The sequence below is a fragment of the Echiichthys vipera genome (assembly GCF_963691815.1).
Source record: "Echiichthys vipera genome assembly, chromosome: 1".
Taxonomy (NCBI): domain Eukaryota; kingdom Metazoa; phylum Chordata; class Actinopteri; order Perciformes; family Trachinidae; genus Echiichthys; species Echiichthys vipera.
The window spans coordinates 15833898-15978076 of record NC_139826.1 but is presented as its reverse complement, the minus strand read 5'-3'; the positions used below and the strand labels follow the sequence as shown (position 1 = coordinate 15978076).

The window sequence follows — 144179 nt, the reverse complement described above, 5'->3', positions numbered from 1 at the left end:
AGAGGATACCCCGACGCGCGGGGGTGGAAGATGGAGGGAGCAACGGCTACTTTTGCAATACACATATGCATGCACAAGCAGACACATAAACCACGCCTTTGTAACAAGCATAAATGCTGGAGTAGTTATAACAGGTATCAGAACTTCATGCATCTGATCGTGAGTACTGTGTTGCACACAGTTACTCTAGATAGAGAATAGAACTTTTCTCCAAATCTGTATCATCTGATGTTCCTCTACTAATAAATGCCTGCTGGCGCACTTAACTGCCAACGACTCTGCTAAATCCAAGAAGACTCCTTCAGCATCTGATTCACGTAATATATACTCTGTGAGGTCCTTCTGAATTTCTAAACAAATCTTTCGTACAAAATTCCTACAATGCTGAAATAGTACATGTTAATTTGTTAAGGTCGACTGTAGAAAAGCAGTCCAAGAACATATCAGGTCATACAGTTGGTTCCTGGGTTCCTGGGTTTGAAGAAAAATCTGTGCCAAGCGAGTTGATTTTGTCTCTAATAGTTATAATTTTATCATTAAAGAAGGTCATGAAGTCGTTACTACTGAGGGTTATAGGAATACATGGCTCAATAGAGCTGTGGCTCTCTGTCAGCCTGGCTACAGTGCTGAAAAGAAATATAGAATATAGAAATATATATATATATTCTCCTCTATTAAAGATGAGTAATAGGTTGCTCTAGCATTACGGAGGGCCTTCCTATATGTCTTTAGACTTTCATGCCAAGCTAAGCGAGATTCCTCCAATTCCGTAGAGGGCCATTTACTTTCTCATTTTCGCGATACTTGTTTAAATTCACGGGTTTGTGAGTTATACCACGGAGCTAACTTCCTCTGTTTCATTATCTTCTTTTTTAACGGAGCAACAGAGTCAAGGGTTGTTCGTAGTGAGTCTGCAACACTGTCAACAAGGTGATCAATTTCAGAGAAACTAACGTTAGTGCAGGAATCTTGAATATTAGGATAAGGCATTAAATTAAATGCAGATGGAATCGATTTCTTAAATTTAGTTATAAATGGGAGAATGTTCTGCAACGGGAGATCACCTGGCCCAACATCTGGAGAACAGACTCCCTTAACATCAGGTTCCTAGTCCAAGCTGTTTATGATGTCCTACCCAGTCCATCCAACCTCCATGTCTGAGGCAAATCAGAGACACCATCCTGCCCCCAGTGTCCAGGAAAGGGATCCCTGGAACACCTCCTCAGTAGCTGCCCAAAAGCCCTTGGAGAGGGGCGCTATCGCTGGCGCCACAACCAGGTGCTGAAGGCGGTTGCTGAGAGTATAGCAAAGGCCATTAGCACCACCAAGGGCCATAGCATGCCTCAGCCAATCAGATTCCACAGAGCTGGAGAGAAGCCCACTATCCAAGCGAGGGCCAGGTCAGGACTCCTCACTACCGCCACAGACTGGCAGCTAGAAATGGACCTGGGCAAACAGCTGAAGATCCCAGCAAGAATAACAACAACACGGCGCCGACCTGGGGCCTGTTTCACAAAGCAGGTTTAGTGAAAACTCTGAGTCTGTTAACCCTGAAATGAGGGAAACTCTGAGTTTTCCGTTTCACAAAGGGAGGTAACTCAAACCAGAGACAGAGGGGTAACTCTAGCCTGTTTCACAAAGAGAGGTAACTTAACCTCTTGGTCAGTTACCATGGTAACATGCTCTCTGAAACTAACCTGGTCGGGACCAGGTTTTTCTCAACAAACCTCGAGTTTGTCTCTGTCTCCGCCCTCTTTCAGCCACACACGGTGTTTGATTTCCTCATTCATTCAGTCAGCACGCGAGTTTTGGCTTAGTATAGTTCCGTCTGTTTCTTCAGAAAATCACTGCAAACATCAGTCAGTAGGCCTACATTAGAAGTTATATTAGGTGGCGACTATTTCACTACCATGGCATGTCCTTTTGATAATGATCCCATGGATGAAGGTGACGCATTACCGCACAGAGAATTAAATATTCGTCGGGAGATGATTATCAGACCGCGCATAGACGTCCTTAATATACTGCAGCCCTTATTACAAAATGAATGAAATGGATCTTCTGAGCAAGTTGAATGTATTTGACTTAGCGTTTCCTAAATATAATCCCAGCTTTTCTTGCAATTCATAGGTTCAAAAGTGTGTGCTTTTAGTTGGGTTACCGGTATATAAACTACTCCTATATAGCCTTCTGATCCAGAATATCACCTATAATGCGAGGGGTGCATTTCACGGCAGGGGTTCTGAATACGGCACAACACCGTTTCATGTCACAGTCCATCTCACCCCTCCTTACATTTCCAACAATAACAACCAGTAATGCTCTCATATCACAGCAGATATTGTGTGTTGCGCTGCGTTTTTTTGCAAATGGGAGTTTTTTATACAACATTTATATGTTGTATAAAAAACAGCCACTTACGGTAATATTTACTTTACCATGTAAAACATGCTCAAAATGAGGCGTCACCATGAGATTGTGCCAATGTTTTACCTGTTTGAATACCTGTATGTTTTTATGTTTCATCTTAAGCTGCTGCCAAGTGCGCTTCTCCCCAGAGGGGTTGCACTTAAATGAAATAAACTAATAGGCTACCACTCAAGCAGTTCCCCCTGTGATATTACTGTGATTACAACAGGACTACATATAAACTTACGCACTGACCCGAGCCGCAATGTTCTCCCGCACCGTCTCCCTCTCTTTTGCTGCTGCAGCGGTGTAAACCTGCTCAAACTCACCGTATGAGCACATTAATATTTCCAATTCCAGTTGTAGCGTAGCCCTTCAATTCCCCGTTGCCATGGTGACTCGTCGAATCAGGGCTCCATTGATGCTGTCTTTTTTTACTTGTGGTGCACGCGCTTAACTCCAGGTCAAACTACTCTGAGTTGATCAACCTAACGCAAATCATGCTGTTCTGGAACTGAAAACTCAGAGTTTCCTATTTCAGAGTAGTTTAACTCAGAGTTCAGGGTTAGACTCAGAGTTTTTTTAACCTACTTTGTGAAACAGGCCCCAGATATGATCATTGTTTCTGATTCCACCAAACAATTGATCATTCTGGAACTGACAGTGCCCTGGGAAGAACACATGGAGGAGGCTAATGAGCGGAAGCGTGCCAAGTACCAGGAGCTAGTGGAGGAGTGTAGGAGCCAAGGCTGGAGGTCTTGCTGTGAACCCCGGGAGGTGGGATGCCGAGGATTTGCAGGGCGGTCCCTCTGCAAAGTCCTCACCATGCTGGGCCTCACTGGTGAGGCAAAGAGGAAGGCCATCAGATCTGCAACTGAAGCTGCAGAAAGAGCCACAAGATGGCTTTGGATCAAGAGGGCGGATCCGTGGAAGAATGCTGCTGGGACACAGGCCGGAGTCTGATCAACTCCGGTCGGGTCGCCTGGGCGAGGGTGTCTGATGTTGAAAGACCCGAAACACCCAGTGACCCCAGGTTACATCACTGATGATGTGTTCCAGATCATCAGCAAGATGTATCTTCCAATAGCACTATCAGATAAACATCTAGTGTAGAAACTTTTGCCTAGAGGTGAGTAGTCCTGTAATATGAATTCAAAAGTTAATAAATAATGGTCTGATAAAATAGTATTCTGTGAAAAGACTATTAAGTCATTGATTTCGACACCATAAGCCAAAACAAGGTCGAGGGTGTGATTAAAACAGTGAGTAGGTTTATGTACACTGTGACTAAAACCAATCGAATCTAATAGAGAGATAAATGCAGTACTAAGGCTATTATTAACAACGTCCACATGAATATTAAAATCTCCTAAAATGATTACTTTATCAGATTTAAGGACTAAATTTGACAGAAAGAGTACGGACCAGGAGCACAGTACACTATAACAAGCATAATTGGCTACACAGTTCCTCCTCGGCCAGTTACTAGCATGGTACCCAAGTACTAATGCTTGAGTATGCAAGCAGCTACTGGTAGCCAGTCAAGGGAATGTAGGTGTGGTTTAGTTTGAGAGAACTTAGGTAGGTTGAAGACCATTTGAGCTGCTGCATTCTGGATGAGCTGCAGAGGTCAGATGGCACGTGCAGGCATACCAACCAAGAGGGAATTGCAGTAGTCTAGGCATGACATGACGAGACCAGAACCTGTGCCACCTTCTGGGTTAGAAGTGGACATATCCTCCTAATGTTGTGCAGCAAGTATCTACATGATGGTGGTCGAGAGAGTTAGTCATCGACTCTTTGCAGTCTGGGTGGGGACTACCACAGAGTTCTCAACAGCTTGCATGCTCACAGTCCAAAGGCATGAATGAGTACTGGCCAAAACAATGTGACTGAATGTGATTGACTGGCATCATGTTGAGAGAATGCTGTAAAATTATTGAAGTCATATTCAGAATTGTAGGAGAAGAAGGAGAGGTCCTGAATTATGACTTAATACATTAATGAATTACCTTATTAATTATTAATTAGGCTTATATATTTTTCATCATTAAAAAGTGCACCATGCCAATATCTACAGGACTCCTTTTTATCAAACTCTGGCAAGGGTCTAATACCTGTTAAAGTTATTTTAGAAGAATACCTTTTATCAACTTCTCTTATCAATTTAGTTTATCAATCTCAATCTGGAAAACACTAAACAGGGGCCGCAAGACTCGTCACAAAAAGAGAATGAAAGATCCCAGACTACAACTTGGGTTTTTGGTTATAAACTATAAATATATATATATATATATATATATATATATATATATATATATATATATATATATATATATACATATATATATGTATGTATACACCAAACAGTGTTGTGCCTGAACATGTTTATTGAACGATAATTCATTAACTTGTTCATTTTTTGGGCTAACGTATTATATTATGCTCTCTCAATTTAACTTTGTTCAGTAGGGTGCCAGATTTCTATAGAGCCTTCCAGGCAAAACCCGGGCTAAAACACACTGTAAACAGGCCTTAATATATAGCGGAAAAACAACACCAGCCACCACTGTCGCACGACCGCAATCGTTATCATAACAAAAAGCAGCATGGAGGCGAAAGAAACGTGTAGGGGACAAAGCAGCAAGGAGGCTTTGTATTCTCGATTATACAAGTTTTATGATAAGGTCGTGAGGATGGGAACAATCTTATTTCTCTTGGCAAACTTTTCCCGCTGGCTTTCAAAAGTAAAATCTGCACTTCAGTCACATCAACAGCAAACCGGAAACGGCACATTGAACTGAAGCACCCGGCATTTCAAGGTATGTGCAAGCAAATAAAAAATTAAAAGACAGTCAAGATGGATCCTTGACCCAAATCCCATTAACTGCATACAGTAGTACAGAGGTCATCTCCCAGCCACAGCTAGACAACCCAGTGGTGCAGCAAGCCGTCGGAGACCTGCAGCCTTTGGAAAGCCCTCTTTCATAAAATGAATTTCAAGTTCAACCTTAATTTCCTACCTCAGCCATGTTCCTGGTTTTACTATTCATGTAACTTGTTTGTTGAACCTGGTATATTTTGCCAGGATTCCAGTCTTCCTTTTTAGTATTTACTGAAATGGAAAATTATTAAAATTGAAAAACATTTGCACCTTAAGGATTACTGTCCTGTTTTTCCTTTTTATAATTACTCATTAAAAAAGACCATTCAAGCAGTCAGTTTTTCCTCATGGTTTTGAGAATATACTGTAGGTGTGAAAGCTGCAGCTACTGGTATGTAGTCTGAATGGAAAGCAGCAAAGTGTTAAAGCAACAATGGAGAAATGCTGTCACCTCAGTTCTAATGTAAACCCTGGTTGGATAAGGATTCAAAGTTGAATATGAAGATGAAATATGATGTGTAGTTTCAGTGTTTAAACTGTTAAAATAATTGCTGTCTGTGGTTCTATATAGGCTGGGGCAATAATTAAAAAAGAGAGAGGTTTGTGTGTCCCTGTGAACCTGAGGGCTGTGTTGTCTGGAGCCTAGTGCTCCTGGTAGGGTCTCGCATGGCAGACTGGTCTCAGGCGAGGGGCCGGACTAAGAATGGTTCACAAAGACTCTATGCACAAATGAGGAAGAGGAAGAGAGACCCTGCCCGGAGGAAGCCCGGGGCCCCCGTGTGGAGCCAGGCCCAGATGGAGGGCTCGCCGGTGTGCGCCTGGTGGCCGGGTTTGCCACGGAGCCCAGCCAGGCACAGCCCGAAAAAGTGACGTGGCACTTCCCTCCTCTCCATCCTGTGGGCCCACCACTCGCAGGAGGAACCGCTTGAGTCGGGTGCGCTGCTGCACTAGTAGCAGTGAAGGTGAGGGGCAGCAGAGGCTGGCTCTGGGGACGTGGAATGTCACCTCTCTGTCGAGGAAGGAGCCGGAGCTTGTGCGGGAGGTGGAACGCTACCAGTTAGATCTGCTGGGGCTTACCTCCACACACAGTCTCGGTTCTAGAAACCGTACTCCTGGATAGGGGTTGGACCCTATTCTTCTCTGGAGTTGCCCAGGGTGTGAGGCGCCGGGCGGGTGTGGGGATACTCACAAACCCCTGGCTGAGCCACGTTGTTGGAGTTCACCCCGGTGGACGATAGGGTCACCTCCTTACAGGGTGGAAAACTCTGACTGTTGTTTGTGCATATGCACCGAACAGCAGTTCAGAGTATTCAGCCTTCTTGGAGACCCTGAATGGAGTCCTGCATGGGGCTCCAGTAGGGGACTTCCATAGTTCTGCTGGGAGACTTCAACGCCAACGTGGTCAATGATGGAGACACCTGGAGAGGTGTGATTGGGAGGAATGGCCTCCCTGATCTAAATCCGAGCAGTCGTCTGTTATCAGACTTCTGTGCTAGTCACGGATTGTCTATAACTAACACCATGTTCGAACATAAGGATGCTCATAAGTGTATGTGGTACCAGAGCACCCTAGGCCAAAGGTCGATGATCAATTATGTGATCGTATCATCTGATCTGAGGCCGTATGTTTTGGACACTCGAGTGAAGAGAGGGGCAGAGCTGTCAACTGATCACCATCGGGTGATGAGTTGGGTCAGAGGATGGGGGAAGATTCTGGACAGACCAGGTAAGCCCAAACGAGTATAGCGGGTGAACTGGGAACGTCTGGAGGAGGCCCCTGTCTGAGAGATTTTCAACTCACACCCCCGGCGGAGCTTTTCTGGCATCCCTGTGGAGGTTGGGGGCATTGAACCGGGGTGGGCAATGGTGGAGAGATTATAGCTCCACACTGGCCTGGGAACGCCTCACGATCCCCCAGAGCTGGTTAATGTGGCCCAGGAAAGGGAAGTTTGGGGTCCCCTGCTAAAGCTGCTGCCCCCGCGACCCGACCACGGATAAGCGGTTGAAGGTGAGATGAGAAGATGAGATGAACTAGTTCATTGTTGGAACTGTGAACTTAGTTAATAATTCTGAATCATCAAATAAAATAAAACTTTTATAGAGCACATTTTTAAATGACCAATGGTCGACCAAAGTGCTGTACAGTAAACAATACAATACAATACAGTTAAAATAAAAAAATACACATAAAATACAGTAGACAGGTGTCATGCTCAGCCTGAATTAAAGCCATGGAGAACAGGTGGGTCTTCAATAAGGTCTTAAAAACGTCTAGGGTCTGGGCTGATCTAATAGGCCAAGGCAAGCTATTCCAGAGCCTAAGGGCAGCCGCCAGAAATGCTCAGATCCCTCTGGTTTTTAGTCTCATTCTGGGGACTTCCAGCAGCATTTGATCTGCTAACCTCAGTGCTCTGGTTGGAGTGTAACAATGTACAATTTCAGATGAGTACAGCGGTGCCAGTCCATTTAGAGCTTTAAAAACAAACAACAAAATCAATCCTGAAGCGGACAGGGAGCCAGTGTAGCAAGGCCAAGACTGGTGTAATGTGGTCGCGCTTTCTTTTACCAGTCAGGAGACGAACGGCTGCGTCTTGCACGAGCTGCAGGCAACGAAGCAATGACTGGTTGACAGCAACATACAGAAAGTAACAGTAATCCAGCCGTGAAGATATAAAGGCATGGATCACTCCCTCTAGATCTTTGGGAGGAAGATATGCTTTAATCTTGGCTAAAAGTCAAAGCTGTAAGAAACTTGTTTTGACGACAGAACTAACCTGCCTGTCAAATTTTAAAGTACTATCTAGTGTTACTCCAAGGTTCTTGACATGAGTGCAGGAGTTAGGAGTACATGGGCCCAGAAAATCAGCAGAAAATCATGAATATTTTGCCCAAACATGATGATCTCAGTTTTGTTTTCATTAAGGTTGAGAAAATGTATGTCCATCCAAGTTCTTACATCTGATAAGAAATCATGCAATGGCTGTAATGCGTCCTTACTATTGGACTTTAAAGGGATATAGATTTGTACATCATCAGGAAAACAGTGAAAAGAAATATTTTGCTAAGACGGATCCCAGGGGCAGCAAGTACAATAAAAACATGATAGGGCCCAAAATAGAGCCCTGAGGGACTCCACAGGTGAGAGGGGCAGCAGTTAAGGAAAACTCCCCTAGGTGAACTGTGAAACTCCTATCAGACAGATAAGACACAAACTGTTAATCGTAACAGAAGGGACCTGTGATTATGAACTATGAACTGAACTGGTTCATTTTAAAATTTGTCAACTGAACTTTGAACTAGTTCAGGTAGAAAATGAAATTTCCCAACACTGACACCGAATACAATAGGTTATCAGATGAAATGACACACATGAGAATAACACAAGAATAGATTGGCATGGAAAAAGCTATGGAAATATTATTTCTATTACTATTTCTACTATTTCTCATACGTTTATTGAAAGTAAAGTTTAATAGGCTTTGTGGCCAGTGATCACCAGATCTGCTGATTAAAGTTTACCAACTACAAGTCATCTCACCAGACACTCAACTTTGAAGAGGGGGAATCCAAGAGGACGGAGATGTGTCTCACAGCTCCAGAGCAGTTTCCAGATGTGCAGAACACCGGGTCTCTCCCAAGGTGCAGGGCTGGCAGAACCAAGTTGTCAGAGTTGCGGGCAGCAGGACTGGGTCATTGAGGATTAGTCAGAGGCCGAACAGGACATGACAGTTTCTTGAGAGGGGCAAAGAGATAGCCTTTGGCAACAGGGTGTTCCCAGAGCTCTAATGGTTATTCTGGATAACCAAATCTTCAGCTTTTAGCTTTGTGAAAGTCTTTCTGGATTCCTCGGCAGGGACAGCTTGAGTTAGGTGAATGAGAGTCAGTCGGTTACTTTTTCAAGCTCTTGGCAAATACAAGATTTAATATAGACTTTAAAAGGGTAACTTTGCGATGTTGACTAAAGCTTAATTTAACCGGCCAAGATAAAACAAGCTTGTTCTCAAAAACACAAGCACTAACTTAAAACGACATTTGACTGATTTATAAAATATTGTTAATCAAATAAAACACAGAAGTTCTTTATAACGAAGTCTGGCAGAAAGTTACTTGTAAAAAACAAAGACGGCCTGCTGGCCGTCTACGGCCCGTTTGAGAGAGGTGGGCTTTTGTAAAGCGTGTTTGCACATGTGCAAGCACAAGCGTGCACACGTGTACGAGCACGAGCACGAGGCCTACGGTGGCTCTGACGTCATTTTATGTGCGCCTGTTCGGACATAGAAAAAACTAAAAAGACGGACCATGCGCGGACATTTAACAACAACAACAATGGTGGCAAAAGGTTCACGTTGGTGTGATGCGGAGGTGGGGTGTTTACTGCAGATTTGGTCGGATGAAAATATTCAAAAACAGTCGGACAAGACGCACAAAAACTCTGAGGTCTATGGAAATATTTGTAAACAAATCGCATCGCGATGACGTCAATCAAAGTGTGTGACGTGATACGGGGTGATGACGTATGGACAGGCAAGAAGCATTTGCTCGAGGCCCAGGTAGTGTGAGTACAAAGCTGGTCAGGGGGGGGGAGAGAGGGAGGGGGGGACAAGTACCCTAAAGCCCGGGGCTCGGTACGGGCGGACAGTGTGAGTGCGCCCTGAGAGAAAATTGAGGAGACTTGTGTCTGCTATCTTCAAGTCCAGCTTCCAAGGTTTGGCTGGAAGAAGGAGCATTCATTTTCACACTCAAACTGGGAGAAACACCTTTTCTCTCTCAGTGTACTCAATAAAGGGATCAGTTTTTCCTACAGTGGCCCTGGGGGGGCAAATCACTACAGCAAATAGAAAAACACAACGACAAATCCAAAACCACAATGACAAATCCCAAACCACAATGACAAATCCAAAACCACAACGACAAATCCAAAACCACAACGACAAATCCAAAACCACAAAGACAAATCCCAAACCACAATGACAAATCCAAACCCACAACGACAAATCCCAAACCACAACGACAAATCCAAAACCACAACGACAAATCCAAAACCACAACGACAAATCCCAAACCACAACGACAAATCCAAAACCACAACGAAAAATCCCAAACCACAACAACATTAACTTCTACTGGTAGGTCTCTCTGATCAGAGGATGGACCCTCCTGATTGGACAGACGGACTGTCTGAAAACGCCGAAAAGAGCCTATTTTCAAAGCATGAGTATTTCTGAAGATACTTTCGCTATTATTAAGGATTATTTTTGATGCAGGGCATCCATACGGCGTGACAGATGATATGTTGTCAACCAACCTAAACATCAGGATGAGTAAATGGGACTATGTGGGAAGTACTTCAGCAAAAACACTAGCTGCGTGTTAAACGAAACTTTTGCTAACGGCAGATAGCCGAGTAGCTGCCTTGGTCCATGCAGCTCCCTTAGGACGGCACGTCTCACCTCATCTGGATGTGAACAGTTTTCTTCTGTACAACCCTGCTTCTCTCAAACGTGACTTTCATTATGTACTGCTACACTACGTGTATGGTGCTGTAACGCACAGCAGGAAAGCGAGGACAGAGAGAGAACTAATTTATTATTTTTACTTTATCACATTTTCTAGACCAAGTGAATCTAACAAACACTGATGCTGAGTGTCCAGCAGCCTTTAAACCGAGGTTTTGTAACAAACCTCATGTTTTAGATGAAATGTTGACTTATCTGAACTTGCAAATACAACTAAACAGACGAATAGTAACATTAAAAAAGGGTATCCTATAAATAAACCAGTAAATTTAAGACCATTTTAAGTATGAGATCATCATTACCTATATCTACCTTTTAAATGTTTCTCTCATTATCTGTAGATATTGTGTCCATATAACCAGGCAGTATTACAACACAGCTAAGATGCAGGTCGTCTGCTCGGCCTGTGGCCGGCACAGAAAGCCCTTACCTTCACTAGGTCCATCATCAGGAGACAGTTTCCAGAAGGAGAAGGACTTTAGATTATTAAATGTCCTGTTAAGGTGACAGTCTACAAAAATACTCAGTGTCATACTGTATAAAAACATTTTATGCAGTTAAGATCAGTTACTGCATTAATGTTAGGTCTGCATACAGAAGTGAAACTATTAACCAGCATCCCAAAATATACAAACTAATAATGTATTTTTATATTCAGGAACTACAGTTAAAACAATAAGAAACATTCTGCAATACAAATGTAAAATAAGTATAACTGCACCAGCAAAACTTAAAACACAAGACTGGATCTTTTTGAAATATGAATGTGGATGTGCCAAATGGTCAAAAGTAAAAAAAAAAAAAGATGTATCCATTTAGAACTAGAACGCACTCATTAGATTTTTACGGTCCTAAATGAACTATTTTATTATTAGAAAAATGTTTTATTGATCAAAATACATAGACAATCATGAGTTATATGGAATATTTTTTTCTCAACGTAGTTAATATAATACATCCAGCGGATGCTCCTGAACGCATCATCAGTGATGTAACCTGGGGTCGTCGGGTGTTTCGGGTCTTTCAACATCATACACCCTCGCCCAGTTTGCTGTAATGCAGGCCTCTTGAGGGCAATAAAACGTGCCCCTCACTCAGGAGAGGAAGAGGGAGAGACGTGTCTCTTGTTCTATTAGCAAACTGGTTAGTTTTACTTTTTGACAGTGTCTCTGTTTATTTGAATCTTAATTCTTACTCTTTTCAAAAGGGAGTCAAAAAAATTAGTTATTTATGAGCTGACGTCATTTTCTTCACTCTTTGATGAGTTTCAGTTCCGCTCAAAGGTCCAAGGGTCAAGATAGTTTAGAAGGGAGAGAGAGAGAGAGCATAGCTGGGCCAAGGACAGAGATGGCCAGAGCGTTTAGAAGGGAGGGGGAGAGAAAGGCCCCAAACACATGCCCAGTTTCTTGGTTGGCGTGAGGGATTTCTGATCAGACTGGCATTAGGGGTGTCATCACGAAAAATGTGTCCCCTACTTGATGACAAGATAAAAGGGTCTGAATAAAGCTAGTTTGCTGTTTGCAAATCACTCCATCTGCCAATACCACTATCAAGCAACAACAGATTAATGTTGCACAGCCACGCCACAGCCGGCTATCACAGCCAGCTGTAACTTAGCCACACTGCATGTATCTGGCATTGCTTGCTTTATTATGTTATCTGGTAAGTAATTTGCACGGGGCAAGCCAGCCAATCCAACCCAGAGAGTCTGGATGAATTAGCTGATGTTATCCATTCAAGGCATTTGCTATTTTAGCTAGCTAGCAATTCCTCCACATTAGCAAGTAATTTAGCTAGCTGAAATAACTATACAATATATTTCACATCAGTGTTTTGGTTTTTTTTTTATCAGCACTGGGGATAAGGGTTTTGTTTTACCACCACAACACATAGTCCAAACATGATGTGCCTTGGCTAGGAAAACCATTGTCAGTTAACACAGTTCATCACAAAATCTGCAAGTGTAAAATATATCTCTCCCATGCAAAGCTAACGCCATTTATCAACAACATCAGAAACTACACTGGCTTCTCTGGGTCCAAGTTCATCTGAGATGGACTGACGCAAAGTGGAAAAGTGTGCTGTGGTCTGAAGAGTCCATATTTCAATTTTTTTTGGGAAATCATGGATGTTGTGCCCTCTGAGCCAAAGAGGAAAAGGACCATCCTGATGATATCAGCTTAAAGTTCAAAAGTCAGCATCTGTCATGGTAAGGAGGTGTGTTAGTGCCCATGGCAGGGGTAACTTGCACATCTGTGAAGGCACCATTAACGCTGAAAGACCTACAGGCAGGGTCGCCTCTCCCTAAATGCAAAACATGTGCTGTGTGTATGGCCTCATGTTGCACTGGGGGCTGTATATTATGCATAAATGCAGTGCAACTGTGTGCCATGTTCATGCATAATATGCTGCATGCAACCAATAACTGCTCAGAGCCAGGCACCAGTGCTGGTGAAGAGACGGTGACAAAAAGACAACACGCTAGCTTCACTCAAAGGTGAGTATATTGTTCAAGTACAAATGTAAAATACGGGCAACTATTCACGACATAAAAGAAAGTCCAGTCTCTGTTGACAGGCAGTGAAATATTAAGCAGACATTACTTCATTAAATGTCTGTGAAAGCCTTCATCTGCACTCTGCATTCAGCTTTGATGAATAGTAGTGATAAATTGACCATTTTTTGACATACTGTATTTCATTTAGTTTATAGTCTTAAAAACATGAAGAAAATATTTTTTTTAATGGATCGATGACGTAATAATAAACAGACATCCAACTTTCCCTCTGTACATTTTTTTGGGGGAAAATTGTCTCTTTCCAATATTCAGATTTCTGACTTTATGCATTTTTCAGTAGATAGTAGTGCATATTTAAACATAACATTTCAGAAAACATTCAGTGTCTTGTGTAGGAATTTTGGTGACCTGGCTGCACCCCTTAATTCCAAATTGTTTTATATCTTTTGCGGGGGGCATGCCTCATAATAAAATTATGCTTAGGGCCCCAATTTGGCTAGGGGCGGCACTACATACAGGTTTTGGAGCAACATATATACATACATCTATATCCTGCTTATTTCAGCAGTCAAGCCCTGTCTCCCGTTAAAAATGTGTGGCGCATTATGAAGAGCAAAATACCCCGGACTGTTGAGCAACTGAACATCAAGCAAGAATGCGTAAAAATTCCACCTACCATGCTTCAACAATTAGTGTCCTCAGTTCCCAAATGCTTATTGAGTGTTGGTGAAAGTAAAGGTTATTTAACACAGTGGTAAACATGCCCCTGTCCCAGCTTTTTTGGAATGTGTAGCGGGCATTCAAAATTCTTGCCCAGCTTTATTTCTGCTGTCTACATAGAAAAATGACAGAATTATGAGAATCAAAATATATGTACCAAGTACCGAAAGATAAAGTGCTCATTATGAACCAGCACCTTCAGAATCAATTCTCAGTCTATCATATCCATGTGCTTGAAGAAGTCCACCGTCATTTCTGTGCCCAACAAAACAAGACCAGCCTCCCCTACCAGCCGTTAGAGTAAGGAATCAGTGTGTCTGCACCCAACCAACAGTAGAGTTTAAAGTGACAAGGATGTCAGTTAGTTGGGATTGGATATGATATCCCAAATTTGAACAGAAGTAGAAAATCTGCAAAAATAATAAAAGATTTAAACTCACAATTAAAACTGACGATTGCTAATGCTCACACATGGACCTTTTCATCCATCAATTCAATAAACCAAACACAGCGTCAGTAAATGACAAATATTTTGCTGTTAAAACTAGCGTAAGCTTCAATATGAACCTGCTGCCAGTATTTAGAGTAATACATATATTCAGAAACAATTTGATTATAAAGTGTACACTGAAAATTAACTGTATATTATTTAGATGTATGAATCTCTGCTCTACAAACTGTTGAAAAAACTGTTTTGTTTGAATTTCAACAACAACACAACAACAGGCGTTAATATGCAGTACCTGCATGTTATAATACTAGTGAGCAGTGCAGTCAAGGCCTCCTCACTCTGTAGAGCCTATCAACATGAATTGCTGTAGGAGTTCTTGCTCCCGCATGAAAAAAAGATTCAGTTTCAAATATCAGACAGTATTTAAAGCTTTTGCAATCCTGCAAGAAGTCCATTCAGACCTCCATCACTTAATCTTTAATGTACTGTGCTCTGTCACTGGAAATTTCCCTTTTTCAACGTCCATCAAGACCTTTGCTGAGCACTCACTATTCACACAATCAATCTCATCACTCCACACAAATGTAGGGATCCACATATGAAATAAAGAGGTGTTTCTGAGTGAAAATAAAAAAGCTGACCTTCTTGCTTTTTCTGATTTGCTTTTTACCTTCCTTTGAATTACTGTAAGGAGTGGACACTCGACAGCTGAAAGAGCAATAATGCAGTGTGTATGTCATAGTTTACACCAATGAAATGATGCACACACACACACACACAAATGCGCACACACACACACACAGTATGTCAGTCATTTTCAGGGCAGTTTCCACAGACACTCCTTCTTCAGGTAACATATTTTATATGTAAATGACTTTGATGACATCATTCATCAACTATGCTTTGTGAGCATGTGTTAGCTACACTAGCAACACTGGGACAGAAAACAAGCAAAAATGTGCAATGTTGCCTTATGTCTAGAATTACAGCCTCAGGCTCTTGTGCCAAAAAAACAAAAAAAAAACAACAATGAACTAAAAGGTTAGCCAAGGCCAAACAAACATATACATGAAAATACATATTTGCCAATGTGTTTGTCCAAAGCCCATGCCTCACAAAATAGATTTCCACATAGTAGCTACACCGCAGCTGAACCGCCTGGCTTCAGAGTCATGCTTTAAAACCAAACATTAACACAGTTAATGCTGTCTGTGCTCACAAGCTGTTATTTACAAGTCCCAAATGAGCCCAGAAGATTAAACATTCAGAGTCTTTTGTCTACTCGGCTGCAAACAGAATTGTTATCGAACGAGAGGTTGAACAATCCCATGAAAGGTAATTGCACCATGTTCTGTATATCTTGATCTCAGAACATGCTCATGTTCCCAGTGCTACGTTTTTATGTGGCTGAGATCACGGAACCCTTAGATCTTTTTAAAAAAAATGGCAACTTACAAAGATCTTGAAGATCAAGAGCTGGGGATTTATTTTTGACAACACCATTCAGTGATATGCAAATATCGTTCTGCTTGGCGCAGATATTTTTCTAGTGAGCTCATGAGAATGGAGGAAATGTATGCATGATGAAATATTTGCACAATGCTGCAACAGAGGAAGCACAATTTATTCATGACTGTAAATGGGCAGATTGGACTGAAAAGACCCTATTGGTAGGGTTCTTTCAGTAGCATCCATGGCATTATTAACATGAAAAACCCTCACTGTATAATTCAGTTTACAGCAGCTACAGTGCGTGTCACACTTTCAATGCAAAAGTTATTCGGTTGTATAGACTTGACATATTCATATACACTAAAGATCAAAATTAGACACCACATAATTAATACTTGATTCATTCTTAAATATTCTTTTTTTTTTTTTTTTTTTTAGAATTTGATAGAATATCAGTTGTGGCTATACCACTGCTAGCGTTTTTTAATAACCAAGGCGCTTCAATATAAGCTTCTTTTTTTTTTTTTTTTTTAAAACACTTTCAGATACGTCCCAGTTATTGGTGTTAGTCTGGCACCTGGTGACAGTTTCCTTAATGGTTGGACACACCCTATTCATCTGGCAGCTCTACTAGTTACTTTGAAAGATGGCAAGCGGCTCTAAGGTGACTGAAACCTTGCGACAGCAGGTTGTCCAGATGAAGGCCAAAGGGATGACCCTCGCAGCCATTTCAAGAGAGGTTGGGTGTTCCGACCTTGTTTTACGTGGCCGATCGTCCACGTAAAACAGGTGCACGAGAAGGATGGAGGAGAGGATGTGCAAAGACTCTCAATGGGGAATCGGTTCAACACTGCAGCTGGAGTAGCTCCCTAGTAGGCAGGTGAACGTCCTTCGGCAACATGCAATACCTCCACTGCAATTGTCTCCCAATCAGCTGCAATTTTGAGGGACAAAACATTTCCCCCTGTCACACTGAAAAACGGGTTAAGCAGTTCATTGAAGCTAGGCATGCTGAAACAATGAAATGGCCAGCCCAGCGTCCAGATCTAAACCCCATAGAGAATATCTGGAAAATCCTTAGAAAGTAATGACTAAGGAACCCACGACGGTTACCGAACTTTGGAAGAAATTGAAGAAGAATGGACCAAGATCAAACCAGAGTAGTGTGAGAAACTAGTGATATCCTGTGGGTGCAGATGTGCTGAAGTCACTCAAAGCAAGGGCCTCTACACTTCTTATTTATTTATGAATCCTATAGCCCTAAGAAAACATTGTTTACATCTTGTCTTCTGACACAATGGTTACTGTTCTCTTATTTTGCTCACTGTTTTTTTCACAAAATAAAGATTTTTGTTAAAGTGCCTTGGTTATATAAAAAACATGCTAGTACAGCAGTGGTATAGCCATAGCAGATATTCTATCAAATTATGAACAATAAAAAATATATTTTATATTTCAGAATCAATCAAGTATTAATACTTTGTTCTCTACTTTTGATCTCCAGTGTATATCATATATTACTGCATGCAGCATAGCATCTAGAGGTCATTGCAGCAGGATATCTGATGTATAGTCAGTTCCTTTTAGCAAATATAAGTCAAGAGTCATTAAATGTCTCAAGCTCACACGTATGTGTTGGGTTACAAAATGTAATGAGCCACACCATGTAACATTTAAATATATTAAATATAATACAACAAACTAAAAGTGATATTTCTAAGCAATGGAAATAGGGCCATTACATCCTATTTATCTAAAAGATTCAGGTATGAATGTGCAGTCTTTCCCACTAACCAGGTGTAAACAAAGGTAAACATTGACCTCTACTTTTTTTAAATTGTTTGTGGCTACAATTTAGGAGGTTGACTGCTACAGTAAACTTACATTTGAATTAGTGATAGTGATTAATTCATTGTATTTGGCTTGTAGTGCCACTAAGTTACAGACACAAGATCTTGATCTAGACTTGGTGGCACTCAGCTGCTGTGGGTTCACATGTTTTTGGTCACGGTAACCAGATCAGTCCTATGCTTGACATTAAAGGAAAAAATAACTGGAAGAAACCTCGCTGGAAGAGGTTTCTTTTCTCCTCTATTCCCATCTTGAGTTAAAATTCCATGCATCATAATTCCTGCAAAACTGCTGAAAAAGTATCTCCTCATTACATTCATTAACATTGAATTTATCTGCTGTTTATTTTACAATTATCGTTATTTGCTCTAAGTTGGCTGTCCTCCCAGGAGAGTTGGTGGGATGTCATTGGGATGAATAGAGCTGTGACAGGTGAGAGGAAAGAGCGAGGCAGAGAATAGGGGTTCTGTCAATCACGTCAGTTGGAGAAAAAGGCAAGCGTTGCGTAATGAATGAGCGAATGCCCCCTTTCAAAAGGACAAGCATATGAACTACACTTGCACGTTCTTTAGTTGAATGAAAATGAGTGGTACATAGATGAGGAGGGACAGAGAGAATACATCAGATGGAGCTGGTTAGCTTTGGTGCTGATCAACAGTTAGGGAGGATACAGGCTCTAATTGTACTTTAAAAGTCAAACTACAAAAATGTACAGGGTGAAGAACTGGAGATGGTGTGCAACTTCATACAGAATCTCATTGGAGAGAAAATGATACCCACATACAAACACGCAGTACATACTGCACATGTATGATTTATGATTCATTTGTAATCTTTTTTCTCCTCACCTTCGGTTATCTTTATACAGTATATCATAGTGGTTGAAGTTCACTTCAGATGGATTGATGCAAAGTCGTTGACTTGTGCAAGGATCACTGCAGACCAGTTCATTCTGCTATGACAGTATCATTAATGATAGAAGAGGAAGACAATACAACTTGGCTCCCAATGAACAATTCCATATTATTGAATTATCTTGTGGGACAGGAATATACTAGATTATCCAGGGTGCAAATGATTCTAGTCTTCAGCATTGTAATTCTGAAGTTTGTAAGCTCTTATGTATTTGTACATTCTGAGTGTGTAATGTAGTTTTATACAGTTGTTTTATTATGAAACAGAACCTCAGGATGGAAGGCTAGGACCTGAAAATTGCTTGGAGTCTGTTACTAATGCATAGGTCCAAGTGTCAGCAAGGCCTTTCACTATCAAAACACCTCTTGCTCACCCTGTGCTCTAAGATAATTAATGCTTTTGAGTAGTAAATTGATCAGCGATGGCTAATCTGTTTTTGCACTGTAGCAATGGGTATCAACGTACAATGGATACGCAATATTCTGCAGGTTTAATTAACTTGTTTCTATGTGTGCTTAAAGTGTAATTCCGGTGTAAAATCAGCCCATGGTCTTTTTTCGTCACTTACATACATCAAATAAGCCATCGAGACAGTTTTTTACTTGCATATACTATTAACTGAGAAATCCGGTTGAGTCGCTAACAGCCGGACGTGGCTAACACTGATTAGCTCGGGGAATTACAGTGATGGCATTAAAACGGCTTTTCTAACCAATAATATTGCTTAAAATAACACCAAACCTCTGCAGTAGCATGATAAGAGTCCCTACATATAAAACGAAGCACCAACAACGTAGTTAGCGAAACCGGAGTTTATTAAAAGAGTGTTTTGAAAGACTTACCAACTGTCCCCAGTACCAACTCCTCTTGTAGTAAAGTTAATTCAAGTCGATTACCAAATGCCCATTGGTGCTTTGTTTTATGTGTAGGGATACTTATCATGCTACTGCAGAGGTTTGGTGTTATTTTATTATATAGTGCCTTCACTGTGATGCCCCAAGCTAATCAGTGTTAGCTGTTAGCGAGTCAACTGGATTTCTCCTTTAATAGTATATGCACGTAAAAAACTGTCTCTGTGGTTTATTTGATGTATGTAAGTGCCGCAAAAGACCATGAGATGATTTTGCGCCAGAATTACACTTTAAGCATCTATCAGTCAGTGAATGACATGGTTAGTTTTGGTATATAAATGAAAATGTGAAGTTTATATTTCATTTACAGCAAGGTGATTTTAAACCAAGCAAAGCAAGGTATTTTACAAAAAGTAGTTTTACAGTGCCTGAAGCAGTAACATCACTGTAGCAGTGACACAGTGTGGTACTTATATTATTCAATCACTGCGGGACAATATGCTGCATAATGTATACACTAAAGTATGAGAATGCAGCATCTTACACAGCTGGTGAATCACATCTTCAGGCATAGCCTGTATTTTTGCCTTGCAGTTGGTAGAATTTGCTGGTGCAAAATAAAGAAACAACAGAAGTCAATATGTGTCAAATAAAATCAATTGACTCATTAGGGATACAACAAGGAACATTTCTCAGAGACAAATGAAATGTGATTCACTACACCCTTTGCCTTTGGAATTTTCAGTTAGTAATTGTTAAGTTTAATTTATGAAACAAAAATAAATTCAAAAAAAAGAAGAAAAAATTATTCTCACATTAGGCATTCGGGCAGATTGATAGCTTCAAATATGTCTTTTGCCTTCCTTATTTTGGTACACCTAACCTCCCCTTATTCTTTTCAACTGTTTAGTTAAAAATGTCCTTGATTATATAGTATTTGATACCATAGATTTTTACATACTGGTCTCATTAGACAATTTAGTTTACTGCACTGGATCAAATACAATACAGATATAATAATCTCAATTCTCTAATGATCCATCATGGCACCTCATGACCACTGAGTTCACGTGTGGATTTTAGCTCATGCAACATTTCCTGTGGTGATCCATCATGGCTTCAACCTCAACAGTCCCTGTGACTGTAGTACCTAGTCTTACTGAGGGATAATGAACAGAGGTCATGACCTTATGGTTCAGCCTGCCCTCACTCTTTCACCATTGCCCTCTGGCTGGAAAAGTCACCTCCTGTGGGGTTCGATTACACACTCGCCGGCAATTCTCAAAGAGCAGTTGAACATCTCCCTTTGATTTTACAGCACAAACTTTTCCCTCTTCTCCACAATGAGCCATTTTGTTTATTTGCCCTCAAAGTAAATGTTATACACAAATATATAAGCAGGCAAGGTTTAGTACACTCTGAATTCAAAACACATCGGACCGTATATCAGTCAAGACATTTCATATTAAAGACAATTTGTCATGGGGCCAAGGGAAAATAAAGGTCGGACAGAATAATAAACACATACTGTTAGAATACGGTATGGCGGTTTTGGCCATAAGCTTGAGATACGTCAAATTTTCAATCTCCACCAGTGGGAGTACAAATCGCCTGAGAGGAGGGATTAGGGTTGTGAATCACAGATGGAATAAAAGCCTCTTGTTGTTGCTTTGTAATTGTCTCTGCCATATTTACATGTTAAAAAATGGAAATCTTTTGTTAGGTGCTGGCATGAAAATCGTTCTCCTATGAGTCAGCAGTGATGTTAAATATTCATGACTTTATGTGGAAAGCAACATTTAGGTCCAGGATGCCATTGAAAAGTAAGCAAAGGCGCGGATTAGCAGAGGTGACAGGGTTGATGAACACAAACATTTAGGAGATTATGTTTTTGATTGGAATAATGCTTTGCAGGCAGATTTATTTGGAGCATAGGGGGAATGATTAAATTTCCACCCCGCCTCCACACCCCCATCATCCATATGGAATTTTGACATGCTGTGTACGCTGGCTCTCGAGAGTTGGGGTGGCATTCAGTTTTCCACTGTGATGGGGGAATTGATCCACAAGGTGACACCCAGTATAAGAGCTGTCAATAGAAGGTCAGAAGCTCTCCACCGCCAAGCATACAGAGTGTGTACTAAGCCTCCTGTGCAGCCATGCAGCGTCGATCAATGTTATATGAGAAGGTTGTAAACATCCGACTGAATCCCCCCGTAGCTTTGCATCGGATTGCAATAGACGCCACGCCGCATGACTTTGGGATGAAAGGGAAGCGGCTCCTAGAGTGAATTTAAAAAAAATTGACACCCTTACAAAACAACACTCACAAATATCGCTGGTTTGATAAGTTGTACATAAAAAATAAAAAAATAGAAAAAAAGTGAGATTCAGTGATTTCTTAATAAATGTCATAGTTTTCATGTGACAGACAACACATCTCAAAGCAAAGCAGTGTCAGTGAGATAACAAAAGATACACACACCACTCAAGTACAGGAACATAGACACACAGGCAGACTTAGTTGCACACACAGTTACAGTGGGGGAAAAACTTCAGAGATAAATTTCTGTTCTTAATATTTGACTTTGATGCAATTTTTTTCATGTGCACTACTGAAAGAAGGGGTTTGACTTTTTTCTCTTTGACCTGCTTCCTGTTTTGATAGCAAATAAGCAGTGTCCTCTTGTGCAGGAGATTGAAAGGTTGCTTACGTATTCTGAGGTCTAAATTAGAGAAAACATCTGGCTCCCTTAAGTTGATAACAAACAGTCATATTCTGACTGTTATTTTATTCTGAAAAAAAATAAAAAGGGACCATTTACTGCGTTTTAGTATTTGTTACTTTTAATGTATAATGTAATGCAAAACCACACTATGGGCTCTACCTTTCACCCGGCATCAAGTGGTGTACAGTGCAGCACATCTGTCATTGCTAGTTTCTGAGTGGCGCAACTGTCATTTTCACGCACAGTACCCACTTTGTGTAATTAGCTGGCGCCCATCTGTGTGCCCATGGGTGTGTTGGTCTTAAAGTGAGGTGTGGTCAAACGCATTGTTGGCGCATTGCTATCTTGAGATAGTAGAAAGTGATTGTGCCATTGACTAACAAAAACCTGGTCTAAAGTCACTGCGCAGAATGTATTGCTAATTATAGCATGCATTATTCAGATAGTAAGATTAGTGATTCACATACTGCAGATATGCGACACAGCCCTTCTGTGTGGAGTTTGCATGTTCTCCCCTTGTCAGGTTTTCTCCGGGTTCTCCGGTTTCCTCCCACAGTCCAAAGACATGCATGTGTTAATTGATGACTCTAAATTGCCCGTAGGTGTGAATGGTTGTCTGTCTCTGTTTGTCTCTATGTGCCCTGCGGTAGACTGCCGTCCTGTCCAGGGTGTACCACGCCTCACGCCCGATGTCAGCAGGGATCGGCTCCAGCCCCCCCCGCAACCCCTACACGGACAAGTGGTTGAAGATGAATGAATACTGCAGATATATTTGGTAATCAGTAGTAGATGGGTTGTGGGTGGATTAAATAATGCCTAACTGTTCAGGAAAATAATAATTACATTTTCTAAAATGTGGACAGAGTTGTGGCTGCTCCACTGCGCAATTACGCACGAAAGACAGCAGTAACTTGATTATTTTAAAAGCTAAAAGTTGAGTTCTGTCTTCGCTCTCAAGTTTGTAACAACAGTTTTTTTTTTTCTCCTTTGTATTTGCATATGTATATTTACATGGAGATGTTGATGGGACAGAGGACTTTGAGAAGATGGAGGTTATGCTGCTTTGCGCAAGAGCAGATCCCTGTCCTCAGCAAAAAATAGCTTGCGTCTCTAATTTCCCAAATTTGCTGTTTAAATAGCAGTGGGCCCCACTGCAGGCACCCCTGACTTTTAAAGGGAGTGGAAGATGACACTCCAATAGGTTTAATTCATGTCATGCCCTGTTATTGAAACACACTTGTGTTCAATTAAGAGCGCCTTACTTTGCACCCACAATAGGCAATGTCTACCTAGCAAAAGTGGATTTGGACATGCCCTTAATGCACTTGCTCCATACACTTTAGACCATGTGCTATATATCGTTTTTAATAGGGCCCTATGAGTCTACAGCCATTCTAGCACCTCATTGAGAATGTACTTTAGCATTGAGCGAAATGTTCACAATTACAAATTACAAATGCTAACATGCTGATGTTTACTAGGAATAATGTTAACTATGTGCATCATCTTAGTTTACAGTGTTTTTTAGCATGCCATTATTAATTAGCACTAAACGCAAAGTACAGTTGAGGCTGAGGGGTATGTGAGGATTAGTGAGCTAATGATGGCAGCACAAAATGTTGTACTAAGCTTGTGCTGCTTCATGAAAGTCCAGTTATCTTGAATTCTGTAACTGGTGGGTTAGACCGCCTGACAGTCATTCAATCAGTCACATGTGTATGCAGAAGTACAGTGTATACCTGCAATGGTAGCTCCCTCACTTCATGTCCCAGTTGCTACTATTATCATATTGCATTGCCTTGAAGGTAAACTGAAGCTGGAACAGTTGTAATGTTTCACTTGTCCATAATTTTGCCCTTTATCTTACATGACCAATGCATTACCCCCACAGAAGATTGCAACCTGTGATACAGTGCCCAATTAGAGCCTGAAAACCAATAACCAATAAGAATCAACTGCTACTGCAGGAATGCCTCAATCCGCCAAGGTACCCTTTTAAAAAGGATTTGTTGCTTAAGCTTAAACCACAATATGTGGTATGAATGTGTTTGTGACTAAAAGTAATTATATGCTAGTTTGACCTTCTACATGAGCTGCCACTGCTGCTTGAGTTAGTCTCATAACTGCCTTACCTTAATTAGGTCAATCGCTCTGTGTTACATGCATGGCAAAAAGGTTACTTGCCTTATAGACAGATTCTAATTAAGTCCTAGACAGGTTACTTTTGTTTCAGTTTCCCTTGCTGATCGAGAAAGCTCTAAATTGTACACTGTTTTCCTGTATGTGTTTAGGTATGGGAAACAGGACTAGTGTGATGGACAGCACAGACTAGACAATAACACTGTTTAGCATCTTAAAAATCTGCTACTGTGAGTTTCTCAAGAAATAAAGATAAACACAAATAACTGTTCCTTACTGTGGACCATTTAGTTAAGCTAATTAAAAATGACACATGACTCTGAAAAAAAAAAAAAAAGGAAAATAAATAAACTGCAGTGACTTATTCACAACGTCCACAACCAAAAGTCAGCTAATCACGACAATGAAGTTAACAAATAAACTAATGAATAAATGCAAATGGCTATAAATGTAAACATACATAAGCCAGGCTATGCTAGTCGGATGACAAGAAGTGGTTGGATAGACCTCTGCCCCATTTCTGATGCATTGTTTCGCAGGGCACCCCTACTGGACATCATACACACTCTACTACGACCCTGTTTGCAATCTAAATGCACTTAAGGCACAGTTCCATGATCTTTCCACTGTTTGCATTGTGCTGGTAAAGGCGCCTCTGTATTCTGACAGTAGCGGGCGCTGTGTCAGACTGTACACCGTGTCTTTCAGACTGACAGGTTTGTTTGTATATTCAGAACACGCACAGCCATCCCCTGGGGAGGAGCTTGGCTTCAGAGCAGAATAGGAAAGTTCGAACTCACCCAATTACACCTAGATGAACAAAGAGGGCTATTTAGGAATAGACACATTGTATGTACATATCCATACACGCATAGTACTGAACCTACTAAGGGTGGCATACAACAGCATACATGGATGTCAATAACCAGTTTCCTCCAACTGTTCAAGAGCAATTAGAGAAAGAGATCTATATTAAGAAAACAGAGATGGGCGCCTTTTTACACAGCAGGGGTAATGGCATTGAAAAGACAAGATTGATGTGTGAGGAAGGACTGACGTGCATAAAGGACACAGGAGCTTAGCCTCATCTTCAAAGACAACAAGGACTGTCATAGCAGTGAAAATGGGAACTAACATAATTATTTTGGAAAGTGGCTGCTAGGCTCTCAGCCAGCATACCAACCAACAGAATGAGAAAGAAAACAACACTGTTATAACAACACTGCCTCTACTTTTTCCAAAATGGCCACCAGCCCAGAGCAGCTAGGTGCCCCCTAGGGATGAGACATCACCTTTGGAGGACAATGCACTTTTTGTTTTAAAGAGGTGGCATTTTATGTTGTCATAGGAATGTAACATCTCCAGAAATACTGCCTGTCATGAGAACGGAATAAGTATTTTTGAAGTACCATATATACGGCTCTGTGCAGGGGTCGGCTGTGGCTCAGTTGGTAGAGTGGGACAATGTCTGAAGGGTCGGTGGTTCGACCCCTGCCCTGCCCTACTTGTGTCATGGTCGATGTGTCCTATGGCAAGACACTTCACCCACCTTGCCTCATGTGAATGTGTATGACTGCTGTATGTTTGAGGAGGTGGTTGAAGGGGGCGTAGGCGCTGATTAGCAGCCACCCTTCAGTCAGTCTGCCCCAGGGAAGCTGTGACTACTATTGTAGTTTACCACCACCATGTATGTCTGTGTGAATGAATGGAACCTGGACTCTGTAAAGCGCCTTGAGCAATGAGAAAGGGGCTATATAAATCCAATCCATCATATAGAGTTAGATTACTCAACACAGATACCTCAGACAACAGATATTCAATTTTACTTTTATAGATGTTTTATGACCACTGGTAGGCAAATCAAAACAACAAGAGACAGTATTTCTGGCAACCTGCTGAATGGACATACAATATCCATAGCCCTACTTACCTGAATTCCCTCATTCAGATTTATTAGCATTCTCCTTCATGATCTACCAATGAACACTGATAGGTCCTACCGTGAATGTCTCAGTCCATTTTCTGCTCCTGTGTGCTCCCTCTGGGTTAAACAAATCATCTAAAGCAATTCAGTCAGCGAAATCCCTCTTTGTCCTCAGATTTTGCTTGAGGACCATCACCTACTAACCTAATATCTACTCACCTAATAAGCTCTATCTCTCTGAAAAATGTTTTAATCTAATATTCTTTTACAAGTTAATTAATGCGCTTGCATTCTTGTGGCACTTGAGTCAGGTTATGTTCGAATGCTTCTTTTTTATCTACTGTGGCTTGGACTGTACATCACTCATGTTGCTTTGGTCAAAAGCTTCTGTCAAATGAATAATGTATGATATAAATGTATCCTTTCATACATTTTCAGTCACTTGTTGAGATCCTGGTTGTGTTGCAGCAGTACCAGGACAGTGAAAAAAGTAGCCCAGTTAAGTTTCTAACTCCTCCAATAATATCATGCAGTATGCATTCCCAGGCCAGTATTTTCTGGGTTTGACCTACTGTATCTGATATATGTCTTGCAGGAAGACAGGATGGTTCCAAAAGACCCCAAACCACCTCATTGTAATGCAAAGTAGCAACAATTTACTGTTGAGCTCTGCTCTGATTTTTTTATGCTTCAGAGACACAGCAAAGGGATCTAATTTTTACAACGTAAAACTATGACTGTAGGTGAGAGTTGAAACACCAATACTCCTGTGACATTTCACAGTCACTTATGAACACAATGAACAGGACCTTAACATACTTGAACTCCTATCAATTCAGGCAGCGACTCACACCAACACCACAGGTTGAAATAAATTTCAAATCATTATATTGTTTGGTCGTTAATATTGTTACGATATTTATATCAGTTTCCATTTCCACATAGAGCTATAAGTAACGATGTCACTTCTGCCACATCAATTGTTTAACTATGTTAGGTCTTTGTCATGCAGATGTACACATGTAAGAATCTATACAACAAAATGTCTATACAACAGATGAACAGATATAGTACATAAAGATTATTTTGATGTCTTATTACACCATTCAATTATCCATGTTTCCTGAGAGTAAAGTAATTAAATTGGTCTTGCATTCAGACAGCTATGTAGGAATATTTTTGTATTATTTGAATAGGTCCCTGGAGGGGACTGAAAGGGCCAGGATTCTTTAATCCTATCATACTATTTTGATACCCGAAGAGATCCTTTGCTCTTTTTTAGATGGCTCACCTAATCAGATAACTTAGGCACTGTTTACCCTGTGAACAGGTTTTGATACAGTGCAAATTATTTTAATTTTACCAGGCCAGCCTGTGAGACAGCTCTAGCCTTGCCTTGCTGATTGGTGAAGTGTTCTTTAATTGGTTTAAACTTTGCTCTTGCTGCTCAGGGATCTACCCGCTTAATTTCAGCAAAAGGTCAATATCAATAAATCTGATGCTAGAGAAGGGAGGAAGGCGGAGGCATGGAAATAAAATGCGCCACAGTTTTCTGGCTTGAACTGACCACTGGGAGGGGGAAGTGAGCTGACCCTGGGAACACCGCGAACCAACAACGTGCTAAGAGAAGTTTAGAATTTGAAGGTCCGTCGACCCACCCTCTTGTCAGGTGTTTATTTCCCATGACCTCTGCAAGATGAGGTCAGATTTTCATATTATAGCAAACCAACTCCTTTGGCACAATTGGTTGCAGTATATTCAACAACAGAATAATGAAATGGCCTGACAGGAAGAGGAGGAGCTGCATCAGCAAGTGAGAAGAGATGAGCCAGCCTAGGTACTGAGTCTAAAGGGGCAAAGTAGAAGAGACTCTGCAAGATTGTTTGCAGTGCAGAGCAGATGCAGAAAGAAGTAGAGTGATATGAAAGAAAATCTACTCTGTAGAGGCCTTTCTTGTTGCATCAGCTCCTCTCTTGTGTGAGCATTACAAGGCACAACAGAGGCAGGCATGAGAGGCTGCCGTGCTTTGGGCCCTGAGGGGGTTATCTACAGTCCATACTTGCCCCTCAGGATTTCGCTCACCCAAATGGAGAGATGAACAGCCCCACTGATTACATGTCTAATACTTTCTAGGGCTCATCACTCTCTAATGCCCAAGTGAAACGCTCGCTCAACACATGCACATACTCTCTCTCTCTCTCTCACACACACACACTTAGCTCCATAGCAAAACCCACTGTAGGACGCTGCTGCCCAGTGCCCATCAACTGATAGTAGTGTAGGAGAAAAGGAGGGATACGGCACGACAAACTGCTAATTAGCTCTCTGATTTCAACACAGAGGGAAAAGACAGGGTCTGTCCACTGGACACATCAACAGTAAGTTTACTGAGTCCTTACATATTTAGAAGGCTTAAAAATCTCTGGAGTGCTGTCACTGCCTTCCTCAATGTTCTTATTGAAGCAAATCAAACAACTGCATGTTGGGTCTGCATCTGGGAAACGATTGCTAACTTTCAGTGATGGTCGACAGTTTTTACTGTGAGTTTTTAAAAAAACGGTTATCAAACACAGTTTTAATGATAATTGAAATTTGAAATATTAAAAGTAACTGTCTGGAATCATTGTTAAACTGATAAGTACTTCATCCCTACTGCCATAGTAAGATTCATATAATTTACCACAGCTCACCTTCTGCTTTTCTGTGCTTTTCATGTGCTTAATCTGTCAAATGATTGGTGTAGGTGGCGGTGGTCATGGCTTCAGAAAAACAACGAGCCGGAATTGGGTAATTTATTCCGTCTGGTCACCATGCATCACTGCTCACATGAACTCAGAGAAAGGCAACACCAGCCAGAGGGGAAGTACAAGGGGAAGAAAATAACAACAAAATGAATGCCAGAACTATATAACATCAGCACACAGATTTTGGGTTTGTTGTTCGTACTGCATTTCACTGCTAGCAAACTAAGTCATGCAGTGTCCTTTGTCAACATGTTGTAAAATCTTGCACCATGGCTAATTAATAAGTAGCTCATGTAAACTCATCACTGGTTTCAACTTTATGAACTTTTGATTTGGAAATAGGCAACAAACACTAATACCCAATTTATTGTATTATATACTGCTCTATTATATATCAGTGTTAACAATTCTCTGTGCTTCTTTATATTTACAGCTGCTGAGAGACTGTTGAAATCAGACTCTAAAATTAAAGGGATCCAAGGATATGTCAGAGAAAAAAAATGCAATATTAATTGCTAGTGTACTGTGTATCAGTTCCACACATTAAAAAGTACTAGTCATGGTATATATTGTAATTCTTTGACTGGACTAAATGTAATGTGTTGAATGTGTAACCCTCCAATTGAAGATTTCAAGTGAGATTATTTAGCTATCATGAATGATTTCCAGTCACAGATGAATTTCAAGTATAAGGTGTTATAAAGAGTGGTTGCTCTGAATTGTGTATGAGGAAAATGAAAACATTGCTAGTGTCTCGGAATTGAAATCAGTGGAAATATTCAACTTTTTTACTCCACTACATTTATCTGATTACTTCAGTTACTAGTTACTTTACCAGGCTTACAAGTACATATGAAATATTAGTTTATTCATCAAAAACTGGACTGAACGTAACATAAATGCAGAGTAGCATGATTTTTCTTAAAATGCCTTATCAACTTATACTCTTTACACACAGATATGGTTTCAGAGTAAACTTCACAGTGACAGAAACAAAAACTTCTCTGTCCATTCTCTGGTGAACTGACTGTTTTTTGTGTCGACCTTTCTTTGAGACATTGCTGTGGTGATTTAACCACGGATTTAACCAGACTGAAACGATTGAGAACAATAGAGCAGAGCTTAGGGAGCTGTTGCCAAGAGGATTCAGAAACCCTCGAAGAAGAGCATAGCGGGAGCGTGCGTAGCGTTTTGGCCGTGCACCTACAGGGAACGCATGGAGCAAGACAGTAGCGCTGAGATGGATACGAGAAAGGACAGTGGTCATGAACTACTTTTTCACAAAGGCTTCTACTCAAAGGGCCAGGACATATTCCCTCAGGGGCGCCAATTGAATAGCCCTGAGATATTGCATTTGTTTACATATGCATTACTAAATTTTGCATAACAGCCCCAGATTGTGGCTGATTGATGTCAGATTTGGAAAAGTGGAGCACGGGAAATTACTTTTCCAAGTTGTGAGCTAATGAGAGAAACTACTTCAAAGTAACGTACCACTTCCTGTTTTGACTATGATGTGCATGGAGTCCTTTCTCTATAACTTTCACATTCTTTGGATAATGAAAATTCTTTTGATACCTTTTGAATAGTTTGACAGATTATGTGTGCAAATTTCATGCTGATGGGACTCTTGGCCTACGACAAGTTCGCGAAAGTAGGTTTTGAATATTTTTCACATGCTTCGTGTGTTTTTCAATTTTATGTAACAGCACCAACTGATGTCCGATTTATCTCTAATTTCGCACAGAGCCTCAAGTTACCTTGGAGAACGAATTGTCCTGACTGGCTCTATGATGAGTTTAGTTAAAAAACGCGCTATACTGAACAATTTCACTATAGCCTAAAAACTTGGTGTCTCTGGAAAAGTTTTAAGTTTTATGGGTAGAAAAGCACAGCAGATGGTGCACCTATTTCACCAGTTTTGTCTAATTCAGTGAAACCTGCACACTGTTCAACCCTTGCATAACTACATGCAGCACATCCCTTAAAGTGAACACTGTAGATGCACATAATGTATCACGATAGCAACTATTTTATCAGACTATTGGAAGGACCTTACTGAATATACAGTAAAAGAAATTGTGGATGACAATATTGGTAATCAATGGCTCAATTATTTTACCCAGTGTTAATCACACTTAGGGGTGGGCTGTATACTGGTATTGTCACCAGTGTCACATTCTGTCACAACATAAATTTTGCAATACCATCATTACTGTCTTAGACACACACGTTTTGATTTTAGCACACACTGACAGGGGAGATCTTCTGCAGCATATGCAGTAGCAGCTATGTCGCCTACATCTTTTTAGTACATGTACCGTGTTAAGAACTAACTTAACAATTACAGTGAACCGTGCATGTTTTGATTCAGGGAGGAGCAGCTCTTAACAGACGGGTCCGTTATGTGTTTTTGTAAAGAGGGAGTGGTGCAAAGGGGGAATCAATGAACAGCTGAAGGAGGGACTGTCAACTCGCGGATGAAGCTGTTCTCTTTATTAGAAATATACTTTGGTGGCTACGTTGGCAGCCCGTCCCAAGCACAATCAGGCATGAAAACGGGTCAGGGGTGAAAAAGCATCTATCTGATGCATTTTGAGGAAAAAAAAATTATAATAAGTATGAATATATATTAGAGCTATTCAATTAACTTGGAATTTAGGCCAGTTGACGAAAATAATCCAAAATGAGGGCCGTAAAAATATAAGCGTCACATTAATGGATATTGTAAAACAGTACAGCAGCATAGGAGCGCATATATTGTCTTTATTTTATCAATATAAATAGTAGCAATAGGCCTCAAAGTGCAACAGCATAACAGCTGATCAGGTTTTCACTCAATCATTGGACTAAAGTACAATTTTGAGGCTCTTGTCCCTGACTTGAGTATTTTCTTTTCATGCTACTGTATACTTCTACTCCACTACAAATCAGTGGAAATATTCTACTTTTTACTCCACTGCATTTATCTGATTACTTCAGTTACTAGTTACTTTACCAGGCTTACAAGACCATATGAAACATTAGTTTATTCATCAAAAACTTGACTGACAAAAATTAACGTAACATTAATGCAGAGTATTTTTTGCATTTCAGTGGAAAAGTGGTGTTGAAGTTAACATGATTTTTCTTAAAATGCCTTATCAACTTATACTCAGCAATTAACACACCGATATGGCTGCAGAGTAAACACAGGCTTCACAGTGACAGAAACAAAAACTTCTCTGTGCATTCTCTGATTGACTGACGGTTTTCTGTGTCAACCTTTCTTTTTTAGAATAGAAAGATACATTGCCGTGGTGATTTAACCAGAATGAAACGATTGAGAACAACAACAGAACGGAGCTTGCCGAGCCAAGAGGATTCAGAAACCCACGAAGAAGAGCGTAGCGGGAGCGTGCAGAGGGTTGTGGCCGCGCCATCGGGGAGTGTGTGGAGCAAGTCTCTTAGCGCACCGGTATTTGATGTGCTGAGATCATAGAGGACAACAGTCAATGTCGGCCACAGGCTTCTACTCAAAGAGCCAGTCAATATTATAATTATTATTACAATAATATCATAGATCACAGAGTGCTCATTGGGACAATATCACATTTAATTTGACAGTGAAAAAGAGGTAGTTTCATGTTTTGAGTGGACTATCCCTTTTAATTTTGTATTAGCATTTTATAATATCGTCACTGCAAACACTGTTAGAGTGTACTAGATGGGGAAGGAAGTGTACTGCACTGCACAACTTGTTTTGTATTAACCACCAAAGCTGCACTACTTCACCAACCCAGCAAGTGGATTCATTTTAAGCCAGAAGAGATTACCAAAGACTTTGCCCAATAAAATGTTATATCCCATGTGTTTTGCCAGCTTTGGGGTGATAATCACGAAATGTAGAGCTCAAGCAATGAGTAGTACCAATAGACTGCTGTTGTTTGTATTTTCTACGATTGACTGGACCTGGCCTTTAAACCATCTGCAGTGGTTCTTGAAGCTAATGACTGTAGGAGAAACGATCACCCAGAGTGCTTCCCTCTTGGTTCCCTGCTTGATGAGTGCTTCATGAAGGCATGAAGGAGACTGGGGATTGGAGTTTGTTAAAACCTCACCCTTCCTCATATTTCACCATAATGGAACACAGGATGGGACCGAACTGCACACATTTAGCTGTCAGGGAGATGGACTTAGCATCCTCTCAAGCAGTGATGATAATCCATGCTCACCTATCCCCAATCAGGAGATGAGAATCTGTAATGACAGGCCCCAATAAACTTGAACCTCTGTAGCTAGGGGGCTAATAGCATTTCATGTCCAATTAGGTTATATGACGGTTGTGCATCTCCCTGACACAGCCTCTTTTCCGTGATAGGCAGACTCTGTCGGAGAAGGAGGGGGGATACCTCTGACTGGATTGACAGACTGGGTCAAAATCATCTCTCCAGTGGGTTAAGTAATTCTGACACTGTGTCTGCCTTCCTATGTAACTGAGCTGAAGCTGAGTGCACAGAATCATAAAAAAACAGAAAGATATTTCACATTTGAAATGAAATGGCCGAGGAATACTTTTCACCACTAGAGTCCAACTTAAAGCTTAAATGCAGAGGTGCATTGCAGACCAGGCTGTGAGAAGTCAGTAGGGGCGATGCCACTGAAAATGCTTTGATAAAATGGGAGACTTGACTGGCGAGGCGTGTGATGCAAATTAAATTTCTCTAACAGAGAATCTGATTGAAGTCAGAGAGGAACTGACCAAGCTGAACACAGACCTCACAAGCTCCTCATCCCAGCCTCTGGCTCCTTGGCGTGTAGCAAGATCTACCCCCTGTAGCCGAGCAAACACAGATGTGGCAGCCTCATTTAAATACCTTGCTTAGGGGGCTGCAATCGTTGTCCATGTTTCCCCAGCTGGCAACCAAAATCTCTTGTGAAAGGGAAATTTCAGTCTTTAGAGAAATTGCTTGTTGTTTCCAGTCACTGATTTGCATGATTTCAGTGTACATAAATATGCCTGAATGAGTGTGAAGCCAGTCTTGACTTGTTTTTAGTGGGAAAGTTGGAGAAGCAGTATACACCAGGCCCAGCTCAGGCATTGCGTGAGAGAGAGAGAAAGAGAGAGAGAGAGAGAGAGAGAGAGAGAGAGAGAGAGAGAGAGAGAGAGAGAGAGAGAGAGAGAGAGAGAGAGAGAGAGAGAGAGAGAGAGAACCTTGGTGATCCTCAAACCACATAGCCGAGCTATGCACCATGGTTGCCCTGTTCTCTATAAAACAAACCTGAGTGAAAACAGTGGGGAATAAAAAACAAACATCAGTGTGCCTCTGCCAGATGGAGCCCTGTTTGGTAGATAATGCTCATCGCCAAGCCCCTGAGGTACATTAGCAATGCTTATTTAAACAGCTGGGCTGAATATTGCCCTTTTAAATGGAATGAAATGGTTCCATTAGTGGGCCATGCACTCTACTCCTTCCACTTATTGTTTCCTACTGCTGTAAAACTCCCTCAACATTGAAGAAAAGTTGATTAACAGTAAGTGAAGCTGAATGCGTGGTAAGGTGGCAGCAGAACAAAGTAACACTGCTGGAAGCTGGATCAAATAGACAAAATATACTGTAGGCATCTACATAACATTTAACTTCAACTCTGTTGGACAAGTCTGCTACTCAAAGGCACACACGTCTTGTTGACATTCTGCTCTATTTTTCTTCTACTCCACCAAACTCGGACGGAAATACACTACTGCTCACATTGCTACACGTATTTCACAACACTCGCTAGAAGATTCAAAAACAAGTTTTACATTCATACGTATAGAGACCAGAGGCCTCAATGCCACTTCTGGGCCAACTGCTGTTCCACTAGCTTTTTGTAATTTGTTATTTAGGCTTTCTTTTAAAAGTCTTTCTGAAGATGTTCAACTTTCTTTCTGATTTTTAAATCCATATTTTAATGTAAATGGTGTCTACAGCAGTTGTGTTATGATTTGATTTTAACAAAAACAATATATACAGCTCCCATGGAGTTTTACAATCACTGTCAGTTAGACAATCAGCTTGTCTAACTCAGACTGATGCATATTAACTTTTTAGTATGGAGAGGAAATACAGTTAACCATCTTGATAAATTTTATTAGGATACATTTAAAAACAGTCTTATCAATCCCTTAATTCACTGATAATATTGTAATACATAATAATAATACACACAAAATGTAGAAACAGCGTCAGTACAATGTGACATCACTGTTGGGTCACAAGGGTAGAGCAAGTTAATTTAATTTTATAAATAGACTGAGGGTAACACCTCCTTAGCTCTAGTAACGCAGATGAAGCCCTCCATTTGGCTGTATAGATTTGACTGCAATCCCTTTAAAAGCAACAAACAGAAATCAATGTGTTTGAATCCATTAGATCATTGATATGGTGGTTTGTCTTGATGAGGATGCTGAGGATGATAAAGACGTTGACTTTGACATTTATACCGCTGATGATGAAGGTGATTATGTTATAATGGCAAAGATGTTGATCATGTATTTAACATGGCTGGTCACTATGCCCTTAAATCTCCAAGTGTATTTGTATTTATACGGCCATATTCTGCGGCTATTTATTTTATGTGCCTTGATTTTTTTTGATTGATTTACATTGCTGCTGTGCATTCAGCTGTGAAAATGTGGAAGTTGGATACCATCTATCATAGATCGAAACAAACTTTGCACAGCAAAGATGAACGTATCGCAGTTACCATTTGAGGTAATTTATGAATGGTCACCAGAAGAGGACAAGGGAAAGAAAAGAAGCCTGAATGCTTCAGGGCAAACCTCCAGGTGTGCTCATATGACTGCAGTAAAGAACCGCAGCAGCCTACTTTAAGACTTTAAGTCTTTAAGTCTACTTTATGTCTCAAAAATGTAAGCTAAACATCAACATTCAGTCCACAACATACTCTTAGTCACTTATTATTTTCATGACAAAATCACAGCCATGATAACATTCAGTACATCATCACTCCCCCTCGTGTGATGTTGCTCAAGTTGCTTAAATTTTTCCAGCATGATTTACACATTTTTCCTTACAAAATTCAAGTGAAATAGTTTTTTTCAAAATTTCTGAAAATTACTAAAAAATTAAAAACTAGAATAGCAGGGTTGTAGAGAGCTGAGTACCCAGATGTAATACTTTGTGGAGGCACCTTTTGCTTTAATTACAGCAATCAGACTGTTAATCCACCATGTCTCTTCCAGCTTTGTGCACCTAGATTGGGGAATATTTCCCTATTCTTCCTTTCAGAACTGTTCAAGTTCAGTCAAATTCTGTGGTGAGTGGCGATGGACTGCACTCTTCAAGTCCATCCACAGATGTTCTGTAGGATTCAGGTCAGGGCTCTGACTAGGCCACTCTAGGACATTCACCTTCCTGTCCTTTAGCCAATGTGTTGTTTTTATGGCGGTGTGTTTTGGATCATTGTCATGCTGGAAGGTGAACCACCTGCCAATTTTCACTTTTTGCCAAAGTGTCTAACAGAGGGCTGCAGGTTTTCTCAAGAATTTGGGTGTAGTTGGCAGCATCCATATCCCACCACAATGCTTCACTGTATGGTGTGTTTTGGATGGTGTGCTGTGTTTGGTTTCTGCCAAACATAGCGCTTGGAGTTCAGCCCAAAAAGTTCAATTTTGGTCTGACCATATAACCTTTTGTTTTTTTTACGAGACATTTTTTCAGAAGAGGCTTCTTTCTTGCCACCCGGCCATACATGTAGAACTTGTGAAATTGTTGTCACATGCACACATCGACCAACCTCACCATGGGCCTCTTGGTAGCTTCCCTGATCAATCTTTTCCTGGCTCAGTCATCGAGTTTGGATGGGAGGCCTGATCTAGGCAAAGTCTGGGTGGAGCCATATGCCTTCCACTTCTGAAAAATACTCTGAATGGTACTCAGACTGATAGTTAAAGCCTTTGAAATCTTTTATATCCTTCTCCTAACTTGTGTCTATCCAAATTTTTTCCCAGAGCAATTTTGAAAGCATCTTTCAAACCATGGTGAGTTCTTTGTGTTACCATGCACTACTAGGAGTGGAATCCTCAGCTGATTTTATCACCACAATTGATGTCAGGTGGAGGCCAATTAACTTGGTGTGTAATCTGGAAGGTGAAGGTAAAACAGAAATCACTTGAATGTTGTAAAGCAAAATTTGTAAATCACGCTGGAAAAATATTTATTATTTTATGTATCATCATTTCAGGCTGTAAAACCAAAAAATAGTGACAATTTCAAAAGCTATAAATTGACATACCAACTACTTCATATGAATATTTGCAGGGGAGCATGTGTCTCTGTGAAGCATAGATGGTCTGACAACAGCACCTTTCCAAGACATTGGCTGTCAGTCTGTCAGGTGAATTATTCTACTTTTTTCAGATCTGACTAAGCTGATAGTTCTCTCTGTACCAAATGGTCATTTCCAAGAACAATTGCCAGTGTTGCTTCCTGCAGTGAACACTTTAATATGTTCCCTGCCTGCATTTTGATATGAATGTAGTGTTACTTGACAGGAAATGTAGCTAGTGGGGTTGTGGATTATACATGTCTAATTGAAGGCAATATTTCTTCCTTGTATTTACATCTCAGGTACGAGATTGAGATATGAGAATTCAAGAGACAAATTAAACATGTAACATTAACAAAAATGTACTATATTATATCAGATGTGTGAAAAGTCTAATGGTGAACACCAGGCAGAGAAAGTGAGTGCAGGGTGCATATTTTCATTTTTGAGACAGAATATTGCAATCCTGATCCATGACAAGGAATAAAAAACCAGGGGACTGCTTCCTTTCAATTGTACAAGCTATTTCCAGATAGATGCATCAGACAGACAAACAAACAGATTCAGATGTTAGAGTGTCTAAAATTGCGGTAGCTATCACAGCTCATTAAAACCATTCACTTTTATTAACCTCCTGTCAGTAAAAAATGTTCCAAAAAAAGAGGTACAGTTTATAGGCAGCTGAACTTAACTCTGAACGTAGAGCCCTGTCTCCAAAAAATGATGCTGTAATACAACTAACGACTAACAATGACGTTTCCGAGGTAAACCATTTTGTCCCAGATTGTGATCGAATTTGACATATCAAACATACATTTTTAATTAAAGTCCACGCAGGAAAAAGGCCAGGATGGATAGATGAGCTAAACAAGCACAGGACTATCACTCAGGACACAGCTGTTCGTGTACCGTGTGAAAACAAAAGTCAACACTGACTTATATTAAGTTATGAACATTACTTATGTTACGTTATGAACATATTTTCTTTTAACCGAACCAAGAAGGTTTTTTTTTTCAATTCACAACATTAACCACATATTTAAACTGTGACCGCTATGAAACATATGCCTGTCACTGCTACAAGGACATTTTGAAACCAATGTAATTCCGAAGAAAATGTGTTTCATTCATAATTTTGTGAGAATGCTGTTCAGTTATGTTGAAATGTATTTTTTACAAGACAGTTAGAACCATAGAAATAGATGAATAGAACACATATCAGACTTTTTGCCGTGGTCATTTGACTAGTTAAAAAGTAACATGGACCATAAAAGTAGAATGTTAGTCTGCTACAATGGTCAAAATTATGACCAATGGCAACAGAACACATAAAAATGGCCATCGCTCTGACCATCCTGCCATGTTGATTTGAATGAGAAAGGCTATTTTACTTTCATTCTATTTCATTGGTTGGAAATAGTTCTGTTTCAATGTTCTGTGACCAAACTAAGGAGATTATTCTCCTGCTTCAATAACTTTATTGAACTAAATGGTGTGTATTGGTGATCAAAATGCCTCTGCAGAACAGTAGAGAGAAAATAATGAGAAGCTCTGGGAGCTATTTGAACTGAATGGACCAGCCAGTGAGTTAACAGTTAGCTCAGTGATTGGACAAGAGGTTAGCTCTCCGGTCACTACATCACCATGCCTCCGGCCCCAGCTCTGTTGCATGTACGAGCATAGTCATTTTGTGGTCTGACTGCTGTTTAATACTAGCAGATAATAAATTACATTTGGAATCTGAGTTATACTTTTAAGGAAAATTACATTGATATCTTAATAACTTTAGGGATCAGGATTTTTAAGACATAACGGACAAAGAAGCAGCTTGTCCTGTCAGTTTGCTCAGTTATAGTGTTAGCTAAAATTAGCTTAGTAACCAAAGTGAGACTGAGAGATGACAACAGCATCATTTTAATGTCTGCTACAGCTTTAATTGTGGGACATTACCTACAAAATGTGTAGTACTTATTTCATAGTTGATAACTACATAGCACAAAGTATAATTCTACTTCTGAATGTAATCATTAGATTAATTAAAAAAAGGTCATTTTAGTATCAAATGTGAGTTACTGGCCTGATGATTAAGTTCTGGAACTTGACTTGCTGATTAAAACGTGTCAGAGGCACAGATAAACCCTTTTGAAACTAACAGGTGTACTTTTAATTTTACACCAAAAGAAAGCAAAGTTATATTTCTAAAATTATGTCTTATATCAATTCTCATATCATGTTAATGTTGTTTTTAGCTATGGAGCCACCCAAGTCTCGAAAGCAAATTCTTTCTTTTTTTTAACCTTTACACAAGATAACTAATCATCACCTTATGAGATTTTAGGGGCTCTGTATGTAGCATTTTTTTTTCCAGTTTATTCAAAATTAAAAGTAGAAGAAAATTGTAAGCCGTTTGGACTTATTTGCCCTCCTCCAAGACAATCTTTGCTCAAAAACTGTAGATGGAAAGATAGATATACATATATTTGAGGAGGGTGGCTCGATCTGTGAGTGACAGGGAAGTGGACATGTCAGTGAAAAATGACATCTCCCAACTCAAATATAAAACTTGGCTATAACCTCAATTGTGAGCCATACTGTGCACATTCGTCATTCCTTTTGACAGAGCTTAAACAACATATAATCAGCATTCAGACACATGTTACTCAAAACCAAAACTGTCTTTTGTTAAGATTGTGCCTATATGTCAATATATGGGCTAACTGATTGAGGCAATAAACAATCCAACACCAACCTACCCCACCCACATTCTCTCCAAGGTCAACTACTCCACAGTGATGCAAAGTTTCCTACACTGCACTACTCTGTGTAATTTTAGCTGCATCCCTCAGAGTTCTGCCAGCTTGTGTCTGGAGGTTGGCTGAGAGAAGGCAGTCTCCAGATGGATAGGGATGATATCGTCACTTCTCCTAGGCCCCCAGTACTCTAACCCGCTTTGAGAAGAGAGACTGATAGAGGACATCATGTCTGTTGCTTGGTGTTTCAGCCCGGAAGGCTCCGCTCCTGTATACCAAGGCCAAGCATCTCGCTGGCCTCACGCAATCCAGCCTGTGCTAGGCGTGATGTGTTTTGTGCTCCAGGGAGCAAGTCACTGCTGAAGCTCACCAAAGTTTGTGAAGTCATCCCAGACTCACTTCTTTCATGTCTGGATGTGTCAGCATCTTAGCAAGATCCCAGTATAGCCATCTGTCGAGGGGAACTCTTCTTAAGGCTGTTGTCTTTGTTCACAACAAAGGTTAGCATCTTTTTTTCCTCTCATTCCACCTATCTGTGAGAAATTGAGCCATGGTATTAATGCACTATTCCTTTACCCTAAAAGGTCTGTTCTTTTTATTGAATCTTCTGAACTGCCCACGCGGCTCAAATTAAGTGTCTCATAAACCTTCCACTTAAATTTTCCTCAAAACCGTATGCAAAGGTATTGCAGATTATGCCTTTAAAATGTATCACCAATTAATTGGCTTTTATAATTTGCACTGGGTTTTAGAAATACAAAATCCCACTATAATGAGGAAGCTAAATTACAAAGTCAAAGTCCCATTTCACCACCACAAACAAAAGTCTGTATCTATTATGAATTTGCTGCAGTTTGCACACCATATTCTCTGTTATGTCACCTTGTATTTAGTATTACTAGCGCCAAGTTGTACTAATGTGAGGTTTGCACTCCCCAGATTGCTTATATGTGATCTGTGTTGTGTTTCTAACAAGGCATGCTTTACCAGTTCATCAATGCATCATGCTTCAGCCCAGGAGAGGTTCTTTTCACTGATTAATTTTTAATATAACCAACCTTGCTTTTGAAGGACCAAAAGCACTGTCTCATTATGAATAAGATGTAGTTGCATTAGTTTCACTTTGACTCCTGAGATTTAACTCACCTCATGTTTTGGCCCAAAGTAATAGGAGGAATGTATTTGATCAATAATGCACCATCAAGGTACATTTAGAGCACTCCTGTATTTATTTCAGTGAATACAAAGGTTTGCACTTTAAAAGGCACTCCAATTGTCACTCAGTACTTTAGTAAAATTATCATTCTACATTTCACCAAAGACCAAAGAATGGTTTCCTTAAATTTAATCAAGTTAAAAATAGTCTTATATAGATGGATACATTATCGAACATAAAGTTATTTCACAGGAGTCTGAGGCCTGGTGAAGTGATTTGGATATTTCTGTTAACATAAAATATCTGCATATTTCTATGACAAGTTTGATGCTTCAGTGGTAGATTGAGGATAGACCAACCAGTGAAAATTGCAACAACCACATTGTGCATTTGTTAAAAAAAAAAGTAATGTAAAGCATTAATTAGTAACACATCACCAAAAAATACAACAGCAAAAAGAAAACGTCTGACCTTTGGGGTAAGACATTTGCGAATCAGACTGGAGCTGCGCTGTTGGAGGGTTACAGCAGATGGCGCTAGTAATAAAAGGAGGGCTTCCACTCTCTTTGGTTGCACATTGCATTCGGTCTGACAGAACTTTTTGGAAACACTGGATGGTGGATATATACATATCTTGTTTTTTCAAATACAATATATTCCGACCTATTGCTGACTGCGGACCCCTCAGTGAAATACAAGTGAAATAAAACCTTCACGAGTAAAGCCAGCCTACTTTATTAATACACCTGGCATTTTTTATTTCTATCTGCTTTGTCTGCAGTCTTTCATCAACAGCTGCTGTGTTTTACACAAGCTCAGTGCAAATAGCACAAAACGATCACATGATATATGTGAGAATGAATTGATAAGAACATCGATATGGATTCAACCGTTATGGATATGGAGCAGTAGCCTATCGATAAAACCCTAAAGATACCCATCCCTAATTATGATTGAAAATATGTTTGCACATTGTGTCAAGTGTAATGAGAATTATAGCTCAGGGAAAATGTCCGGTCCTGGGCCCTTAGCTTTTTTGAAAATGTGCCCCCCTGAACAATATAACTGATTAGCCCTGTAGTATGCTATTACTTTTTTTAATTGATGAGTAGTGTAAAGGTATACAATTTGAAATGTAGCAAATTTTAGCAGGTTTTCCCGTATTTAAAAATATATTATAATGCATGATAATTTTTGTGGAAAAGAGTATTTGACAGGTTGGGGAGTAGTATGGAGGTGGATATTACTTTTCTCTCAGTGTGTTCAGTGGAGAGACTCATCTAGGACCTGTTAGCTTGGAAAAAGACGGTAGATTTCATTTCAGAGCATTGATGCCTTTACACGTGTCTAAATGTGCAGCCCTGCATGTAGGCCTACACATACCTGTCAGTGGAAATTTAGGTCTGGCTGCCTCCATGTATGTGTGTGTGTGTCAGTGTACCTATGCTGCTACTTTGCATGGTGACTCAATTCTGAGGCTGTAGTTGAGTACAAGGCTGTCCTTGGCTGTCACTTCTCATCATTTGCCGGTCAGTGAGACAGCTGAGTAGAGGGCAGCGTATGAGCAGTGACGAGATGGAGGGAGTTCTAGTGCTGAGTGACAGACTCTGGCATTGAGTGACTGCAACCTGTTAGGACCCCTGTTGTCTATATGGGGAGCCTGTCCCTCATATATAATAGATGAAGAATAATTCTGCACACCTACAGTACACACCCACACTTACACACATCAACATGCAAAAGGATATAAGCATATGCAGAAGCACTGAATACATACATATGTATGGATTTGCATACATGCAGGGACTTACACAGTCACACATCCAAAGCTAATACAAAAATGAACACACACAATCACACACACAATCACACACACACACACACACACACACACACACACACACACACACACACACACACACACACACACACACACACACACACACACACACACACACACACACACACACACACACACACACACACACACACACACACACACACACACACACACACACACACACACACACACACACACAGCAACAAACAATCACACTGTTGTCTCCCTGCTATTGATATTCCTCACAGCTGTGGCCTTCATGCACTTACTTACTTACTTACTAAGTCATCATAGGATGCTTTCAACCACCATTCCTCTCTTTTTCCTCTCAAGAAGGGATGTGAATGCATGCAATAGTCCATATGTATACATGCATGCACTTGCAAATGCAGTTATACAGCAACATATAGCCAGTCAGCTACATTTAAATGCAAACAAACTCTCAGACAAAGGCACAAATATAGAACCATGCATTTAGCACTTTGGCAATACAATAAAACCTCTTTAAACTGGGAGGACCCTCAGCCAGAGAGGTGTGTGATTAATGCAAAGCATATAGAAAATTCACAAGGCATTGTAATAAATGGTCCCTTCTTGGTATTATTAGACATGAAAAAATGTATCAGCAAAATTCCCTTATAGCCCAATACTTCTCCACAAAAAAAACATCAGCATCATCAGGGAGTAAGCTGTAATACACAGAGGACTGTGCAGAGGAAAGGCAAGAACATTTGGGCTTTCACATTCACTGCATGATCCAGTTTTGGATAACCCGGTAGTGCTGCTCTTAAAATTTTAGTTATGTGTCAGAGAATTTCAATGACACCAGGTTATGGATATTCCAAATAAAGGGGGGGAAGCGGTAAGTGAATATAGTTACACAAAAAGTGATGTCCAAATTGTGCTATTTTCTTTCTCTTTTTTTTTGCAGTAATCTCAAACAGACGCAAATTACGATCAATCCCATTTTACCTACAATACATACTATCAGGGGACACTAATACATTCAGAGCTCCCACTGAAAAGCAAGGTAATGCTGCAATGTTTTCATATGACAAAGTGTGTATTGACCACCATGCCATACCCCAGTTGGAAGCTGTGACATTGTTGGGTGAGCTCTTCAGAAAAATCTTACTACATCATTTAAGTTTATATTCTGCCTTAAAATATGAATCATAATTAAGTAAGCACACTGCCAGTGTGATGCAGTAATGGCACCTTTCCCAATACCATCCCAATTCCGTGGACAGTTAGACAAAATATACCTTTTAAAATAAATCAAGGCTACAAGATTAACTTCAAGCAGAACACTGATAAGAGTTTCTTGAGTGTTTTATACTGCTGTCATTGTGCATTGAATGTCACATTGATATTTTTTTCTGGCTGAACAAATTCTCACTTTCCCTCATTTCTCTTATCTCTATATCTTCCATGAAGATCTCTGCTGTAGGCAAAGATTAATCAAATTGTGATATATTTTACTCTAGCAAAAATACTTAAATTAAGTTATTACCTTTGCTCAGGTCACAACAGAAAAGTAAATGCCTTGAAATTGCTTGATTACCGGGTTACTATAATTTACCACTATATGAACACTTTTAAGCAAAATTGGTGTATATATCTGTGCACCAAAATCTACACAAAATCCAGAGATTTTCATTGCAAGTGTCTTTATAGGGTTTGCCGATGGTTTCACATTAGCTTGTTTTTAACAAAGATATAGTTCTGGATCAGCTTTTGGAGCTCACCGTGGCTGCCTGACCATTAATTCAGAAGCTGGTTGAACTCTTCACATGAGTGTAGAATAAGGATTAGCACATCTACGTTTCTTTAATAGTCTCTACCTCTGGCTTTAACGAATGCCATTCTTTAGCATGAAGAGTGACATTCAGCAGATTTTCCGCAGCCACATGCTCCTCTGTTCTCCTTATCCCTACCCATGTTATTCACACTCTCATTAGCACTACGGGTTGAGGCATTAATGTCTGCTCAATGCATTTAGATATTTTGCATCTCAAATCCCAAAAGACAACACACAGTGGGAAACGTTTTTCGCTCTGGTTACCTGCTGTGATACTGTGTGTGAGCTTCGTATATGTTTGAGAGACGTTGCATCAGAGGAGGTGAGAAGTCACATGAGAGCTCTTTGTTTTCCAAAACTGCTAGCTGTGAGTTTCCCCAACATGAGTTAAGTATTAAAGAAGAGTACTTTTGAGTAGTAGTATATATATATATATATATATATATATATACGTGTGTGTATGTGTGTGTGTGTGTGTGTGTGTGTGTGTGCATGTGCGTGTGTCCATGTGTACTTCTTTCAGCTTGTGTGCATTTGTTCTTTTATATTAAAGAAAACCAACATCATGTCAGCATGTGGCTCAGGATGACAAATCTCCTCTCACTATCTACAGCCGTGCAGCTCTCCACTGCATGGCCGGGGCAATGTTTCCCTGCCTCTCTGACACACAGGCAAGCAGCCTGCCTGCTAAACTACCCCCGCTCCTCAAATGGAGTTCTCATTTTCAAGGGGAACGGCTGCATGGCATAACGCACTTTGTCTTGGGAATTACTTTTTCTCTGCCTGTGTGGTTCTCTGGGATGGACATGGCTGGCTGGCTCTTGGGGAGACAGATGGAGGCCGTTGGCTAGCCTGACACATGTTGAGAGGCTGTGATGAGTCAGTGACGAGGGGTGGGCGGGATAGGGGGGCACAGCACTCTGTCTATGTGATGTGTTGATGAGATTGGGGAGAATCAGAGGGCGGAGGCCTCGCTTGGCCTGAAATCGGCTGTACCGAAGCTCTAGATTTAAGTTGCACTAACCTGTAAAGTAAACGTGATCTGGATAGGCTATATATAATCTTGATTTAACTAGGAAGTCACGATTAAAGTCAAGATTGAAACATCTTTAGCAAGTGAGACCTAGCCAAGACATAGCAGTATCGACACAGCAGGATAGCAAAATACATTACATAAAGCAAAGAATTTACAAGGCAACAATTCTTTGTTAATTAAAATTGAAGCAACTGTAGCTAGTAGCTACTTCCTTTATTGTGAGTTTATAATAATTTAAAGAGAAACGGTTCTTAAGTTTGAGCTCTGCCTGCAAATTGTTCAACGACAAAGGACCGTAGTAAAACAGACCGGTTTTGCCAGCCTCTGTGCTGATATGAGGTTCTTTGAAATGGAGCCCTTTATTCGACCTAAGATATTAAAACTTACGGCTTAAATAAGTAGGAACTTGCCTAAAATAATCTTTTTAAATATAAATGGACCAGTGCTGTAAGCTATGCAAGGTAAGGGATGACCATCCTAAAATGCTGTATAATGTAAAATGATGGGTCCTTAAGCTAGAATTTGTGACATAGAGCTGAGTGGTACAGAGGGTCAAGTTTGGACAAGGTGGACAGTGAAGCAAACTGTTAAATAGTATCGGCAAAGTCGGAAAAGGGCTAGCACTTAAGAGATTTCTTGATGTCACGGAGAAGCATGACTTTAGCCTGTATAGAAAGCCAAGTAGGAATTTTAAAGCGTAATTCCGATGTAAAATCATCCCAGGTCCTTTTTCGGCATATTAGGGCATCAGATAAGCCATCAAGACAATTTTTTTTGAGTATGAACAATTAATGGAGAAATCCGGTAGAGACGCTACAACACCGGCAATGTTTTGCCAGGGTTTAGGAGCAATTTCAAATCTAATAGTGCACATTGCAGTGTGTTATAATTAGTCTGCAGTTTTGAAGAGGCCATCTCTGTGGTTGGTGCACAGGAATATATGACTTTGTCATCTGCATACAGATGCTACTTGCTGAATCTGAAATCATCACAAAAGTTATTTACAGTGTATATCGACCAGAAAAAGCAAGGGTCCCAAAACGGATCCCTGTGTAATAAACTGTAAACATGACATTTCTATATTAAACAATCTGTGAATGACTACCCAGTTCGGACCACAGATTCACAACGACATAAAACTGTTTAAGAATGTGGCAGATAAAAGCTGCAGTAGTGTGAACTGGCCCGTCTCATCTCCACTCTAACCAGCTGATGCTGTCGTGTACAACTCAGTTTGTCGAGTCGCCATCAACTGGTTTTAAAACGTTAGGCACGTCACCTGTTTCAACAGCTTAGCTCGCAGCAAAGTCCACCGGTCAGGTCAGTAACTTACAAACTATCAGCTGGAAAAAGGCTAAACAAGCACACAAGAGAGAGAAAAAGAGACAGAGAGAGAGAGAGGGTACAGTGAGCTAGATAATAATAAGGAGAGGGAGCACGCATCGAGAACAAAGCAGTGAGTCAGAGAAATAAAAGGTAATTGTCGCTGTTTTGTTACAACTAGAAATGCAGCGTTAGCAAGGATCTCACTATCACTGTCCTCATTAATATTTTAAGATGCTGCAAATTGAATTTTGCTACGAAAAAAGTCCAATGCCATGTTTAAACAGGAAGCGATAGACGCTATAGAAGCATGCATACAAATTCAATCTACAGACGCAATTTCAAGATAGGCAGCACTTTACTCGCGACACCGCAGACGCAAAAATCCATATTCACGACCATCGCGCCCATTGCATTCAATGCTTCCAACGTGCAAGTTGAAAATATTGAACTTTTCAGCCGAATGCCGTGGCACTGCGCCGCGTCAGCCAATCAGCGTTGAGATTGTGGAAAGCATCATCACACCAAAGCCACCATTGTTGCAGTTCTTGACTGCATCTAGGAAACTAGACTGTTCCTATGGATACAATATAATGGATATAACTATGACCTGTGGATGGCAGCAACGTGCCTTTGGCATGTAGTCTGCCAGAAATCCAGAAGAAGAGGAAGAAACAGAAGAAAGCCGTCATTGCAGAGTGAAGCGTATCCCATGAGCGTGTCCTGGTATGATCTACAGGAGACCCGCTGTTTGCTGTAGAGTCAGGTCAGCATTTTGCACGGCTTCGGAGGTTAAATCTCTGACGGCCTGATCTCACTACAACACAATCACTCTTTTAAGAGCCACTCACTTCATCTGAGAGCCTATTTCTATCCTTTTTTAAGCATCATGATCCCAGGTTAGCACTAGCATAATTTCCCATTTAGCACAAAAGCAGAATAGGGTATAGCTGCCTCGACGCTCCAAACGTGCGATTGGCACGATGGTCCAAACATAATCAAGCCTTCTTGCAATTTCATGTCATCTATCGCTCCTGGACTGAACACGGCCTAAAAAGTCATAAGTTAGAACGGAAGGCAGTAGGCTTTGTTTATTTGTATACATACTGTGTATTTATATAATGTTAAAACCAATAAAAAGATGATCACAAAAAAAAGAAATTAGTAGTCTGCATGTTCTTCATTGAATCGGACAATCATATAAACTAACCACAAAACAGAATCTTTCCATGGGAAATCAGCAAGGCAGAGCGTCTACTTTGTGACTTTGAGATCACAGTGAACTGATGTGAAAGAAATTCTCTAGAGTCCTCAGTGTTTCTCAAATCATGTCTTTACTAAGCTGCATGCATACAGGAGAGACGCTACCACAAAAGGGTCCAAATGTTCTCTCCCTTTCTCCAGATACCTTCAGCATATATACAGTCACATCAAAACACCTTACAAACACAAGGACATCAAAGTAACAATAACAACAAACACACCAGTAGATTTTATCAATGTTTTACGACCAACAAATGTCACCATTTGCAACTCTCATGTTGATCCCTCTCCAAAATCCCCCCAGCACTTATATACAGCTTGACTGTTTTGTTAATCAACATACAGACACCAAGGATTTACATCATAGACCCTTCTCCACAATCACCCCAACACGTATTCACAGCTTGAGTGTTATGTTAATCACCATACAGAAACCAAGGATTTACACACCTTAAACTCAGAAAAACCCACTATATAAAATGTATTTCTCACATTCCTCCCTTTTGACACAAAGTGTCAACCATAATGTTTTATGAAATCAACCTGGTCTCATCTGATGACTCTTATCTATGAACATTGGGACTTGTAAGAATGTTGGTTACAAGAACAACAACAAGGAAGGGTAACAAGAAAAACCCACAACAACAAGAAATAAAACATTAAAACAAACCAAATATATTTATACTACATCTTCGTCACTATATAGGTTTCCTTGCTTTGGACGCCATTTTATTCTCTCGTCCATGTTCTTCTGATGTCAGAGGTTACCAGCACATGACACACTGTCAGAGAAACAGTCTTTACCACTGTCTCATTTCTTTCTTCTTTAGCACCACTATCTGCAATTGCATTGCACTGGGAAAACTGAGTTGTTACAGTCAGTGTGGACTCTGTAAACAGGTAAGTGTTGGAGACAAAAGGTTAAGGATGAGCAGTCTAGGAACAATAGGTTTTCCTGTAGGAGTGCGAATGCTACAGAGTGTGAAAGTTATGGACATACTCTTAAATCAGGGCATTCACTCCAGAGTGTTCAAACTCCTTGGTATTAGAGGACTGCAATTGAGGAGAGCCACTAAAAACATACTTGAGGCCGCAGAAAAGGTCTCACCATGGCTGTGGAGCTACTTGTACCCGGGGGGTCGATCGCCCCTGGTTGGGTCGCCTGGGGGAGGAGGGTGTCCGATGATAAGACCTGAAACACCCTGAGAACCCAGGATCATCGCTGATGATGTGTGTACAAGTATCACGATAAGGTATTAAAGTTCTATCACACCTGGCCCAGCCAGTAAACCTCCAGGAAAGTCTGGATGACGGCCATGAAAAGAGTGGTGATGGCTGGAGAGACAGCAGACAGCCCGGAGAGACGGTAACCGGGGTAAGAAGGGTTAGCCCCCCGAACTACAGCCCCAGTGAAGGAGCACCCAAAAATTGCTACGAAGAACCCTACTGTCTCAGGAACGACAGCTGACGCAACAGTCCTTGTTGGGCTGACTGGAGCCACGCTATGACCGTCCCTGTGAAAAGGAGAAGAGCCAACTGGTCCAAGACGAGATCTGTGCAGAGGTGGAGGAAGAATGCAAGTACAAGATGGTTGATATGTCCAAGCAAGTTGAGGAGAGCCACTAAGGGCGCACTCACACTGTCGTTCTGTCGTTCAGATTTCCAAGATGGCGGCGCGTGCATATGCAGTAGCTCCTCTCTCTCCCGTCGTTTCGGCAATTTTGTGTTTTTTGTGTTATGCACACGCGTGCATATGTTCGTCCCAGTCGTCCTCGTCCTCGCTACACCCCAGACGTATCTACTCCCGTGAGGTTCTGCTCAACATCAGCAGAACCATTTCTACAAAACTCAAACCAGCTGACGCGGAAGAGCTACGCGACTGCGGCCTGCTCCAGGAGCCGGCTCATCCAGCGGAGGCGCCACAGGCGGTGCATGAGGAGGCAGAAGAGGGGGAAGCGCGGAGGTATCCGAGCTAGGCTAGCGGCTAGCCCTCATCGGCCGACCATCCCTACCATCACGCTGGCCAACGTACGCTCGCTGGACAATAAACTGGATTACATCAGACTTCTCCGCACAACTTCCAAGAGCGTGAGTGACTGTTGCGTTCTTGTGTTTGTGGAAACATGGCTGAATGACGGCGTACCAGACTGTGCTATCCAGCTATCCCGGCTAACATGCTACCGGGCAGACAGAGCGCTCGTCGAGGGGGGGAAGACTCGCGGCGGGGGACTCTGTGTTTACATCAGTGATGCCTGGTGCCGTGACGCTGCTGTGGTCTGTAAACACTGCTCATCACTGGTGGAGCTTATGGTCATCAAATGCCGGCCATTCTACCTGCCGAGGGAATTCAGTGCCATATTGCTGGTAGCAATTTACATCCCACCTGGCTCCACCAACAACAGGAGTGAGGCACTGAATGAACTCCACCAGCACATCAGTGAGCAGCAGACAGCCCACCCAGATGCCTTCCTCATCCTGGCTGGGGATTTCAACCACGCCAACCCCAAAAGCGTGTTTCCACAACTCCATGGACACATCTCTTTTCCGACACGGGGAAACAATATCCTGGACAATGTTTATACCACACACAGAGGGGCCTACAAAGCCCTCCCCCTCCCCCACCTCGGCGCTTCAGACCACTCCACTGTCATGCTAATGCCAGCTCACAGGCCCCTGGTGAAGGTCATCAAACCAGTCAAGAAGCAGGTTCAGGTGTGGCATGAGGGGTCGTCAGAGGCACTCCAGGACTGCTTTTCCACCACTGACTGGAGCATGTTCAGACAAGCAGCCACCTACGACAACACCACAGACCTCCAGGAGTACACAGACACCGTCATGTCCTACATGAGGAAGTGCATGGAAGACGTCACGGTGACTAAAACCATCTCCATCCGGGCCAACCAGAAGCCATGGTTGACAGAGGAGGTCCACAGGCTCCTGAAGGCTCGTAACGTTGCCTTTAAAGCCGGCGACGAGATGGGCCCGAGGACAGCCCGGGCCAACCTGTCACGTGGCATCAGGATAGCCAAGAGACAATACTCCAGGAGGATCGCCGACCACTTCAGAGACAGCAGAGACACCAGGAACCTGTGGCGGGGTATACAGACCATCACAGACTACAAGCCCTCTCCACAGACCTGTGACAACTCCTCAACTCTGCCAGACCAGCTGAACGACTTCTTTGCTCGCTTCGAGGCTGACAACAGCACCCCGGCACAGAAGACCTCACCACCTCTCGGCGACCAGGTGCTGACGCTATCCCCGGACAGCGTGAGGAAATCCCTCAGAGGGACCAACGCACGCAAAGCCCCGGGTCCCGACAACATTCCTGGTCGTGTCCTGAGAGACTGTGCTGAGGAGCTCACAGATGTCTTCACGGACATCTTCAACACCTCACTGAGCCAGGCTGTTGTCCCCACGTGCCTCAAAGCCACCACCATCATCCCGGTCCCGAAGAAGTCGTCCCCCACCTGCCACAATGACTACTGCCCGGTTGCACTCACTCCCATCATCATGAAGTGCTTCGAGCGGCTAGTCATGCAACACATCAAGTCTGCCCCCCCCCCCACCCTGGACCCTTTCCAGTTTGCATATCGATCCAACCGCTCGACCGACGATGCCATCTCCACCGCCCTCCACTCAGCCCTCACCCACCTAGAGACCAGAGACTCCTACGTCAGAATGCTGTTCATCGACTTCAGCTCAGCATTCAACACAATCATCCCTCAGCAGCTCACCCACAAGCTCAGTCAGCTGGGGCTCAACACCTCCCTGTGCAACTGGCTGCTGGACTTCCTGACGGGGAGACCACAGGCAGTTCGAGTTGGAAGCAACACCTCCAGCACCATCACGCTCAACACAGGGGCCCCCCAGGGGTGTGTGCTGAGCCCCCTCCTCTTCACTCTGCTGACCCACGACTGTACACCATCATCCGGCTCCAACCTCTTCATCAAGTTTGCGGACGACACAACTGTGGTCGGTCTCATCAGCAACGATGAGGAGACCGCCTACAGGGACGAGGTGAGCCACCTGGCCACGTGGTGCAAGGACAACAATCTCCGCCTGAATGTGGAGAAGACGAAGGAGATTGTTGTGGACTTCAGACGACGGCACTTCCAGCATGTTCCACTCACCATCGACGGTGCTGCAGTGGAGCAGGTGAGCAGCACCAAGTTCCTGGGAGTGCACATCTCTGAAGACCTGTCCTGGAGCAACAACTCAGCATCACTGGCCAAGAGAGCAAACCAGCGCCTGTACTTCCTCCGCAAGCTCAGGAGAGCAAGAGCCCCGACCCCCATCATGCACACCTTCTACAGAGGCACCATCGAGAGCATCCTCTCCAGCTGCATCACCGTGTGGTATGGCGCCTGCACCGTGTCCTGCCGCAAGACTCTGCAGCGCATCGTGAGGGCAGCTGAGAGGATTATTGGTGTCTCTCTCCCCCCCCTGTCGGACATTTACAACACCCGTCTCACCCGCAGAGCCATCAGGATCGCAGGTGACCCCACCCACCCCTCCAACAGCCTCTTCAGCCTGCTGCCGTCGGGGAGGAGACTGCGGAGTCTCCGAGCCAAAACCAGCAGGCTAAAAGACAGTTTCTGCCACCAGGCAGTCAGGAGACTCAACTCCCTCCCTACCCTGCCCCCCCTCCCCCTCTGACTCTGCCCCCTGCCACAGCCACCCTTACACCTCCCCTCCCCTCCGTCATCTGACATCATGCCCCCCCCCCCCACACACACACACACACACACACACATTACATCTGAACTCGGACTCGAACTGCTATTTGCACTTCACTGCACTACCTCACTTTAATGAACAATACCGCTCTACCTCAATTCAACAAATGTCATTGCACTGTTACTGTCTATTTATTATTATTATTATCTATTCACTTTACAATCCACTGCCACTTTACATTTTTTACTCTTTGTATATTTTTACTCTTTGTATATTTTTATTATTTTTATTATGTTGTATGTATATTCCGATTGCACTGGGTCTGAGAGGACTGTAATTTCATTTTTTGCATTTTGTATGTCATGCATATTGCAATTTTTGACAATAAAACTGACTTGACTTGACTTGACTTGACTGTCCCAGGCCAAAACCGTCTTTTCAGCTAAAGCCTAGTACATTTAAGCGGTGTGAGTGCACCCGTTCCGCGCATAACAGCCGACAGCGGGCCGCCGACGGCCCGCTTGAAAGAGGTGTGCTTTAGCGGAGCTGTTTGCACATGTACGAGCACGAGCGTGCGCACGTGTACGAGCACGAGCCCTACGGCAGTAGCGTTATGTCCGCCTGTTCGGACATAGAAAATAGAAGGAGGGACCATGCGCGGCTATTTAACAACAAGAACAATGGCGGTGAAAGGTTCACGTTGATGTGATGCGGAGGTGGAGTGTTTACTGCAGATTTGGTCGGATGAAAATATTCAAAAACAGTCGACAAGACGCACAAAAACTCCGAGGTCTGTGGAAAGATTTGTAAACAAAGCCACACACACACGCGATCAATGCGTGTGACGTGTTACGGCGTGATGGCGTATAGACAGCAAGAAGCATTGGCCGAGGCCCTGGCAGTGTGAGTACAAACGGGGCTGGGGCGCGGGGGGAGAGGGAGGGGGGACAAGTACCCTAAAGCCCGGGTCGTGGTGCGGAAGGACAGTGTGAGTGCGCCCTAAGAACATTCTTGAGGCCGCAGAAAAGGGCTCACGGTGGCTGTTGAGGATCCGTGGTGCGCGCTACTTGTACACAAGCCGGGGGGTTGATCGCCCCTGGTGGGGTCGCCTGGGGGAGAAGGGTGTCTGATGATAAGACCCGAAACACCCTGAGAACCCAGGTTCATCGCTGATGATGTGTGTACAAGTATCACCGTAAGGTGTATTAAAGTTCAAAGCATATTGTGACTCAATGACATTGTATTATCTGTTGCTCCTAGAATGAAAGACCACAGATTAATACAAATAACTCTAGGGAAACTCAGATGGATTCCTTGCAGAACCATCTATAAAGAAAAACAAAATCATCGTTAGACACTATGACAACAATGCAACCCATGGTTTTGATCCACCGTTAAACATTTCTAGCCAAGAATGGTTCTCCATCTTCAGCTGTAGGATCAAAGCTCAAAAATTAAGACTGTGCAGCGCTTCAGGCTGACATAAAACATAAGTGTGACAATGGGTACCATCCAGGACGTGCACACTTTGAAAATACAATAGTGTCAGCTGTAAATTTGTTAGTATTTGTTAATCGACATAAACCTGCTGACATAGTGACAAGTGGCGAAAGATTTTTTTTATTTTTATATTTTTTTATTTTTTTAAAACCCATCCAGTTCATCTGGATGCAGTCAGGATTCACTTATTATCATCATTATTATTGTTATTATTATTGTTATTATCCTTATTATTATTATTATTGTTATATCTAATGCTTCAATTTGCAAAAACAAGACGCATGTTTTTGAAACCTTCACCATCACTATTCAACAGGTTTTACAGAAACTGTACCATAAAATAAAATAAAAAAATTCAAATACCATTGAGATTGAAAGCAAAAAACCCAGAATAATGAGTCAGGATGGACAGTCCTGTGACAAACTCCAACCTGTGACATCTACGATACCTCTTCAGGTAAAATGGGAGTTATATTTGAGATATTCCACAATGGCATGTTTGTTTTATAAGAAAGAATCAGTGTTGCCTTCAATAACTTGAATTTTTTGTCTTATGTGAGCTAAAAAAGATTTTGTCTGAACATAGTAATCAAAAATGTAACTTTCTGTGTGTCTACGGTGAACTCTCACTGCAAAACCATAACATCCCCTATTGACACCAATGCTTGTTCTTAATAAATGTTCCCATATGTATATGCATGTGTATGTATGTGTTGAACATTAACATCCTGTCCATTCTAAGTTCACCTGGTGTCATCTAGTGTCGATGTTTTTATCTTTAATATCTAATTTGTGATTTTCAAATGCTCTGACCTTCCTCCGATGTCTGTATGGCCTGTTCACGGGAAACATGAAAACCCCAGGCAGAAACATGCAACCAGGACTCCTCTGGTTCTTGTCCCAGTTTCCTTCTTTCTCTCCTTCTGCTGTTGTCTTGATGAGGCCATCTTTGTCCAGGATTCTGTGCCCCATTCTGCTGGTATAGTTAACCAAATGGCTGGTCGAATGTCGGCCCATCAGAGTTCACACCACTCCAGCTCCCACCTCTTTGCAATCTATTAGTTCCTCTGGCTGCCATTTCCTGAACACAAGCTCTTCAGTGTTCAATTCAACTGAACATCTGGTGGACATCCTCTCTGTTTCCTTTTCTTCAGGCCAGTTGTCAAAAAAGGAGTTGCTGTTTGCTAGCTTTTCCTTGTTTCAGTCTGTTTTCCCCCAGTCACTGGTGTTGTGAAAACTGACACATCAGATGCAGGTCCAGTCTCCCCTCCCCCTCATTGTCAGAGTCCTTCTGGGCCGTTGGAACATGCATACGGGCTTGATGGAGGGGCTGCACGGCATGTTCTCATTCTTTCATTCACTTACTTCTTCTCTTTCTGTCACACATGCTGTACTTATTTCTTTAACTTAACTTCTTGTCTTCCTATAACTGAGTTTGCTTTCCTCCGTCCTTCTCTTTTCATTCTATATTCCAACAATCCATCTTTCCCTATAACCCACTATATAAAATTGATTTCTCCCACTGATCCATTGTCTCTTGTAATTTGTAGGTTCCCGCATCCTCACACCCAATCTTGACTGCTACTCTACAAATGCTAACTAGAGGATAGCAGTGTTCCTCTGGTGTCTCCTGCTAGATCCCAGGCCATGGCATTGAGAGAGGAACTTGGGCTGCCTTAGGCAATGAAACAAGAATGGCAGTAGACATCAGGGTCGAGCTGAATAATTCAGCCCCTGGATCACAGTACATTTTCATATTCATATTTTCACTGGCACATTTATCTGAGCAATCCTTGTCTCCTCTGCCTGAATGCATCTTCCTCTTCAGAACCCATGAATATCCGAATCAACTAATGACTCCTCTTGAGGAATTAATAAGGCATCATTAGAGAGCACCTGAAGGTTGGGTCTGATGTACTGTGAGGACTTTGTCAACGGTTGATCTGTATCACAGCAAAGTCATACATAATGAAGAAACCAGGCGTACATTTAATTCAAGGATTAAACAGGAATTACAGTATTTCTTGCAAATTTATGTTGGCATACCGTTTAAAACTATACGCAATGCATACCATTTGTTACTGTCCAGATCATCCAATAGAGGGTAGAGGCACACAGTAAAGAATTTAAACATTATACTGTTTTTTTAGAGTGACAGCTTTTATATGGACTCTATGACAGAAAAGTCCTGTGAAGACATTTACACTACTGACACTGTATGGAAGCTTTGTAAAAGTATAAATAATCCATTTTGTTAGTCCATTTAACAGTATAAAAGACTGATCAATTAAAAAAACACGACACATACTAGACGATATTTCTTTTTTTCTCCATGTCATTTCATTTTAGCTTTCCTGACGTTGTCAACATATAAAAAACAACTCTGTCAACAGTACTGAATTTCCAGAATTGGAATTGGAATTCTGAATCCCACAGGACCCAGAAAATTCTGAATGTTGCACAACAAATCAATCAGTTTTGACTTAAGAAAGATGGCATTAACTCTCAACAGTTTTCTTTCAAAAATGCCCACCCAATCTCCTACTTTAGAGTACTCTCTTTTAATCAAGCTCTTTTTTACATGTGACAAACACATACGTGATGGTTGTACTTTCCCTTTAAGGGAAGTATACTTGTAGTAGAACACATTTTATCTACTCTAGTCTCCAGAACAGCTGAGACAAATAAAGCTTTTCAAATGGGCAACAGGTGTGGAAAAAAAAGTATGGTGACGGGGAGAAGGAGGGACAGCGAGGAAGATGTGGAGGCAGCAGAGATGACCCACATTGGTGCGACTCGTTATGAATTCGCAATGATGCTGCTGGGCTTGTTAGCACACGGCTGGGGAGCGAGGGGTGATGGGAGATGCACAGTCGGCTATCTCGGCTAACCCCTCTACAATTCTATTACACTTGTTTATAGCTTCTGGCAAACAGCACACCAAAGATACTTCAGCTTCTAAGAAAAGGGCCGGGTTAAAGGGGGACGACTACTTAGCATTTCACAAGGAGACAGAGAGGGCATCCTGAGCAAAGTGAGAACGCAGGGGAAGTGAGGAAAGAGCAGATTGGAAGATACAGTTAAAACTAGGCTGACTGTTAATGTATTTATGCATGGCAATAGGACCAAACAGCACAAAAACACTATGGGATTAAATGTTATGGATTATGTTTTTTTTCTAATCTTTGTGTGAATTTGAACCTTTATGTCCTTTCCCGAGAACAATTTGAGAGGATTTAAAAAAATCTCCATGCATATTGAGAACAATTTTGATTGACATTCCCTCATGCAGTTTCAAGTGCTGAGCCAGTTTGAAAGGTGCAAACTGTGACAGCTAATGTAAGTGCTGTGAGTTGGTTACACTATGCTTATTGTTCAGCAGAGTGGGGATGATAGTTGCACCTGCAAATTAGCAATTATTGTCTCTCTCACAGACACAGACACAAACACACACACAGACACACACACACACACACACACACACACACACACTTATGCATGTGTGTAAGAGAGATGATGTAACCTGAGCTGCCTGTGGCACTCCAAATGTTACAGTTTTTTCTGATTGCTTAAGCACATTTTTTGCAACTATTGGCTATTTTTGCAAAACTCTACACACAAATAAGAAAACCTTTCACCAAATTATCCAAACATTGTAGTTCTCTTGCAAAAGCAAACACAGCTAGATTAACTCTTTACACCTTCGTAAAAATGGTGTTTTCGTATCAAACCGTAAACACAAACCATAATCTACTAAGCACACAATGTGCCAACTACACAGTGTGTAGTTGGCATGAATACAAAACACATCTGGCTTTTGCTTTCTCTGTGCACAGATGTCAATTTGAGGTCATACTTTTGTCATAGTTCTGTAAACATACAAGGATCCAAACTTCAAATATTGGTGTTTATTCACACTCATCAAAACCAAGACAAAGTCAGAACGCAAAATAGTAATTTCACAAAAAAGAAAAGAAAAACAAAGACAATCAGCCTACATCATGTCGTCTCTCTGGGTTTCGGCCACAGAATTTCGTCCACATCGCATGCGATAACCTCCAGTCCAAGGCACCGGGGAAAATATATCCTTGAATGCCGTATCCAGGCCTGACATGTTGCCTGGTCAATATCTCCATATGCCTCCACCATTGCCTGTAAAAGGGCTACCTGTTGATGGGGATGACGGTCGTACACTTTCCAGCACCAGGCAGAGAAGAATTCTTCAATGGGATTTAAGAATGGAGAGTATGGAAGGAGGTTGAGAGCCTTGAAGGATGGGTGGTCCGTAAACCAGTTGCGGACCAAAGCAGCCCTATGGAAACTAACATTGTCCCATATGATGACATATCGGGTATGCTCTGGTCTCTGAACAGTGAGCATATCATGTAAGGTGTCCAGGAATGCAATAATGTGTGCAGTGTTATATGGGCCTCTGGTTGCATGATGGTGAACAACACCATTTTGGCTTATAGCTGCGCACATGGTTATGTTACCACAACGTTGTCTTGGGACATTGATGATGGCACGGTGTCCAATAATGTTTCTGCCACATCTCCTTTTTTTATTCAGGTTAAAACCGGTCTCATCTACAAAAAGCAGCTCATGACCCATGGCACCTGCCTCTAGCTCCATCACTCTCTGGACAAGGCAAAACAAATGCAACACATCAGGCCCATGCACAGCACTACAGTATGCACTTCCAAATTCAGAACCAATGATACTATAGCTTACCTGCACATAGTCATATCGCAGTTGCTTTACACGTTCAGTGTTTCTCTCGAAAGGAACTCGGTAAATTTGCTTCATTCTGATTCTGTGGCGCGCAAGTACACGACTTAGTGCAGAAAGGCTCACACTGTGTATGTTTTGAAAGATGGTGTCACTATCAATAATTTGCTGCTGTATTTCGCGCAGTCTTATTGCGTTATTGTTAATCACCATATTCACTATATGGGTCTCTTGCTCTGGAGTGAACATTCGTCCTCTGCCCCCAACATCTGGACGTCTAGCAATTCTGTAAAGTAACAATTTCAGTATTTTTGCATATATGGTACATGTATGGTACTGTGTTTCTCATTAGAGTATGGCAGTGCTACAAAGTGACTGTACTTACCGATTCTCATTTTGAAATGTCCTAATGATGCTTGCCACAGTGTAGCGGCTCAAATTAGGCTGAACCCTTTGGCCAGCTTCCCTCAGGATAATCCCATGGTTGATGACATGGTCCACTATTGTAGCTCTGATGTCATCAGTGATTCTATTTCTTACTCCTCTTAACCTTCCTCTTTCCCTTCCTCGTCCTCTTGTTGCTCCTCCTTGTCCTCTTCCTCTAACTTCCTCTAACCCTCTTGCTTCTTCACCTCCACGTCCTCTCCCTCTCGCTTCTTCACCTCCACATCCTCGTCCTCTTCCTCTGCCTCCTCTGATTCTCACTCTTCTCCCTCTTACTGCTCCTTCCATTGTACTCCACACAGACAGTTTACCTGTGGCTTATTTATAGTGCTTAGGCTGATTGCAAAGTGAACTAATTATCCAAAACTGTTTTCACATGTGAAAGTATGCCAGACAGTTGGCATAATAGTGTTAATGATAGCCATACATGTGTATGATTTTGCTAGGAGTGTGTTGGAAATTTGGTAATTGAGTGTAAGCAGTGAGTTGTGTTTAAAGTTCCGCAAAAAGAGTGTTGTGCAGTGAATCGTGCCTACAGTTTTGCAAAGTGTGTGTTGCAAAATTGCAAACTGAGTTCAAAGCAGTGTTTGTGCTTCTAGTTTTACAAACTCAGTGAGTGGTTTTGCTATATGTGTTAATAGTTTTAGAAATTGTGCTACAAGAATCACGATTAGTGCTTAAGCATTCAGAAAAAACTGTAAAGTGTTGGCAGCACCTATTCAACAGTGTTATTCACAAAGCTGCTGACCTACAAAACAGGTTTTCTGATATAATTGATGATACTTTCTGTAAATTGTCCCTGTGTTGCAATACCCATACTATTTAGTATACCAGAAAAATATTTAGTATGTCCCAAAACATAGTATGTAAAAAAATAACGAGATGTCCTAATACATCCGGTCACATTTTGCTGTAGGCAAGCCAGTCTGCTTTTCTGACCCATAATCCATTGCACAGCATTCAGATGGTCAAAGTTCAAGGCACAATGTAATGTTAGGAATATTGCCCAATTGTATGTATACTGCATGCAACAGCACATACTTTTTAAGGGCACCTCCTGTATATACTGAGTAAAAATGAAAAAGTATGTTGGAACTCATAACTTGAAACTTATACAAAGAAATGTAAATGCAAAACACGGAAAAAATACTAAACTGAACGAAACAATCACTTTACCAGAGTAGTCAAAAAATAGTGCTCACCATAGACCAACAACATAGCTTGCACAATTGATTTTAAAATCAACTGCTGAATAATTTATACACATAAAGATTGCATAACCTTATATTGAGGATGTTTTGTATGACCCGCAGCTTAGAATTTCTCTGCTTTTCTTTCCCCTTCATCCTCCTGATCAAAGGCTGGATCTTGCTTTCACATGATATACATCTGATGATGTATGTTTTTTTACCACCCTCACAGTACAAGATTTTCTACTGTTGCTATAAATCACGCATTTCTTAGCAGCTCATGAGTCCTTAAATACAGCTTAGAAAGTCTGCTATCAAAAAATATGAACATATTTAATGTACCAACTATTTTGGCAGTATGCAAATCAGTCTATATGCATTCTGACTGGATGCGATAGACGCGACAGAAGCAGCGTGATTATATACAAAGTCAATCTACAGACGCGATTTGAAGATGCGCGGCACGTTACTCGCGAAGTAATTTTCACATCCAATGTGCAAGTAGAAAAGATTGCACTTTTCAGGCGATTTGTATGACGCTGTGGCACGTCAGCAAATCAGCGCAGAGATTGTGTTAACTGTCATCGTGAAGTTCTCCATGATAACATCCAGGGGATCACCAAAACTACCATTGTTGCAGTCCTTTACCATCAAGGAAACCGGACTGTTCCTATGGATATAATATGGATATAACGTGCCTTTAGGCATCTAGTCTGACAGAAATCCAGAAAGTTGTCACTGCAGAGTGGAGCATATCCCGTTCTGATCTACGAGGAGACCCATTGTGTGCTGAAAAGCCAGGTCAGCACCCTGTACGGCTTCGGAGGATAATACCGGATGGCCTGTTCTTACTACAACACAACGGCTCCTTTTAAAAGCTAGACTCTTCACCCGGGAGTAATTTCTGTTCTTTTAGAAGCATTCAGATTAAGCACAACAGCAGAGTAGGGTATAGTTGTAGGCTGAGCTTCAGTTAGCTAGCTGCCTCGTCTGCTACATAACTGCCTCATCTGCCTTGTTTGGCTTTCCAATGCTCCAAACCACTCTTCTGGCATACAAAATGACATGTCAGGCAATCCTAAAAGACTTTACAATTTCTGCACATTTTAATTAATTCAACAAAATAATCCAACATTATGGTGTTGGATGGCTTTGTTGAGTTGCTCTTGAGGAAAAAGTACATAAGCACCATCTACAACACAGATAAAGACCACAGGGGTGTGCGGTGGTTGGTATGTTGAAATGTAATAGCAACATGGATTTCCAGTACAACAATAAATAAATTAACAAGTGATACATCAACCAGTGGCAGTTATTGATGATGCATTCAGGTTTCTCAATGATTATGGCTGCCTATCCTCAGGGCAGTGGAAGCATATATAATGGAAGCTTCAGCACATCTTGGCATGCTTTTTTTCACTGCATCCTCACAGCAGGAGATAACCAAAGTGACACACAACAAGCAGGGCCAAACCCTGACGGTCCCTGTCCTCAACCGTGTGGTGTTTAAGTCACTGTAAATTGTTTGGCTCAATGTGATTATGCTGATAAGTTGGTGGTAATGGGAGCTAAACACTTCTTTCTGCTGTTTCACAACGGAAAACAACAGGAAAAGGCAAGAAGTAACGACTTAGTTATTGAGGTTATGGTGACTAGCTTCAACCTTTTTTAATGGACCTCTAGTCTACATCTATTTATGGTCTTTTTTTCAGTTGTGGCTAGGTTTTAAATTTTTTAAATAAATCATTTGACTCTTTTAAACCCTAACCTTGTACTGTGATGCTGCTTCTGTCCTTTGAAAACCACCAGGCAGAGGCCTAGACAATAGAAGTTGTTAGGGTTGTTAAAAAAAAAAAAATTAATACTCATTAAATAATCAATACAAAAATTTAGAACTATTAGGATCAGATACTAACTTGCAATAGTACCAATACTTTTGCCATCAACAGTGCAGCCTCCGCCTCTGCCAAAACAAGACAGAAGCTAAAGCTTGTCTCTCTGAGCCCATGAACACTGGTTCATCACGTTGAACATTGGGCTGACTGAACACAGCTGGCGCTGATGCTTTAGAACCTTTACCTCCACTTTTAGTAGAAAATGAGCAAACCAAAAGTGCCTTTTTGAAGTATTTAGCATACCAAGCTATCGACCAGGAAAAAGCTAGCGGCTAGCAGTTAGCGTCTAATAATAAACATTAACGTTAACAGCAAAGCTAAGCAGCTAACATAATCAGTCCTGCCCATCTAACGTTCAGAGACATAATTTAACAGGATGACACAATGATGTGTGTCTAAAAAATCAACATGAAACATGAAAGAAACAGTGCAAGCCTGCTATACCAACTCTATTTTATCAGCAACGAAGGTATGGTGACAAGTCACCATAACACAGAAGATAAACAGGACTGTAGCTGAATACATCATGGACCAGATCCCTTTTTACACTGTGGAGAAACTGTACTTCAAAAAACTTATTCACCAACAGAATCCATGCTCCTTCGTGGAATCATTTAATATCCACAGAAATCCATGAGCTATACAACACAATAAATCAAACAAGAGTTTGAAAATATTTGTCATTTTTAATACCCCCTACAGTTATGTTTTCTTTCCTATTTTCACTATGTCAGACAACTTTTTATTTAAATGTTGTTATAGAGGTTGTTTGTATAATTCTAATCTTTACTTTTCCTCCTTCATTTCCATCCTTTCTGTATCAAGTATCCAGTATTTTCATCAGAATCAGTATCAACTTGGAAATTTTAGTATTGGGACAACCCTAGAAGCTAGTTAAAGAAGCATAATTGTAACCAAATGGTGGTGCATGTCCTAAACAGTAGTGGCTGGCAGTGATTATGGACCTCAGTGGAAAATTTAATGGGTCCATCCTTACCCTAGGACAGGGTTGGAATTGATAACCAAGGTTACTAGTCATAAAATCAAATCAGTTAACTATTGTCTGGACATTTGGGTGAACTGCTGCTACTTGATTTGTATCAGTAACTGAAAACAGTACACCGACTAGGGTGACCAGATGAGAATGAGTTAAACTCAGGACAGGGGAGTTGGGGGTTGGTGTGGCCTCCAGTTCATTACATTCAGTGTCAATGAACAGTAACAGTAAACCCAACACTAAAATGTATTAGCTCTGTTCAGGAACATGTAGTCAACTGTCTTTCATTTGGAAAAAGAAACAATGTTGTGTGACGTCTGCCTTCCCAATGTGGGAAATGCTTAATTTTTCCCTTCAGACTTTGCAGAATGCTTTGTTTGAATCTCATAAGGCAGTAATGATCCACAGGTATTTCGCTTCCCACTCTTCCTGGTACCTGCAGTAATGTTTTTTGCCTTTTGGCCGTATATTCACCATCACCCAGGAGGACATCAGGCTCCATTTCAAAAATGGATGGTTTAACTTCTCTCTGTAAATGTTTAAATTCAATGACATAAGCTTCACCACTATGCATAGTTAATAAAAAAACATTTTTAGACAAACGGGACATGGTTCGGGATTCTGTACAACTGCTTATAAATCAGGAGTGTTCAGGATGTTTGAGCACTTACATCAGAGGCAATACTACATTTTGCATAATTCTGAAACACAACACACATTATAGCATTACATATAGTAATAGTGTAATTTTGCACAGCAGCTTTGCAAATATATCTGTTGAACAGAAAGGTAGGGACCAAATCACAGAGTATCCTAAACATACTTAACAATGTCCTCTTATGCTGTGATATCCTCCCAGAAGATAAAATTGGTCAGGCACTTCAGACTGCCCTCAGCCCTGCTGAATGCACCACGTCATATTGTTTAGGAGAGTATCACAACTGTTTCAGCCATGTGACAGGTGTTATTTTTTCCTTGTTTTCTTCAGACATCACTGAGAATTATTTCAGATATTGAGAGTTGTTTTTCAAAGCTCATTGCACTCAAGCATCTCTAACTGAACCAAGTCCATATTAACTTCCTTTTTCACATGTATGTACAGTAATTTCTTTCACTTCATGAAGTGGGCTAAACTAACTTTGGTGGCATGCAGCATTTATATTTGAATTCCATTATATGTATGCACAAAGTGCAGAAGAGGACAAAAATCAATGTCATTCACTGTTAGCTTTAGCTGTATTCATACACATACACATATATTCAGGCTACCCCATCACGTCATACTCAAAACTATAGAGGCTAGCATTGATCCAAAATAAGTAGACTGAAGACTGCTGAGTGATTTTAGCTCAAAAACATGTCTTGAATATGACCACTCTTTGCAATGAAACCACAGTTCCTCTCAGACCAGGGACACCAGTGAACCCACATGCATGTATTATATTTCCACCACTGGTGAGGAAAGTAAATGAGAAATTAATCAAACACTTAAGCTTCATTTCATTGTGTAAAAGCACTGATCCATCACAGGGTGTTATGGTCTGAGACAGCCTCTGCATGCTGCATGACTGCTGAAGAAAAATACACAGATGGACAGACAAACACACACACAAACCGGACTAAAATATCAAAAGGTCAGTAGACAGGCAAGAGGGGAGACTAGTGTCGTTGTTAGACAGGGTGGGACAGGTCTCTGAGGTCTCTGTCCCTTAGTGTTTGTCTGCGTGAAATCAAGGACACAACTGAGAATCGTAAACAGGGCATGATGTCTATGTTTGGCCAAGCATATTACAGATGCCAGATGTGCCTTAAATCATCATTCAGTCTGTCATCATCAATGCAAAAATTAAACTATGGAATTATACTGTTAAAAATTATATGTAAAAACACTTAAGTGTCTTAGTTAGATTGCATTTTATCAGTGGAAATAATTCCACTATACATACTTTTAAATAAATGATGCCAGACATGAACTGACTGCCAAGTATCCCTTAATTTATTCATGAACATGTGTTGAATGTGCATTGAAAACTGCAATTAATTCTCCTTTGATTCAGCACCATGCTATCGTGTGATTGCTTCACACAATAGTTATATCATGTAACAATTAATATTTCAGTGCGCATCAGTAGAATACTATAAACATGCTACTTTTCTCTGTCTGTCCACTATTTTAGTCTTAAGTCAGAGCAGAGAGAGAGGAACAGACCATAACTACACCACAGTGCCACACAATGGCTAGGAGAGGAAAAGCATAATAAATGTAGATTAATTAAAAAGATAATCCAAAACTGTAGCTTATCTCTTTAAAAAGAGGGAAGAAGGCTGTGTTTTTTCCCTTGTCTGTTTCCTTGCAAAAAACTGATATCAAGTTGGATGAAGACAATTCTTGGTCTATGAATTAGCTGATTAGATTTTGATGATGATCAGAATGTGGAATTGCTATCATTTGTCGGCTATCGGGGATGATTGAGTACATCGTGGGTTGTAATTTTTGGGGGCCATTTTTGTAACTGGTCTCCTTTTGAGAGAATTTTTTCTGTCTGCAGAGTGACAGTGAAAGGATTTATTTCAACCAAGTCCAGTTTGAATGTGTTTAATGATGATCTCCAAGGTAAAAGGCAATTTTACAACAGTCTGTTGGCTTTGCTGTTTCTTTTCACAGCTTATGTGAATTAAGGGTCTATTTCCAATAAACCAGAGTTGGTGATTGATGGATGAGTCGGAAGACTAACTAAGCAGGTTTGATTAGTTTTTATTTGTTTCTATCAAGTTTGAAGGAAGTGTGTTTTACCATGAGTTAACAAGGCAAGTAAGCTAATGTTTGGTGAAAGAGAGAAACAAAAATTCAGAAGATGTGCGGTTGAATTTTGTTTAATAAGGAAAATGAGCTTAAAAATAAGTGTTTCCTTGACAGTTTGTGAGTTTATTTTTCAACGGCCGATAAGGAATAGGCAACACTGTAACAAACTGCTGTAAGAAAACAGCCAAATTGCGACAGTAACATACTGTTTCCCATTAAAAAGGTATTATACTGTTGAAAACAATGCATTCTGGGCAATATTGGTAGGTATCTTGCCGTTTCCCATAAAATACTGTAATAAACCGTGAATAGAATTGCATTCTGGGAGTGATGTTAGAATCAACAGCAGAAAGGCCGCGCAAACACGGACCACTACTGTATTTCTAGAGGAGACATGCTACAACACGTTGGAGTCATCAAGCCAACTCTGGTCTTTCCTTTCTTTGAACATCTATTTTAATCCTGCATTTCATGAGCAAATCACAGGGTAAGTTGACCTATATTTTATTCGTTTGATGATGTTTGCTTGCTATCATACTATGATTTTATTTTAGTTAAACTATGGTCATCTTAACTTGCCATGCGGTAACTGGACAGCTACAGCAGGAACATTTAGCATGCTATTTTATAGTTCTTTTTGTCAGGCAGGCAGATATCTACATTATTCATTTTGGTTCTTATTTGTTCGGTGAGACCAATGAGAAGCTGTATACAACCTGTTTGATTTCATGTGCTGATGTTAGCCTACAGAGGGAGTTAGCCAACCTTAACGACACAGTGAGGCTGCTTGAACTACTAAGCTCTTTCTTTTAATGTTCGCAGTGCATATTGCATTACCAAGAATCACACTTAAACATAAGCTTAACCTTTTTTTGGTGTGTGTGTGTATTGGCATTTTTTTCTTATCACTGTTGGATTTACTCTCAAAATGTTCCCATACCAGAGATGTGCTCATCCTTCTTGCAGACATAAGTGTCTCTTCTTTCTTAATTTGTATTGATTTATTGAATACGAATAAAAATAATAATATAAATAAAGCTAGCAATACAAATTAGTTACATTTAAAAGTATCCTTTCTCAGACTCTTGGACACTGTACATATAAAAAAGTTAAATTACAAAGATAAAAAAAGAGGAGTCTAGAGTTCATTCAAAGGTAAGGCTTGTGTTACCTAACAGTCCTTTTTCAAAGCAGTCATTCTGACATGAAATTGTGAGTGAGCACTCATTTTTGGGTTGTCTTTGGCCAAAGGTATTTTGATTTGATTTTGTCGATATTACCCAGTCCTCTTTATATAGTAGCAGGCATTATTGCTATCCCTCTAATCTCAGACTGCTGTGTTTTCAGGCGCTTCATCGGGATCAACCCAGAGAGAGAGTCCAAGTCCAGCCGGGGAAAGATTATCTCCAAGAAAACAGGAAAGTTGTCCAGAAGAAGTCGGTCACAGTCAAACCCCATGTGTCCACACTTCTGAAGTATCTAATGGACTTCCAGTGGAATTTTGTATAGGTCGGTGAGTGAGTCATCGTTTCAGTCACTGTTTTTATCCATTTTTTGTTTACAGTTATGTATGTGTTCTCATTCCACTGACTAAATATGTTATATTGCACTTAAAAAAACGTAGATATTTATATCGTTGAACGCTGCAGAAAAATGTTTGTGTAGCTACAGTAAACAAGCAGGGATTATTATTATTGTTATTTATTATTTATTTTTGTACTATATTTTATTATTATGTTAGTTTTAGCACAACTCAGAGTTTCAATGCAAGCACTTTAAATAACTTAGCTGAAAATCAGTGTTCCATTGTAGATTATTTTGTATCTATTCAGGGCCTTAAGCGCCACAAGCTGATTCAGCTCCATTGTACATAGTATCTCTTGCCTACAAAACTAAGCAAATCAGTTACACTAAAACAGTTGAATTTGTTTTATTCAATTGCTAACCTGTTAGGTATTGCAGTTGTTGATAATTTTTAAATAAAGGTTTTATAATTGATATTTTCTAAGTCTCTTCTTTTACACATTTTTAATGGCTGTATTAATATTAACTAACTCATTCAGTATACGGTATATTAAAATTGCTAAACGAGGTTACAGTGAAGACAGCGCTTAATTCATAGCAAGTGGCTTTCAGACAATAATATGCTCTATCTACAAAAATGACTGCATTGTATTATATATGTGATTATGGTTAAATGCAATTAATTTAAAAAAAACTTATTGCAACTACCTTGCACTAGTACTGTATACTGTGAATTAATTCAGCACTATACTGTTTTAGTCTACTGTAAAAATCAAGGGAATAAAGGATTGTACTGTAATTCAGTATGTGGTTTTATCACAGTAACATACTGTGAAGTAGATAACAGTTAGGGAACTGTAAAATAAACAGTAGAATGCTGGCAACCCTGCTGCCAGTATTTTACTGTCAAATCAAGGAGATACAGGATTGTACTGTAATTCAGTATGTGGTTTTTATCACAGTAACATACTATAAAGTAGATAACAGTAGGTGAACTGTAAAATTAACAGTAGAATGCTGGCAACCCTGCTGCCAGTATTTTACTGTTAATTTACGAGACAATTGTTTACAGTGAAGGCTTATTTTTGCCTATCCTATACAATACATTCAAATAAGATAACCCAGAATATCCGCAATGCAAAAAAGAAATGAAAAAAAATGATACCAAATGTAATCAAGATCAAAATCACTCTTCTTCAGAGGAAATACCGAAATGCAGAAAACAAGAGCGTGGCAATACTCAGACTCAAAGGCTGGGACAAGGCTGTGTATCGGAGCTGGACGTATTCAACGAGACGAACGAAATACTCGGCACGAGACAGGGGAAGACACAGACTATATACACATGAGGAAGGGGAACACAGGTGGAAACAATCATGGATCAGGGGAGAATGGCAGACCGGTGACACAAGAGGAAGAGCAAGTGACCTGAAACGAGAAGAGAGTTACCTTTCAAAATAAAACGTGAAATTCACAAGACAGAAAACCCAAAGATAGGACAGTCCTCGCTGCGGTGTGACAAAGTTCAGTTGTATTTCACAATTATCCCTGGCACCACTGAACACCATAAATTTAGTTTTATCTTCATTTAGTAATAACTTATTAACATCAAACCATTTTTTCAACATAATTAACTCCCGTTCCACTGCTTTTAACATTTCTTTAATATCCTATCCTGAACAAAATTAATTTGTGTCATCCGCAAATATAAGAAATTTCAATTTACTTGATACTGTACAAATATAATTTAAACAAAGTATAAATAATTTAGGTCCCAAAACTGAACCTTGTGGAACAACACAGGTTATTCCTCTAAAATGTGATTTAGTATCTTTAATTTTTACATATTGGAACCTATTATTTAAATAACTTTTTAACCAATGATGCGTTTCGCCTCTTATACCATATTGTTCCAATTTCTTCAAAAGTACGGAATGATTGATTGTGTTGAACAGTATGTTGTTTCTTATCTATTGCTGTTTCTATAATTTTTTTTGTTTTTGCTTATTTATTAGCGTAGCGAACACACCGCTCAAACACACACAAATATTAACATATCGCCCAACTCTAATGGATAAAGGTTTTCATCTGCAAAACATGCATTTAGTCCATCACATACATTTCTGTAACATGTCCTTCTAAATCACCTTCAAATCCAGACAGTTACTCTGCTCACGTCTGTTGTGGATGGACAGTTACAGGTCATAAAAGGATAGAGATAAAATATATACAGTATCAATTATGCACATGATGAGGATGTGTGTCAGACATTTATGCAAATTAATTCCACCTTTATGTTCAAAGAAGATGACTAAGTTGGTGAGCTGGTGAACATGTTAAGGAAAAAATCCATAGAAAACAGGAGGAACTGTTAGAATCGAGGGTATTGAGAACTGGATGAGAGCTAATTAGTCAAGAGGAAAGGCTGATGTAATGCTGGAATAGGGTCGGTTTACTCTTTGGGGTGGAGGGAATATACAGATCCTTCACAATGGAATGAAAAGTTACTTTTCAATGTTGTTATATCATGTTTTTAAGTATATACCTGTCTATAAATATAAGTATATAGTATGTAATCCTCAGGATCAGGAGCTCTTATTTGTATCTTCCTGGAAACAGTGTTTTTTTACACCTGTAGGTGGAAATACAACTTCTAGACAAACAAGTTAGCATTAGTCAGAGAAAGCTGTAATTCTGGTTCTCCCTAATTTCAGATCATACTTTTGCGGGAACATGTCCGTTTGTATATTCGGTTTAAAACTGTAGCAGTAGTACAGAGACCACAAGAGCGGAGCAGAGACCTGGAAAAGTTGACTAATCAGGGCAGACTGGGCTTTTTTCAGGAGAAGGGCTTAACCTGTTCTTCCCTGAATAGCCTGCCTGATAGCCCCCGCCGGCGGGGGCTATCAGGCAGTATAACAACATCCCCCTCTGCAGCAACATGTAGCTTGCATACAGACACACATGCTGCATACCAACAGAAAGCTAAGAATCTCTTATACACGCTCATATAAACCATTCGTATGACCAACAAAACACAGTTACAACACCGAGCGATCAAACAATGCGAGGCGAACACACAGAAATACGACCGACACAGACAAATAAAGCCGGCGCAGTGGCTGCTCTGATGTCAGAAATACGACCGAAACAGACAAATAAAGCCGGCGCAGTGGCTGCTCTGTGACAGCAAGATTTCACTGCATCCACTCCATAGCAGAGTCTTCAAACGTTCCAACAATACTATTTTTATCCCTCTACGACCAAGTTTCACTGATCCAGCAGCCAAATATGACAGAAAACAACAAGCGCATTTGAAAAACAAAACCAGAAATGCTGTCTTACCTTTGTAGTATCACAGCGAAAAGTTTAATCCACAGAAATAAGAACTGCTGAAATGGAAGGACGACATCTCCCAGCATGCTTTGGATGTCTTTCCGGCTTCTTTGACATGCTTAGCCCGCTTTTCAAAGGCTCTGATTGGGTCAAAGCGCCTGTCCGTCACGTAGTGATGCTCATACTTATCGCTTTGTGATTCGCTAGTCATGTGGTTTAACTGAAAACAATGCTCATAATTCGATTCTATTGGTTCTTACGATTCCAACGAGGTATCATGCTTCATGATTGACCAATGGGGACGGAAGATATTGCTGTGCATAAGAACAAAGAGGCTCTGTTGCGCTAAAAGGTTATGACGCACAGTGACACACTGGAGGCTAGCTTGACACAAGAATATACGGACTGACATTAGCTGTTCTGCTGCTTTTGTGCATTTTATCTTCCTGTGGCTGTGCAAGCCAAGCATTTGTGTTTTGTAAATAGTTTGTTTGCAAAATATTTTGTTGTGCACTTTGTTGTTGTTGCTTTTGCTGATTTCCTGTGTGGGGCTGTGTGTGTGTGTATGTGTGTGTGTGTGTGTGGGGGGGGGGGGGGGGTCCTACTTCTTTTTTTCTTCAAAAACTGTTTTCTCTTAGACCCAAAATGATATTTAAATGAAATTAAATTCATTTTACAACTTGGTACCTAAGAAATCTCAAATGGCACTAATGGTGCCAGATTGTGCCAAAGTATGCCAAACTTGAGGACGCCTATATATTTCTTTACTAAAACCTCTATAATTTTTTCTCTGCTTTATTTCAGCAGCATCAAACTTCTCACAGGTGATGTCCAGATGTTGTTCCATGGCTTTATTGAGTTTTTTGGCTACTGTGGCATTATTGTCAAAGGGATATTTATATAAAATGACGTTTGTTTTTAGGCGAGGAAAGAAATTCTTCCATTTATGCTGTGTTCCATTTGCATTTACTCTGACACAGTTGCATTAATAGTGCTGCTTACACTTCTGATGGAATCTCACAAGTGTTACCTTTATTGTAATACCAAGATAATGCACATAAAGCTTGTAATTACAGAGATATACCCTATTTATTCTGAGCATGTCATTTTCGAGCAGGAACCTAAAAAGGGACAGGTTAAGGAGACAGGCACTACAACATAATGTTGTTTTTTTTTAACATTTAAGCATGTAAACATGACACAAAAAGTATGAACCTGAAAACAAGTACAATAGGCCTTCTTTAATTAGGGTGACAATGCATTTAATTTAGTGTTTCCTACAGCCAAGTATTTTCTGTTATATCCAATTGAGAGTGTGCCTGCTTATAAATAAGTCTCCAATATCTTTCATGCCCATCCATGTACTCATATATATGTATCGATCTTTGTTATTTACCTCTCTCCACTTGTAATATAAAAAATAAATCCTGTGCACATCTTGCATCAGTGGCTGTGGACCCAGAAACTGTAGAGAAGGTTGCCAAAAAAAGAACAATAATAAAAACTGTTGATCCCTGCTGTATCAAATAAATGAGTATGACAGCTTATTGGGACGTAAACAATAAATATGAGTATGACAGCTTATTGGGACGTAAACAATACAAGCCAAATAAAATCTCTCCTGGGCTTTATTCTTATGGTACCAAATTACCAATATAATTTCATCTGGATAGGAATGCCCAGCCTTGTGTGTACTTGATGTGGGTTTGTGGGTTTGTGCCTACAGTGTGTTTATGCATATTTCTGCTTGTTTGTGAGCTTGTGCCCTGCTAGAAAAAAAAAGTTCCATAAAATGTCTCTATAAACGGCATGGTACAATAAATCCAAGGCAGAAATATTAAGTCGAACCAATATTTACCTGGAACCACTCCAGATCCCTAGTAAAACTCACGAGACAGGATGACCTTAGCATTAAAAAATATATATTTTACAGGGGGAAATAATCCTATTCCCTTCCAATGAAGGCATCACTGACATGGGGCTGTCTGTGCTGTGCACCGGGGCCTTTCCACTGAGGGGTCATTTAGGATACATACTCTTTTTTAGGGAGAGCTCTATTAAATACACCATGAATAGCCAAGCAAAAGGGTATTTTGCAATGTCATGACAAAAGTACATGATGGCAAGAAAACAGTATGCTGAAAACTGTTGCTGTGTTCTAAGACAGGAGCCTCCCATATGTGCAGAGAGACTAAGCAGTGGAGCTACAATGGAAACATGCTCAAGGACACCTGTTTCTTGCAGGGAATGGTTTGTGAGAAGCATCTTGTCTGTGCAACACTGCAGCGGCCATGTGTAAGTGCTCGATCTCATTGCAGTCCCATCCCCACATAAAGCCACGATGTGACTACATATTAAAAACTTGAAGTCCTAAGATGACACAATGTGACTGTGTACTTAGAAAATGATAATATAGAGTGCAAAGCATTTCTTTATATTTTAAAAGCCAAAGTCTATAATTTATTAATCAAAGAAAACATGCAAAAGAGAATTTATTAAACTGCAGTGTATCTGCCTAATTAGCATCAGCATAACGTCTGTGCTGCTAGTAGTAGAAACCACAGAGGACCCTGGAACAAATTCATCTGCATGGCAGATCCACCTAACCTTAATCCACTCTGCATTTCTCTTTACAATTATGCTAAGGAATGCACTGAGCCCCTGGCTGTTCAGCACAGTTATCTGCCAAAACCCTCTGGAAACTGGCGTGCATTGCTCAAGAAGTTGCCATTATGAATTTACTTTTCTGTTACATTATCTCCTTTAGAAAACTAATTTCATATTAGAGTAATTGCCTCTGGTGGGGTTATGCAGGGCTGTTGTGCTGAAAAAAAAAATGCTGATGAAGAGGATGGGGGAGAGAAAAAGTCATGCTGGCCCTCCCTCTCTACTTCTGTCTCTCAGTCAGATGAGGTCATCAAACACCAACCTGCTTTGTATATTAATGATGTAACAGCAAGAGATTTTTAGACACCACGTCCCCAGAGACTGCTTGTCTGGAGGCAAGGGAAGACTTCATCTTGATTTAAGAGAGATAACACCCTTGATAGAACAGTGACAAAGGCTAGATAGGCAGTGTGAGTGGAGATAGCGAGGGAGTGTAGACGGCAGCAAAGAGGAGAAGACAGGAGGGGAGGGGACTTTGTGATACACTGTGCCTTTAAAGCACCAAGCCCCTCCTCCACAGAGCCGTGCAGAAGAGCCGAGTGGTGCTGGCAGGAGCCTGAGCCCCACGATAAACTCTGGCATCAGCTTCCCTTCATCCGGCAGTCAGCGAGGACACACTAAGGGCGCAGGGGCAGAGAGACGGGGACGGAGAAGGGGAAAGAGCAAGAGTGACAGAAAGGGGGAGGGAAGAGACAAAAACAGACAGATAGGCAGAGAGGGAGAGGCTGTCATAGGAATCACACAGCTCCTTTTTCACAGCAGCAGTTCAGCCGTTCAGTCTGCTGCCTCCCGGAGCAGGCGAACGCTGACAGGGATGACGGGTGGCGTGATTTCAGCAACACAGTTATCTGAGTGATGGTTGCGGCCAAGGCGGCATCAGAATCCAAAGCAGGAACCCCCTTCGCTGCTCTAGCTCTTAGTCATCTTCAGCCTCCTCTTTCCCTTCTCAGAGTGCTATCAAGGCTATTCTTCGTTCCCATCTCATGCCTCCTGCCTCCTCCTCCTCCTCCTCCACAGCTTCATCCTCCACTTCTACTCCTCCTATGATGAGCCAGAGCCTCAGAGTGAAATAACCCTGCTAATAGAAGCTTCTCTTCTGTCAAGACAGTAAGTAGGGGAGGGAGGGAGAGAACTGCATGTGTGGAGAGAGAGAGATTGTGTGTGAGACAGAGAGAGGAAGACAGAATGGGAATAGAAGATGTTAGTGTGTGTGACAGAGGGACTGCTAAAGAACCAGCAGGTGTGTAGCTTGAATGATCCAGCTGTGCGTGGACAGTGAGCTCTGGGCATAGCAACAGCAAAGTGATGCACAGGAAAGGTGAGTAGGTGTGTGTGCGTGTGTGTGGAGTTGAGACAAGTGCTGCTGAAGCAAGAGATGCATTTTGACAGCAGTTTAAAATCATCAACGCAGTTCATTCCTGCAACAGAACCCCCAACAACAGCAGAATGAAGGAGACTCAGAGATGCTGAGTCTCCTTCATTCTGTTGTTGTTGCTTTTGTATGCTGCTATGACTTAGAAAAAGGGGGGAGCAGAAAGGAAGGGAGGATGAGGAATGAGAGAATAAGTGATTGCTTTCCTTCCCATCTGTCCAGGTGCCATGTGTGATTGGCCAGCACACCCTGTGGCAGTGGCATCGCCCTGGATTTGGCGAGAAGCTCTCCCCTCTGCTTGTTCTCAGGGGCTCCTCTGGGAAGCTTTCATGGGATTTATCTCTTCCTGCTGGATGGCACTGAGCTCTCTGCCTCTCTGAAAAGAGTCCACAGAGAAAACATACACGACATGGATAAGAAGTAAAATAATTATCCAATCACAGCACAAGGAGGCAGACCGGGTTCCCTTAGCAACAACTGAAGGAGAGAAGAGAATCCTTCTCCATTTCTGCTCCCTTGATTTTTTTGGGCACACCCCTGGTGGACTGCCGTGGGTCAGTGTTTTCAGAGAGGGCTTGGAGAGTGCTGTTGCATAAGACAAGCTTCCACCCAAATTCCAGGGGAAGGTGCTCATTCGCCTTCTAGCCCCTCTTGTAACTGTCTCATCGACACTATAATTTTTTTGTTATTCCTGCACAAATTCTCATCACAAGTCACATTCCACTGGCTTGGAAATCAATTCATTCTGATTCCTCGCCACCTGGAATAAGCCTTGCTTTGGGGAGATATTGCGGGCCCTGTGAAAAGACCAACACCTACCTTCCTCACTTTCATGGGAAAAAATGAAGGACAACATGATTAAGTCATCATCTGCAAAGGAGATGGATGTGAAGCAAAGTTTATTTTGATGTGAGTTTCTACTGACAATCTTTTTATTTTTCCTGCAGGGTGAAACACCACATAGCACGGAGGAATATCCCCTTTTTTCAAACAGGATTTGTTCTTTATCTCTGAAAAAACAGTAGCCCTCACTGAAGGACTATATTAAGAAGAAAATCTTGTCCTCGCTGACCACCAATAATGCAGAACATTTGAGAAGTGAAAATTGAGCCACAGCTGGGAGTTCTATTTTTCTATCTATGTTGGATAGGTTTCTCTATCAAAGGGTTAATATGAACCCCTTTTCTGCTTTCACTTTTGTATGTTAGCCTGTCCTTCTGTCACTGTGTTTCACAAGTAAAAAAAAGGTTGTACGAGACTAGTGGAAGAGGGAAACGGTCTCTTCCCTGTATAGACAGGCATTTTAAATAGCTATCTCCTTTGGAACAATTTCAAACGTACACACTGACACATGAGATGAATTAGCTCAACACCAGTATGTAAGAGTTTCATGCCAGCTTGAGCCCATGTGTTTTGCCTCTTCCTTTTCCATGGATTTACAGCATTTTACTTTTCCCATGCTTATTTTCTCTTCGTTTTTGGAAGCATCTACAAGAGGGCATGGATGTCAGAGTGTGACCCTGTGCCGAGAGTGCGGGCGAGGCAAGGTGTTTTGGCTGCCCAGGTGCTTTTAAGATGTTGTGGTCTCCCTGCGTGGCCGGGCCCCCTGTTCGGATCAGTAGCACTGAGGCTCCTTGTAGCCAAAGACATGGACCCCGACTCGGCTCCCCCACGCCCTCAGCCTGTTGGCCACTGGCCCCACGTCGCCCTGTAAAGGATGTCCCTAAGCAGAGCTCCGGCCCGGGACACCTCTGAGACCCCCAGCCCGAGAGAACGCATCCGCAGCCACATGAAGATGGTGATCGACCGGCTGGACGGCATTCTCAAAGAGCTCAAGGATGTGGCCAAGGAACTCCGGGAGGTAAGGTCCAAAACCAGCTTACACATCATGCTTCTGGGAGGATTGAGGGAGGAATAGGGGGATGAAGAGACGGAGGCAGGGAAATAATGTGGGTGCCAGGTGGGTGTGCTTCTCAAGAAGGCTGCATTTAATTAAGTGTAAAATTATTTTTCGCAGCATGGAGATTTTGATTAAGATTTGAAAGTGATGAGATCTCTCTTTTTTTGTAGCCGGAGGATATTGTTGATTACAACCGCAGCATGGCTGTCTTTCTATACCAATCAAACAATTGCTTATCACCAATTACAAATTTTCATGTTCAGTTGGGTCTTGTGGGAGGTACAGTAGACTGTGAAGAGCTGTAGAAAAGCAGCAAAGCCAGGCTGAACGGAAACCCAGAGGCAGGCTTAGATAAGATACAAGACTAAGCGCCGCAATACTTATATAACCATTTTGTTAAGGATCAGCTGGATTCCTACTTTATTTTTGCAACTGCCATGGTAACACTGGGATATGCGTGTGTGTGTGTGTGTGTGTGTGTGTGTGTGTGTGTGTGTGTGTGTGTGTGTGTGTGTGTGTGTGTTGGCTGATAATCAAAGCACATCCGTTCCTGTGAGTGTAAGTACAAAATGGCCCTCCTCATCTCTTTGGGATCTTCCCCCTGCAGTGCCCTCAAAGCTGTGAGATCGTCCCGCAAAGCTCCTCCAAAGAAAGAGATAAAGCTAGACAGAGAGACAGAGACAAATGGAACCTGAGCAAACAGTTGTGTCTTACCCATCCCACATCCTCCAAGAGCACCACATGATTAGCCTCCCACCTGCTTCTAATCGGGGATGCAGAGGAAGTGTATGTGTGTTTCAAAATGTATTGGAGAAGCGAAATGGTGGATGTTAGCGCATGTAATGACCTGAAGGAGGAGAAGGGTTTAGAACAGCCAGGGTGAGGCTGCCATAACTCACTCCATCACCACACAGAACACACCCCCCACCCCCCCACCCCTTTCCCTCACGCCCAGCTCTGTCCCACTCACCGCGTTCTACTTTATGTACTTGCTCAGTTGGAGGTGCAAGGGCACAGCTCATAGTGCACCTTCTCTCTGGTAAGCAGGAAAAGCCGTCCTGTGCGCGGGAGTGATTGATGATTATGGGACAACTGCAAGTGGAATAATGCTAGCTGGAGCTATTTATAAACAAAAACACGGCCTGTGCCTCTGCCAGCTCCAACGCATATTACCATTCTTATCCCAGACCCCATTAGAGAGGGCTCTGCACAGTGGCTAAAATGTCATATTTTATTGGGAGAGCACAATCCCACATATTGAAATCGCTAAGGAACCATATTAGCTGCAGTGGCAGTCATAATGCTGGTATCAAAATCCTGCAATTAACTGACCTGCAAGATTGCAGGCGGAAAAACAGAATCCATGTAACACCATCAGATGCATGGAAGCCTAATGTTCCGTAAAATCTTTCATTCTTGGCCATATGAAAGGAACAAGATAATAGATAACAACTGTCACATAAATAAATGATGAATTGCCATGTGAATGCAGTGAAATAAATAACTCCGTGAAGGAGCAATAATGAATGATTATCACCCACAAGGTCTTTGGGGAACTGGAGATACCGCAGTGCTTTAAGGAGTTAAAGCTGACACTCCAAGGCACGTAGCAGCCCAGAAATTAGGGAGTTTCTGATCCGTTACGATGCTTACTTCACAGTCCTGTTTTCGTGGCTCAAGATCACACAATTAGTTTCCATTTTTGCATTGCCTCAAAGGTTAATATAATGCAGTCTTCATTTAAACTATTTAGTCCATACCTCTACATGAATTTAAATGCAAAGTTTTGGGAAGTTTTAGCCCATTTGGGCATCATGGCCTTATACATCAACCTTTAAGAAACGTATGCAGATTTTCTTTTAGAGTTGAGGGAATATTAACTTTATCAAACACATTTGTAATTGTTCATTCAGTTTTTAACTGAATAACTAGTTCACAGAAGTAGGTGACAGAAAATCGATTGAATATTTCTTATAAATTGATTTGCTTTGCTTGGTTGGATACAATGTGGTATTGGATAACTGATGTAAACATGCAGGCTGTCAAGGAATATTCTAAATTTGAATATATATTCAACGCTGTTTCTTCTACATTGAAATAGTCTACTAAGGGCAGGGAGTAAAGCAGACGGACTATGGCACCAAGCCCGTGGGGCTCTCTGCTTCAGCTAACATGCGGAACCGGGGCCAAGCTGGTTAAGCAGCTAGCTTGCTACAGGGCTCAGTTCTCACTCCAACCATGGTGCAGGGACAGGTAGAGAGATTGATAGATAGAGAGAGAGAGACAGAGAGAGACAGACAGACAGACAGACAGACAGTGAGTGAGGTCTTTAGTCTTTAAATCTAGTTTTAAACAATTTTTTTTCAGAACAAACATCATTTTTGGCCAATTTTGACAGCCTAAATAAATATGCAAACACAAATAACCAAAGCACTTAAACAGTCAAAATGGTGGTATAAACTGAGAAAAAAGGACAGGTTAAAAATAACCAGAACTGGACTTTTAAAAAGACCTAGCTGTTGCCCATATTAGACAGCAATTGGTTTAACTACTATAACATAACAACTATAGCTTTCCCCGACACATTTGAATCTCAGATTTCGGGGAAGTGCACATCTCCATCTTCAGTAGAGTGATGTGAAAACACCTCTCATGTTAGAAACTTTGCAGGGATACAAGTCATTACTGTCAAGGTCAGACATTCTAGAGGCCATAACCATAAGAAAAACACATTTTTACTGGAGGGGACTTTAACCACTGTCTTATAAATGGGATTGTGTTTTTGTGTGGTAAGAGCATTGCATTCCGAAATTTGGACAGTGCAAAAGAAAAAAAAATATTCTGCATACATTTTTTCCATTTAAGTTCCAGTGAACACTCAACAAACAGCCATTTTAAGGGTGCATGAGAAATAAGCAATGATGAATTAAAAAGCAATACCAAGGAAATTTCCGTTTAAGTATGTGTGGCCTGTGCTTTTTTCAGTAAAATATCCCTAGAGTGCAGAAGTTTTATCCATCCTAGTACACTGGTCCCTGAAGTAGTTAATGCTGGTTTTGTATTTTACCAGGTAAAGAGGTTATATTGTCCTTTCACAGAATTAACATAACAGTCAAATACATAAAGAAGCCCCTGATTGTCTTACGAAAAGATCTGTTTGGGTAAGGGTTACAGTTCTTAAACATGCAGTACAATATATTAGGTTAAATACAGCTTGGGAATCTACAGACATTAAGAAAGCCATGCCATGTGACAACCTCTCCCCCACGAAAGCTGAAAAAACATGTTGTAAATGACTGGCTGTCTCTACAACTACACAATTACTGTATTATACTGAACATATCGATATGAAATAAGTATACATAAAGCTGTTTTATTAGAAAGACCATTTCAATTTAAGCATGTAAAGCACCACAGTTGCAGTCTCAGGCAATTATTCTGCAAAGAAAAAAATGTAACGGCACACATAGTTTCTAAGATTGCTCCCTTCAAAAGCCTATTACAGTCAATGCAGCCTGTCTTACTTGTGAATCCCATTACAAGCTCCATGACAGATAAAATGAGAAGGATCTAAAGGAAGGACATTGGAAGGTAATATAGTGATAAACTACTCCATTTGTAATAATAACACTGGCAGGGGTGGGAACTCTAGAGGATATATTTAATTTAAGTATCATTTCAACCTTGGACTTAAAAGTCTCAGGATAAACAAGGGAAAATAATGACACCAAAGAGAATGCAAAGCACACTCTGAAATTTGTAATGTTGTTCCTTTTGCTAAAACTGAATTTCCCCCAAAAAAAAAATTAAAAAGGGCAACTAAGGAAATGCAAATGTGTTCGTGTTGGTTATTGGAGATATACAGACTGGTAAACTGAAAGCATTTAAGGAAGTGAAACTGGGGAGAACATGCAGTTGCATGGACGGAGGGGAGGAGATTGGCAGTGAGCTACACATCTTTATATGGAACCAAACCATCATACCACTAGCAGATGATGCTGCACCTCTGTGCAAAGCTCAAGACAAATTGAATATAAGATGGACAAAGAGCAATTAACAGTCAGAGAGTAAAGCGCGTTTATGACACTGGCCTTCTATCAGTCAGCCTTGCGGTAGTGGTCTACACATGCTCATCATAATGCTGGAGGCCGACTTAATCTTTCAACTCAGCTACAGGCCTGAAGACAGAGCAGGGAGGCAGCAGGAAAACACTAGTGAAAGTAGTGAAAACTGCATCCTCCAAATGTCAGCCTTTAAGGAGTTAAATCCTGAGTAACAGCTTTATTAATGAGACTGGCCACCAAGCAGTTTAAGAACAATATAATATATAAGTGTTTCAGGAATGCGTTTGATCTCCTGAAATCGTCAAGTAACATCAGCAGCAGCATTATCAGCCTTTCAGGTTTTACGTGTTTCTAGAACAAACCTCAACTTCATGCTCGACAAGCTTAGCCCACCACTAAAACTGCAGGAGATGCGCAGAAATGGGATGATCTATTTAATTTCTATTCATCATACAATACCAGCCGCATGATCCTATTGGCCTGTTGGCCATTTAAAAATCAGGGCATTTTTGCTAAAATGGAGTCTGTCAAAGAAAATGGCTATGTGAATGATTTGATCGGGAATGCTACCATGTGGTGTTCTTTCATGTCTGAGGCATGCAAAATTGCTCCATTATCAAAACCTGTTGTGCAGAATGAGGTATACAAACAGCTGTCCCCAGATCAGCCAGCAAGCCAGACAGCACATCTCCTTATCAAGACTGAAACCAGTTATGACACATCCACAGTCCCCCCTCTGCTGAAGCTCAGAACTGAACCAAATCTGTTCCAAACCCAGAGGCAGCCCAAGGGAGACCAAAACCAAAATCAAAGGGCCATTTTTTTCTGCAGGAAAACTCTGTTTCCCCCTGCTGATGATGGTGCTGAGCAGGGCAGGGAGCAGAAAACTGCCTAGCAAGAATACTTCGACATTTAACCATGAGGGGGGACTCCAGTAATCACTAGCACTTTCACTCAGGGAGTAGAGCAACATACTAAAATAAGCTGTTAAACACAGTCTCCATTTGATGGAATAGTTGATAGTTGCAGGGTAAAGATATTGGGAAATGTGATGATTCCTGAGTGGTAAATGGGTCACTGCAGAGGCATGCAATGCGGTGGAATAGAATATGTTTAAACTGTTATAGCCAAAAATTAGTAAGTGAGTCCTTATACTAAGTATTTACAAATTCCAGATTAACTCCCAATTTCATGTGGGATAAAGTTTCAGTAGATCTATCTTTATATCCACAGAGTTGGGGAAAACGGGGATAACAAGTACATTTCAGTAAGAACTGTCTACTGTTAATGCTAAAGTAATTGCACTGTAAATAAAAACCCTATTCAACTCAAATTTAATGAGGCTGAATATCGCATCCACTTGGCAGGAGAATGTGGTTCTTTCCATTTGTCCAAATGAATGCCTACAATCAGGGATTACAATAAGTCACAAAGCTGTGTCCTGGTTGATCATTTCCCACAAAGCAACCATTTTCACTTGGCCAACAGTGCTGCCCAGTTGACTACAGCCCAGTGATCTACATTGAGGAGGGCCCAATCTGTTCTCCACCAGAAAGTCCATTCACTTTAGATTGAGGCAGGCTTTGGCCCAGTCTACAAACTGTGAATATGTCAACCTGCTGTCTTTGCAGGCCAACAACATTTGGAGGGCAAAGCTGAAAACTTAACCACTCACATAGGAAAGTTCTCTTTAACCTGACATACCTGGGCCAAAGGGTGTCTTCTCATTAAAAGCCGCTTGGAAGAAATGACAAGTACCCGCCTGCTGTGTCTGTCAATTTGTTCCTCCTTGTCTGACCTCTTTTGTGTGTGGAAATTAAATTCCTAAATTAAACTTGGTGACATGCCTCCAGCGGAGTTCTCTTTGCTCAAGAAAACAACAAGAAGAAACCTCAAGCCTTATCTATTCTTTGCAACATAAAACACCCTTCCACCTCAACACCTGTGTGGCTGCCTTGAGCTGAGCTCCACATAAATTTGTTCATTCTTGGAACAATTCAGAAGCTCAATTATTCTCAGGACTGATGAAATACTTCCTTGGGATTGAAGTGAAAATGTCAGATCATCTCTTGGTTTAACTAATTTTAAATGGATTCTGACCTGGCTACAGGCTTGTTCATGTTTGCTAACAATCCACTATTGCCTAACAAATGTAGTCCATCACTGCTTGAAAGAAAGGAGAGGATATTAAACATGTGATCGCAGCTGCTGCTTTTACCAAGACTAGCTTGCAAAGGTAGCAATATCAGAACTGAATTCTTAGATATCACTATTCAAGTCAAGTCAATTGTATTTATAGTATATAGCTCAAAATCACATAATTGCCTCAAGCATCTTTACAATCCATATAACATACTACACCCTCTGTCCTTATATTATATTTTTTAAAAGTAAGCAGTATTGAGGACTGAGAGGAGAGAAGAATCAAAGAAGGGAGGGAACAGTGGTAAACAACGGGTTAAGACTTTAGCTGCATCTAACCTTGAGAGCTGTAGAGAGAATAAAATGACACCACGCAAAACATTCCCCCGAGCCCCTTTTACCTAGCTCTGCTGTGAAGCCCCTGCTTCTTTAGGATGCAGGCCGAGCATATTGACTAGCCCATCATGCCTGTAAGACCCATTGGATTAGCTGGCTCTTTGAGCTCTGCCTCCCTACACGAACTCTGCACTCAGCATTGACTGAAATGAGGGCTTTTGGTTAGACGTCAGCAGAGGTAAAAACTCAAAAAATTGTGCTTGTCTTGCACAATGATTTTTATCAACTAACATGTCTAGTGTGGGCTAGTTACAGATAAAGCGGTGAAAGTTATTTCCATGCATGTTTGTGCTTTGTGATTCAGCCACCAAACATTATGCTTGTCCCAAGGCAAGGATAGAGATGAATAGGATGTTAAAGGGAGTTAAAGGCAGAGAAAAGAAAGACAGAATGTGTGCAAGACAGAGGGAGCGAAAGAGAGATGAAGGGTGGATGGAGATAATGTTTTTTCTAGCTGTACAGAATTGCGACAGACTGGGTGGAACAGCTTAAATCAATTGTTGCATTTGTGCTCATTCGTGGGCGTGTTTAGGATTGCTTTGGCCTATCTTTGCGCTGTGAATAAAACCAGTAGGCTGTAGTTAATGGTGTGAAAAAATGGCATCCATCGGAGTGCACAAGCAGCCTCCGAGAATAGCTACATCATTTCACTGTGTCAAGGCATTCTGTATGCAGAGGGACCGCTTGATCTCCATTAGGTCGTCAGACTGTCTCTCTTTTTGCAGGTGCAGATAATAATTTTTACAAAGAGTGCAGATGCAAATAAGGAATAGTGATGAAAAATACAAATTATTAATTTGAAGAAATGCTTTCCATAGCCTGTGAAAGTGCTCAGGACAGCATGGGCCAACCCACACACCAGCATTGCAGCTTAATCCAGCTACAATCTTTGGAAGTGTATTATACTGAGGGATCATCAGGAGGCTTTTTATGTCCTTCTTTTTATTTTTAGCCGTAGTCTGGGATGCATCATAAATCAACCCAGTTTCAAATGAGTGTTCAGTTTTTAACCTGCAGAAATAGCTGAACTGAGAAGGCACACAACTGAGCATATGTAGCCTCTGACCCTTAAAAAACAGATAACTCACATGTATCACATTTGAAAAAAGGAACAATTATATTGCATCTCGTAGTTTGTCCTGCTTTTTGAGCAACATTGCTGAACAACAGAACGATATTTGGCTTCTTGACTTGCTTGTTATTGTTAGAAGCTGAAAGTGTAGGAAAGTAGTAGTAGCATTTTGTATAGTGGAAAGTTTGTTACAGTATTTCCAGAGTCTTATATTTTAAAATGCTAGAGCATGTGTCATTTGTCAATTTGTGGCAGTCCAATGAATTGTTGTGAAAAATGAGTCCAAAATTTGTCAGTAATTTGTCATAATTAAAACAAATAAGCTATATCACAAGGAAACTATCATGGGAGTAAAACACTTACGTAGAGTATAATTTAGCAAGACTTGTAGAATCAATGGGTGCTTGTAGTTTGGCACATTAAACCACCTTGTCATTCATTATAAAAATCATTGAAACATTTCAATTTTGTTGATGTATTCGAGACATTGAATGGGATTATGAAGAATACAGTTCAGCCTCCTGTTTACTTTGGACATTTATGCTTTGAGATAATAAGATCAGAACAAATTTAGTTTATAACAATGATTCTATAAGGGAGATGTCAGAGTTATACATTAGTGTAGACTCTGGTCATTCATTACCAAGCACATTTCCCCAAGCATGATTTTTTTTTATCTGTCCTGAAAAAAACAACAACATACACAGACAGAGGACAAAATAAGGACACACAAGCATGGAAAACTATTTTTTTTAAGGTCTATACATTTTGGCACAAAATCTGCTAGTGTGCCCTGTCTTCACTTATACTTGTTTTATTGATTATGTTTAAGTCCAGACAGCAGATGTGCAAATTGAAAATATTCTCTACCTTACAAAGTTTATTAAATGATCTGAGCTTCATTGCTACTAAAGTGTTGTTACTATCAGACATGTCAACAATATTTATTTGGGGATTTAATAGATATAATTCCATTAACATAATATGGATAAATGCATCAAATTTGCCCCCCGGAAAACCATTGTGACAAGTCAATTGTACAATACTAAGCGTGACAAATTCAAACTACCATCCTGCACATTGTTTAACAAAACTATCAACTTAAATACACATAATAGAGTTAACTTTAGAATAATTACATTTTAGTGTTTAGTTTAGTGACACAAATCAGAACAGCTGCAGTGTTGTTTACACAGCCAAACTACCAATTTGCAACAGGTGCTCAAAAAATATTTACTATAAATAAAACTGGTTTAAAGTGTTAGGTCTTTGCTGATTGAAGAAAACACAGATGCCTCTCGAAGTTTCCACAATTATTTTCTTCCAAATTAGTAGTTGCAAATGCCAAAAGTTCTAGAAGTTAGCATTTCCACAAGCTTTCTAGGAAATTGACTTTTCTTGAGGGATATGTTTGCCCCAAATTTAACTAGCCTTGCCTATGTAGTGAACAAAGTCTCAGATGTATTAAAGTATTTGCATGTAAATTGGTCTGTTGAGATCAACTTAATTTGTCCTGGGCTCAAACACTTAAAAAAATGTGTATGTGACTTAATTTGGTAAAACTAGGATTTGCAGTATATTTCTTAATACTGCAAAGAATATAAATAACTGGGAGTCCTGGCAAACAATAAAGGGATTGATAAATATTCCATTCAATTATCTGATTGCGAGATCACAGATTATTGGAGGGAATGAAGGGCTAATACAGAGGAAATACACTTTGCAACATGAGTCTAGAAATGCCAAAACATTAGATTCTATTTCTAATCTGAGCTGAGAATGTCTAAGCTTGGCCCCGGTTGTCATAGTTAATCTGTGTCATGGACCTGAGCAAGACCTGTCTTACTGAATGAATCAGATATTTTTGTTATTTTTGTTACATTTGGTTTTTACAATGGTTGAGTCTGGTACAGACTAAAATAACGCTATCGACCAGAAAGAGATATTTTATCCATTTTAATGGTTGGTTTAGGTGTGTGTCATTGCAATTTTGGGCACAGTGTTCAGATGAACGGTGTTTGGCCTGTGTCCGTGTCTCCAGAAGACGTATTTCATGTTGTTCTGCGATTTGCGGCATATCTCTAATGCTCAGTTCTGATGGAATGTCCGCTACGAAGACAGGCCATACACTGTTTATCTGAACACAATGCCCACATTGCCATGACAGTGATCTGGGTTAAAGTATCTCTTTAAGTGATGTGTGGTTTTTGGTATGGATACTATTACCCCACAGAAATATGGCCATCTGGATACCGCAGAGCTGAGATATTAATCGTTGAGAAAAAAGTGAATCCTTTAAAGACTCATCATGGTACTGATCTGTACTAAATCCATGAATCACAAAATTCTAACATTCACATGAAAAGCCTGTCGAGTCAAATAAACTGGCACACAGAGCTACATTAAGGCGTAACACCTGTTCATCCAGGGAGCCTCTCTGCATGCTGGGATGATAGGAGACTGTGACCAATGATTGTAGGCTTCTACAGTTCTGTGCCTCTGTGCTCCATGTCTTTCATTGTTTTGGCTAGGTGGCTAGTTGTTGGCTTGCAAATTGGACTGGTGGTGTTGGATTTCATTTGGGATGGCCATCTATCCAGCATGGAGCAGGATTAGTGTTAGTAAGTGTTGGTGGAGCAGGTACTGAAGCTGCAGATGAATTGTGACCATGATAATGAGTTATCCTTCCAGTAGGAATTCAGCAATAGTTGTTTTCCTACTTTTTGCTCAGCGTAAAAGTTCACTTTGTCATAGTGTTTGTACATGTTTCACCATAATCACTGTGTTTTCCCCTAAAGGGCAGCACCTTAACAATATCTGAGTCTAACATGTAAAACCACAAAATGGAACCCTGTTGAGCGTCTTCAAAGACAGCTCTCCATGTTTCTGAAGTTTCCCTCGCTCACTTTCTGTCATCCACTGGCAGCTCACACTCTGCCAGTGGCATGGTACGGATGGCTGCCATCACTGTCATTGTCAATAGCATTATAATACAGCATCTAATGCAGGGTAGGGCAAGATGAAAAAGGCACAGCAGAGAGGACAGGCTAATTTTTCAGTCACACAGATAAGAGCAGACGGGGGATAGAATATGTCAACAAACTGTTGGGGTGATTAATATTTTATGTCATCTGCGCAGTCACCTGTGCAGTTGGGAGTTTCTGGCCAAGATGATGAAGCCTGAGATTTCTGACTTTTATGCAAAGTAGATGATACAGCAAGGTCTATGAGGGTGAAAATTATAATTAGACTTTTTGGTCTGTTGTTATTCTCAAGGATATTAACTGATGATGGGACTGCAGGTTGATATGGGCTGTAGCAGACTGTGTTCTTCAGGTTCTGATTAAAGAGAGAGAAAAAAAACAAATTCTGATCATGCAAAAAGAAGATTGGAAAACAATTAATTTACTGATTAACATTAAATTCCCAAGACTAATACCCTTTCTGGACCTTTGTTTCCAACATTGTAACATGCAAACCATTCCCTTATAATTATTTTGGGTAGACTTAGAATTTGCTATATATATATATATATATATATATATATATATATGATAATGTAGGTAATAGTTTACAGTGTCATACTGACTCGTAGCTACTTTTTCATTATCATTTTTCTCCAATAAACACTATTGTCAATGATCACACGTGGGAGGCCTGGGGAAAGCTGTCTTTGTTGTCAGATGGCTGCTTGATTATAAAAAGAGTGATCTGATCAAGTGTCTCCAAATTCTAACAGCCCAGACATTACCATTAGCCTCTTCAGCTAGTTTTACAACCATTTTATGACCATGCATCTGTTTACAACAGAAAGTTACCTCTATTTTATAGTGGCCTTTTTAACTAAAGCAATAGGACGAACAGATCTGTAAAGATCTCAAATGATCATCTGCATAGGAATAAATTAAGCAGTACTCTTTAAATATAATTTAATAGTGTAATGCAATACAATAAGACCTGCAGTGATAAGTCAGAGAGAAAATCAAATGTGAGAACTTGCTGATTTTACTTGTTTTAAATTGTATTGGTTTTGGACTGTTGTTCAGACAATATAATATGTCAGAAAACATGATAACATGTGACCTGTAGGAAATTGCAGTGGGCATTGTCTTATTGTTTTCGGATATATTATAGACCAAATAAACAATGGATTTTTCCAAAAAAAACAATCAGCAGATAATGGTTGGTAATAGAAATAATTGTCGGTTGCAGCTCAAGATACTCAACATTTTATTGTGCAGTCCCATCTAGGAAATCTGTTGTATAGAACCACCTGAACAAAGGGTAATCCTAACAGCAATAATTCATCCTCTAATTGTAGCATTATCACAAGTTTTCTGCATGATTTATCAATTTAATTTAAAGATAAAGATCAACACAAAAAGCCATTTCAATGACAGATCATATTGATTTTAGTCGTGGTGACCTTGACCGCGGCAATTAATCTGTGTGTGCATACACTAGGTAAGATTGATTACAATTAATAATTTTTGGATTGACTGACTTAATGTAAGAGGTGCTTCCATCACTCATGCAAAAATACACTTGACTTTATGGTATATTGAATACTGCCTACATAGTTACATAGCTGATTGTGAACCGCCATAATTACTTTAGTGAATCTAATGCAAGACATGCTCACTTTTGTCTGCAATGACTTACATGCAAAGTCGCAGTAATGCACATGCTTACAAAAAAATGTTTTCACTTCAACACAAAAATCCACATTTTCATGCTCTGTGTGGTAAGGAAAGTATGAGATAGCTGAAGAGCCTGACAAGTAAAGACGCTTCACTGTCCTCAATTCAACTATGACTCACAGTTTTGAGGCTCCCAGCAAATGAGCGCAGATTATTCACTGGAAATGAGATGGTTGATTGAGATTTTAAGAATTGCTTTTTTAAGGAATAATATATAGACTGATTCGTTTTTGAAGTTACTATAATTGATTAGAAATCCATTCTGCAGTCCTGTATGTAAAATATGGTTTAAATTGTCAATGAATAGTGGTATGATAAATACAAAGTGCAGTCCAGTGTAAAGAAAAAAAGTGTTGCAATTTGTGTTTCTAAGGATTTAAGGTTAATCTTGATTGCATTGACCCCCACCTAGCTCAATGTCCTGGTACTACCACATAAATCATCATTCCCAGTCTGCTGACTAAGGATTATAACCAGTAATGTGTCTAATCTTAAATCTCTGACTTGCTAAAAGGCAAACCAGGTGACTAATTGACCCAATGTTTGAACCCTGTCCTTGTTTTGCTCTAGAACCATTGGCATGGATTAGAAGAATGGAAAGAGGTGAGCAGAGGTGAAGCTTCAATGATGACCTCCACAGTGGCTATCAAGGTCATAGCTGGAATTATAACTCCTAGAATCAGCTGTTCATGTTGGCAAAGAGGGCAGCTTGATGGAGAGGTTTGGCCACAGTCAGGACTTTTCTGAGTCAGGTGAGGTTGAAGACAGTCAGGTCATCCACTGTTGGGTTTGTGGGGAGGCTTTTGTCAGCACAAAACAAAAAAGGACAATGGTATAGCACAACAGCATCACATTGGATGTCGATTTTGCAGTCTGTACAGGTGCGCATGTTGGGAAAATATTTAGAGACACAAGGGATGATGTGGAAAAGGAGGAAAAGATGGAGGCAGGGTGGAAGAAAGGGGGGAAAGGAGGAACCAGGGAGGGACAGAGAAAAAGAAAAGAGAGACAGACAAACAGAGGGAAGGCTTATCTCTTGGCCTGCAGATAACAGTTCTTTTTCAGAGCTGGAGCCATGCGCAAAGGGCCAGTGGGTGGGTGGGAGTTTGGGGGGCAGTTCATCCTATAATTCCATGGCTGCAAGTCAGTCGCAGATACATGATAACTTTTTAAAAAAAAAATGGATCTAGCTATTTCACATCTCTCATTCCTGCATCTGCACTGGGAACTGACTAGGGCGGCCATTGGTAAAAGCATATTTGCAAGAGTTTGCAAGGGAGGATGGAAGATTTCTCTTAATCCATCCATGTCATTATATTTTTCTATTAGAACACTGTTATTTTTAAATGATGCTGGAAGTCCTTTGCCACTAAGAGAGATCAGATACATCTGTCTTGCGTCACAATTGCTTTGCAGAGTCATTTGTAACAACCAAAAATAGCTTTGGTCTACATTTAGTCAATGACATCTGCTATGACCTAAATGGAGGCAATATTAAATGGGCTGCAAGTAGCTAAATTTGTGTTAGCACACACTCTTTAAAGGGAACTGTGTTTTCAGTTCATCTTCAGGTCTGAGTTATGAAGAAAGGAAAAACAAAATCAAGGGCACTGGCTATATCAAAAAACTACAAATTACTTAAAAGTCACAATACACCAACTGGAGAGCTTATTGCTTCATAAAGTTAATATACTGTATTTGCTGTTGATAGAATATTTAGGCAGCCCTTCGTTTAGATATCTAATCCAATATTGGTACCGTATGGAAGAAAAAAAGATGTTTATATAATTGAGGGCTAAAGTATACATACAATGAAGACACAATTTTCCAGAATGTACAACAAATCAATTAGTAATCATATTGGATTTTGATTTTAAACCACAAAAGCATTTTTAAAAAGAGCACTTTTGGGGGCATTTATTGCAATATAACTGTTTTTACATGGAAAATTAGCATACAAAATTAAACTGTGACTTTAAGGCATTTCACAAGGAACTGCAAGAAGTGCTGAATAAAATACACTTACTGAGATACCTATTTGAATCAGAAAAAATAAATAAGTAATATATTAATCCAATCATGTGGCAGCAATTCAGTGCATTTGGGCATGTAGACGTGGTCAAGATGATCTGCTGAAGTTCACACCAAGCATCAGAATGAGGGAAAAAGCCATTTTGATTTTTTTTAAGTGTGGTTGTATGGTTGTATAAGTATGTATGTACTCATCCATAATTAGTGTGTTAACTACAATAAATGGCGGCTGGAATACCACCAGTTTGGAGAAGCAGGCAAAAGTACAGGGACAGAAGCTATGCAATGTACTGCTGTGGCAGGGGCAGCAGCTAAACATGTTAAAAGCAAAAAGGATGGCTCAACACCAGTGTAGTCCTGCAAATTTGCCAAAGTAGTGCTTACCCCTAGGCAGAAAGAGAGTTTCGAATGGTATACAAACACAATATGGAAAGATATTTTAATAACTATTATTAACTTCATCTGCTGCACGTTTGACTTCGACCTGTAGCCCTTTGCTGCATATCTCTCTCTCTCTGTCTCTCTGTCTCTCTGTCTCTCTGTCTCTCTGTCTCTCTCTCTCTCTCTCTCTCTCTCTCTCTCTCTCTCTCTCTCTCTCATGCCTATCTAATAAACGGCTTGAAAACTGCCAAAAATAATCTTGAAAAACAAACAAAAAACTACAACTGAATCTTTATTGCCAATTTAAAACTGGCTTATGCTGTATTTTCAATTATTATAACTTAATATATGAGAATAGACAAAATATTAAGTTTTTCAAGTGCTCAAGTCAAACACCTCATATTTGCATGGTCAAAAATATGGATAGCTTTAAACATCAGAACACAGCATGAGAACAGCAGTTTGGGTAGGTGACATATAAATTCTTTATGGAGAATTACGTGCCGCTGTGAGACAATAAAATTTCCAAATCAATTAAGGAAACTCGTGGTAAGCCTGTAAGCCGTATTTCCTGGCATTTTCTATGTAAATGAAAACCTAATTTCCCTTCTTATCATACCACTTTGCTCAGATCAATGTACCCTCGCTTTCTGCTTGGGAACAAGTCCCACTGCTTTGTATCCACGGCTATGTTGCCATTATGAAGCCCCACTTTGATTCTTCCAAAAAAGGGATCTCATACTTGCAGAGCTTCATTTCTTAGTTAATCCTGTTCCTACTGATTATTTGAGAACTTAAGACAAAGCATTGAATATAAACTTAAAAGGCCTAACAATAGATAAACCATTTTTGACATTTAGTGCTACTTTTGTGTCACTGAAGTGCAGAAAAACAGCGTGCAAATGTATGTGTCTCAAGAGGAATTAAATGAAAGAGCGAGAAACATACAAGGGGTTATAGTTTCAAAACTTCTTAGTACTCTACTCTGACACAAGCAGGAGAAAGTAGGACCTTTAAACATAACATAGCTGTAAATGTAAATCTCACAAAAAGCTCTCCGGCTCCACTAATTGATGCCTGCAGCAAGAAGTAAAAAAAATCTGCTGCTTTGACACAAACGACCTCTCCTCTGCTTGACCAGATGCAGCCCATCCGGACACCTGGAGGAGGGTGACACTCCCTCAGTCTAATTACATGGACATAACATTGGCAGTTGGGAAAATGTTCCAAAGCCAAATTCTACAGGAGAGGTAGCGGGGGGTCGATGCTCTGAAATTCATTCCGACTGCCTGATTGACAGACTGATAAAGTTTGACTGTGGCCTCTTATCGCTGCAAGTTGTCACGCCTGTTTGCTCCGGGGAGGTTGGCTTTGGGTTGGGAAGCAGAAAACAACTCAGGAAACATTAATCGTTGGATTTGAATCAGGCTATAACTGTTGGTGGTCAGGCAATTAGATATACACAGTGCAAACACTGCCTCATGCTGTCCTCGGCCCACTCCTGCCTGCCTTCTTCAGAATATGTATGAGTGTAAGCTCAGGCAGAGAGAAGCAGTAGCAAACCCATAAGCAAGCCATTACTATTTTCATTTTTTGAATGCAGGTTGTCTAAATGGGTTATAATGTAGAGCTAGTGTTCCCTGTCACTGACATGCTTTGACTATTGTTTAACCACTATATGTCATTTTAGTAGTTTTTGTTGAAGTATATAAGTAAGTATATATATATATATATATATATATATATATATATATATATATATATATATATATATCATATATCATGATATATATATATATATATATATATATATCATGCCTCTGAACTGCTGAAGAAAATGATGTTAGACATTGGAGAGGTGCTGTGTCCTAACGACATATATATTTCTATATATATATATATATATATATATACACTGTATATAATAAATATTGCTTTAACTTCACAAATATGTTGTTGTTTTATCAGTGAATAGCAAAGGCAGAGGATGTATTATTGATTGTTGATGCTTGGACACCAGTTAATATCTTTGAGGAAAAAACAACTTTGTTGCTTTAACTTCTAGTGTATCAAAACACAGTCATATCTGGGGTTTTGCACATCAAGTTCTAGTGCAGCTAAGCTTTACAACCTTGGACAAACAAACAAACAAATAAATTATGTTTAAGCACTGCCATGTCAACAGTTTAACATCATACATTGTAATGAGGTGTGCAGAGGTAAATCTACTGTACATACTACTGCATTATCTTAGATGACTGGCTTCAAATGCTTTGATCCATGAAGATTCATAAATTAGATTTATTTTCTATACATGTACATCTCTAAATGTGCATGTCCTTTATCTGGACTGACAAATCATAGCATCTTTAAAAATAAAAAGGATAGAAAGATAGAGCTAATAATTGGAGGTTGCCCCAGGTATCATCTCTTTGATGGTCATTAAGCCATATAAGGTGAAAACAAGCTTCAAGGAAGGAAGGAAGGAAAAAGGAGTTCTGGCACCACTAACAACATTGTCACTCAGTCCACCCATCCAATTCATTCCCTCCTTTCAAACTGTGTCGTCAGAGCAACTGTCAGAGTAACTGTCAGAAATGTATCATGCCTCTGAACTGCTGGAGAAAATGTTGGACTTTGGGGAGGGGCTGTGTGCTAACAACATTGAGGAGGACAATAAAGAAAGATACAATCCGTCATAGCAGTTCAATTTAGAAATATCATTTTTTTGATGAAAGGTACAGCACAGCAAACCTTAGCAACTCTTAACAGTGGGACTCCATTTGAAGCACTGGAGATTTTTTCTGAGAACTACCATGCTGTAAACTTTTGTGACAGCCAATGGCTGTATTTTCGCATCCATTTTATACTTTATTGGATTTTTCTTCATTTAACTGCTATTGCTGCATTTAGTGTTGATGATTTGCAATGAGAGAGGAAAAATAGGCCATCGGATTCTCTTAATTCACCGCACACACTCTGCCTGTCATTTAATTGATAGATGCATGCCCTTTCTTTTCCACTCTCTCCCGCTCTCCACAAAGCTATCTATTTATTGCCACTTTCATTACTTGGAGCAGAACGGTGAGTTTTTTAGATCAGTGCTGGGTATCTAGAGGCTAATGAATTGGGTGGAGTGCAGTGATTGCAGGAGCATCTGCCTTGCCTATCTGAGGACACTTAGTGACATGTTCAGATTGACAATAGAGAAACTAGGAACTAAAATCTACTGCTGCTTGGCATGAAACATAGCATTTCTTGTATTTATCCCCATGTATTCCTTCATTAGTGGCCAACTGGTAATTGTCTAGCTACAGATGGAGGCATCTTAATATGAACTCTGCAATGTGAGAGCTCTAAAATATATGTTTGTTTACATGTTTATTCATACTACTGATTAAAATGTCTCCCTTATGTCATGCAACTTGAGAGAGTAAGTATTATTGATGTGCCATATCCGAGCTGGATCCCAGCAGAACAGTAGAAGGGCTGTGCTTGTGTAAGTGTGCGCCTAAAGCACCCTCCTAGCGGTCATTAGAAGCACCCAATCAAGCCCAGACACAGGACTGTTGCTCAAGTGGCAGAATTGTGGCCAAAGGGCGGGAAATAAAACACAAACACTAGTCCTCCAGCAAGAATAGGAGCAGTTCAGGTGTGGTCAACCCTGTTCTCTCAGAACTCACAGAATTGGAAGGGTGAGTCTACTTCCTTATTTTTTATTGGTTAAATTTAGACCAGTGTCTTACGCTGCAGATGGAATACTAATCAGACCAGTGCGACGCCAAAGAGAGAGCTGCAGAGACTCCACTCCTGTATTCCTCCTGTATGTCTACACTGCATTAAAGCTTTCAGGCTTTCAGGACAATGTACTACTGAAGTAACCCTAGCCCTAAGTTTAACTGTAGCCCAGAGATATATTGGCTACTTCTCATACAATTATGAGAGGCATTCGAAACACCTCAGGCATTTCAGTGACAGATTAAAATCACTTAATGAGAAGCCAGTTTTCACCACTGGAGTATCCAAATAAAGAGTGATCCATTAAATGAATATTGCATGTGCATTTTTATGGGATGTATCAGACTCTGCAAACACTACTTATTATTTGTTGCCCTGCTCACATATTCTGATTTCCTCCCATTTTACATTAGAGAGTGAATACGTTTGAGACCATCAGTCATTTGTTTGACTATATAAATTATTGAGTTGGTACAGTATATTCACATACATAATTCAAGAGTTTGGGTTGCAGATGGAAAATGAGCATTTTGTGTTTGTCAATCGATCATATTTCAGAATATATGCTGCATTATAACAATATTGACAAACATTGCTGATGTAGACAAACTTTTGCAACATCATAAAATTAGTTTAAGGAGTGGTCTAATGGTAGATCTTATATTAAAGGACTTGTCAATCAAAAATAGCCTGTTAAGGTCTTTGATTTGTAAAAACATACTGTAACACATTGATAATTCATGCTCCTTTAAGTGCTTCCATGGGAAGCTTACCTGGCTACTTTTGAGGGAGCATGTCCGTTAAGACTTTTACTGCTCATTTCTGACCAACATCGATAACACAGTTCTCCTTCAAAGATTACAGCAAAAGCTAAAGTAAGATTTGTCTCTGACCGAGCACACCCACCCCCATCTTGCTCCCTCTACTCCTCTACTCCCTCTCCCTCTACTTTTTTTGCTCTGAAAATTAGAGCAGATGCCAAATGAAACCACTAAGCAGAGCAGCACTGAAAAAAGAAATAGCTGTAACAGGGACACACTGGGTGAATATTAAGAGCAATGTACATATTTTAGCATTCAATTTCAGGTCACTCCAGGTCAAAGCCTGTGCCGGAACTAATTTAACTCCAGGTTTAAAGGCACATGTATATAAAAGTACAGTAGGGTGGTGCCAAGTAAGCAGTGTTGACAACATCTGAGATGGGCCATGGGTTATCTGGCTCCTGCTGCCTTTCTTTTTTTCATGCTCTCTAAGTCCTTGAACTCCCCCTGAGTCAATAGAGACAATCCACTCTGGGGTCTAAAGTCAGGGGGCCAGGGAGACGGCACCCGTGTGTCAGCACTACATTTGCTTCAGCCTTGGAGAGAGAAAGAAGGGTTAGGAAGGTTAGGATAAGGACGAGACGAGGGCACTAAAGAGGGAGAAGGAGGGAGATTCAGGGTGCTTCATCATCTCCAGTGACAACTGCACACAGAGGGAAGAAAAGTACATGTCCACTAACAATCTTCAACCTCATCCAGCCGGCTGCCAGCTAGTGGTCACCTCACAGACGTCTGGCCAAGCCCTTCTATTAACCCAGAAAAGCTGGCCACTTTCCAGCTTGAACGACTGCAATTTTAATTGTGCCTATGTTCTTGGGGAAGGTGGCTTGCTATGATGACATTTACAGTTTGATCATTACCAATGAGTTTTACCTGCTGTCCATAGACACAACACTTGCCGCCATCAAAACTAAATCATTTTGTGTGGAAATAAACAAACATAAAATTGTGTTTTTTTTTTTTTTTTTACTTTAATAGCCTTGACCCGTGCCCCCCAACACACACGTACACACACACACACACGTACACACACACGTACACACGTACACACACACACACACACACACACACACACACACACACACACACACACACACACACACACACACACACACACACACACACACACACACACACACACACACACACACACACACACCTGTCTCCTGCTGTTCTTGAGTCCTGAGAAGATGGAAATATTCATTGCTGTTGTCCTGAACACAGCATAATCATCTAGGGTTTATGCTTCTAGCTTGTATCAAATTAATTGAGCATGAAGTGAAGAGGGTCGAGAGAATATCTCATAGAAATGGATTTCAACATGTCATCACCCAAGTGCATGAACTTAAACTAAATTCCTTGTTTTCATCTTTGTCATCCCAGCAGTCCACACAGATGCTGCTTCCACTAGAATGCTGAATGCAGAGCACAGATATGGTGAAGCATTACATATTAGCTAATTTTCAGGCTTGTCAGCATGGTGTTGAGATGGATGGTATGCCCAGCATTTACATTGAAATGGCTATGCAAGTCAACATAGGATGAAACTACTGCCTTAGGATTATCTCATGGCTTTGAAGTCTTTTGGTGCAGTGGTTACTTGTGCCTACACACTTAAGTCACTAGGTGAAACTTGACAGGAATTATTAATGGATGTCTACCCTTTTTAAAGGATAGTGAAAACTGCTAAGAAATAGAATCTTATTAAAGAAAAAGAAAAACTTGGACATGGAATTTGCATCGATACTCATAGGTTTCCGGCTGGATGTAATGAAGTCTCTAGTGTGGTTATCATGATTGTCCATGATGTTTGGGTTAAAAAATAACACAAATTTGGGACACAGCACAGAGCCTGAGTGCTCCTGAGCATATCCTTTGAAACCCTCTCTGCCATCATTGTGAATTGCTATTATCCAAATTATCATAATCGCCCTCTTTCCATGAATTACGGATTACTTTTTTGTTGCACTCGTTTATCATAATATAGATAGAATTTATATATCCATTGGATGACTTAAGTTCAGTGTGATGGACCCAGTAGTGATTCAATCTATCTCTGGAGCACTATTACTAAAAGTGATGTCTTAACACAGTTCATAAGTTTGAATATGTGGGGCAAATAACTCATTTCTCTGACATGATAATAGCTTTGTAATCTTAATTGAAGGGATGAGGTTCCGTAAGCATGTATCATCTTCATATTGAAGCTGTTCTGTATAAGAATAAATTAATATTGTTGGCCAAGAGCAGAGGTACCTATGGGGAGCTGCATATATTTAGTAAATTCCTCAAAGGTATTAGATAAGGTGTATCTTCTTTATTTAAAAAATTGATGCAGAAGCCTCCAATTGAAATCAATTTTCCAATCCATTTTATCATCGCACGAAAGTTCACAGTTTGGGTTAAAATGGCTACCTTGTTAAGGTTAATAGGGCCTTCGCCATTATGGTTATGAAAGGATCATAGTTAAAAGTAAGCTATGTTGACCGGCTATATTTTGGGATACAAACAGTGCCCTCCTCGGTTAAAGTCTAGTGTTTTGTTGACCCATTCCTCACCCATTACTAATCCCTCTGTGGACTTAGAATAACCATAACTACTACAACTGCTTAAGTGCTTTGTCACTTGAAACCTAAACATATATTGCTCTGGGGTCATTTGATTCTGTTGTTTTTCTTTTGAGGACAGCCTCATACTACAGTATTTTCGCCATCTTCCTCTCAGGCTTACTAGAAAAGCAATGAGAGACAAAGGTTCAAACTATCCGGATTTGCTGTCTGTCTTTGAAAATGTCATGACTTCTTTGACCATCTCATAATTTTGCTCAATAGTGAGCTAGGAACACAGGTCAAGAGATTTTACAACGTTATGTGAAAGTCATGCTTTGACAAATTAAAGCCATTGCCACAACAGCAGTGCCCCCATACTAAGAAGAATGACTAAGTCTTCAAAAAGGATTAGATAGTGTAGAAATAAAAGAGGGGAAAAAGAAGACTGTGCCACATTCAGAAGCCAAGAAAACGGGAGGGGTTGACGGTAAACCCTGTAAATCCATTTGGTTTTTCAGACATGGAAGGAGAACGGAACTGACAATCGCTTGAGGGGCGAGTGCTCCACGGAGTGAATACCAGAGCGGAGGAGAGGAAAAATAAATAAAGAATGTGTCACCTAGTGGGAGGAGGCACCGAGGCAGGATCTGTCAGAACTCTGCTGCTGTCTGCAGATTAGATCTGGGGCTATTTAAAGAGGGAGCGCGCGCCAAAGCCCCCAATGCCAGTGTCCACACTGCATCTACCACCTCTCTGACATCATTGGCAGCCATCACCTTGTGACAAAAAAAGCATGAAGCACAAAAAGGCTACAAAGAGGTTGGGCAAGGGGGGCATTTTACTCTGCCGTGACTGAACTAATCACATTGCACGTTCTCTACATCCGTGTAGATTCACCACAGAAAAAACCATGGTCACACGAGAGGGAATATTCCTGATGATGTCAGAGATGCAGTAAGAGCTGTACACATTTTTAAGGGTTATGGTTGGCCTATAAATAAAACTCTCTAAGCCTGAGGTCAGACCTACAAGCTGTCATCAGAATAATCACTATTTCCCATCAGGATCAAAGTGGCAGGATCCAGCCTGGCAGTCAGACTGTATTGGCGTGTGCTGTAAATGTATCTTGTTGTGTGTGTATGACAGTGTGTTTTTATTGGAGAGGGAAAAAAAGAGAGAGTGATTGATGCATGTGTTTGTGTGGGTGTATGAGTATCTGCCAAGATATGAGATTGGCTGTGTGTATGAGAGTGTGTGTGCATATACTGCAGTTTTGTGGGTTCCTATTGTGGGTGTGTATTCTTGCGTGAATGCACATTGTTTGTTCGTGTTTTCTGTCCTCCCACAGTAGATTGATTAGATAGAATGCTGTTGGTGAGGCCCAAATGTGTGTTTGGTCACATCACTCTGAATGTTGGTGGTGTTTCTCTTCTCAAATAAAGCAACATTAACCCAGTCATGTTTGCCTCCCAAACATGAGCCAAGGATGATGAAGCTATGTGCAGTACCTACCAAACTGCAAGGCCTCATTTACCCCGTGATACCTTTTCCATTCCCCGCTCCCTCACGCTGTTGTACTTTTGTTTCTCTCTCTTCCTCCAGGCTGCAGCAGACTGACTCTCTGCTACAGACTGAGTCATTTTCAGCCAGTCAGTTATCTCTCTTATCCAGCCCTTAGATTCCACCACCCCTTTTGTTGTTATCAATCAAAGCTTGGCTACCAGAGAGAGAGGGAGAAACCCTGAGAGGTGTCAAAACAGCGGCCAGCTAAGGTCTTGCACTTATAGGTTGGCGCAACATTTACGCATGGACACAGAATGCATGGATTATTAATGAGGACCCTTTTCAAATGTTTCCAGGAACCTTGTAGAATGATGTGTGAAAAGCAAAGACCTTACATCAGAAGGGGCCTTGGCGAACACCGGTTATTGCATCATGCAGACTTGCAAACAGGCACTACAGTAGGTCTGAAGGAGGTGATTTGCTGGCAGGCTGAGCATATAGGGGAGAGGGTCACGGAAAAACGCAAGTGAAGACAAAGAAGCAAAGGAAGCTCAGTCAAACAGATCCTCACAAATGTTCCCCACAGATGGCTCGACGCAGGGTCCATACTTTTCCTCTACCTGCTAATTACATGCTGTGCCTGTCTTCACACTGTCTCTTAGCTACAAATGCCAACTTTATGAAAAAATGAATATGCTTTACATGGAACAATACATCTCCATTCTTCACTCCTTCCAATTTGTGTCAACAGTGCAGTACAATGGGCCCACTGTTTATGGACTGGCAATTTAAAGCGTGAAAGCAGGAGATGAAGTGAGAGGAGAAGGGGATGGAAAATTGCCTCTCCTGTCCTTCACCTTCACTGTACATTGCTTATTTGTCCGTGGTAATTGGCCCTTTTTAATATTTCTGGAGAATGCAGGTAGAGAACCCCATTGTGGTATGTGTTTCCTAACAAGACAACAGAGCAGACAGGAGGAAATCTGATGGATGGATGATGCATGTAAAAATGGAATATATTCCAGGTAGGACACCATGGACTTCCCATTTACATCTGTATGTAAACTGGCCAATCCAGTTTACTCCATTTAATTTTGTGAATATGCATAATGAAGGAGTTATTTAGTGGTATGCCTTTTTCTGGACAACCCCCACAGTGAGGACAAGAACTATATTTTTCTCGTACTTTGGTGAGATTTGTTTAGCAGGCTCCTCTTGCCGGAAGGGCTTGTGCAAGTGAGGTAGCGCTTTTCCATATACCACCATGTTTCCCTGCCAACTCTGCAACCAATAATTATCAAGAAGCGAACACACACACACACACACAGACACATACACGCACATCAAATCAAGAGAATTGTTGGAAGGAAAATATGCTGTGGCATTGCTCTGATGGGAACATATATGTATTCTCTGCAGATTTCAGGCAAGTAATCAATATGTTTTTGAGCTTGAGTAATATTTCAATATGTAATTAAAGGAGCCGATCCATGCACATTGACTAATTGTTCTCACCATGTGATGGATGATGAAATCCATCCAAAAAAAGAGGGAGTAAGAGAGACAGGGAGCAGTGCCAGCACATCTGGATGCTGATGAGTAATTTCATATTCAAAGGCTGTATTTTATTTTGGAATAGGAGGGTAACACCTGGGATTGGGCATTAATGGAAAAAAGAAATGTTAAATGTGCAAATAAATATGGGGGAATCTGTTTTTGGTTGCAAGGAGAACATCTATTAGTAAGGCGGTATTTGGCAGTCCTTGCTTGCTTAGGTTTAATTACATGTGGCATTTTATGACTGCAATCAAAGTTGTGCATTGCTGTGAGGGTTATTATAGCATTCAAAATATAGTCACTGTGGACCTTATCTAAATGCAGCAAATGCCTGACCAGCTTGCAAGTGCACATTCTGTGTTAGAGCTCTTGAAGTGTAAGTATGGCATTAATGGACCCCATGCTCTTTTTCGACATGAATATAAATCAAATATTGCAACAAGACAGTTTTTTTTTGTTGATCAACCATTAACTTTAATATAATTTCCTCACTGGGGAATGCTTGTTCAAGAACATAATACCAATGACCAGAACTCAGCCTACTCCCCTCAGATATGAAACACTAATTGCTTTATTGATAAGTCTGATAGCTCACTGTAGCTTGATGCTGACATCTGACATGATCCCAAATTCTGCTTGTATCAATCTGTAATACACAAAGTAATCACACTCAATATACACACCACCTGCCCCCACCAGTTACAGCCGCAAGACTTTATCCTCACACTTAGGGTGCTTCATGCTATTGCATAGCTCATCCCAGTACTCACTCTAACACAGCCAAGTTAAAAATAGGCAAAGAGTTGAGATAATGACAAAGAAGGTCATTGCCGGCCGCACTATCTCCACAAGGTCTGGCAAGGAGCCAGCTGATTGTTCATTTCTATTGTTAGTGACGGCATACTGTTAGGAAGATGTTATCCACACATTAGGCAGATAAGTGTTGACATCTGTCACCCTGATGATTGATTGCCTGAAGGAGATTCTTCAGTTTTCTACATTTTGGTTGCTGTTTTACAAGATGCAATGTGTGGGTTGGGTGGACAAGAGAGCAGTCTATAAATAGAAAAGCTGGTGATGGTGAGGGAGTGATGGAGGCAGGTATGTGTGGGAGCCAGATGGTGCCTTGTGGGGAATGTCTCCTAGTGATTTTGTTTGCAAATAGGTCTCTGTAAAGTCGTCGGCTCCTCTCCTCCAACTTGCTTGCTGTTATAGGCAGAGCTTTAGGAACTGCCATATCTGATAAAGGTGCTGCAGACTCAAAGATGTTCCGCTGCAGCGAAAGTGACGCACTGTGACAGGTTTTGTCACTCTCTGAGGCGACTGCCCTACAGATTGTCACAGATAGAAATGGCAGAACCCTGGAAGCAATGACAAACTGTTTTGAGAGAAAGAAGTAGGAGGGTGAGTCATGCCAATATCTGTGGCCTACTTTAGCACACTGGTGGGGAAGGAGGTGAGTGTGCCATCACTCAAGATTTTTGCCTTCACTTCTCTTAACCATATGTGTAGGTGTCAAGACCCCTCACAAATGGGGATCCATCTGCAGAGAGAAATAACTGCAAATCCGTAAGATGTTTGCAGCTAATCATGAAGAAACCTGCACAACATTCAACTTAACTACATAAATGTACCCTAAAGTACGTTACAAAGAGTACTGTATTGTATTAGGATTGGATAATGGATAAAATTCTCTATAAAAGCTCATCTAGTTAAATTGTGAATATGTCAGAATTTATCTCTATTTTGTCCAACATTGCCGGAGGTTGCAGAAAATGTACAGTCAATGACTGTCAAAGAAGTTGACAACTTTTGAGCCATATGCTAGTACAACTTCCTCAACTGCTGCGTTTGACTGACAGCATTGTCAGCAGTCCAGCAAGACAGATGCTCAGAGGATGACTAGGATTGTATTACTGAACCATAACCAAGGACACATACCTTTACTCTAATTGTGTTAGATTATGTAATTTATGATGCAAAAAAAAGCTATTTAAACTTGTGTCTTACAGGTAAAACATGACACAGATGATATAGGGCTGATAAAGGAGGTTAGTGTTGGGAGGTGCTCTGAACTGACACTAACTGGGCAGGGGAGTCAAGTCAATTAATCGGTTTTAAATGACAACTAATGCACATGAACAATTCTATTATTAGAAAAAATAGAAGTCAGGACTCACTTGATGTCAGCAAGGGAGATATCCTTGATCTGCTCCACTGAGAGAGTGCGAGTATGTCATTGTGAACACAGAAGCCAGGGTGATTTCATGGAGATATGGGCACATTTTCTGGTTCGTAACTGCTAGCACCACACCAGATAAAGCTCATTTGGGTGAAAAGGCTAAAAATAAAACATTTTAGGAGTACACAAATTCAATCTCCAATTATTATTTTATTTTTCATTTTGCTCTCCCATCTGTAGCTCAGAAGAAGTAGGCGCAGGATTAAAATATTTGTCTAAGATTATTATTTTTTAAATTATTTCTTTGAGCATCAAAAATTTACTGGGGAAGTTTATATTAAATGAATGAAAAATGTCCTTAGCAATATCAGTTTTGGTTTTTGGAATCGTTGAGCAACTTAAGAAGTCAATAATGTCTTGGGATAATGTATCACTGTAAATGGGGCCCTATTATAGCATATCTGTTACTGTAAAGTAAGATAGGCTGCTTATTTTAAACCGCATACTCCTCCAGAAAGTGAGTCACAGTCACAGGCCTAAGGGCGAAAATGCTTTGTTGATGAGAGGTAAGAAGAGACCTGTTCAAGCTAACAAAGTACTTAGTACTATCTAAGAATAAACATTGGGCCGCATGCAGCAATATTTTATTTTCTCTTAATTGTCTGTAAAAATTACACTCCAGATGAACCAAACATTCATATCTGAATCTGCTCTTACCTAGGTGTGCTGAATAATGAATCCCACTTATTTAGTTACTTAATTAGCATAGGAAACATACCCTAAACACTATATAAGGATAGGTGTTCGGCTGTAAGAAAAACATCAGCAGTAGTGGAATCCACATATTGTTGAATAAAGTAAACAAGATTTTTCAGAGCCTCAGTACTGGAAAGTAAAATCAATAACATGTTAATAAAACATACACAAACACAAATCTAAAAGATTGAGATGTCTTCTTATCTAAGAATTCTCTAAACCACTCAAAGTTTTCTCTTACCTAAGAGAAGCGCAAACATAAGAAATCATTGCTGAATCCCAGAAATCAATAGGTGCTAACAAAATAACGACAAATCCTGGATACAAACAGAAATAAGAGGAATTTGTTTTTACGTCACTATCTGCATAAGGCCCGTTGACCATCAAACCTTGGAAGTGTGGATTGCTTATTACCCTATTACCTAACTGCAAGAATAGGTGCCTCTAGGCTTGTGATCACCACATCATTAAATAGGGGAATTACAGAATCTTAGTGTTTGCTGTGACATGAAGGTAACAGGTAAGTGTCATTATCAGAAAGATACAAACTTGGTACAAACTGTATAAGTTGCCATACCAAAAGCTGACAGATTACTGAATACCACAATGTTTTATGTAGGGCTGCACAATATATCGTATCAGCATCGACATGCGATGTGCACATACACAATAGACATATAATAGGATGTGCCATGTCAAGTTAGGCTACAACTTTCATTTTGCTACTTGATCAATGACAACTTGCATGCATTTCTCATTTTATATTTATATATAAATATTTTGTTATACAGTATATACTATAACATAAAATATTTTTAAACTTCTCAGCAGGTTTGGTCTGCGCAGTATGCCCGGCCGGGGGACTGAACTCTGCTCACCGCTACTCGGTATGGGAGGATCTCCTTGCCTCCCAGCTCTGCTTTACTGGGCTCATTTCCACCGTGGCGGTTGCGTTACAATTGTCTTCAGAGGTCTGTTTCACTAAGCAGGTTCAAAAAACTCTGAGTTTAACCCTGAACTCTGAGTTGATCTACTCTGAGATAGGAAACTCTGAGTTTTCGGTTCCAGAACAGCTGATTTGAGTTAGTTTGATCAACTCGGAGTAGTTTGACCTGGAGTTAAGCCCGTGCACCACATGTATAAAAAGACAGCATCAATGGAGCCCTGATTCGACGAGTAACCATGGCAACGGGGAAGAGGAGGGCTAAGCTACCACTGGAATTGGAAATATTAATGCGCTCATACAGTGAGTTTGAGCATGTTTTCACCAAAAGTGTAACACCGCTGCAGCAGCAAAAGAGAGGGAGACGGCGTGGGAGAACATTGCTGGCTGGGTCAATGCGTAAGTTTAAATGTAGTCCTGTTGCAATCACAATAATATCACAGGGGGAACTGCTTGAGTGGTAGTCTATTAGTTTATTTCATTTAGGTGCAGTCCCACGGGGGAGAAGCGCACTTGGCAGCAGCTTAAGGTGAAACATAAAAACATTGTTCAAACAGGTAAAACATTGGCACAATCTCATGGTGACGCCTCATTTTGAGCATGTTTTACATTGTAAAGTAAATATTACTGTAAGTGGTTGTTTTATATGTTGTATAAAAAACTCCCATTTGCAAAAAACGCAGTGCAACACACAATATCTGCTGGGATGTGAGAGCATGACTTTGGTTGTTAATGTTGGAAATGTAAGGACGGATGAGGTTGTGTATGTAGATGATGGACATGAAATGGTGTTGTGCCGTATTCAGCACCCCTGCCGTGAAATGCATCCCCTCGCATTTTAGGTGATATTCTGGATCAGAAGGCTGTTGTTTCGACCTATAGGAGTAGTTTATATATATATATATATATATATATATATATATATATATATATATATATATCCTGGTAACCCACAACGGCCAGAACACTGGTCACTTACAGTCTTTAAACTATTTTAAAGAGTTTAAAGTCACAAACTTGGATAATAGCGAACACAAAACAACACCTTTTTGTATGTTCTGTGGAAATAAACTGCAGCCATAATTACAAAATGAATGAAATGGATGTATTTGACTTAGCGTTTCCTAAATATAATCCCAGCTTTTCTTGCAATTCATAGGTTCAAAAGTGTGTGCTTTTAATTGGGTAACCTGTATATAAACTACTCCCATAGGTGTAAACAACAGCCTTCTGAGCCAGAATATCATCTATAATGAGAGGGGGTGCATTTCACGGCAAGGGTGCTGAATACGGCACAACAACTACGGTACCGCTGGAAATGCAAGGACGTCTATGCGCGTCTGATAATCATCTCCCGACGAATATTTAATTCTCTGTGCAGTAATCTTGCACCTTCATCCACAGGATTGTATCAAAAGGACATGACATAGTAGTGGAAATAGTCACCACCTAATATAACTTCTAATGTAGGCCTACTGACTGATTTTTATACGTTGTATAAAAAAACTCCCTTTTGCAAAAACACGCAGCGCAAGACACAATATCTGCTGTGACATGAGAGCATAATTTTGGTTGTTAATGTTGGTAATGTAAGGACGGATGAGGTTGTGTATGTAAATGATGGACTGTGACTTGAAACTGTACCGCTCAAAAAGATAATTGCCTGGAAATGCAAGAACATCTATAATCAATAGTTTGATAATCATCTCCCGACGAATATTTAATTCTTTGCGCAGTAATGCTGCGCCTTCATCCACGGGATCATTATCAAAAGGACATGCCATGGTAGTGGAAATAGTCGCCACCTAATATGACTTCTAATGTCTGATTTTTGCAATGATTTTCTGAAAAAACTGACGACAGAACTATACTACGCCAAAACTCGCCCGCTGACTGAATGAATGAGGAAATCAAACACTGTGTGTGGCTGAAAGAGGGCGGAGACAGAGAGAAATTCGAGGTTTGTTGAGAAAAACCTGGTCCAGACCAGGTTAGGTTCAGAGAGCATGTTACCATGGTAACTGACCAAGAGTTTAAGTTACCTCTCTTTGTGAAACAGGCTAGAGTTACCCCTCTTTCTCTGGTTTGAGTTACCTCCCTTTGTGAAACGGAAAAGTCAGAGTTTCCCTCATTTCAGAGTTAACAGACTCAGAGTTTTCACTAAACCTGCTTTGTGAAACGGACCCAAGGTTGACTTGGAAATGCTCAAGGGGAAGGTGGCTCACGGCTGTGCCTCCCGCCCCCGAACGTGGACCTTGCCACTTCACATACTGCACCCGTTCTCTAGGCAGGAAGGGACAAAGGTACCTGCTCCCAGAGCTTTTTACTGGGGCCGTCTAGGTCGGCATTCAAATCCATGGTGCAGCCTTTACGAGACCTGTCTTGAAACATTGACCCCTTCTCATTTACCATGCTCTGTGGTTGTAACTTTTTGCTGTGCAATCACCATTAATTTAAAGTGATGAGAACGTTATTGATCCAACACCGGGGAAATTGACAGGTTACAAAAGAGCAAAGGAAAAAAAATAGTGATCAATAAAAATGAAAGATGAGAACAAGACAAAAATAGAAAATAAAATAGCTATATACACTGTAGATACTATTCACTTATACTGATATGTCCAAACTGGAAAAATGTGTTTATTATTGTGAACAAGAGGGCAACATTCTTAATATAACTAGCCTCCTTATATTGCTCTCAAAATACACCAGATTGATGCATTTATCTTTAAAATGTCGCAAAATATATGTTACTGCTGACCAGATCCATCTGTTCATGGTCACAGTCTTTCAGCAAGATAATGCACCATGAGACTAAGCATGTATAATTTCAAGATTATGAGTGACTGAAAATATTTGTCGATATAAATATGTTTCTAACATATAGCACATCATCTTCTACTGACACGGTATGGTTCCTCATCAACAATGATGCTGCAAACAGTGAGAGAACCTCTGTCTTAAAGTTCAAAGCAAAAACAAAAAGGAAGTATCATTAATAAATATTATATAGTATAGTATAGTATAGTAATAATAAATACTTCTAAATCAATTCCTGATAATTTACCTCCGTTGCCACAAGCAGCAAAGAGAAGGTTGATATAAAAAACATTTGAATAAATGTTTTTGTCTCTGAGCCTCAATGTTTTTACTTCAGCAGGGCAGATCAGGTTATATTTGGTGGGTAATGATATATGGGTTCACACAATAAAATGAAATGGGAGCATACTCCCATTAAGATAAGCGCTGCAGGCCAAGGAAACCTAGAAATGCCAGTGGCATATTGATTGCATGCCCTGTATTAATAGTAGGGTTAGCTGCTGCTCTCAGAGCCCGTTTCATCCAAAGTCGTGGCCTGACAATGAGCAGCAACCTCAGGTTTTTGTCATGAATGGTGCAGGGAATAACTCAGAGAAGCAGGACCCAAATGCAGACACGGACAAGGAGTAAGATTTAAACAGATATTTAATCGACAAAAACCAGAAACAAACAAAAACCAGGGAATGGGAAAACAGGTACAGGTGAAGACAAGGGGAAAACCAAACACGGGGATCAGGAGAAGAAACAGGAACGGATGGTGGAAAACAGGAACTCGGGAAACTATAACAAAATAAACAACGAAACGCCTACCAGCTCCAACAGACAAACACACAGGGAAAGACATAAGCAGGGAGAAACAGACAGAGGGAGACAAACTTACACAAAAGGAAGAGGGAAGAGACTGACAAGACCAGAGTCGTGAAAGTTTTAACCAAATGAAAAATGGTACGAGTTCTGTAAAGCTAAAAAGACAGTTGTAGTCCATTGAAATGCACATGGCAAAGTCAATGGTGGAAAAGTATGTTGTTGTTTATTGTTGTTTCTTTGTTCCAACTATTTAAGCTTGTTCAAGGCCTAAGTGTATCTGTTCTCTAGCATCTGTTATATTGATAGACTGTTGACGGGCCTTAAACCTGCATTCCCTCTAATTTCCAGCAGGGGGTGACTCCACTGGCTCCAGAAAGAGGTCTGATTGTATAAAAGTCAATGGGAAAATGACACTACTCAGTTGAGCAGGGCAAGCTTAAGGGCCAATCTACATGGAAACATCTCAATAAGGACATATGCTAAGCGACTCAGATCCATGGAAAATTAGACAACAAAGTGGTAATACTTGATATATTTTGAAATACTGTCATTTTTTATTGTTCTGAATTTGATAGAATATCTACCGTAGCTATACCAATGCTGTACTAGCACTTTTTTTTTTAAATAACCAAGGCACTTCAACAAATACCTTTATTTTGTGAAAAAAAACAGTGAGAAAACTAAAAAACAAAACAAAACTAGAGAACCACTGTGTCAGAAGAGAAGATTGGAAAAATGTTTTCTTAGGGCTATATGATTAAAAAATGAATAGGAAGTGTAGAGGCCCTTGCTTTGAATGACTTCAGCACATCTGCACCCACAGGACATCACTAGTTGCTCACACTGCTCTGGTTTGATCTTGGTCCATTCTTCTTGCAGTCTCTTCCACAGTTCAGTAACTGTAGTGGGTTTATTAGCCACGATTTATCCAGAGATTTTCTATGGGGTTTAGATCTGGCCCTTCCATTGTTTCATTAATCTTAGCTTCAAGGAACTACTTAACCCATTTTGCAGTGTGACAGGAGCCATTTTCGTGCATGAAAATTGCAGGCTTATTGGAAGACAATTGCAGTGAAGGCATGTTGCAGAAAGAGGGTCACATAAACATTTGCATTCATCCTGCCATGTAGCTGTACAACAACTCCAGCTGCAGAAAACATCCCCCAAATCATGACACTTCCTGACACAAATTTAACTGACTTTAGTCTTTACCCAGTCCTACGCCGAACATAATGTTTCCCATCAGACCAAAATAAAATGAATGTACTCTCCTCACTGAAGTGCACTCTAGACCAGTTCTCCTCTGTCAATACAACATGCTCCTCAGCAAAGGCAAGTCTCTTCTTTTCATTCTTTCTGCTGATGAGAGGTTTGGTCACTGCAGAGTGGACAGTGTTGAACCGATTCCCCATTGAGTCTTTGTATAATCCTCTCCTCCATCCTTCTTGTGCACTTGTTTTACATGGACGACCAGCCTTTTTGGGGAATTAAATAATTATGTGTCATAAAGTTTTAATACTCTTGAAATCAGAGACTTAGAACGCCCAACCTCTCTTGCAATGCCTGAGAGGGTCATCCCTTTGGCCTTCATCTTGACAACCTGCTGTTACAGGGTTTTAGTCACCTTGGCCTGACTTCTTGCAAAGTAACCAGTGTATGTACATTAAAATATCCATGGACTTGTTATTGGATGTTGTCAGTGTTGTCAGTGGACTTTGACCTTCTCATAGTGAGTTTTTACTTCATCAGAGTGGATTGTAACATTTTGGTCACCTAAAATGTCTTGTTCAGCGTTGGTGGTTGCATCTTGCAAACTAAGCAAGCTGGTAACTTAAGGGACAATGCAGATTTTCTTCTGGCTCTGTGTCACTACAATACATGTTAATTCACAGTGCCAGTGCTGCGGGCTCCCCTCTCAACTGCCAGCAAAAGTCCACTGGAGGATTTGTGGCCCCGTGCCTGTTACACGTTTTACAGTTATTGATATCCTATCATCTCTATAGTTGTTTGGATGTGAGTTTGTGTAACAGCACAGTGTGGTAGGGTACCATGAAAATCCAGAAGGAAGCTGAAAATGAATCACTTGTGGCATGTTTGATAGAAATGAACATTGATTATTGATCACAAGTTACATATACAGTATATACCTAGCTAATTAGCATCATCAACTATAAGCATGCTAATGGTGAAAACATACAGAGAGCCCTGAGCATGTTGGCTAGCGTTGCCTGGTATAGACAGGACAGTGAAGTTACATTTTAGCTCAAGATTTATTGTTTCTGATGTTGACATGTTGTTGATGATGTCTAACTTCATCAGGGGATATGAGTTCTGCATGTGAGCAAGTACTGTTGCTACACAGTAAACCAGTGCAGTTGTAAAAAAGTTCCAGTCGGTTACAGCAGATTCATGGCTGACATTTCAATGCATGGAGGGACATGCTCTTTGATTTATAACAACCTAATACATTAATGCATATTGAGCACAGCTGCAGATGTGACTTGTAGGTTGAATAGGTATTTGGGTAACATGTCATGGTGTGTATATGGCAATATGTATTTCTGGTACTGTACATTGCCAATAGCTGTCTCCAAATGATTAGTACATTCTACATACTCACACTGCACACTACATAGCATGTATGTATACGCGTGTATATATTTTGGTAGCCTTCATAATGCAGAGACTGTCCTCATCAGGTTACTAACAGCAATTGTTGTTTGAAAGCTTAGGACAACCTCTGTCCATGTTTTCCTGACAAGTGACCTTTTAAGGTAGTGGAAGTAATAACCGTCCTCTCTGTGTGTGAAGTTGTTATACCTCAACAAAAAGGCCTTGGAAGGAGTTTGGGGTAAAATGTTACCTATCCAGATTTAACATCTCATTTCCTGAGATTCATTATGAAATTGAACCCTATTTATTAAGCTTTGGAAACATTTTTAAACTATTTTTACTAGTATCCAGGTTGGCATTCAATGCGTTTACATTCAGTAATTACCTCTCTATATAGTAGTCTGAATCTTTTGTGGGAGTCAGCCATTGGCAATTCAATTCACCTTGAAACGCACAAGGGATTCACAGGAAACACTGCATGCCTGAAATCCAATATAATTTTATATCAGCCTTTTAATCAACTGTTTACACTCCCTTTTCTGCATCAGCTCTGTATAAGGTGTATTATAAACTTTCATTCTTTTTTCATTTTTTAACTTAGGGAGTGGTTACAGTAATATTTAACCAGGCATGTCTTGGCAAATTAACCAGGGCAGAAGTGTTAAGGATGATAGCATTAACCATATTGTTCAACTAAGTATTCACAGCTGCCTAAACTTTTCCAAACATAACCATTGGTGGAGCAGCCCAAAAGGCATTATGAGATATTGATAAGAATGGTCATATTGGGTTTTTTTAGGGCACTGAAAAAGGCATGACCTATTTAATGTGTACAGTAGGAGGACTTTGTTGCACAAAACTTTTTTGTATTTTGAATTTGTATTTCACGACTTGAAAATTTTTATATTTTCTTATAGTCAGAGTTTTCTAGTAGTTAATACCTTTAAGCTACAGGAACTGCAGCACTTCAGTACAATTTAGCAATTGTATTGACAAGAATCTGGCGATATGATATTTATCATGATACAGAGGTTACAATTCAATTTATTGATACTGTAAGGAAGGCATTATATTGGAGTTTTTTAAATCTTATTTTAGGAAAAAATGCTTTGTGGCAAGAACACACCACCATATTCCACCATCCTCGAGGGCCTAGCATGTTGCCCAGCCACCGTGGCTAGCTTCCATATAGAAGGTGTTATCAGTTGCTGAGGTAACTCATTCTGTATATCGTAAGGGGCATAAAATTTCGCGATACACAGCATAAAGAGTTGACCAATCACAGCAGAGAAAACCAACTGACCAATCAGAACACACTGGGCTTTTTGGGTGGGGGCAGGTGTGTTCTGGGGGCAGAAGCTCAGACAGAGCCTGCCACACATAGGTGCTGCAGAAATGGATAATATGATAAATCTAATGTGTTTTTTAAAGATGAAAACATGTAAACCTATTGTAATTGGCCTGAAAAATACAAATATGACCCTGAAAACTAGCAGGCCTCTAATAGGGCCTCTTTCATGTCAACAACTGAAAACAACTGATAAACACTTTTGTTGTATGACAGAGTTGTCAAGTTTTACACATCTGATCCTCTGGAAATAGACTGTATATTCATTACATATCCTTTATTCTTTACAACCAACAGAGATGATAGATCTAGCTGCAGAATCTTGTAGAGAAAACCATAAAAACATGTGTCCTCCGATAAAAAAAAAAAAAGTAAGCCTTCAGGGTAGTGTTTTTTGCACCTTCGTTATTCCAGATTTTTGGGAGGGTGTAAATCCATTTACACCCCTGGAGTTGTGAAATAACACACATAGCTGCCGCATGGAAACTGTCATTTAGCAATTTTGTCCCCAGCCCGACAAGACAGACAGTCATAGGAGCCATCACAGGAATTTGAAAAGAATGATTATTAATTACAAAAAGAGAGCAGGTGATAGCTTTTGCATAGTAACACTAGACATGGATAATTTCTCACACAACCATAAAGGGAACTCTCCATCTTGTTGGCTGAAGGGAGTGGATACTGCGAAATGTTTTGCTGAGTGTGGGGTTTGCAATTTCATCCTCACTTATGATAAAGGCATTGATGGCTGTGCACGGCTGTATATGAGTGATAATGTGACAATGTGAGAGGGAGGCAAATCAACTCTGATGTTGTTGAGAAATTTTATTGTAAGGTGTATTTTTCATAGATATTAATATGTTCCTCATAGATACCAAAGTGGAATAAAGCTGACAATGAGATCCTTAAAAGCTGCTTGCGTTAAATGTGGAAAATAATTGGATGAGCATGAACATTATTTTCCTGACAATCAGTCTTTCACCTGCTCTTTGGCTGTCTCCCTCTGCCCCTACATCCATCCTTCATCTTCTTTATGTTCCTCATTTGACTAATGTATGTATGTATGTATGATGGATGCCCATTTGTTTTAAGTGGACTAACATAATGATATAAATACATACATAACATACTGTTACTATTTTGTGCACCCCTACCTACATTTTAATGTGCTAAAGGCACAATTTTTGCCAGTAATTGCACTATATAAGATCTCAATGAAGCCTGAAAGGTGAACTTTACAAGACTTTGCAACCAACTCAATCTTTTTCAGTGTGCCAAGAATCTAGGAGAATGTATGTGCTAAACACAAAAATGTGAAAACCCTATCTAGAGCCAGTGTTTGGTTTGAATTACGTTGGTACTACCATGTTAAATCAATTGATGCCCTATTTGACTACCAAGTGTGAGCTTCTCTGTCATCTCCTCTGCGTGTTTGACGGCAAGCGGGGCTCAGATCATACACACACACACACACACACACACACACACACACACACACACACAAACACACACACACACACACACACACACACACACACACACACACACACACACACACACACACACACACACACATGTTAGGGCAATGGTGAGCCACTTCCCCTTTGACACACACACAACAGCATTTTCTATGCCTTAGAGAGGACTGACTGGAGGTTGTAGGGACAGGTTTCGGAGGAGCGAGGGGTTTTATTTTGTGCAGTGTGTAAAACATTCAAAATAAATAACAGAATGTTCTCAGTAAATAAATAGGTTTCAACTTATTTATTAATTACTATTTATTTAACTTGAATTACATTTTTCTTATTACAGAGAGACTAAAGTACCCAAAGAAAAGTTAAAAAGTTTACATCTATAGAAAGAATAATGTGAGGTTATAGTAACAAATCAACTACTGTAAAAATCTATATACATTTCTTGCACACTACATTATTATATGTCACCTGCACACAAATTGCATAGCCATGTAACTTGGTATGTAACTTTTTTTTCTTTTTCTTGGGGTGGCATGCTGCTTATCTGCGTACTGGTTTGACCTAGTGTAGACAAACTGGCAGTGTGAAGTGTCAGGGTGAGGGATTTACTGCTGGATTGAGCTGAGCTGGTTCCTGTAGTGTTGTATTCTCCCCTGCTGGAGAGATTCTGCCCTTTTTCCCATTGTGGGTCAACTACGTTTAACCTTCAACCCACCACACACACACACACACGCACATACACACACACACACACACACACACACACACACAAAGTGTGCTCTGACAAACTGTAATCACTGCAGACCTTCACTAGCCTTCTCAAGAAAGACACCATGTTGCTAATGGAAACTGTACTGATTCATTAAAATGGGTCAGTGTGGCCTGGCTGCACTCACATGCACACCTTTTTTTGACCTGACAGTACTCAGGCCTAATCCGAGCGCTATCTCAGGGAAGCAGACAGACTGAGGAGCCCCGTAGCGTGGCACTACCATCTCTCTCTGGTCATTACCGGCGCTAGGCCTCTCAACACGGATAGAAGCAATGAAGGAGAACCTCAATAAATGATCAGTGTGCTCTGCCAGCACCAACGCATGCTGCATCTGCTTCCTCCCTGTTGCTGAAATACAGAGTTCTCATCTTGCTCCCTCACTGATTGTACAACCCATAACCTCTCCAGCATAATAGTATAAACTTTCCAAATTTGCTATACAGCAGGTGGATGAGTCTGCCCAGTCTAATGACCTAAATTTGGCTAAGGAAGTGGTTGATTTTCCAGACCTCAAGGACTGCAGAAGCCCACCTCTTCTGAAGTCCCAAAGGGATAAATGAGACCCATTATGCGGTGAAGTTGGTAATGATGTTTTTGATTAGTGAGTTGTCAGCAGGTATTGGCCGTACACTCATCACAGCGTTCTTTAGCACTTTAAGGCCTCCATAAAGATGAGTGTTTTTGAGAAAAGATGAAAAAGCAGGGGGCATGTGCCTAATGAAGTCTCCGGCTTATAGCCCCTCTCGTGACAGGATAATTACACCAAATGCTTCCAAGAAACACTTCAAAAGACACTTCATCCCTGTGCCAACACCATGCAACACATCTCACCAATCAAGATACCCTGACCTAAATCAGGTCCCCCTGGCTTGTCTGTAATGTCTCCCGCCCACAGACCCACTGGACCTCTGCATATCATTAGAATCACAACCACACTCAGTATAATTGAGGAGTACAATTAGCATAGAGGAATTTGTCTTGTGACATTGCTAAAGAAATATACTGACAAATGGGATTTTAAGCCCAGCTATAAAACATTGAAGCTATATCAAAGTTATAGTCCCCACAAAAATCTTTTTTATTTTTACAAGAATGGACAATGAAGAACTCACTTCCTGTAAGTTTGAATTGTGGCAGTAATTAAGTTTGTCTTAGAGTACAGAAGCTAAGGTCAGTTTGAAATCACAGGTGTCACAATGGATATCAGTCAAGTTTTCATGCAGAAAAAAAAACGCTAAAAATAACTATTAAAATGTCTGAAATGACTGCTTTAGCATAATTAATTACGCCGTTCTCCAAATACAAATAAATTATGCAGACCACCCTCACCATAAAAGCAAGCAGCTTATAACAACCCATATTTAAAGTCGTTGTTTGGCGTCAACCTCTAGTGGCTGTGGTAAGGTAAAGTAGAGCCCCAAAGTCCAGATCAGGGTGTTGGTTCGGTAAGAAAAAAAACCAAAAGACTTTCACCAAGGAGACAGCTATTGATGAGACTGTCAACAATTACTTTTTTTTTTATTTTCCTGAACTTAACCAAGTATTATTGTTGCCTACGCTTAAGTAGTTCTGATTCAAAACGTTAACCATGTTATTTAAAACTGCAACGTTAAACAGAGCGGACACGTGTCACTGGCTATCCACCTAGTCTGTCGTTTAGGTATGAAGTTACTGATATATGTGCACATCTTGCTGTCTGTCTCAATCCTAATTCATGCCCTTGCTGAGATTACAAGCAGGCATGTGCATTGGTCTGTACATGCCAGTCAGAGCATCCGCCTCCTGCTTCACAAATCTGTCTGAGCTTTCATGCAATGTGGTCCAAGCTTTCAAACAGCAGAACTGTACAGATATTGCACTGTTCTGCATGTTGTTGAAATACTGCTGGGTAATACTAAGTACGTAATGAGAAATTCAAAATGCTCCCAAAGTGCTGTTTCATCCTATAGCAAATAAGATGTCTGGATGAGATTGCACACGTTTACGAGTCACTGGACAATTTTTCCAAAGAATCCAGTAAATATTTCCTTTCAGAGTAAGTCGAGGATGATAAATTAGCTTCTGGGGGATAAGATACTGTAAACCATATTACCACAATGAGAATGGCTTGGACGGTACCCTATTCACGTCTTGAGGGGAATTATACTGAGGGGAAGTAAGCATGGGTAAGGAGTAAGAAGAAACTGCAGGAGCTAACTGCATTAAAACAATATTTGCGAACGTTTTACTTACAAAGCCAGCATGCAAAGCTATTTTGATAATTGCTGAATCTTCCTAACTGGCATAAACTGCTTCCAGCACTGGAAGTGCTGTACAGGGGCAGGTTGGAAATCTATTGTGACATGTTGAGAAAGAAAAAACACTTACATGTGTTTGAATAGCTCACTGAACACTTTTTAGATTTCCCCTTGAAAAAAGCACAGCTATGCTAGACATTGGACGGTGCATAATTATCTAACAAGCACTGCAAACTTCTCTCAGTCTACACTGAAAATGACTCCTAGAAGAACGGGTGGCATGGGAAAAGATGGAGAGAGGCCACTTGAACACAGTTTAATGAAGCGATCCACAGAAAAATCACTCATACAGCATGCATTTCAAATTAACCCACTGAGGGTGTTATGTCTCATTTATTTTGGTAACTCTCACCTGATGTATTTTTTACAAAAACTAAAAAGTACAGACTGCATCGTTACGGATGCCATATTACAGACTTGTTTTTTATTTGCTGATGAATACTGGAATATGTAAGGGGGCATTGACTTGGAAAACATGATATTATGATCATTAGAAACATGTTAAATATGCACTTTTATATTACTTACATATATAAGACTTGCAAAGGGTGGCAGCCCTCATCTGTTTACAAGACAGCTAACAAAACTCTTTTTATACAGAAAGTCATCAATGCACATCAAAACAAGCTATTCCCTATCAGTGCTGGAAAGATTACTTTGTAAATGTACTTTAATTGGTTAAAATTAAAAGTTACCCTCTTGAAAATGTAATAGTAGAGTAACTATTTCAATTATGTTGTCAAAGAAATGTAACAAATTACATTTGATTACTTCTTGATTACTTCTATAAACTTACTTCCTACTGTCTTCTTCTTCCGAAAAAATAAACTGAATATTTTGCATATTTGGGTGCACTCCTTTCATTTAAGCTCAGTGTGAGGGCGTTTTGCTTTTATTTACAGTCACGCTAATTTCTCTCCTTTTCTCCCCTACTTAGGTGGTCTGTCTGGAGATGCATTGATTTAAACCAAGTTAGAGTGGAGGAGCGATTTGTAACACAAATTCTACGCGAACAGTGGTCTGTGCTATAACTCAATGACCACAGTAACACCCGTAGGATATAGCCTTGTGCTACATGTGTGAGACAGAGCTGTAATTTAATTACACATTATCTAGTGTTGTAACTGATTACAATTATGTTTATTTTGTAATTAAATTACCTAACGCCGTTGCATGTAACTCGTTGCTCCTCAACACTGTTCCCCATAAACATCTGTTTAAAGATCAACAAAGGGATTAAAACGTTGTAAATATTCCCCTCCTCATCAGAGGAAATTTTACACTCACATTTTCACATTTGCTTCTTTTGCCGGTATTTTTCAAGACCATGTTCAATGTTAGTAGTGGAAAACGTTAATGGCATTAACAGAAGTCAAGCGCCCACTTGGGGGGGGAAAGAAACAGGAACCTCACTTGTGATAAATAAATCATGATACCAGGTGGAGCTGAATATTAGATAGGAGGATTCTTGTAATGAAAGTGGACAGTATGAAAGCTATTTCCCAAATCACCACTCTGAGTAAGAAGAAACTCTTCTGAGATTTTTTATATTACTGACCATCACTCTGTGTAAGATTACTCTTACCTTGTCTTTTCCATCACTGTACCTTTCTGTCACAGTCAAGGCTCCAAGTGGCCTCTTTCACTCTGACCCTCAATTACCCGGCCCAATCATCTCAGACAGGTGTTGAGGTACAGTAATAAACCCTCATCTGATGCTGCCGAGGCAGCCTCTCTTTAAAGCACCTCTGAGAGCTCTGAAATGACTGAACTCAGTGTTGATCAGGTGCAGTGACCACAGTTGACTTGCGGCTGCTGGCTGATAGTGTGCAGTGAAAAAATGTAACAATACCACTTATTGCTCTGTATGGACTGTATAAACAAGATCAGATGTGCTCAGTATTGGATAAGCAGACCTTTTTCTATAGTGGATAGACCAGTGAAAGAAAACAATGTCTTTATTGCTATAATTTGTGTGTGTATCACTCACACACAGTATCATAAAAAGTTATTTTTATCATCATAGGTTTTAGTAGCTTCCACTAGACACCATTTACAGTAAAGAAAGAAAGTTAAGTTGTCAGTGGAGGCATTGAGAGAAAATTAAAGACTTAAGATAAACTCAAATCCCAAGCACTTATATCCACACTTATACTATACATTACTGCTTAACTGTGTTGCAAATGGAGTCTTTGCAGTCACAAGATGTACCATCACTGCATCATGAACTTTGTAGAGTGGTAGTGCCATAAAATCCATTGGGAACACACAGCTTAACTCAAGAGGTTTATCACAGATTCAAGCTGCATAGCCAGAATTTTAAGGAAACAAAACAAAGAAGAAGTTAAGAAAAAACTTTACTAGATGTACTATTAACTAGTATTAAACCAACAGAACCTACATTTCAGGCATTGTTAGAAGCTGTATGTCAGTCAGTCAGTCAGTCAGTGGATCAGTCAGTTTATTCATGTAATGTGTGTTTTCCACCCACACAGGTGTTTTCAATTACTCTGGCTGATTAAACTCATGTGCACAGGATCATTAAGTGTTGCTGCAGTAAACATGAGCTGGTTATTGCATAGGAAATGAGCTTTGGATTAATTCTGTTTACTTGTGCAATGTTTGGTTAATTGTATACTCTTAAATGGCCTGTTACTTCATAGTTGCACAATGGGCCCTACCATAGAAGAATCTCAAAAGGGTACTTGGTATCTTCTTGACTGATATACATGTATGGTGTACACAGGTGCTCCTCTGTAAAATGTTTCAATGTAAAGTAACATAATCACTTCTGCCCTTTATTTTTGACTTTTGTAGATTTTCATTATGCATTTTCTATTTTATACCCATTGTGCACATTGCTAATAAGTGGTTCCTGATGTGTTAATTCATGCTTTGTGCAAAAACAATCTGTTCGTCCAATTCACTCCATAGCTTCTTCATCACACATTCTTTGACTGGAAGAAAAAGCAGAGACAAGTGTTCATTGGTGCTGCATAGAGCTTATGCTGCATTGTGACCTAGAAAGATTCGGCAGAACCCTTCGAGCTAAGACACTTATCAAGCTAAATTAGCCTACATACCGCAGGCAGGGGTCAGGCAAACCAGCTGTGGAGCTTGCGCAGATTCCTGTTAATACTCTCGAATACATTTTAAAATGGTAAAGTAAGCAGGGTCCCTTTTCACTGAAACAACAGCAACCACAAATGTTATTCTCCCTACCCTCACACTTCTTCTTTACCTGTCTTTGAATGAACATAGCATTAAAGCATTTACTTTCAGACTGTTTTAAATACAAATTTAAATGTATTTAAAAATGCTTTCTTCTCTTTGCAGTAACTGTTAAATCAACCAAATAGCCTGTATTGGTGCCATGGTAAGCTTGTGAAATACATTTGGCAGATAATTATTTTACTCATTGATTAAGTCCCTCCCTCAAAATTTCCACCTCTTCTGAGAAACGCCTTACATCAACAAATCCATGAGTAGAAAGTCGGCAAATCACACAGCAAACACACTGACTAATTCAAGGATTAGAGGACTCATACAGCCCAATTCCCTACGGCAAGTCTGCCAGTACAGAAGCACGGTCCAGGTACTCATGAGCTGTACGATGCCACAACTGGCAGATCTGCAGAAAAGCTCATTGACAGATGCCATACATGTAGACATTTACAGCAAGATATAAATGCAAGTAGTGTGACTTAAAGGCATACAATATCTCAAAGAAAAATAATTCAGGAGCTACATTAAATGCAACAGTCAGGATAATAGCAAAACCTAGCCATCCACAGTTTGTTTCTTAAATTTGCAGCTGGTTATGTAAGTCAGTGTTCTTTGTTTTTGGTTCCAGGATTCAGTGAGCAAATTTACGTAAGATTCAAATCATCATCTTGAGATATTTGCACAGGCTCATCAGGCCCATCAGTTGCCATGTTGGCAATGGAGATCACCTGAGCTTTCAGGGAGCATATTATCAGTGTGTTTGTATTTTCAGTCTGAGACTCAAAATTCCTCTTTTAAAGTTGGACAGAGAATGAATACCAATTTTAACTCTACACACAGAGATAAGACGTTGCTACAACAGTTTGTGTTGTTGCTACAACAGTACTCAATTGTAGTCATAAGAGCCAGAAAGAAGCAAAAAATGCAAATAATTACAGAGGCATTAAAAAAAGGATCATGTTCAACAAATCTCTCTCTGCTATTCAGCTGCAATTAAGTTGTGTTTCTGGGGGGGGAAATAAATTAAACCATTGGGCTTAACTGCTGAATAGTTTGGGGAAATGTTTAATTTACAAGCTGCATGAATGCCAAATGTTTTCTCTTTTACAATAGATTGTTGTTGAGAACAGAACATGCTGATTGAAGGTGCTAAATGTCAAGTATATAGGCGAACCAGGGCAATTTCAGCTAAAATGCATTCTATTCATCAGAAACTCATCGCTGTGGCTACTGATGACTGAAGCATTGAGGTTAATTTTGAGTGAACATTGAATAAAATGCTTTTAATGAATACATTTGCATGCAGTAGGTGAAATATCAAGTTTCTCTTGTTTGCAATAGCACTGGAATACACATATATAAATGTAAAAGAATCAAAAGTACTGGGTTAAGTGCCATAACGCTTCATGTCTGTGTAGGTTTATCTTATTTATCCTGGTAGCTGCAGTACAACATCAAGGAACAATGAATCAGCCACTGGACTCAGGATGTACTGATTTCACCTCTCATCTAAGAGGCTTCTTCAGTTCTTCTTTCACTCAGAGCTTAAGAAGCCTCTTACAAGAGTTGTGACACGTCTTCACTGCTACAACCTCATTTCAGTGGATATTTAATTTTGTCTTGATGTAGCATAAAGCTACTTAACAGCACCTGTCCACAGGAGGCTGTGGCAGAAATTAAATCTATTTTTAAACTATGAACAAACAATTAAGATTTATGGATGAAAAAAGGTGTAATGGCAAGCTGTAAAGGTAAACACAGATCTATTAGTATCTGTGAATAAATCTTGGCTTTTGTTAAACCTGCCTGTGGGGGGTACATCAGTGGGATGCAAAGCATCTGGAAGTTATCTTTTAAACAAATTCAGTTTCACGTTTCCATTCAGTGTTACTCACAAAAAACAATTACTGGATATCATTGAGGTCTAACAAATGTGTCACATGCATTTCCTTCCTCACAAAACATTTGCAAAACCATTTTATGATCAATCCTCCATGTTCACCACCTTGCAGTCTTCTTCTATCCTGCCTGTAACCACCACCTGTTAGTTGGAGGAATAGTATGACACCATTGTTAGGCCTGTGTACTGTGATGACCTATCCTAACTTTAACCATTCTAAGTAAATGCCTAACCTCAACCAACTCACAATAGTTTCCCAAATATTGGGTTACCATCTACATGCAACCCTTTAAGCAACTTGCGTAGTAGCAGTAGCAGCAGCTTGCTGGAGAATTGCATTGCAATGTTCTCTCAGAAATATGCACTACAAAAAAATACACATGACCTTTTTCCTGTATTTACTTGCTCATCCTTACTTACTTGCTCCTGCCCCAGACACATCTGACCAAGTTGCAAAATGAACATACTCACACCTTTTGTAGTTATACATTTCTGCTTGTTGGCTTGGATTTTTCTCCATGTGAAAAGAAACTAGACGTAGAGGTAAACACTCCAAGTTTAAAAACTCATCAACTGATGAAAATGCCCATCAAGAATGTTTTCACTTTGCCAAACGCTAATGTGAATCTCAAAGGATAATAAAAGCCTGCACACAATGTCATGGCAATCCATCCAGTAGTTCTTCAGATACTTCAGTCTGGACCAAAGTGGTTTACTTCCTGACCAACACACCCCCATTATCATCTATAGAGCCAAGCTACCAAAAATAAAATACAGAGAAATATCTCTATCTGAATGAAATGTTTTTCTGGCATGAAATGTATTTCTCTACAATATCTCATCAGTTCTCTCTTTCATGCTTTCTCTTTTCCTTGGCAGGTGGTGGGTCAGATCGATAAACTAACATCCGACTTTGACTTTGACCTGGAGCCAGATGACTGGACGGTTGCCACAGCCAGCAGCACGTCCAGCAGTGAGCGGGGTTTGGGAGAGGCCTTCAGGCTGGACTTCCTCAATGCAGATGTGCTTTCTGATAGCTGGGAGTTCTGCAGCTACCTGGAGGCTGCTGGTGCTGCCGCGCGCATACCTAGCGAGCAACCAGGAGATCTGCGACCAGAGCTGGGTCGCGGGACAAACCCCACCCAGACGCAGACCCCCACCCCTCCCCCCTCCACTGCCTCAGTCTACTCCCAGATGAACGGTGGGCTCCCCATCCCCAATGGGCCCCGCATTATTACTCCAGATTCGTCCAGCGAGGAGGCTAGCAGCTCCTCGCACAGCCACAAGACTTCTCGTACCTCTGGCACAAGAGAAAGAGTTCGCTTCAGTGACAAAATTCTGTACCACGCATTGTGCTGTGATGATGATGAGGAGGAGGAGCAAGAGGAATTACAGGAGGACAAGAGTGGCTGTGCTACACCAGATAGCGATAGTGAACCCAATCTCCTGTCAAGCTCAGTCACCCCTAAACGTTCTTCCTCTGAGCATTCACTCCTCCATAACTGTCTGGACCCTTCCTATGTCTCCTCGCCAATGAAGGGGACGACGGGAGCTCACACACTACCCAGAAAAGGTCTCTTAAACCCCGGCTGCCGCAAAAAACTGTTACGAAACAGCAGCACACAAACTGTCTCTGACAAGAGCACCCAAACTGTACTGCCCTATATTCCAACCAAACAGAAAACAAAGGACCACTGAGAAAGCCCTAAGTTTATCATAAAGCTCATGAAGAGGACTGTGCATTATTTAATATTAAATACATAGCTCATAGATTAATACACAAATTAATTAATTACTAAATAAATAAATGATATATGGGAAATCACTTGACTACCTAAAGTTATTCTGAGGCTCAGGGAAAACACGATGAAATTAAGCAAAGCAGGTCATTAAGATAAAAGTTACTGGTGGACCAAAAGGTTAGTGCCTGTTCTAATGTTAACCAATACACTGAATGGATTCCCTGTGTAATCATTTGAAATAATGACAGACATTATAAAAGCAATCATTTCTACAAGAACATTTTGAGTGTTCAAAATTGGAAGTGAAGTATGATGAGGTCCTTCCCCCTACTCACACAATAGTAGTCACAGAAGAGAAAAGAAAAGAAAAGGCTTGTTCCTATAATGTGGATACAAAACGCTGCACATTCATTCTGTACTCCGAATCTGTATAAACATTGTCTTTTTCATGTTCCAGTTATTTCAAATGTCAAGCGGATTGTTGCTTTCAGCGGGATAATGTATCTAGATGCACATGTCAAACCTCTTTCTCTCTTTGATGTCAACAAACAAGTTTGAGAGAAGAGCCAGAAAACAACACTACTTATCTGCCCTTGATTTTATAAACCATCTCAATGTGATCTATTCTTGGTCTGCTGCAGAGACATAAGAGTGGCAGGCAGAAAAACATATATAAAGTAACTTGAGAATGTTCACAAAAGTTTTTTCTCCTTATCGGTGCCTGGCGCTGATGGCATTAGACCTGGGAACGGAGCTTAATAGCAGTCCACATAAAAGTGCTAAAGGTTTTGTCACTCCATCCAGCTGCCCAGTGGGGAATTGAACTCAGCATAGCAGCAATTTATTCACAGTACTAACGCCAATAGCCATTCCTGATCAATATGTTAGAGGGAGGTTGCTGAGAGAGGTCTCTCTGCTGAGCATGCATTCCACTCTCCTGGGATCTGTGAACAAAAACTCACAGTCAGATCTATTTACTTACACTGAGAGGAAGAAAAATTAGAACTGTTGCCCTAAAGAACTGACATTTCAAAAAATGTGTCCAGGAGTGAGAGCTGATGGTGGAGAGAGGGCTTTTTTTCAAGGAATAATCTACCCTGGGAAACGGCTTTGTGAGCCTACTCCCCTGGTTTCCACATTCTTACTTTCCTAATGTAGTGCTTTCAAGTTTGAAAAGAAACAAGTACAGTGTCATAGTTTAAAGAGGTAACCCCTTGCTGACCTTTGCGCTTCTCATCACCTAATGTGGATTTAACCTTCCGCAGAAGGCAGAGATGCAGAAATGCAGATACTCGTAGAATATTCATTTACAAACATGACTAATACATTTAATGCTTCCATGTGTTGAAGGGGAGACTTGAATACACTGTTTCTTCGGTGATTCTTTTTCCTTTTAGTGAAACCAACAATTCAGCTTTTTTTTAACATGTAGATGAGAGGTTTAGTCTGCAGAAATGTTCTCAAATGATCTACAACAAAGCAATATATTGAAATAAACAACCATAACTCAGGACTAAGTATACATTAAAATACTGTAGGAGATTAAGCCTAATTTTATTATGGCTAAAATATATAAGTCGCTGAATTAATTATGAATTAACTCGACTCGTTAAAATTTAGGATTTATTTTACCTCGAAGTAAGGGCACCACACCAAAATAAGACAGGATGTTTATTAAACTTTGGTGAAGGTTTAGTACCTGTTAGTAATTTAAAGTAATTGATTGTTAAATGTTATCAGTCTCGTCTTGAACTTGTTAATTTGTACCACAGCCTTTATCAGTGACCAACACTTTCTGTACAGAACGGAAGACTCTCACAACAACGTAAGGTTATAAACATTTATTTGACTACCTAACAAGGAGAATATAGGATAGTGCAACACTGAATATACAAGTGAAAAGGGTTAAATGTGGATATGAAAAAGTTTAAGACCAGAGTGATTCAGACCTACGGGCTGGTTTATAATATCACTGGCGGACTGAAGCTGGTTCTAATTAGCCGGCCAACAGAACTTGGATCAGAATTTAACTGTCACCAACGTTTAGCCAAGAGTTGCATTAAAAGGCCAACCTTACTTTGCCGTTGATATTACAGTCGCCCTGGCGTCTTACAGTACCGATGCAGGTTCCGTGGGTCCCCGTCCCGGTGTTTGGCGGACCTCGGCTCGGTTTGTAGACTGGGTCAGCTGCGCGGTTGGATTGGCGGGTCTCGGCTGTTCCTGTCCTGGCTCGTCTTTGGTTCTTCAGGTGGCTGGCCTCTGGAGGTGGTTTGTGGGTTGACAAAAAGGTTCTGATCGGTTCTGTGGGGCTGGAGTCGCGAGTTCGATGCAATTTGCCGGCCGGACAAAATGGCAAAGACAGCACGAGGGGGTTTAACTATACTTATAAAAGCTAAAAAACGTGTTGTAGAAAACTTAAAAAGGTCACGCGATTAAAAATAGATTAATAAACGAAAGTACTTTAGTAAGAAACAAAATATAAAGTACGTCTCTTGCTAACTTTGGGTTAACAAAGGAACGAACAGCAGGAGGGGTGGTCAGAGGTTGAAAAGGTAGAGATGCAGGAGAGGAGGTGCAGAGAGCGAGGGGTGTGAAGAGAGAGAGGTCAAGAGAAAGAGGTGAAGAGCGAGAGCAGAGACAGCAGTCTCTTCCTTTTCTACTCAGAAAAGGAGGAGACTCGGTTTAACCCATCCCTTTGGCTCCGAGCGAATCAACTGCTTTTTACGCCGGAATTCTAATTCTAAGATTAAACTATCTTTGGTTGATTTTCCATTATTAAGCTTTCTGATATCAAATTTAACCAAAATCTTTAGGCAGACAGTTTTAACAGATACAGATACTACACATCATGACATTCTCCTAGATATAGTGACGGGCCTATTATTAAAACACAAAATAGATTTTGCACTTCTGAAACCACATAAACATAATCACAACAAGATACAAATAATGCATATACTGTTACACACTTGCAAGAATGTCTTTGAACAGCCAGTTGCGATGAAACATCAAACTTTAACTGTTTTCCAAACTTCTACACAAAGTTCTGTTGTGTAGATTTTATTACTGAAAGTCCCTCTGTCTCCCAACAGAGACTGTCCTCCGGTTCAAATTGTGGTCAGATTTGACGTTGATTTAGGTTAAAAGGGGTCCTTCTTTTGGAGTTCTGTTTTTTTTATTACCCTAGGAGGGTTTCAGGTTGTAAACCACACCTTATCTCCTATCGAAACAAGTATACAAATGTCTTATCTATGGCTCCCTCCTGTGACGCTGAGCAGACAACCAGACACAAAAACTCCTTAAACAGCACTTCCTCATGAGGTCCTACAATACCATGCTACCACGAACCACATAATATTTCCCTGCAATGCAAATAGGAGTAGAGGTTTAAACATTTTAGCAGATTGCACTAATGGCAATAATTGACAAAATGTGGCTTAAAGTAGGTTTAGTTACTATTCCACCAATTGGAAGTGAGTTTCGGATGGCATCCCGGGTACCAGTGTTGGTATTTCAGAGATTCTCTGCTTCCATCATGGCTTGGGACTACTACTACTTACTACTTGGTACTCTTGAGAAGCACATTCATAACAGCCACCTTTTTGTTTTTGTTTATGTGTTCGTGTATAACCGTTATTGCATTGTGCACTACTTAGGGGAATTACAGCTGTGCTGTTTCGGCAGCATCGAGCCTCAAGAGCCCGATATAAGGCAAGCAGAGTGGGCACTTTTGTACCAGGCAGCTTGGTAGAAGCCACACAAGCGTCAATTGGCCTGAAGCTGATGTGCTTTACATGCATATACCAGAAGTAATTTGGTGATTTTTTCCCCCCTGCTTTTGTATAGTTTCCTTTTGTCTTGCTCTGCCTCAGTTAATCCCAAGTACCTGTGAAGAAAGAGGCAGTGAAGAGAGATCAATGGCTCACTCCCCAAAGCATTGGCTGCCATTTCCCTGCTAGATTGGGGACCAGCAGGTCATCACAGCCATTAGCATAAACAAACAAAGCTATGCCGCCACGCAGTCAAAGCATCCATTACAGGAAAACAAACTAAGCCCTTAGTGTGATGCCTATACACCCGCCAGACACTACAATGTGAGGGGGATTTTTTTTTTTTTATTCCTTTTCCAATCTAAAGATTGCGTCAAGTCATATCTGCAATGAAATCACCTCTTCAAATATAGATCTGTTTGGCACTGCAGCTGAATACATTATCATTGGGGACAGATTTGAGATATTTGGTCAAAACATTAGCAACGTCTCTTTTGCCAACAGGCTCATTATTCATCTCTAATAGGGCAGAGCTTTGTCCTCAGTTCTCTGTAGGACAAGGATGGGAGGCACCCAAAGGTTATGAAAACCTGAGCACACTGATGCCAAATAATTTGCCTACCAGGAATATCATTTTCTGATGCCACTGAATACAAAGCGGTTGTTGTGTGTTTGTGAATGTGTGGATATGTGAGTGTCTCTTGTGTGTATGTTCATTGCCTTTGTGCCTGCACATTGTGTTAGGAGATAAGCAATGTTTTCTGAATTGCACCTCATGTTTAATTTCATATTTCACTGTCATAGCAATTAATGGAGATCAATACAAATAGATGCCTCACAACCATCATTTAGTCAATCATCATTTAGTCAATCATTTAGCCAGACTTGTCCATAACACAAGATTAAACAAAATCTCTTTTAGAAGGCTGTAAAGTGAGTCATACCATCTGTGTTTTGACATCAGCGGTGGGCATGTATTGGTTCACATTCCTGATCAATCGTCTAATCACTGCCAGTGGGACACCTTCTGTTTTGCAACTGACAAATAGTTTAGAGCAAAACTACAGACATATGCCCACAACCTCTTTCATACACACACTTTATATACAATTACCACACTTCACTCTCACTGCCCTTTGTCAGTGTGCAGAAAAAAACAGATGACATATCTCTGTTTTCTCTGCTGATTGGTAAAAGTCCATGAAGCAGAGAGCTCAATGCAACCTCACTGATTACTATGGATTGGCTAAGGCGGGGATTTCCTAAGGTTGATTTGTCTCATCTTTGTGCCATTTATAGCCTGTCGCTACTAGAACAAACAATTTCTATTCCATATCCCTCCTCCTCCTCCGACCTGCAACCTCCTTTCATCCTGCGCACCTTTCCATTTATGATATCGCTGGTCGGACACTGCACATATTCTACTGAGCTCACAAACAGATGGCTCACAAATGCTAATTTTATTCTCTCAGTTTTGGTAAAACAAGTGGAACATTTTCTGTCACTGAGGAAAAAATGTACGGTACCCAGATTATAGCTTGAAGAGCTCACTGCTCCTGATGAGACAAGGTCAGCACCAGCGGAACAATGTGTTGAACTACAGGTGCACTGGATGGTTGGCATGCCATTACTCCAGGTAAAGTTTATGCACACACAGACACCGGTCATAATCAGCCACAGAATCTATACTGCATTTGAGCCCCAGCACCTGAGGGTTGGCCGGACATGGCCACATCAACCATCAGTCAACATCTGATTGGGCCGGAGGAGTGATTAATGAAGAGCCATGCAACAGATAAGATTAGACCTTCACAGGTGATGAAGGACAGGGCCTGTGGCTGTGAGTGGGGGACTGGGTGGTTCCTGGGACAAAACACTGCCTTCAGATGACTTGGCACACAGTAAATACAGTTAATGAGAATCCTGTCACTTTCACATACACCGTGGCATTGTGAGTGAACAGTGTGTCAAGCAAAACAAAGAAAGCTAATGGGAGGCATAATTATTCTATGATGGTTCTAAGAGAAGGTGACCATAGAGCCTTCATCAAACAGAGTTCTCAAATCATTTGTAGTGTTTGTACTGGACCTAGGCTGGGGAAACCTGTATTATTACAGATGCGATAAAGGACTTTTAAAGTACAGAAGCTTGAAGTTTTACTACTTTCCTGTGTCTGTCCAAATTGTATTACACTGATTTTAATGTGGCAAACTCTGTTTTCACCACCTATGAAAGGTAAAACTAATTGTAAAAATGTATTGGCTAAACTGACCCAGAGACAACCGAGTACAATGTTGTTAAATAGTAAATACGAAGCATATAAATCCTGAAACGTAAACATCATGTTGAAAAGGACATGAAGCAACAGATAGAAAAAAGTGTGTGATGCAGTCCACTTGAGAAAAGTTTGATCAGCACAACCAGGCTGAGGAAGTTACCATTTTTCATCACATTACCTGACTGATAATTGGAATATCTCCCCAATGGGAACCTAAAATTGTGGTGGCATGGCCGAGCGAAGCAGAGAAGAGCGTAATCATCGCCGAAGCAATTTATCAGCGCAAGTGAAAAAGAGAGACAGAGAGAGAAATGATTGCAGCGGAAATTCCACGAGTCCTCCAATTGAACCACCACAGAAATGTAACCTTGTTGCATACCACATTAAATTGCACACAAATGATGTGTGTAATGACATGCTCAGCTGAGCAAGGAATACATCAAGGGACAATTGAATACGTCCAAAAAATACACAATTACACGAAACATCACTGACACAGGCTGCAGGAATGGGTGAGGCATGTTTGATGAACACATCACCAGTTACTAATGAGTTGTGAAAGGAAAGAGTCAATTGGAGAAAGCCACTGTTAAATAAAATTAATTTGTATGTGAGAGGTGGGCTGTGGTATATAAATACAGCATTTTGTGTGTACATCTAATTCTGACAATACTGGTAGAACTCAAAGAAAAGCCAGCAGCAGTTTCCAGACAGCTCTGGCTTGGCAGCCTGTCAGCATGTCCATGGCATTTTACAGGTAAAGGCCAAGAAGGCAGGGGATTGCTGACAGGTTAGTAAGACCAACAAATAAGACTTAAATAATAAGACAGGTGCAATGTACAAAGCATGTCCCCAAGTGCCCCTTATTTCACCTTACAAAGGGCTTTCCCCATTGTTCATATTTACTACTTTCTCCACACCCTATTCTCTCTCACACACACATGCACACACTCCTCTATTCATTCTTTCCCACACACTTGTCTCTGGCTGTAATGAGCCCACCACTCGAGCCCAGGAAGGTGTGACTGAGGTCCTCATCAAATACACAGCAATTCGTAAGGTGCCAAGGACAGGTAAGAGTCATTATTCTGAGGCTTCACTACGAAACAGAAGGAAGGAGAATAAGTTGGAGTTTGATTATGGTACAGTACTGGATGATTGTTTTCGCAGTGGATTGGTTCCTGTCTTTGGATATTCTGGCAAAAATCAGACTGGACTCTAATTGCAATCATCAGTATTGTACTTTGCTCCAATTAGTAGCTTTCTTTTATTAGTGATCCAACAGCTTCCTCCCTATTCTAACTGTAAAGTGGGTCACCAGACAGATAGAGAAGCCTAAATGTTGTGTTAAACCGCTGTGCATTTCCAATACATTATATGGATCATTCTTGAATGACTCAGGTTGTATGCTGACAAGGTAGCTCAGAGGTACGTCAAAAGATTTATAGCAGTGGGATTTCATTAAGTCAGGTGCTTGAAAGAAACAGAGGGAATAAACACAAATGATGTATTAAAACTACAATGATATCCTTTAAGTCTGATCTATAATTAGGCACAGAGGGCTAAAAAGAGAAGATATTTGAACAGGCTCAGGCACTGATCCACATATCACACTTTACAGTCACAGCTGACAACAGATCTTGACTACTCTTAGCATGTCAGACGAAGTTGTAATGACTGTTGTATTTACTGAACAAAAGATAACTTTTAGAAGATTACAAAGATGAATGATGAAAAACAAATCACATCTGTAAAACAATTACGTCTATAGCACAAACCAAAACCAGCAGTAGCATGATGCGCTACAAATTAATATACACAAAAGAAAATCAATGTACTATAATAATAATGTCATAAGAACAAATGTAACGTTACAGATACTGTCCTGTAGCCAAATGCGTGATAGACAATTTAAAAAACAAATCATAACCATAAAATGTAATTGTCGTTTAATAGCATACATTTTGTACATAGGCTATTAATTTCCTAAAATATCCTCTCCTGCGCTGATAATGACATACCATCTGATCAATATTAGTCATATGTATACACATATTCAAGATTGGTGGCCTGTGACTAAATTATTGGTGTGAGCTTTGGCACAGTGCCTAAAAGTTTTTGCCTGCTGCCTTAATGTATGAACGTAAAAACAATGAGGAAAGCATCTGGATGAGTCTAAACATAGGATGTGAGAGAGAGAGAGGGAGGTGACTGTGGCGGTGAATATGAAGTTAGCAGTAACATTATAGCTTTGACTGTCCCAGTGCAATGTTTGTACAGTTTATGTACAAACAATGCACAACTCCTCAGGATTAAGGACCCAAGTCAAGCTCTTGCTTGCCAACGTTACCTGCTGAAACATTAGCTCAGCACAGGCTCACTGTTCTACTTTAGCACGGCGGCATGATAATTATGTCTCTACATGGTTTGCGTGCTTACAATTCTCTGAAAATTCCGACAGCGTTGGAGATTCAATTGTTTAAAGATTGTTTGTTAAATTGTTTGGGCCTTTAATTTTTTTTGGCTCCACAGCTAACGGGGAAAAACGAAACTGAAACTTATCAGAGATCCTTTACTATTTTGTTTGAGAAGATGATTCACTCCTACGAATAACAACAAAAACAGAATCAAACAAACTGAAATTCTTTCTTTATTTTGTTGTGCTTGAAAACCAAAAAGTGATTTTTGATTAACTTTGGACTGTTTCGGTCATTATTTGGACCTTTTGGACAACTATTTAAAATACATTTTCTGATGGTGTGTAACTCATTGTGCAGTACACTGATTAAGAGTTTGCATTGTGTCTCTGATTATTGCTTGTATAATTGTGATCCCTCTGTCTGGTGATTTTTATACGCCCCCTCCCCCAACGCTGTAAACCTAGGGGAAACACTGTTCAGTATAGGTGATCGCTGTAATAGAAAACCACTAAGCTTTATACAAATAATTGTACGATTACATTACCAATATGTTAATAAGGGTATGACATAATTTACATCCAATCCCTCCTAAAACCAAGGGAAAATGCAAAAGTGGAAATAGATTAACAATTTCTGGTCATTAAAATCTCCTATTATTTGCTCTCAAAAGTTGATTAAGGATTTGACCGGCTTCTCAATAGGAACGTTTCTACAGATAATATGCTGCATTATTCTATTATAACTATTGAGGTATTAAGCATGGTCAGTTTGTGATATAGAATGTGATATGAGTTGGTCTGATGCCAAGTTACTTGACAAACAAACATCAGAGCTTTTCTTTTAAAAGTGATATAGGCAGCAAGAGGCCTTTAATGCAGCTTGGATAAAAAGCAATCAGGCTGCAGTTTTAAGTTATGGCATCTTAGCCTTGTCCAAGTGGTCAATCAATGTTCTTTTGCTTGTGTCCTCAGTGCATCAGCATGGTCTATAAAGCCTAGAAAGCACAGCCGTTAAATGGCTGCGTGGGCCCTTCGCTAGCCTGGTGTCTGGCAATCTGGCAGGGGTTTCTGGCACCCTTGGTGTCGGACCAGGACATTAAGAGCATGTAAAGTGTAAATCTCCCAGCTGACAGACTGATCTCTGCTGGCTCCAAACCGGATTTACCACCTTGCACGGAGCTGTAAGACGCCAGCTGTACCAACATGCTATTACTAGGAAGAAATTAGACATTGTGGAAATATTTTCACAGATACTAACAGATACAATAACATCTCTCAATCCCTGAGTTGGAACTGGGGACAATACTATAAAAAATTGTAGTCTGAATTAAAGTTGGAACACACAACCAGTAGCAGCCAGCTATCAAATTCTGTGAAGTGACATTTTGCTGTTGTGTGCTGAGATTTTTCATCACCTGCACCAGATTGTTATTTTGGTATATTGGTATACTATAGAAGGCGCACCTGCATAGGCTCAAGAAGTTCTCAACCACCTTTTATGTTCATATGGGATGTTATTTGATTAAACATTCTTCAGCCAGAATAGCCACATATAACTGCACAGTGGAAATGTAAAAAGACATGCTAGCTGATTAGCCAAGACTGCATCACTATGAGGTATAGGCTAACGTTAAACCTAGAGCACGTATGCAACAAAAGATAAGGCATTGTTGCACAGATGTGCTCCTGAGCCATCCTAAACATCATGTAATGTCTATTACAGTTTGACAGATAAATCAAAATCATCAGAATCAAATATCGCTGTCCTTGTGAATGCCTCCTTGTTCCTTGTTCCTCCACATGGGATTTGTTATGCTTATACCATGTGAGTTCCACTTTTTCGTGACCTCCTATTTCTGAATGCAAGTATGACAGGAACACTCGCTATACTGCTCCAATTAGTTCAGGAAGAGTCACAGCACAGAAACTAACAGTGCCTCTGTGCTTACGGTGCCTCAAAAAATAGGCATTGTCTGTGGTTCTTTTTTTAAGAATCTTAAGTTATCAACATTATCGGTTCTTGTGAAATCCCTAAATGCTTTTAAAGAAGAGTATAATTATACCATCATTAATGACTATTTGTAGATTGTATGATGGCTTTCTCTTTTAGTAAGACTGTTTCATCATCAGTGTCAAATCTATTTGCTGTGCATCATCACAGCACAGTTCAAAACAGGTCAAAGTCTTGATTAGATAATGCATAGGCATCATTAAACTGATACAAAATAACAACACAAACACCTGTACTATTGTGCAATGCCTCTTAAAACTTGAATTTACTTCAAAGAGAGACACTGTCTGGTGTTGGATATATATATATATTGGTGCAACAGAACATTAATTCCGGACTGCTATGTATCTGTAACTCCTTAAACCAGCCCAGTATCCTCATGAATTACATTCCATTTTTGACAAATCCAAATCTTCCAATTTAAATCCAATGCCAATGTATAATGCCAAGGCGGGAAAAAGGGTGCCCTACAGTATCTGCAACAAGGCGAAGAGCAAGGCTGTGGAGGTCAGGGTGGTGGATGAGCAATCCTGGAACCGGAATCAGGAATCAGGAGTCTGACGACAATTTAGTCTCTGGGGGCAAGGTTGTGTAGCCAACGGATATCCAGGCCAATACTGTTTCTTTGGAGCAGCTATCATTGTTTACAGTCTGTTTAGCAACTCAAAACATGATAATGGAGTTGGAACTGAGAAACGTTGTCTGTATAAACAGATATCTGAATGTGAATGCAGATAATTAATTAAAAAAAGCTAATGAAAAGCTACTGAAAAGCTAAATGGTTAATCTTTTGCTGTGGCCTGGAATTATTGAATACTCCAACACGCTGTGTAACTGGTATGGATACTGGTATGCATGATGGAAAATGCATTCCACTCCGTTTGCTATCCACACAGTCTGTTTACCTGCATGCAACAAAGCATGCTTTCATATGAATACTAAATGCTACTCACTGAAACATGACCGCTTCCACTACCCAAATCTTGTCCCGTTGCCTTCAGATTCTACATTTCTATACAGAATCTGTTTGTAGAGATTAGTGGATGGGCATACAGTGTGTCTAATTCATGCAGGAGACATCATTAATATTTCACTGACCTTAAAGTGAAATTCCAGCATATATCAAATATCAAATATGCCAGCACGACAACTTTTTTCGTGTTACAACTATTAACTGAGATATCCCAGAGAGTTGCTAACAGTGGCTTACAGCCGAATGTGGTTAACACTGATTAGCTCGGGGCATTAAGGTGAACGCATTAAAACAGCTTTTTTAACCACTAATACTGCTCAAAATAAAATCGAAACTACACATAAAACGAAGCACCAACAATGTAGTTAGTGAACCCGGAGTTTATAAAAATAGTGTTTTGAAATACTTACCAACTGGCCCAGGTACCAGCTCCTCTTGTAGTAAAGTCCATTCCAGTCGTTTACCAAAAGCAATCCAAAAGGAAGGAGCCCATTCATGATTTATTTAGGAATCGGTCGCCTCTTCAAATTTATTCTGGGGACAGGAAAAAAAGTGTCCAGTACGGTGTGATTGATGAAGGATGGGGAATCACAGCGTGTTGGAGTATTCAATAATTCCAGGCCACAGCGAAACACACGCCCCACAAACCACAATGTTTGCATATTTTGCTGGAATAAATCATTAATGGGTCCCTTACTTTTGGATTGCATTTCGTAATCGACTTGAATGGATTTTACTACCAGAAACTGTTACCGGGGCCAGTAAGTTAGGGAAGTCATTTAAAACACTCTTTTAATAAACTCTGTGTTCACTAACTATGTTGTTGGTGCTCCGTTTTATGTGTAAGGACTCGTATCATGCTAGTGGTTAAAAAAGCCGTTTTAATGCGTTCACCTTGCTGCCCCGAGCTAATCAGTGTTAGCCGGCTGTTAGCGACTCTCCGGGATATCTTAACTGACCAGACCCGGGCAGTAGACTCTGGCTCTGGGGACACGGAATATCCTCTCTCTATGGGGAAAGGAGCCGGAGCTTGTGCGGGAGGTGGAGCGCTACCAGTTAGATCTGGTGGGGCTTACCTTCACCGACAGTCTCGGTTCTGGAAGCGTACTCTCGGATAGGGGTTGGACCCCATTCCTCTCTGGAGTTACCCAGGTTATGGGGCGGCGGATAGGTGATCTAAATCCAAGTGGTCGTTTGTTATTAAACTTCTGTGCTAGCGACGGATTGTCTATAACAAACGCCATGTTCGAACATAAAGATGCTCAACTGTACGCGGTACCAGAGTAACCAGTACCAAAGGTCGGTGATCGATTTTGTGGTCATATTATCTGTTCTGAGGCCATATGTTTGACACTCGGGTAAAGAGAGGGGCAGAGATGTCAACTGATCACCATCTGGTGATGAGTTGGGTTAAAGGATGGGGAAAGATTCTAGATGGACTGGGTAAGCCCAAACAGGTAGTGTGGGTGAACTGGGAATGTCTGGAGGAGGCCCCTGTCTGAGAGATCTTCCATTACTGAAGCTGCAGCAGTGAGCTGTGGCCTCAAGGTCCTAGGTGCCTTAAGGGGCGGTAACCCTCAAACACAGTGATGGACACTGGTGGTCAGGGAAGCTGTCCAACTGAAGAAGGAGTCATTTTGGGGTATGTTATCCCGGAAGACTCTAGAGGCGGCTGTAAGGAAACAACAGGCCCAAAGGGCTGCAGCCTCTGCAGTATCTAAGGCAAAGCAGCGGGTGTGGGAGAAGTTCGGAGAAGTCATGGAGGACATTCGGGCAGCATCAAGGTGCTTCTGTAAAACCATTCGTAACCTCAGGAGGGGGAAATGGGGACCAGACCAAGCTGTTTACAGTAAGGACGGGACGCTAGTGACCTCAGCTGATGAGGTAATGGGGCGATGGAATGAGCACTTTGAGGAACTCCTTAATCCGACACGCCCTCTTTTGTAGAGGCAGAGCTGGAGGCTGATGGGGGATCATCGGCAATATCTCTGGCGGAAGTCACTGAGGTAGACAAACAACTTCACAGTGGCAAAGCCCCAGGGATTGATGAGATTCATCCAGACATACTGAAAGCTTTGGATTGGGAGGGGCTGTCTTGGTTGACATATCTCTTCAACATTGTGTGGAAGTCTGGGACAGTGCCAAGGGAGTGGCAGACCAGGGTGGCGTTTCCCCTGTTCAAATAGGGGGACCAGAGAGTGTGTGCCAATTACAGGGGTATCACACTACTCAGCGTCCCTGGTAAAGTCTACTCCATCCTATGGTTCATCCTATAGTCAAACCTCAGATTGAAGAGGAACAATGCAGCGTCCGTCCTGGACATAGAACAATGAACCCGCAAGGAACCCACAAGGATCCTGTAGGGGGCTTGGGAGTTTGCCCATCTGGTCAACATGTGCTTTGTAGATCTGGAGAAGGCATACGGCCAGGTCCCCAAGGGAGAGGATCTCGTCTCTGCTTTTTGCAGAAGACTGGGTCCTGATGGCATCGTCGGTCAGTGACCTTCAGCACTCACTGGATTGGTTCGCAACTGAGTGTGAAACAGCTGGGACAAGGATCAGCACCTCTACATCTGAGGCCATGGCTCTCGGCAGGAAACCGGGGGATTGCTTACTCCAGGTAGGGAATGAGTCCTTATCCCAAGTGAGGAAGTTCAAGTACCTCCGGTTCTTGTTCACTAGTGAGGGGACGGTGGAGCATGAGTTTGGCTGGAGAATCAGAACAGCGGGGGCGGTATTGTAGTCGCTTTACTGCACTGTGACAAAAGAGAGCTGAGCTGAGAGGCAAAGCTCTCAATCTACCGGTTAATCTTCTTTCCTATCCTCATCTAGGGTCATGACAGCTGGGTCATGAACGAAAGAACTAGGTCGCGGGTACAAGCGGCCATAATGGGTATTCTCAGGAAGGTTGCTGGAGTCTCCCTTAGAGATAGGGTGAGAAGTATGGCCATCCGTGAGGAACTCGGAGTACAGCGGCTGCTCCTTTGCGTTGAAAGGCAGCTGAGGTGGTTCGGGCATTTGGTAAGGAGGAGGCCTTGAAGAAGACCCAGGATTAGGTGGAGAAATTATATCTCTATACTTTCCTGGGAATGCCTCGGGATCCCCCCTGCTAGAGCTGCTACCCCCTCAACCTGATCCCAGTGTGGACCCTTAATGGCATTACCTACAGTGAATAGGTCATGGAGGGGAGGGCTTTGCTTTCATTCATTCTTTCTGTCGTTGTGCTTGAAAGCGAAACATGATTTTTGATTCAACGTTGGACTGTTTCTGCTGGGGAACATTATTTGGACCTTTGGCAAAATTATTTAAAATACATTTTCTGATGCCGAGTGTAGCTCATTGTGCAATACACTGATTTAAAGTGAAATGAGTTTGCACTGTGGCTCTGATTATTGCTTGTATAATTGTGATCCAGGATTTGTTTATAACTGTCACTGTAAAGCCTGTGTGTTTACTCTGCAACGAGTGTATATCGGTGTGAAGTAAAAATCTTAATTGGTAAAATAACTAATAACCTAAGTTATTGGATAAATGTAGTGGAGTAAAAAGTAGAATATTTCCCACTGAATTGTAGTGGAGTAGAAGAAAATAGGCTACTCAAGTAAAAAACAAGAGCCTCAAACTTGTACTTGTGTTATTCAGAAGCGTTTATATAGAAATAAAAATAAATCTATATACCATGATAAAACACTGTTACTGTCTATCCCTCAAATTATACGGTGAGATTAAAGACCATACCGTAAAGCCCTAGTTACTAATCTATAATATTATAACTCCATAATTACTGAATCTACATACCATTACTTTAATTTACATGACAAAGTGATTCATTGTGGAGATATTGTTGCACTACATCATGTTTGCCACAGCCATAGGCCTATTTGTCTGGCAATTACAAATACAATTCTACAGGCACTGTCAAATAACAAGTGTGGTTGCAGCTTAGGTTTCACTCACCTTTAATGAGGGGCAGACACATTACTCACAGTATGGATTGTGCAAAACAGACTTCTTTTTTATCCTCTTTCACATGCTAACATGCTTGAGTGTTGCCATGGTTGCCTAATGTACATCTTGGATAAGATAAGATATACCTTTAGACAGTTTATTTGACAGATATCTGTTGGGGAGGAAAACGAGCAGCACATGCATTTATAAGTTTAAATTTAGGCAGGTTAGGTTACATTGTCTGGCATGTGATCAAGCTGGGTGACAGCTGGTTGATGGTCAGACCATATTAGTATTATGGGATCAGAATATGAAGCAAGGGCTGGTGTGTAACAGATTGATACGACTGGAGACTGAAATGGTCAAAATGTAGTAGGTTTGGTATGATGCTGGTTGCACAAGAATGAAGCAAGTTTTATTCACACAGTTTCAATTACGCTGAGCAATACACCTAATAAAAATAGTGCATCACACACCCAAGTCACAGCTACCCGTGGTCAGAAACACCAGTGAAAAACACTAGTTCACAGGAACAGGACACCAAACTACCAGGGGCCCCTAATTAAAAGAGCCCCAAACACCTATAGATTTATTTAGATATGAAAAATATTGAATAATGTAACTATTCTACCCTGATGTAACTTACAAAAGGCCACCTAAGCACTTGAAAAAATATGCAACTCAATTGTTTACCATTTTGTTTCTACTTCTTCTTCATAGGAAAACATTTGCCTCACAAAATGTTACTGGTTACATTGCAAATGCAGATTTTACTCACAAAATATGACAACTAAAATATGATGCATTATTATTCATTAAGTATCCAGGATTATACTAGAATTTAAAGCTCCACTGAACAGACAATGAGTCAATTTTGGTAGCCTACATTGAACTGATAACGCCTAAACATTTTATTGCAGGACTTTTACTGTGTTATTAGTTTTACTTATAACAAGTTTTGAGTACCACTTCCACCATTGTCAATACCAATCCCCAATAGAATAAGGGTGAAAAGTAAAGCAAATCGGTGTTTCCCTGGGGTCCCCGAAAAACATGGCTATGTGCAGTCAAAAACACATACAATGGAGCGGAAGAATACATACAGAACATACATTTTTCCTGCCACACTCCGTTTGCTATAATGATAAAAGCCAGAGGGAAAGCCATCATACAGATGTCCACCGACTCAGACTAAGACTTCAATGAGTAAACTCACGCATGAAATAAATGATTTGAATTGTCAACTGTGAATAAATATTAACCTCCATCTGAGAAGCTGTCCTTGCAACCTGTTCGGAAAAGGGCAGGTGGCCTATCGAGAAAAGCCTTCAGTGCCATTCTTTGCCCTCTCTTCTTTTAATGAAATAAATAAATACTAGTCTAGTAATGCTATAACTGATGCTAGGGTTGTGCGATATTATGATATGCAGTCACTCCGTGCATTATTAGGCCTACGTGTGGCCATAGACATTGTTTATAGAATAGAATAGAATACAATACAATTACTTTAATGATCCCAGACTGGGAAATTATTTTGTAACAGCAGTAGTGGGTCAGCAAATAAAAACTTTGTACATAACATAAATAAAATCCAATATATACATAGTGTACATATACAGTGCACAGTCTGCTATAAACAATAAACAATAATAATATATACAACAAAACAAAATATGCAAAATATTCTATAACAATAATAATATATACAAAAAAAAACAGTAGAGAGAGCAGAGTTCTCTGTCAGGCAGAGGTGAGAGAGTTGTTATAAAAAGTGATGGATTGTGGCAGGAAAGATTTCCTGTATCTGTTGCTACGACAGCGAAGCTAAAGCAGCCTTTTGGAGAAGGTGCTCCGCTGTCTGACCAGTGTGAGTTAGAGAGGGTGGAGAGGATTATCCATGATGGAGAACAGTTTTTTCAGTGTCCTCCTCTCCACAACAGCCTCCAGAGTGTCCTGTTTGCAGCTAATCACACAGCCAGCCTTCCTGATCAGTTTGTTGAGTCTGTTGGTGTCGCAGGCTCCAATGCTGCTTCCCCAACAAACCACAGCAAAGAAAAGTACACTGGCCACCACAGACTGATAAAAGATCTCCAACATCTTGCTGCACACGTTGAAGGATCTCAGCTTCCTCAGGAAGTAAAGTCTGCTCATCCCCTTCTTGTAAACAGCTTCAGTGTTAGATCTCCAGTCCGGTCTGTGGTTGATAGTAACACCCAGGTACTTGTAATCCTCATTATTAAATTGGGAGAAAACAACTGTAACACACACACGCACACACCGACCAGTATACACTACCAGAGGCACGACACCACGCTCGGGCATAACGTGACTCTGTGTCTCTCACATGCATAGGCTTAGGGCTACCCCCTTAAAGTTGACCAATCGTTAGTCGATGTCATTGGTCGCTTGGATGAAAAAAGCTGGAGACTTAGGACATTTCTTGAATTGTCCCAAAATGATGAAGTTGAGGTTAAAGTTATCGTGTAGTGTGACAAGTTAATAAGAAATCATTATATTGTTTTGAAAATCATCAAAATGTTATATTTTTCCTTTGCTGGTTGTTCCACACATTCATTATGGATCGGGAACCGGGATTCATGGGTAATGTGTCACTCCTGTTCCCATTTTGTCGTTATTTATTTATTGATTGGTTGAGAGTGTAGTTTTCATTTATAGCAGCCAAAACAAATAACAGATACTCAATACGGTTGGGAAGATCGGTGATGGAATGCTGACAGCGTAAATAACATGCATCTTGCTCAGTAGCGATGTGCACTTGTAAAAAAAATTTTAGACCTTACATGCAACGATTCTCTTCACAATATGATTCCATCATATCTTATATCTACACCCAAGTTGGCACCTATGCACAGTCCCATTGTGTTTTGTGTACAGACTTTTGTAGTTAACTAAAAAGGTAAAACATGTTGTTTATGCTGCATTTTGCGGAACTTTTGCTTCCCTTTATATTGTGTGTCCGACACAGCTTTCAAAACAGACTACGTAATTAAGCCTAAAAGTTTATCTATTTCTATTCTATTTAGGTTTTGATCATAATGCCCGGGAAAAAAAATCACCTTGCCTTTCAGGGCTTCCATAAATATCCGCATACCGCAAATGAAAATCGAATACCTACCCAACGTAAGAATATGCGAATATTTAAATATTCAGGTCCAGCTCTAAATCTAACATAAGTATCTTTTTTTCAAGTATGAAGATCACAATGTATTAGGAAAAACACATTTCTAAGTGGTGATTTTCAATCAACTAGCCAATTTGATTTACGGAAAAACATGTTATATTGTGATATACTATATCAATATTGT

The 144179-nt window shown here is 40.5% G+C and overlaps 1 protein-coding gene across 1 annotated transcript; it reads left to right on the top strand.

Annotated features, from left to right (window-relative positions):
- Positions 1–77438: 77438 nt before the first annotated feature.
- Positions 77439–125411, top strand: insyn1 (inhibitory synaptic factor 1; the record flags this gene model as incomplete). Its single annotated transcript, XM_083936499.1, has 2 exons — positions 77439–77582; positions 124593–125411. 2 exons carry the CDS (start codon positions 77439–77441, stop codon positions 125409–125411), a joined length of 963 nt encoding a protein of 320 aa, XP_083792625.1.
- Between the last annotated feature and the right edge of the window lie 18768 nt (positions 125412–144179).